The 144,179-nt window shown below is 37.7% G+C and overlaps 1 protein-coding gene across 2 annotated transcripts; it reads left to right on the forward strand.

The window, feature by feature from the left end:
* Window positions 1-22,104: 22,104 nt before the first annotated feature.
* Window positions 22,105-107,668, forward strand: ptchd1.L (patched domain containing 1 L homeolog). 2 transcript variants are annotated; one of them, XM_018246266.2, is made up of 3 exons: window positions 22,105-23,563; window positions 62,856-63,516; window positions 105,828-107,668. In XM_018246266.2, exons 1-3 carry the CDS (start codon window positions 23,132-23,134, stop codon window positions 107,480-107,482), a joined length of 2,748 nt encoding a protein of 915 aa, XP_018101755.1. In that variant the 5' UTR covers window positions 22,105-23,131; the 3' UTR covers window positions 107,483-107,668. The 2 variants fall into 2 exon arrangements, with proteins under 2 accessions (XP_018101755.1, XP_041437747.1); XM_041581813.1 differs by having other exon boundaries at window positions 22,115-22,862.
* Window positions 107,669-144,179: the final 36,511 nt, after the last annotated feature.

Genomic DNA, 144,179 nt, shown 5'->3' on the forward strand with positions numbered 1-144,179 from the left:
TTAAAAAAATACAAATGCTGAATCATGGACTAAAAAATTTGATTTTTTTCGGAATTTATTAAAGTCCGAAGGTCTGAAAAGTCAGAATCCGAAAATGCGGCATCTGAAAGCTCTCGAGGTCCTGTATAAGTCAATGGGGAAGGTCCCAGTGTCTGCACTGCTGTCCGTACCAATATCCGATGATTTCGGGGATTTCGGACCAAGTAGTCCAAAAAAATTCTTTTCGAACAAAGGTCTGATGTTATCGGATTTTGCCCGAAGTTTTAGACTTTTTTTGCAAGTTTTGGTCTTTTTTTTTAATTATAAATAAGGTCCATTCGGGCAATCGGAGTTGTTAGGATGTCTAACTTAGAAATACTGAGATAAATTCATACCTTGATAAATAACCCCCTATATAAAGGCAACACTCTAGGGTGGAAGGCCGATGTCAAATTGTACATTGTGGCTCATTAATAAATCACCTCCAATAACCCTTTTAGAGCATTAGGTCAATTGGAAAATTCTCTCTGCTTGATGTATCTATGGTTTCTAAATAAACATCTATTAGTCCCCGTCGTAGATTACATTCTTACCACACCTCTGGGACAAAACATCTCCACTTTTAAGATGGTCAATAATCTGCTGTTCTTGACGACAGAAGAGCAGAAAAAATATATTTCACCTGGTCTAACTGCTGATTCCAGTCACTTATCTTCAATGCACAAAGGACACACAGTTTGCTTTGATTGTTTGCAACTAATAACTGATATTACAATAATTAAATGACTGTAGAGTAACTGTGTCTACTACTCACTGATTTTTTTTTAACTATCCTTTAAAATTGAGGTTCTTACAGTATCTTGGGTGACAGATCATTTTTATGCAAGAAAAAAAAACATTTTACTGTACCACTAGATGTTTTTCATTAAATTGTGTCATGCAGTGAAGTGCATGGATTATAGTCCCGAGGAGAGACCAAAGAAGCTCATGACAGGGCAGAAGCCTGAAAACTGAATATCCGATCAATGCTGAAAGCACAGTGCAATGTGTACAGACGTGCAGAGAAAATGTCCTTATCATATCTTCAAAAAGATATGAGAAAAAAAGTAGGGAGAAAATTCCAATACTTTAATCTCTTTATGGAATGAAGTACATTAAAAACCTACTGTATCCTATGCCTGCAGAGTGCCAAAAATAAGTGAAAATCACCAAGAACAAAATATTGTGTATATATATATATATATATATATATATATATATATATATATATATATATATATATATATATATATAGTATCCAACCAGATCGCAACACCTTGATAAAACGTAGCATTTATTGTTGCTATTAAAACATTCATTTTCAGCATAATGTCAACTTATCTGGACAAGATTCTGGGTCCCCTTATACAAAATACAAAGTCGTTTGTGAAGGATACCAACGACTTTCTAAAAAAATTATCAGGAATACCAAAGTTGGAGAGAGTTACTTGGCTGGCCACATTCGATGTGGCCAGCCTATATACATCTATTCCCCATGAGGATGGGTTAAGAGCAGCTCAGATCATCTTAAAACGATCAGGTCTATATGGTGACGGTGAGATAGAATTCTTTATGGAGATGTTAGGCTTCATACTACACAGAAACTATTTTCAATTTCAGGACAAGTATTACTTGCAAACGCGGGGGACGGCGATGGGATCCAGAGTCGCCCTGTCATATGCCAACTCATTTATGAGCTGATTTGAGGAGGAGCACTTCTATAAGAATGTACTCTTCATTAGGCATTGCACAGCCTGGTGGAGGTACATCGATGATGTGTTCCTTCTATGGCGGGGTGACCTGGATTCCTTGGCCGTCTTCCGTGAGGTAATTAATGGAGCTCACAATGATATCAAATTCACGATGACAGCCGATCTCCAGTCAGTGACCTTTCTGGATGTGTTGGTTATACACACACAGACAGGTTTTGATACTCAAATCTATACTAAACCGACAGATCGCAACCAGTTATTAGCTTATGATAGCTTCCACCCTCCATCGGTTAGAAAATCTATTCCGACTAGCCAGTTCACTAGAGTTAGTAGAATAACAAACAATCCAACAGTATTAGAACAAGATTTGGAAAACATGAGTAAAAAACTTAGAGATAGGGGATATCCAGATATGTTGATACAAAATAATAAAAAGCAAGCGAAAGATGGATGTTTAAATAAACGCCCTAGGCATTCAGATAATAGGGGTAACAGGAACAGATTGGTTTATGTGTCTCAATACAGTGCAGCAAGTCCAAATTTCAAAAATATATTGGATAAACATTGGCATTTACTTAGGGAAGCATATCCCACCATTCCAGAATTTCAACAAAATCCTATGATGTCATATCAAAGAGGAACTACTATTGGCAATAGGTTAGTTAATGCAGACATCCGTAAGCCTCCGAATAGAATGATGTTTTGGGGCCCCAAAAAAGAGGGTATGTATAGATGTAAAGGTTGTGCACAATGTCGATTTGTCCTCACAGGTTCATAATTTGAGCATCCAGATACAAATAAAAAATTCAAAATTAAGGGATGCAATACATGTGACACCAACTATGTGGTGTACATGTTAGTTTGTCCATGCAATTTGATCTATGTTGGGGAAACCACACAAAAAGTGAGAGATAGGTTTTCCCAACATAGATCAACTATAAATACAGGGAATCGATCATTGCCTGTATCAAGACATTGTTTAGATCATGGTCATTCATCTGATGATTTAAAATACAGGGTCATCCAACATATTCCACCACCCAAAAGAGGTGGAGATCGAACCCTTATATTAAAAAGAGCAGAAGTGAAGTGGATAGATAGATTGGGGACCCTGATCCCACAGGGATTAAATCGTCATTTTGACTTACATTTATTTCTGTGAAAGGTCCAAGGTTAATTGTAATATCGAAATGCTGGCTTTGTATATTTGTTCAAATAGGATGTAACAAGTTCCATATAATATGAAATGTATATTTACAAATGTTTTCCAAATATTTCATAGCTAAGGAATCTATATAGCAACCAAGGGGTGGAGGTGTGTCCACTTACGTGCAGATCCGTCTCCAATATGAAGACGCGTCATCACAGTGACCGGATACGCCACTTCCGACTTGCATAGAGAAGCATCGGACGCAACAATGGAGTCCTAGACGCCACTGCACGCTGTAAACGCTTGAGAAAGGGAAGGAGGATTTCCCGAAACGTTGCGTGGGTGCTTGAATATGTGGCGATATCGCTGGACCTAAAAATGCTGGACTCTGTACAGATAAGTTATCATTATGCTGAAAATGGAAGTGCACATTGGAATGTTTTAATAGCAACAATAAATGCTACATTTTATCAAGGTGTTGCGATCTGGTTGGATACTATATATTTATTGAAAGCGGAATTACTCACCGCTATATGGATCAGCACCCGACATACATTGTAATCTAATCTAATTGATTGGTGCATCATAATTGTTGGATTCAATATATATATATATATATATATATATATATATATATATATATTTATCACAAGAAAATAACCTGACTGTTCCCATGTATTTTTGTGAGCTGATTTCATCTTCTCCTACTAATATTATGAGAAGTGATGGGCGAAATACTCGATACAGCGAAAAATTCACGAAATGCATTGAAGTCAATGGATGTCAAAATAATTTTGACGCGCGTCAATTTCGACACCTGCAACAACTTTTATACGTGCCTATTTTGTCCAAAAGCGTTAAAGTTAATGGGCGCCCGAATAATTTTGATGAGCGACAATTTTTATGTGCATAACTATTCAGGAGCACACCAACTTTTTTTTGATGCTGCAGATTTTTTGACGCCGCAGATTTTTTTTGGTTCAACAGATTTTTCGGTGGAAAATGTTTGCCACAGTTTCGACTCCATTGAATAAATTTGCGAAACTGCACCAAAAATTCATGCCTGGTGAATTTATTCACCTATCAAAAAAAAGTTTTTAACTTTTTTGATGCAGATTTTATGACGCAGCGGATTTTTTGATGTGCCAGATTTTTCGCCGGTGCATTTTTGCCACAGTTTCGCCGCCAACTAATAAATTCATTGATTTGCAACAAAAATTCACCGAGAATTTGCGCCTGGAGAATTTATTCGCCCATCACTAATTATGAGTAATGTTCCTATCATCAGCACTTTTTTGGATTCCATTACTATACAATGTTTTATTTGTAACTCTTTAATAGTAATTGTACTCATCATAAACAGTTATAATCTAATTGAGTATGAATCAGTGGTCAAACCAGTGAATACAGGGTTGTATCTATGATTGTAGAAGGTTATTTATCAAATCCGCATAAACAAGTTCTGGATTTGTTTTGCAGCTAGCTGTGGTCACCTTTTGCCAATAATGACAAGAAACCATGCGCCTGGCACACGTTCTAACACATATCCAAATATTCCACAACTCTAGTACAGATGCAACCACCATAGTGGAGGTTACTCATAGTAAAATGCACAAAAGGTCACAATACATGACATGTATTATCACTAAGCTTTCCTATTCATTTCAAAGGAACGATATTTGAACAGTAGCAGTGACAAAAACAAATTGTATTTTTGGTATATGCAACAAAAAATATTAATTTGCATTTGATTTACTGCAAAAAATATTTTTTTAACATAAACTACTAGTGGAATAGCCTGGATTAAATCCTTGACAGCCATTTTCAGATCAGAGGACATAGATAACTGTTAAAGGGCATGTAAAGGAAAAAAAAATAAAATCCAATTTTTACTTTCTTTAATGAAAAAGAAACCTATCTCCAATATAATTTAATTAAAAAATGTGTACCGTTTTTATAAGAAACCTGACTGTATGCAGTGAAATTCTCCCTGCATTTACTGCTGTGGATAGGAAATGTCAGATGGTCCCTAACTGCTCTGCAGGAAAACAATCATACTTATGAACAGCAGGGGGAGCCCCCGCCTTACTTCCCAGCCATGCAGAACTCAAGCAGCTTTGTTTATGATGATCCCTAAGCAGCCCAGACCACACTGAGCATGTGCACAGTCTTAGTCTTGCAAAGATGTTTAACAAAGTTACAAGATGGTGACCCCCTGTGGCCAACTTTGAAAGCATAAATTATTTGTTTGATTAGGCCTGTGGTGCAGTAAGTTCATGTTTATATTTAGTATACAAAATACAGCATTTCTACCCTTATTCTATTTTAGACTTTATATGCCCTTTAAGCAAAGCTCTTTATCCCCTAGCAGCAAAATCAATGCAGAAATGTAGATTCAGCATTATCAATAGGTAATGTAAACAATGTCAACAGTGTAGATTCTGTGTACCTGGCAAGGAAAAGGTTAAGCATTTTAGGGTTTTTTCAAGGTTTTAACGCTAGTTGAGCACTAGTTTCTAATTGGAAGAAATCGCTAGAAAAGTATAAAGTCATACATTTCCCCTTAATATCCACTACCAAACATTCTCCTCTACCAAAACAGTATTTTGTAATTTGTTAGGCTTGATTATCTAACATCTCATTTTACAGATTAGTTAGCAGCAATTTAATCTGAAACTCTAAACCAATGAAAGGCTAAATTAACAGATATAGCACAGGTACAGGACCTGCTATCCAGAATGCTCAGGACATGACATTTTCTAAATAACATCTTTCTGTAATTTGGATCTTCATACCTTAAGTCTACAAGAAAATCATGTAAACATTAAATAAACCCAACAGGCTGGTTGTGCTTCCAATAATGGTTGATTATATATCAGTTTTACAGTACAAGGTACTGTATTTTTATTACAGAGAAAAGGGAAATCATATTTCTATGATTTTATTTGGATTATTTGGATAAAATGTAGTCTATGGGAGACAGCCTTTCCGTAATTTAGTGCTTTCTGGATTTTTCAGATAACGGATCCCACACCTGTACAATCAAATACAACTATAACTCTCAGCTTTTTGTTGCATCGGGTTCAAGCTGCTGGCACCCTGCCATGGTCCCACGTATAACTCCAAGAAACACAAGCTGCAGCACTCCAAATCCTGTGACAGTGGTTTATTGTAGCAACAAACTGTGTACCTGTGTAACACCACTCTCTAAGGGGGTTATTTATCAAAGTCCGAATTTATCTCAATATCTTCTCAAAAAAAAGCAGACCAAATCCACCCGGGTTTTTTGGGATTGTTTATTAATACGCTTTCCCGAAAATTTGATGATGAAAAATCATGAGAAATCTGATTTTCACGATTTTTTCGGATTTTTCACCCAAAAACTCCGAATTTTGCCCGAAAACTCGGAAAACTTTTGGTATTGCCAAAAACCCAGCGCACATCAAAAAATCATTGGGACTTCTCCCTTTGACTAATATGCAACCTCAACAGGCCTGAGATGCCGGATTTTCTGATTTTGACTTTTCCAATCCTCTGGGTTTAATATATTCTGAAAAATTCGGAATTTTTTTAAAAGTCGGATTTTATAAAAAAAATCACAATTTTTTTCGGAATTTTTGCATTCGGAGTTTAATAAACAACCCCCTAAATGTATGTGTTAAGAGAAAGTGGTAAACACGCCACAAGATTATTAGATAACTAGGAAGGTTAGTTATCAAAATTTGATTTGTGTAATTTTGGAGGTTTGTTCTACTTGAAATAAACTCACAATTTAAACACAATTTAAAAAAAAAAACACAAATGGAATTTTTTATTTATAAAAAAATCCATATATAAAAAACTTGAACGTATAAAATCGTGGGAAAAAAGCTTGAGCGCTTCAAATTTGTGTTCACTCATCATTTTTAGTGCATTTAACGAGCTCAAAATTTTTTGAAAAGCTCAAATTAAATAAACAATTTGAAATTTTGCCTAGGACAGCATCTATATGACCTAGCAAGCTTTTAGATGCTGACGTTTTACACTCTAGTTTTTTTCTTTTTAAATTAATAAGTGTTAGATGCTGACGTTTAAACTTTCTATTTTTTTTTTAATTAATAAGTGTTACAAATCTGTGTTTTTTTAAACCAATATTCACATTCGTGATTTTTAGTGGAAAAAAAATTGAATCATAGAAAAAAAATTACAAACGTTGCTAAATAAGAGCAGCTTACATGCAAAGTGATATAATTCAAGCAGCAGTGAAGATAATTAAAGATTAAAAAGTCATTTATCAGGACAAGAAGAACAGCCTAACGCATTTTGTGCCTTATGGGGCACTGACTCACAGGCTACTCAACCTATGAGTGCCTCATAAGGCACAAACACGTTAGATTGTTGTCCTAATCAATTACTTAAATCATTAATTATTTGCACTACTGCTTGAATAATTGATGGTCCTTTTAATTTACGTTGTTCTATTTGTGACAATATATTATCCGCAGACTGGGGTTATGTGCAACTGTACCATCTATTAATTATTGCCATTAAGGCTTTATTCATTGTTGTTAAATTACTGGACTTTTATTTATTTATTTGTTTTTCACTTAAAGATGTTACGCTAGTCATCCAACTGGCTTTCTCAATTCAGAATGACTTGTACAAAGATCTTTCTGCCATTAAATCCCTGGAATCTTGCTCCAATCAGTATAATCTGTTTAGTATAACCAGCATTGGGTCAAATACTCCATGGAATTCAGGCAATTGTATTGACTGTATTAGCATGATTGGAGTCTGAGGTTTTATTAAATAATTTAGGGAGAGGTGCCAAAATAGCATTGTATCTTGTGGCAGACAATAGGAGGCATATTTATCAAGGGTCGAATTTAGAAGTTGAAAAATGTCAAAATTCGAATTCAAATAGACCAACCAAAAATAAGTAACATTTTTTTTGGCCAGGGTCAGTTTTCGATTGAATAGGTCTGTATTCGGCCAAATTCAATTCGTACGATTGACTCCGAATAGGTTCTACAAGGTCCCCCATAGGCTAAAACAATTTGGCAGGTTTTATATGACGAATGGTCGAAGTTGAATTTTTAAAGAGACAGTACATAATAAATTTTGATTTTCGATTTTTTTTTTCAAATTCAAATCAAATTTGGACTATTCCCTAGTTGAAGTACACAAAAAAATCGCTCGAAATTTGAATTTTTTTAAATTTGAAAATTCCCCTAAACCTTTGATAAATCTAAACTAAGATCTAGAAGGTCCCCCATAGGCTTAAACAGCGATTCCACAGGTTTTATAAAATCTCTCGAAATTTGAATTTTTTTAAATTTGAAAATTCCCCTCAACCTTTGATAAATCTAAGCTAAGTTCTAGGAGGTCCCCCATAGGCTAAAACAGCAATTCTGCAGGTTTTAGATGGCAAATTTTTAAAGGGACAGTACATGATAAGTTTCAAAATTCGAATTTTTTTTTTTTTAAATTCAAATCGAATTTGGACTATTCCCTAGTCGAAGTACACAAAAATTAGAACAAAATTGTAATTTTTTTAAATTTGAATTTTCACTTCGACCTTTGATAAATCTGCCCCTAAATGAGAGATTATTAATAAATCTAAATCTGAAAGGATTGTTGACCACACCAGTTACCAGTACTAACCCCCTTTACTGAAGGTACCTCTTTTCTCTGAAATGCCCTCATTATTAGAGCCATAGGGGGTTATGTAATAAAAAGCATTGTTTACCCGGGAGCAGTAACCTGTAGCAACCAATCGGCAGCTAGCATTTCCAGATCACCTGTTTAAAAGCAAACATCTGATTGGTTGCTATGGGTTACTGCTCCTGGACAAACTTAGTGCCTTATATTACATATGAGGGGGGGGCATATGACTTAAAGATGGCACAAATCTGATTTGCAGATTGAATGAGTTGGATATAATAGGCTTGGACTGGTTGTAATTATAGTTCTATCCCACGCGAGAAGGATTTTGATTGGGCGTGTGTTATTTCCACTGGGCAAATTTGTACTTGGGCAGTAACCCATAGCAATCAATAAGCAGCAGATTTATCAAAGTTTGAGGTGAATTTTGAGCTATTTTTTGTGTACTTCGACTAGGGAATAGTCCAAATTTGATTCAAATCTGAAAAAAAATCGAAAATTTGAATATTGAAATTTATCATGTACTGTCTCTTTAAAAATTTGACTTCGACCATTCGCCTTCTAAAACCTGCCGAATTGCTGTTTTAGACGAATTGGAGTCAATTGGTGGACAATTTTGGGAAAAACGATGAATCGAATTCGATCGAATGCGCTATTCCTTCGAATTATACGATTCGAATTCGGCCGAATACGAACCTATTAGAATTTTGACATTTTTTCAATTTGAAAACCTTGATAAATATGCTCCTAAGTGATCAATTCAATAATTAAAAAAATAAGTGTTTTTTTTTGTCCAGCTGGAAATAGAACAATGAAAGTAAATATTTGAGTGGTTGTCATTAGTTACTACCCAGGCACAGATTGGCCCAGTGTTGATGATGCCCAATGAACCCTAATTTGTGTATGTGTGGAAGCAATCATACACGCATCCTGCATTTTATGTTATGCTTCTGTCTGTAGTCTTAGATGTATTTCACCTTTTGATAAAGAATATTACATTGAAACCTTTCTTCAAGCTATACAATTATTTTCATGTATTTAATCCTTAGTATCAAATATAGCAGGGATGATTAAAACTAATTTCTAAACTATGCCTAAAGAGTGCAATCATACCCATGATAAGAGAGAGTGAAAATCCCGCTAGGGGCATTCCAAAAGCACAGTTATTTGGTTTAAGAAGGATTGCCTGTCTTGATGAAACGTAATTAAATATGTTGACATTCTGAGAAAAGATGGTATTATACACCGACCCTGATATATCAAAGACACGAAATACTTAATATGTGTATGAAAGATTTAATGAGAATGAATTAAAAAAAATAATACTATTTGTGAATGAGCATGGTTCAAACAATGTGTTGTTGTAACAAATACGTAACATTGGTTTCATGTTCCAAAAAGATAGGGTGGAGTTTTTTAAAGTAGAGGTTGGGCTTGAATGTTTGGTAAAATCTGTATAGACTTTCCAATAATATAGCTTATTGAATGTTCTTCTGCCTTGACTGATAGGGGCATATGTATGAGGGGTCAAATTTAAAAACTCCCATAAACTCCTATAAACCCGAAATCCTAAAACAAAACACGTCCAATCGAAATTGATTAAAAAATTTTAAAAAATTTTCCTGTTTTTTTCAGATTTTTCAACCGATTTTCATGATTTTTTTAGGATTTTTCAGGCGAAAACTCAGAATTTTGCCTGAAAACTCAGAAAACTTTGGGGTATTGCCAAAAACCCAGCACACATCAAAAAATCATTGGGACTTCTCCCATTGACTTACTGTATATGCAATCTCGACAGGTCTGAGATTTTCTGATTATGACTTTTCCATTCTCGGGGTTTAATAAATTCTGAAAAATTAGCGATTTTTTTAAAAGTCAGATTTTATATAAAAAAAATCAAACATTTTTTGGGATTTTTGCATTTGGAGTTTAGTAAATAACCCCCTTAGTGTTATAAAGTATAGAAAATATAGATAAATTGTGCAACTGTTTTTTTTTATAAGACCAAATAACTATAAAAATTACAACTATTATGCAAATCCCTTGCACCTAATAATAATCCCCCATCCCATTATTAAAACTATACTTTCACATTTTTTTTTATCCTTTGAATCATTTTAATATCTGGGCCATTACACCTTACACATTTAATTAATTAATTTCACACAGAACAAACTAATTAATTGATTGAATTAATTCTACTATTTCCCAATACTCTTTAAAAGTGAAAAAATAAATGAGGCAAAACCTTTATTAATTGTATTTAATTAGTAAAATATTGATTTCCTCAAGCAACAACTGTTTATTTTAGTTTTTGATTTAGAAACTGAGAGCACTAGTCCCGGCCTATATAAATGTGTATTCCCAGTTTTCTTGCAAATTCCATTAAGGAGGTATTCTTTGAATTGGCTCTAGGGAAATGGGGTATAACCCGAAAGCAATGAGAATCAAAAAGAATACAAAAGAAATACAATAATTCGGAATCTATGCTACTGGCTGCTGGAATGCTCTTAAGCAAAATTGAAAATGAAGAAATGAAAGCGATGTATATGTAATAAGTGTCACTTTATTTTCTATGTTTTAGGAGGGCTTCCATTACACATTTCTTTGTTTCAACCAGGTCCTGCAATAGGGAGTGGGGGCTTTAGGAAAATAATTATGGGGAATGTACCGTGCAAACAGTTCAGGTTGCTGTGTGTTCCTAGGTATGTAGTAAATATGGAAACTTTAATTTTTTTCAATAGGTTGCTCTGCAGACATGTATATCAGCAAAAATAAATGAAAATTAGAGCCAATGCATTGCTATTAAACTACAACCATTTAGTGGGGTAAAACATAAAACAGGACCCATTTACTCCAAGCTGTCATGTTGTTTTCAAACTTTGTCTATAATAGAGTTAAGGGTTTCCCCTCTCCCCCCAATGAGTCATTCGGAGCCGCAAGTTAAGGAGCAGAATAAGCAGAGTGCAAAGGAGCCCCATACTTATGGCCAGCCTGTATCCTATGACAGGTAGTAAGGACAGATCTGACATCTCTTTAGAACAATGTGTTATATCTCTCATGTCTCCTTCTTGTAAGATTGTTATATCGACTTATAGACTTATAACAAGGGGTGTGTCACCAATGGTTCCACTTCCATAAGCTTTATGTGCGTGTGTATCTCTTGTTTCCTGATATTCACATGCTATAACAAATGAGTCGGAGAGAAAGTTGTATCGAAAATTACATTGCTTTGCACTTTTTACAAGAAAAATGTTAGGGGCCCATTTACTTAGCTCGAGTGAAGGAATAGAAGAAAAAATACTTTGAATTTCGAATGGTCGAATATGGCTGCTTCGACCATCGAATAGGCTACTTCGACTACGACTTCGACTTCGAATCGAACAATTCAAACTAAAAATCGTTTGACTATTCGACCATTTGATAGTCGAAGTACTGTACTGTCTCTTTAAAAAATATTTCGACTCCCTAGTTCGCCACCTAAAACCTACCGAGGCCAATGTTAGCCTATGGGGAAGGTACAGTTTTCTGATCGAAGGAATATCCTCGATCTATGGATTAAAATCCTTTGAATCGTTCGATTCGAAGGATTTAATCGTTCGATCAAATGATTATTCCTTAAATCATTCGATCGTAGGAATAGCGCTAAATCCTTCGACTTCTATATTCGAAGTCAAAGGATTTACATTCAGCATTTACATTTAACCCTCGATATTCGCCCTTTTTTAAATCTGCCTCTTAATGATATTACAGTTATAAATTACAGGTATGGGATCCGTTATCCAGAAACCCCTTCTCCAGAAAGCTCTGAATTACGGAAAGGCCGTCCCCCGTAGACTCCATTATAATCAAATAATCCAAATTTTTTAAAAAGTGATAAAAGTAAATAATAAAACAGAAATAAGAAATAATTAATCCTTATTGGAAGCAAAATCAGCTTATTGGGTTTACTTAATGTTTACATGATTTTTTAGTATTTAAGGTATGAAGATCCAAATTATGGAAAGATCCATTATCCGTAAAACTCCATATCCCGAGCATTCTGGATAACAGGTCCCAAATCTATATAAGGACATTATGAGGCTCTTGGCTGAGTGTTTTTATACAGGTCATGGAACTCTGAGATGACTTCTAATTTCCTCATATTTTAAAAAGGAGATTCATTATTCCTTATAATACACACATATCAGAGTCACCTCTGCTGCTTCAAATGAAAGTTCTGTTCCCCTAATCTAAAGGGGTGGCCTCTGGTGCATTAATCCTTTTGATAAGAAAAAATGTCCCCGCTACCTCTCTATTAGCGATGGACGAATTTATTTGCGAAGCATGGATCCACGCATGGACACCAACAGCAAATGTTTTTGCACAACTGGCGTGAAAATTCGCTTTGAGAAATTCACTGCGAGAAAAAAATTGTCGCTCGCAAAATTATTTGGACACCCATTGACATTTAGACAAAAGGGTCGCACTTGTAAAAATTGTCGCTCGTCAAAATTGTCACACGTCAAAATAATTTTGACGCCCATTGACTTCAATGTGTTTCGCAAATTTTTCAGCGAATCTAAACGGGACAGATTCGCCCATCACTACTCTATAATGCTCTCTACTGTAGTAAAAGTCTGACTCGGGGACCTAGTTCTAATCCTTAAATTTTTATAAGGGGAAAAATCTGAATTTTTAGAGGGAAAAAAACTCAAATTCTTCTAGATTTAATATGCTTCAAAGATACTCCGTCCCCATAGGCTAACATTGACTTCGGTAGCTTTTAGCTGCCGAACTAGGGGGTCGAAGTTTTTTTTAAAGAGACAGTACTTCGACTATCGAATGGTCGAATAGTCGAACGATTTTTAGTTTGAATCCTTCGATTCGAAGTCGTAGTCGTAGTCGAAGGTCGAAGTAGCCCATTCGATGGTCGAAGTAGCCAAAAAATACTTCGAAATTCGAAGTTTTTTTACTTCGAATCCTTCACTCGAATTTAGTGAATCGGCCCCTAAGTGTCAGACGGCAGTCATTTCTTGAAAGGACATTTGGAACTTAAATGACAGTTTCTGTATAAACAATCATCTATGAAAACACAAATCAAATCAAAAGCATGGAGATTGGTTGATCCTCTCTTGATGTATGAAGACCTTTTAATTATGCTAAACATGAGAGGGTTAACTGCTCATCTGATAGTTGTAATTGGTTGATGAGCTGAACTGTGAATTTAAAATCCCCTGCTAGCATCATCTGCCACTGAATTTCTGTAGGACCTCGACAACTTTTACCTGGCAAAGTCTTGTATTAGGGGTTTTAGCGGTTTTTACACTTGATAAATCTTGAAAAAAATTTTGAGATATTTTAAAAAATGAGAAATCCACAAATTTTAGAGATTCGTGGAAAAACATTGAAATTCAATTGTTAGTAAATGACCCCCCTAGGTGTTAATTTGCACTTGTATACTTGCCCATATCAACAAATCACATCTTAGGCTTTATTTTCTAACTAATAGTAGACTGATCATCATTCAGGGGTCCATTTATCAACATTCTGATTTTAGTGGTTTTGGAAACCATGGAAAAAAAACACAAAAAAAGTTCTCTAAAACCAGGACTGTCAACAGGGCCGGATTTACATAGTGGGCGCCCCTAGGCCCACTGCCGTTCGTCGCCCCTCTCCCCTCCAGGGGGACAGGAGCAATGGGGATTGGTGCATGGGAAATTTAAAAAATGGTTGTATCTCCAGCGCATCCCCAGTGTTTTTGAACCAATGTGGGTGTGGTTGGGCAGCATACCACCCCCCTAAAATCTTGCCACCCTAGGCCCGGGCCTAGGTGGCCTTTCCACAAATCCGGGCCTGACTGTCAAGTAATTTTTTCAATAACCTAATATAAAAAGCACAAATGCATAAAAATGCGGAACTAATCCAAATACTAATATGAACCTAGAAAACCTAGAAATCCTAGAATTTTTCTTCAAAACACAAAAAAAAAAGCAGAAAACTTCTACAAGCTTGAATTAAAGACAGATTCTGCAGTTGGAAAATGACAAATCCCATTAGTATTTTTCGTGTTTTTTTTTTTTATTATATGTTACACTTTTTCTGTGGTTTAGAGTAATAAGTATAACTCACATTTTTTTGCAATAAAAAATACAATTCATGAAAATGAAAGAAATGCAAACATTAGTAAATTGGTGACTCAGTGTTTGCAAAGGATAATTGTATGTGTGCTAGTTAGCACTTATTTTTGCAAAGGATCACTTTTAATTGTTATTTATTTACTAATACATTTGGCCATATGCTAATTAAGCAGCAGTGTGTAAGTGCAATTTACATTTACATTAAACTCATTTCGCCAGTTGGTGAGCACATATGTAGTAGATAGGGATGCACCGAATCTGCTATTTTGGATTCGGCCAAACCCCCGAATCCTTCACAAAAGATTCGACCAAATACCGAACCAAATCCGAATCATATGCAAATTAGGGGTGGGAAGGGGGAAACATTTTTTCATTCCTCTAATTTGCATATGCATATGTAAATTCGGCCGGTCTGAAAATCCTGCTGAAAAAGGCCGAATCCCGAACCCAATCCTGAATTCGGTGCATCCCTAGTAGAAGTAGTCAATAGCAACACTGAAATTGTTCATGTACTGTATACTCATGATGAGTCTTAATATGCATGATTTTCTATACCTTTCTGTTGCACATCACATAATCAAACAATATGAGCACAAGAGATATATATTTGATGACATTCTGAACAGATCTTGCCTTTCTTCATAATCTTGTTTCCATCATATGCCTCAAGGTGATGATCATTCATTCATTGTTTCATGTTCTAACTTATTATTCCATTCGTTGACAGTCCTACTATGAATACCACCAACCTTGCTCATCTAATTATTTACCATAGGTTTTAGAGCTCTCACTGTATTGATGACATTGAGATATACATTCGCCTCCGCTCATCACATCCATGTTTCAATATGAATTATAATTCAGTATTTGACAAAGACAGGTCTTGGTTCTGTATATCATTTGTAAAAGGGGAGCTATCATGAAAAAAATGCATTCATACCAGCATTATGCTATAGAAATAATAGACAATTATGTTCTGTACTATTTCTGAAACAATCATGTTTCTCTTCACTGTCCTTCTAGGGTTTTAAGGTTCTAAGTCATAATTATATATCTCTCTATTAGTATTTCTAGTACAGAAGGCACTTCATATGAGTATGGGTATGTCTAAATATCTATCTTAAATTAGCAAGGACTCTACAAATTGTTCCCTTCAAACTAAGGTTATGGATTACATTTTCCACTTGATGGTATCTCCATTTATCCCTATAAGACCATATACCTTTATTCTTTTCTACTGTAGTTGCAGAGTCTGTCTATTATTGTAGAAAATATCAGCATAGGTTTGTTAATTCCAAAAGTGGAAACAAATCCCAAAAAACTCATTCTCACTTGTATAGGCTATCTATACTTTTGTTTCAATTCCATATAAAAAATGAAGAGTGTTCTTCAAGTCTTTCAAATACATATAAAACATAAATTGTTTTGTTGCCCAAATGCTTGCTTTGTTTCTTGTAGTGGCAGGGCACAAGCTCAGATTCGCGGAAATTAGTCGCCCAGGCGTCAAATCTCCTCTTCTTCGGGGCAACTAATCTCCCCGAACTGCCTCCCATCGGCTAGAATGTAAATTACGGGTGGGATGGCACTTGGAGCAATTCGTTTTCCAAAGTGGCCCGAAGTTGCCTCTCAAGGAAACTTCAGACGACTTCGGAAAACAAAGCTTTCCGAGTGTTATCCCGCTGGCGATTTACATTCTAGCTGGTGGGAGGCAGTTCAGGGAGATTAGTTGCCGGGCGACTAATCTCCCCGAATCTGAGTGTGTGCCCTGACTAAAGAGGAACATAATTCAGTTCTTATAACTAAGTGGCATTAGTTAATATTTGCACCCCTAGGTATTTATACAGATATCTCGGTAGTTGAAATGAAAGTTAAGGTGGCCATACATGGCCGACCAAGTCGGCAGGTTAATGGCCCGTGTATGGGGCCCTCCGACAGGCTTCCCCAATCGATATCTGGCCGAAAGTCGGCCAGATGTTGATTGGACAGGACTAAAAATCCCATTGGATCGCGGCCGCATCTGTTTGTTGACCACCTGTTACCCATCGTTAGGATCTGATAGTTGAGCTCTAGGGCCCACGATCAGATCAGCCCGATATTGCCCACCTCATCGCCAAACGAGCGGATCTCTCCGTGTATGGCCACCTTAACTCTCTGAATGAAATTAACGGATAGCGCCTCTAATTTTTCATATTTATCTTATTGTTTGAGCACAGTCCATGAAGTGTCAATTCTAAGGCAATGAGATCATGGGATTAATCACTATAAGTAAAAGGTCAGCAGCAAAAGCAGCTGTTTATATTCATAAAAAGAAGATGGGGCAGTCTGTTCCATGGCAGCAGTAAAACAAAGAGATTAAGAGAATTCAATACAGAGAATTTGAACACACACAAAAAAAAAAACCACTAAAGGGCCTATTTACTAAAATTCAGATTTCTATTTTTTCACGAATCGCATTTTTTTCTCTAATAATTTGTGTTTTTTTAAAAAAAATTCTCTAAAACTCTAAAAATTCTAGATTAAAACCAGGAAAAACTCTAATACATGACTTTGCCAAGTAAAAACAGTCAAGTTCTCATAGAAGTCAATGGGAGCTGTAACAATCCTGTTGGACCTTTTCTTTTAGCCATTCAGACTTTAAGAGGATTTCTGACATTTTTTCACTTGTAATGGTCCAAGGTTTTGCTAACATTCATTCTTTTTTTTTTTTGGGAACATTCAGCACTTATTTACATTTGTACTTTTAATAACTTTCATTTCTGATTTTAGAGAAAAAGAGTTTAATCGAGATTTCAAAAAGCTTGAATACCACTAAAATTCAACCATCAATAAATGGGCCTCCATGTCTACTCACGTACAGTAACCCACAGCAACCAATCAGCATGGGGTGTTTCCTAGTCACCTGTTTAAAGCAAATATCTTGATTTGATTGCTAGAGTTTTCTGCACCTGGGCCAACTCTGTGCCTTTTATTACATGTAGGGGATAGAATATTATAAAAGAAATGTAAATAGACCAAGGGGCCCATTTATTAAACCCCTATTTTTTCTGGTCGAGGTTTTTAAGGGGAAAATTTGAATTTTTCATGGAAAGAAAACTCGAATTTTTAGAGATTTATCATACCCCAAAACTATATATAAATCCAAATCTGAAAATATGCCATCTCAAACCTGACAAGGTCATGTAGAAGTCAATGACAGATGTCCCTGTAGATGCTTTTTTGAAATCGTGATCTGCATTGGATTATCTGAAATGTGGGGTTTTTGTCCGATAATCTGAAAAAGTCATGTTTTTGCAGATAAAACTCGATAAAATGGAGTTTTTTGGAGAATCGATCGTGCGATACAATTTTTTTTGTGATGTTTGGTCGCTATTATTTTTTTGAGAAAAATTATTGATAAATGAGTTCTATTTGGGAAGGGAGTTAGATTGACTTTTATTGACATAAAAAAAAAATAGATCAATTCAAGTTTTAGTAAAACAACCCCTTACAATAGATTCAAGAATACTATGGGGCCCGATTCACCAAAGGTCGAAAAAGTGTTATTTATAGCATGCCTTAAAAATTGTATCACTTCTTATATTTTTAATATTAACGATCAATTCACTAAAAGTTCACTTGTCTAACTTAAGAAACAATATTTTTACGTTAATTTTAGCTGAATTGTGTGCGGTATTTTATAGCATGAGTTATTTTGTGCGATATTTTAAGGCATTTGATATTGTCACACATTATTAGTGCAATCTATAGCACCTAAGACATTCGGGATGTCACTGGCAGAATAGAAGTCTCTTTTTACAGTATTTTAGTGATTCCTTTCCCTGGGAAACTTAATATAATTCATGACTGCATTCTGGATCTGCTCAAGGTATCATGAAAATGTGTTAGAGGCTGTAGGTAAAGCTCCAGTTCCTCATAAAGGTCTTTAATTGCTGCCCTACAGCTCCTCACTACATCTTCCTCTATTAATTCTTCTGATGTTGTTTAGTAACGCCTACTCCTGGGAGATGTTAAATTTCCCAGTAATTATCGCACTATTTTATGCTTGTATCACTTAAAAGATGTTAGTGAATAATGCGTTAGGATTAATTATTCTCTATAAGTATCTATCATCTATCTATCTATCCATCTATCTATCTATCTAATAATTCCATTTCAATTCGAATACCACTGTGCAGGAATGTAGAATAAACGCTTGCGATATGTCTATTAGAGCATGCGAAAATCACTCCTTAAATAACGCGTCTTAAATAACGCACAAAACTGTGCGTTAAGGAATAACGACCTTTTGTGAATCGGCCACTATATATTTAATATATTGTAAGGAAATGGAATTATTAGAGAGATAAATAGATAGATAGATACCTGTAGATAGAAATGAGCCTTTAACAGACTTGAGAGCCATTATTACTAAATTCGAGTTCTATTCTGACTTGGTTATGCCACAATGGGCTGCTGAGTGGCTTCCCTTAGTTAAAAAAATTGTAAATAATGAATTATGAACCTGTTTTATCACCCTCTTTCTTTCTTTTTCTCTCTGTTAAAGGTAGATTTATGGGAGGTATAAAGGAAAACACACTGCAACCATTCAATATTATCTGTCAATTTCAAAGGTTTGGATTTAATGACCATGTGACTAAAGTGGAAAATCGACAGAGCCACAAATACAAATTTTGTAGATGTCAGATGCTTGAGAATGCATAGTAAGTAAGAGAACACTACTGTTAATAGACTAACGTTAAAAGAGAGACTTAAATGGATAAAAGCTATTAGTCTTCTCTCTCCTTGTTAGCCATTGCTTAAAGGACAGATGCCTCTGAGCCACACTGAGAAATCAATAATGCTGGTTGAAACTACAACATACCCACCCAAGTGTCCATAGGTCTACATTTTAACCTTCATGTCTGCTCCACCTTGACTTTTTTTTTTCAAGCAGTTTTTAGGATTCACTGATTAATAGATGTTTTTACAGAGATTTCAAACCTTTTTCATTTGGAGACAGCTTATTCACTCATAAAACTGTATAGAGTTTCCCGGACGGCAATACAAATTATTTGCAAAAATGTATGACTATTTATATCTCATATGTATGTTATTTTTATATTTTGTGACCTGCTTTTTAACACTGCAAAACAGGCCATGCTTTTAAAAAGTGTTTTATAATAAACAGATCAAATAACCACAAGCAGGTGGCACTATTTTGTGAATGATGTTTAATTTTCTGTTTATCAACTGTATAAAAATATTTGTGAGTACAATGCCTCAGAGCAAAATGTAGTAATATAAAAATGTATAATCCATCAATGATCTTGTCTTTCTCATTGTTTCTTTAACTGCAATGTAACACTGTATATGCACATGGATACAATAAGATTCATATTTACAAAGTGACAGACAGGTGATAAATACTGTAGCTAGATAGATGGATATTGATAAATGCAGACGTACATTCATTCTTAGACAGATACAGTATATTATTGATGAACAAATGGTGAAAAGAGGTGGAGAGAGATAACACACTGGAGATAGATAGATAGATATATAGATGATAGATAGATAGATAGATAGATAGATAGATAGATAGATAGATAGATAGATAGATAGATAGATGATAGATAGAGAAGAACAGATGTAGATAAATGCTGAAGTAAAAAGGGAGAGAAAGAGGGTAAGCCTATAAAGAAACAAATTCACTGTGAATAGATGGATAGACAGCTGGACAGATAGATGATGCATAGATAGTCCAATAGATGGATGGATGGATGGATGGATGGATAGATGGATAGATGGATAGATGGATAGATGGATAGATGGATAGATGGATAGATAGATGGATAGATAGATGGATAGATAGATTAGATAGATTAGATAGATAGATGATAGATAGATAGATAGATAGATAGATAGATAGATAGATAGATAGATAGATAGATAGATAGATAGATAGATAGATAGATAGATAGATAGATAGATAGATAGATACTGCTCACTGAACAAATGAGTTGTGGGACTTGTCCATGGTGCTGAAAGGCGCAGCGGCAGAGATGTAGGAGAGAGGGTTTTGGAGACTTCTGACAGACAGCACGTTAACAAGAGATGAGCAATGAGCAGGATTGCATTGTGCTGGCTATTTTACTACTGGACTTTAACGTGCCTGAATGACAGATGATGATCCTAGCCTGAAGAAAACAAAGATGATGAATTCTGCAAAGCGCATTCTATTGCGGATAATTCAGCGCCTGCTTTGCGACAGAGTCGTACTTTTTCCCCAGTTCTTTCACACGTGCGTCAGAGTTAGAGTCTTCTGACGTAACACAAGACCAGTATCAAATCTTATTTAGCAACGTTAGGAAGCCAATTAAGATTGCACTGTGCCAACGCTAAATCTGAGAAGAAGGACATACTGTCTGTCTGTCTCTGAATGTTTCTTATTTTTTTAGCTTTCGCCATTTCAGTTTGTTTTTTTTTCAGCCATGGTTTTTGTATTGTCAGTGTTGGTGCTAAGTGAAAGGTCTCCACATTCTGCTCGCAAACATAATGAAGGCAGACAAGACAAACAGAATTGTACAGCAGAGCCTGTTGCTAATCTCCCAGCCTCCCAGCAGGAGGGAGGACAAAGGGGGAGAGTTGCAGTCCATCCTCTGAATGCTTTGCACGCATGAGATAAGGCCATGTAATAATAAAGCACACACAGAGCTGGACTGAGAACTGAGCCCATGGGGAGGGATGGGCAAATTCTGCAGGTTATTAAAGTAGACATACAGTACATGCAGCTTTGACCTGCTGCTGCTGCTGCTCTTTCTGCTGATGCTGACATGGCCCTTGGGAATGTGCTGGAGTCTCCTATACCTGCTGCACTGTCATAAATGTTTTCATTGCATCATAAGAACACACTGATGTAAATGTATAAACACACACACACACATACACCTTCCTCTTCCCCCCATACTGTAACTAATTGCTCATTAATGAGAAATCTCTCTGGCGGGCAGGTTATCACAGCAGTGTGCAGGATCAATGCCATGAAGCATTTCTAGCCAGCGCCGCTTTTTAACGATCCCTGGCACGTCCGTTTGCGTTAGTTCTCGGGCTATTCCTTGTGCAGCTGCTGCAGTCTTTGCTTCTTGCGTCTGGCAACAATCGCGCGCGCGCGCCTGCCGGAGAAAGGATGACCAAGAGGCGAATGCCAATGCTGAAAGTATTTCATGGTGATTGATTCCAATCTGCTTGTTATTTCTTTTCTAGGAGGAGGGGCAGCCCCTGTGGCAGTTGATTCAGGGAGGAGCAGCCGGGGAGGGAGATGTGCAGAATACTATTGAATTAGAACACATCTCACTGCTTCATGGGGCTGTATCTTTATATATATATATTTTTTAATAGTAAGGTTTCTGCTGCCCATAAGCTGGAGGGGATGTTCCCTGGTAAAGGTGCAAGTTTTCAAGTAGAATTAGTGTCAGATGTACATGTGAGCTGGTTGTTGCTGCTGCTGCTGCTGCTGGAGGAGGAGGAGGAGGGGTGTCAGTGTGACATATAGGGTGGGCAGCATTCCTGCTCTATCTATTCCACAATCGCTGCCTTCTTCTTTCAGATCCCTACCTGCGTGTGGATGATTCACTGGGAGGATTCCTGCTGGAGCCTCACTATGCAAGAGGAGATGCAGCAGCTGCACGGTGGCAACGACACGATGGGGACATTTCCTAGACGTTTCTAAGATTTTTAGACTGCCCCCCTCCTCCCCATCATGATGTGCTGACAGCTAAATAATCGCCTGAGACCAATGAAATACACAAAATTGTATCTATGCGGTGATCTTTCCAATGCAGCAATGAGGCAGGTTGATTCGTATCTCTGGCTGAGACCCTATCAAATACTGACGGGCTTGTGAGAGGCTGAGTTAGGGAAGAGGCTCCTTTAACTTTTATATTCGTCTCAAGCCTCCCCTCTAGATCGACATCTACTTTACAACTGTCAGTCTTCTCTCTCGCTGCGGGAAGTCATCATGGGACTCACCTAATAAAGTGAACAGATACTTCCCATTCTCTGGATGCTGCAAGATGTTTAAATGAACAGCTGGGGGAAAGAAAAAGTCCCACTCACCTGGACCATGGCCACTTATCTCCATTGCCATAGAAACACGGGACGCTAATCCCTGGGCAATTAAAACCAGTTTTCAGGTCAACTTTCCCGACTGTCAGTTGCAGGCAGTTGTAATGAATTAAGCAGGTAAGAGCCGCTTCCTTTGGGAGGAGGATGATGATGATGATGATGAGGATTTGGTAACTGTTTCCTAATATGCGTTTACACTTACTGGGAAGTCAGAGAAATGCAAGGACCCCACTTTTTATATTGCACCTCTTACATTTTCATTTAGTAAGAATTGCGCATCCAGAGATCTTTACCCCCAGACTGTACTTACTAATGGTGTAAGTTGTGGAGCATCAGTTGATTTCCCCATTAATTAAGAGAACATCTGTGTAGGTTGGGGGTCCCTGATGGTCCTGGCCAGGCTCTGGTGGAGCTTCCGATCTTCTCAGCCTGTGACTCTCCCCCTCCTAAGCTGCCTCTGCACTAGGATGTTGCGGAAGGTTCTGCACAGGGGGCTGAGAAATTGCTTTTCAAGACTTGGCTTTTTTATTGCCAGCCATCCAGTATTTTTTATCTCGGCCCCAGTATTGATCTCGATCTTGCTGGGGGCCAGTTTCAGTAGGTATAGGGTGGAGGAGAACATCGAATATTTGCTTGCCCCTAAACACAGCCTGGCCAAGATAGAGAGGAACCTAGTGGATAGCCTGTTCCCAGTAAATCGATCCAAGCATCGTCTGTATTCTGATCTGCAAACTCCTGGAAGGTACGGCAGGGTCATCATCACATCTTCTAGAAGAGCCAACATGTTGGACCAACATCACACTGATCTTATCTTAAAGGTAAGTAGCTGCTGCATAACCTGCTTCATTTCACTTGGCTCTCATTGTAGACACTGCTTCACTCCACCTGTTGCCTTGCTATCATTTACTAAACCCATTTTGCTTTATGTCCACCACATCTGTAAATCCTTATCTAGACACCCTTAGTACCCTTCCCAATAAATGCATTCATTTTATGCCTTTATGGGTATTTGCTAACTTGCTGTCTGGAAAAGTTTTTCTTTTTGCCCTGCAACGATGCATATATTGCAACAGTAAAAAGAATATCACCTGCAATGACATTTTAATGCCTTCTTTAACTATTCCAGCTTTTTTTGCAGTTAGGAAATGATCATAGGCTCCCATGCTATGGCATGACACACACACACAAGAACTCCTTGCTTTGGGGTTTGAAAAACAACAAATGTTTAAGAACAATAAGGAGCATATTTCATTTCCATGCAATTTTTAAAAGCGTATTTATCAAAGGGTGAAAGTGAAAGTTCACCATTAGATAAATATGCCTTCAAAAATCCCATAGAGATGAATGGAGAGAGGCGGTATTTCATGCTAGTGGACTGTTGCAAACTCTAACTTTAATCTTTGATAAGTATAAGTATAGGTATAAGTATACCCCTGAATGTTTAGTATTGTTATATTACATATAAAGCCCTCTAAAGCTTAAAGGGGTTGGAGACCTTACAAATAATTATTAGTATAATGTAGAGAGTGATATTCTGAGACAATTTGCAATTGGTTTTCATTTTTTATTATTTGTGTTTTTTGAGTTATTTAACTTTTTATTCAGCAGCTCTCCAGTGTGCAGTTTTAGCAATCAGGTTGCTAGGGTCCAAATTATCCTAGCAACCATGCACTGACTTGAGCAAGAGACTGGAATATGAATAGGAGAGGGCCTGAACAGAAAGCAATACATTTGTAGCCTTACAGAGCATTTGTTTTTTTTCAGATGGGGTCAGTGACCCCTATTTGAAAGCTGAATAGAGTCAGAAAAAGAAGGCAAGTTATTCCAAAATGATAAATAATGAAGACCAATTGAAAAGTTGCTTGGCATTGGCCATTCAATAACATACTAAAAGTTAACTTAAAATTGAACCACTCCTTTAAAGAGGTTATTCACCTTCCAAAACTTTTTTCAGTTCAGTTGTATTCAGGTCATTCACCAGAAATAAAGGCTTTCTTACAGATACTTTATCATTTTTGATATTGAAGGTTTTTTTCAATTTCATCTTTGTCCCTGCTGAGCAGAATCACTGATTTTCATAACAGGCAGCTGTTAGAATTGATACAATAGTTGCTAATACTCCACAGATGCTGCTGAGAAATGTATCAACTAATGTAGTAAATTGTAGCAGTTCAGAATCTGCACCTGGATCACTGAGCTGCCAGACTGAAGCACCAGAGAGTAACACTTTAAACTTCAATTTTAAAATAATGGTCAAAAATAAAAAAAATGGAAAGTCATCGAAAAAGGTGTTGATGAAAAACCTGAAAACGACCGAACTGAAAAAAAGAGTTTGGAAGGTGAACAACCTCTTTAAACGACACTGTTGCAATTAATAGGGTTCACGTTTCAGGGATTCCAAGCAGTGTTTTGGAAGATTAAATTCTTCCATCTAATGTAATACCAGTTGAAGATATAATACAGAAATGCAACTATTATTCACCCAATGAGCAGTTAGTCTTTGTGTCATGTCACTTGCATTTGGGTATGACAAGTTTCCACACTGCCCTTTAGTTTTGCTATAGGAAAAGTTGTCATTGAATGTTGCAGTTTGTGCAGAACCCATAGAGGCTTTACCTTGCAAAAGTTTTCTGTGCTCCTTTGTACTGCGGTGAGCTAGTGAATAGGCAACCTAAAGCTATCTGAAGGATATTTAAAATTAACTGATGTGTATTAAAATGTGAATCTCACAAATATCCATTGTATAGATGAAGGAAATTAAAAGGAGTAAATAGGAACCCACTCCTCATTTTTGTCCTGTAGAACTGCAGCAGGACATTGGAGATTGTTACATCGCTGTTTGTATTAGTGTTAGAGCTCATAGATGCAGATCTTTTTACTTAGGAAGCACTTTAATTAGATTGCAAATGCAGAAACATATGTGAAATGACGAGTGCACTACTGAGCAATATACAAGAGTTTATCTAAGTGTTTACACAGTGCACACATTTCTAGAATTTGCACCAGCTTCAGATTAATATCGGGGTCTGTGAAAGCAAATTGCAACCTAAGTATTCGTTTTATATAGGAGTGTGACAGGTACTGAGCATGCAGAGTGGCCATAAACATTTATATGGTTAATAAATGCAAAAAATGTATTCGGTTTTAACCGGCAAATGCAGTGTAACAGGCATTAAATACATATTGCTTTTATATGCCCAATCATCCATGTGCAGATCATCAGCTGAAGCCCTGGCCTGCCAGACTCTGCAAGCTAGTTTTAAAATCCCTTAGGGTCCTTAGACACAGGCCTGTAAAAATGCATCTACTGAAAGGTGTGCTGAATGTATAAAAATGTCTATTTTATGTTTACATGTGTTTACATGTGTTTTTAACACACGTTTTTAAGCTGCATCAGCTCCATCAGATACAGCATCTGAAAGCTGATGGGTAATTACAGGCAAATAGAGTAGAATCAATTAGCTCATGTCTTTGAGGCAGCCCTGACACGTACACCAGTACACCCCCCCCCCAAAAAAAATTTTGGTATGTAAAAGTCCTTTGGTCCTTCCAAGGGGCAGATTTACTAAAGAGCAAAGTGATTAAAGCTGGTGAAGATTCGTCAGCGTTACCCCTTTCAGGCACTTCGATTTACTAACGGGCACAGGCGTAACTTCACAAGTGAAAGAGACAGACGCTATTGCTCATTCGCACTCTATCACTAGCCGAATTCACTAAGGTGCGGATTTTACTGAATGTTACCTGTTCCGCCAGACTTGCCTTTGTCAGCTCAGACCAGGCGAAGTGCATTGGAATGAATAGATCTTCCTCAATTTTTAGTGGAAACATTTTCTAAGTCCCAAAAAACGCTGGCGTCTTTTCAGAGTGATAGCCTGCACACTGGACTCATGTAGGGCATTATAACAACTCTGTTTTTTTAATCAAGGTTCCCTGGACTTGTGTAAAGTGACGAATTTGTTGCAACATAGACGGGCATTCAACTTTATAATTTCCCGCAGTATGCAAATAAGCCAACGCTAGCGCATCTTTGATTTGATTGCCGAAGTAACGTTAGCAAAAATTCGCCAGTGTTCGGCGGCCTGGACGTAACTTCGTATTTTTGTAAATTAGTGTTGTGTGAGCGAATTTTCGCCTGGCGAATTTCGCAGGTTAGTGAAACTGCCCCCAAGACGTCTGCAGCCTTGGCGCACTGAAGGATCCAAGCATGCATCTTTTTTTAAAATGTATCTATTCAAATACTGTGGGGTTTTTTTCTACTGCGGTCTGCAATCCTGCCTATAGTTACATTTTATATTGTGATCTATGCACAGCATTTTCAAGACATGTGGGGCCTCATTTAATAATAGACTAAAACCAGACAGGAAGTTATTATCCCCCCCCCACACACACACTTTTCTCTGGAATTTGTCCTTTATCTCTAACTAGCAGCATTTCTGCTTTCAACTCATTTGCTGTCACTTAAAGAGGTGCATTGGCACAGGGTGTAACAATCAGGGTGCACAACTTCTTTTTGGTATTTTTGTGCTTAGTGGTTACATAAATGAGGCTGACAGTCTGCAGTACTCAATTCATGCAAACCAGGGGCAAGTAATAATAAAAATCTTTATTATGCTTTATTTTCAATGTATCCTTAAAGTGACAAGAAATTGGTTGTATCAAAGTGGTAAATTAAATACCTACGTGCCTCCCCTACTTGCCCCCTGTGCTGCAGAAATTATCCTGATTTTATTAAGAGGTGTCAGGGAAAGCTTCAGGGTGCTCTTGTTACCTGTGCCCTGTTCATAATCCAGGCTCTTTTAACATCAGCTGGACAGCAGGACAGCAGTAAAGAAAGACTGCAGCTTATCAAAGCCTAAGTCAGGTGACTGAAGGAATTTCTGGAGTTTTGAAAAATGGGGGCAGATTAACTAAAGGGCGAAGTGACTAACAATGGCAAAGATTCGCCAGCGTTACTATTTTCAGGGACTTTGCAGATTTACTAATGGGCGCAGGCATCACTTCGCTAGCAGTGATTCGCACTCTATCACCAGATGAATTTTCGCTCTGGCGAATGGACATTACTCCACAAACTCCTTAAGATGCGGATTTTACTGAACGTTACCTCTTTCGCCAGACTTGCCTTTGCCAGCTCAGACCAGGCAAAGTGCATTGGAGTGCATAGATCTTCCTCAATCTTCAGTTACTTACATCATTTTTTTTTTTTTGTATATTCTTTATTTAAGAAATAAGCATTATCATATACAGAAAAAGGAAGAAACAAAAATATTCACATAGCAAGTACATTGAATCCAATAATTTCTCATACAAAGTGTGTTAAAGTAATAGCGCACGATAAAATGAAGCAAAAGCATCATATTAAGTATGTAAACACATTATCTCAGTTACTAATCTAGGCGTTCACCAGATAAATTCAATCCTGGTCTGTGAATCTCGAAGTATTACATGCCTATGTATTTCTTGTATTAACCTGAGAAGCTTTACAATAGTACCGAGATAAGAATAGCAATAAATAACCTCAATAGGATTCAGTCATACTCCAAGCCAGTGAAGAAATAATAAAAAAAAAAAAAGGAAAAAACAACGACAAGAAGAAAGAAAAGGGAAGCGAAGAAAAAGTAGAAGAGGTGCTCAGCCAATTCCAAACCAAAACACATGTCTGTCATAATACCGAATATGTATCTATGCAGGTACCAGTGAGGTTATAGTGGGAAAAGTAGCCCCCAGTTACGTGGAAAAAGTTCCAAAAAAATGCTGGTGTCTTTGCCTTATTTCAAGGTGATAGCCTGCAAAAGTTCTTTAATTTTTTGGGGGGTAAGCGGGTTCCCCCATACATTTTCTAAAATATGGAACATTAACTATGCAGTGGGCTCATGTGTAGAGCATTATAACAACTCTATTTTATTTATTAAGGTTCCCTGGGCTTGTGTAGTGTAATGTATTTGCTGCAACATATACGTCCATTCAACTTTAAATGTCTTGCCATATGCAAATTAGCCTAAGCGAAGACCTCAAGCAAAGTTGCGTTAGGGCAGGACTACACAGCCGATTCCGCCGCGATCCGATGCGCTGCGCAAAATCAAATAAGGAAATAAGGTAAGTAATTCAATTGTCCCATCATGTCGCATTGTTGATGTGACGCGACACGACTGTCAGATGCAGACGCTGCAGCTGCATCTGCTTCCGCATCAACAATGCGACACGATCCGACACTGCCATTACTTACCTTGTTTCCGTCGCATCCGACGTGTCACCTGTGATTTTGCGCAGTGCGGAGGATCGCGGCGGAATCGGCCGCGTAGTCCTGCCCTTAGGCAGAATTGAACACTAGCGCATCTTCGCTTTGCTCCCTTTGCGCCCTAGACGCAACTTCGCACTTTAGTAAATTAGCATTGTCTCAATCAATTTTCATCTGGAGAAGCTGTGAAGCCATCGCTGGCGAATTTTTGCCGCTTAGTAAATTTACCCCATGGTCTGCCTCAATTCTAAAATTAGATATAAAAAAAAATGATTTGTTCTTTTTGTTAAAAAAATGGATTTCAGTACAGGATTACAGGTGAGGAGCACAATTAATTGATGTGTATCCTTATGCGGCAGTGGCACACATATTAAGCCAATTGCAGTGTCTTTAAATTAAATTGCAGTGATACATTATTGAGAATTGACACAAATGCCTTCTTATTATAATGAAGGAGTTTCCAATGCGCATGGTAAATGCGTGATTATTCCCCTCCACCCCAAACGAGATAATCTACATACTGGACCATTGATCGTCCTCCTCCTCTTCTGCAAGCGCTGCACTTCCCATTGAGTGTAATGTGAGGAGACTGGCAGTAGTTGTTGACATTTTGTCAATGGGATTTTTACAGAGGGCAAAAAGGCATAATGTTTAAATGCCACCTGTCTTTGCCTCAAGTTAAAAACTTCCCTTCCATCTAAAAGCATTTTGTATCACACTGTATTCAGCCCTCATTTCTGCAAATGCATTCACATTTGTCAGGTGATAAATACAGACCTCCCTTAGCTCCCTGCACCCACAGGCACTCATTCTTGTTCCTAGGTAATATCACCCAAGTAAGGGCATGAAGATCCCCTTCTCATGTCACCCTATTTGTGGCTGGCACAACTTACGTACAAATGATTGTGCTTTGTTGCTGCAATAGCAATTATACACTGTGCTGTGGTTGCAGAAAATTGCAATTTGCACCTATATTTGCACTTTGTACTACTAATGAGACTTATTTTCTTTGACAGTTACACTAGTCTAATGCATGTGTGTGTGTCTTATGCATTTGTACGTGAGAGCATGACTCTCAGGTGTATAAATATACAGGGAAAACGTGAGGAAATGTTTCTTACACTTTCCTAATGAAATGTAGCTACAGATGGATCCATCCATCAAGCCATATGTCACAGTGTGTTAACTTAAATAGCTACTTCAAGAATAAACAGTGATCTATCTGCAATTCAACCTATTCCCTCGTGCTGAAATTCAGCAATAGTAGAATAGATTATTTATTGTGGATTCACATATAGGCCATGTCTTGGTTCTGCTACGCTAATCTTTGTCGTTGTCTATACTTTTCAATGCTATTTTGTAGGTCTGCCAGAGTTTTGCATGGAAGTGTATGAATGGCAAGGAAATGAATGAAAAGTCAGGTGACAAGACTTCAGTCGAATGACATAGACAGTTTGTAAAATGAGATAGCAGACACAGCACTGTTAGGAGGAGATAGGAAGCACTTGTAATCATTAGATGTTGAGATTTGTTGGGACACAGAGAACAGAAGGTCCAAGAGAGCTTTTGGCAATTGAACACAGGCATGGAAACACAAGGTACAGCTATTAAATAAATCAATTTCTTTAGAAATGATTTCCTTTTTCTCTGTAACAATAAAACAGTATTTTGTACTTGATCCTAACTAAGCTATAATTAATCCTTATTGGAAGCAAAACCAGCCTATTGGGTTTATTTAATGTCAAACTATTTTTTAGACTTAATTACAGAAAGATTCCTTATCCGGAATACCCCAGGTCCTGAGCTTTTTGGATAATAAGTCCCATACCTGTATATGTTTTGGAAGAAGATACAAATTGACCATATATATATATATATATATATATATATATATATATATATATATATATATATATATATATATAGAGAGATATATATGTATATATATATTTATATATATATATATAGATATATATATATATATATATATATATATATATATATATATATTTATATATATATTTATATTTATATATATATTTATATATATATATATATATATATATATATATATATATATATATATAATACACAAAAGCCATGAATATCTTGTAAATTATATCCTTATAAACGGTGAGTTCTGATGTCATCAGTTATAAACGGTGAGTAGTGATGTCATTTCTGTCACATGACTCACTAAAACTTGTGTATTATAATAAATAAAGTACCCCCTGCTATAAAATATGAGGATATTAGAAGTAACCTCGGAGTTTCATGCCCCTGTATGAATATGGTCATGAAACTCTTCGGTAACTTATAATATCCTTATATTTTACAAAAGGGGGTACTTTATTCCCTATATATATTTGCCCTTTGAGCGATACCACCTAAAGATCTATTACATACTACATAATTTTACCAAGAGTTTTGTTTTGCCCAAAAAAACAACCGCTAGCTGACTTAAAAAAAAAAAATTGGCCATTGACTCTAAGGGTACAACTACAAAAGCGTCTTCAACGCGATTCCGGTGGATCCGACGTGGTGCGCCAAAACGCAGGCATCAAGTCGGATGCGATGGAAAATAAGGTAAGCAAAAGCAATGTCGCAGCATCGGCTGAACACTGTGACAACATTCGACATTTGTATTTCTTACCTTATTTTCCATGGCATCCGACTTGATGGTTTGCTAACATTTGGGTTTGCTAACATTTGAATTTATATTCAGAGTTTTTGAGTTTTTTATTTCTCTAAAAGGCAAAAAAAAATCAAGATTTCTGAAGTGTAAAGCCCAAGATAAACTCTAATATAAAACTTTCGGCAAGTAAAAGTAGGCACCGTTAATGCGAGCTGCGCTGATGGAATTGAACCTTTTTTAAGCCATTCAGACTTTTAGAGGCTTTCAGATTTTATTTTTGCTAATAATTTTTAGTAGTGATGGGCGAATCTGTACAGTTTAGTTTTGCTGAAAAATTCACAAATTTACCAAGAAATTTGCAAAACGGCAAAAAAATTAGCAAAACGCATTGAAGTCAATGGGCGTCTGAATAATTTTGATGCGCAACAATTTTTATTATTTTTATCCGCTAGCGACTTGTTGTCGCAGTTTCGGAAATTAATCCGCTTGCGGCAAAACGCAGAAATTTGCTGCAAATTCATGTCTGTCGAATTTATTGCCTAATTTCTAGCCCATTTTTTTTTTGTTTGTGCTTTTTTGTATTTGGATGTTTTATTAAATTACATGGCAGTTGTGATTTAAAAAAAAAAATACCCCATATGTAATAAAAGGTACTACGTTTGGCCAGAAGCAGTAACCCATTGTAATCATACGAAATCAGCAGGCAGCATTAACTTGCTTTTATTACATAAGGGGGATAGATTTGAATCGTAGTATTAAAAAAACTCTATAACCACTAAAATGAGAATGTTGATAAATGGGCCTTCTCGATTGTTGTACAGGGGTTTTAAAATTGAACGCAAGTGAATTGCCCTTTAAATCTGTACGTGTTGAGAATGAAAAAAGAAACTGTTTACTTGGTTGCAGATGCTTCAGTAAGTTATGCGCTGTCTCAATATTGAATTTTATGTTAATAGCATGAACATGAAAATGAATAAGAAAATAATTTGTTAGCCAAACCTAATTTATTTATGGTTCCTGGCCTCCGAAAGGAGCTGTTTTATTCCTTGGGAGATGAATAACCTTCAGTAGTATTTGGTTTTGGGAAAAAAATGTGTGGTTGGCATTAGAAAACCTCAGACTTCATTACTGTTCGATTCAGTTTTTGTCTGGAAACCGCATATATAATTGGTAAGTGTACCCAGGTGGCAATGTATACTAACAGATAGCTGATTAGCTAAATATTTGTTCTGTGAATATATTTATGGAAAAATGTGCACTGCAAAAATACAGGTACATTTTGCAACCTGTGAATGTCATACTTATAAACTTTATAGACCATATTCATGAACATATGTAAAATGTTCAGCCCTTGTCAAACTGTAAATAAAATGTAATGGAGCTTAATCCTTTATAATAGCCACAGGGGCCACATTCAATCTACTTGGTTGAAGTCTTAAAGTGAATCAGAAAAACAGGTTTATATATGTATATATATGAAATTGAACAGCAACAGGGGAATGTAATAAAAGTCGGTAATGGAAAAACTACTCGCAATGAAAAAAGTTAAGCCTTTGCATGAACAAATTTTGTTTTGCGCGAATTTAAAATCGCTTTTAGCGACCTGTTCCGACAGTGGAAGAACGTTTGCGAATTTTATCGTGTATGCCAGTGCGCAGGGAATGTAATAAAACTTCTTGCTGTCCAGGGTTTCTTACAGAAATGTCCCGACTTTCTCTTTGATCTCCTTTGATGCCAGGAAAAGATACAAAGTTTCTGAAATGTAATTAAAAAAGAGCCTTTTTGGCAGAGCGCTCAGAACAGCCAGCAGCTGCACTTAGATAGTTTTGTTACAATTTAAGGTAAGCAATTGTAACTATTTAAGACAAGCAGATCTCTTAGGAGAATGGAGACTAAACAGCTTAAAGGGAAATTCACTTTCATTAGCAAAACTGTAATAACACATAAACCATTGCACTGAAACTCCCAGAAATGTGTTCAATCCTTCATAACCTGCCACATTTTGTAAAATAGACAACCACCTAATAAACACCCCCTAATAGGGGTTGGCCATAAAATGGGTGTTTTTCAAATGTTGGAAGGTATAATTTAGGTAAAGCATATTGATTAAAGCATATTGATCCTACACATAGTTCCCCTTTCCATGAAATATGTTTAATCTGCAACTGAAGCAAACTCAAGATAACACAGGGGAAGAAAGCACAAGTTTAGCACCTGTTCTCATTACAAGGCACAAAGGACAAACAAACAGTGACTTTATGGCCCCACACAAGGGATAGCAGTAGTGATAGGTGGGCTGGCCCAAAGCCCATGGGCTCGGGTCGACTTGCACACACTGGGACTCATTTACAAACAGTGGGCAAATATGCATCTGGGCAGTAACCCATAGCAACCAATCAGTGATTAGCTTTTTTTTTAGCTAACTGCAGGTTGAGCACTGAAAGCAATCTTCTGATTGGTCGCCAAGGGTTATTGCACAGGTGCAAATTTGCCCATTGTTTATAAATGAGCCCAGGGTCTTCAGGGTGAACTTTAGCCTACGTACATCCCGCCTGCAACTCGCACATCCACGTACACCCCGTCTGCAGATTTAGGCAACTGGCACATCACTAGATTGTAGGAGTGAGTAATGAGCATTGGATCAAACATCAACAGGGCTGTAGTGTTATAGGAAGGATATAGGCAGGATTGTGATTTGTACGCTTCCATGCATGCTTAATAGTGATATGAGCGAAACTGCTCATGTACATTGGAGTCAATAGCTGTTTTTCTCACGTGAAAAAAATAAACATGATCTTTTTTCCAGCAAAACAAATGGCATGGCAAAATTCTAGAGTAATTCACTCATTCCTAATGCTTAACAGAATATAACATTACTTTGTTAAGATAATGTTTTTTTATAGTCCTTCAGCACAGGATGTGGCATGGAATTGTTAGGGTTTGAGGCAATACAGGGCCTACTAACATTTGGATTTCCTTTTTCTCACGAATAGTATATTTTTCTCTTTTTTACATCTCTAAAATGTATTAAGGGGCAGATTTATCAAGGGCCAAAGTAAAAATTCAAATTTTGAATTTGAATTTTGAAATTAAAATTTTCGAGGTTTTTATGTGTGAAATTCTACTAGGGAATAGTTAAAATTTGATTCGAGTTTTTAAAAAAATTTAAATTCAAATTTTGAAATTTATGATGTACTGGCCCTTTTAGAATTAGAATTTGACTATTCGCTACCTTAAACCTGGCGAATTGTTGTTTTAGCCTATGAAGGATGTCCTGGGATCAATTTGGAATTGTTTGCAGCCTTCCTGAAAATCAAGGTTTTTTTCGTAGAAAAAACTCTAATCGAATTCAATTCGAGTTTGTGGATTGATCCCATTCACCCGAGTTTGAATAATTTGAATCTGAAAAAAATTGGAAAATTCAATATCGAAATTTGTACTGTCTCTTTAAAAATTCGACTTCAAACATTCGCCATCTAAAACCTGCCGAATTGTTGTATTAGCCTATGGGGGATCTCCTAGTCAATTGGTGGACTTTGAAGTTTACTAAGCGGCAAAAATTCACCAGCGACGGCTTCGCAGCCCTCGCAGCACTTCGCCAGGCGAAAATTCACTCAGACAACGCTAATTTTCTAAAATCTAAAAAGTTTTGTCCTGGGCGTCGGACGCTGGTGAATTTTCGCTAGTGTTACTTCGCCAATGCAAGCAAATCAAAGCAAAGAAGCGCTATCATTCAAGTCTGCCTAGCGTAACTTCATTAGAGGACTTTGCTCAGGCTAATTTATATAGGGTTGGAAATTTAAACTTGAATGGAGGTCTGTATGTTACATGTTGCAGCTAATATATCACATTTCCACTGATAACTACACATATACAGGGAACCTAAATAAAGCCAATACAGTTGTTTTAATGCCCTACACATGAGCCCACTTTAAAACAAAGCGAATTGTCGCCCGCGTTAGTCACTTCGCCCTTTAGTAAATTTACCCCAAGGTGTTTATTAGAACTATATTCCCACAACAGTACCAGGAATTGTTCTAACCAGTCCCAACTCCTTCCTTGCGAGTATAGCTGAATGAAGAAGTATAACTCATAATAGTGCCCGGAATTGTATTAGCGAGCCCCAGCTCTTTGCTTGCAAGTAAATCTAGATGCTGAATTATAACTCACAAAGTAGCTGAGAGGCATGGAGTGAGCAGCATAGTTAGGAAACTAGCCGGATCATACACAAAGGGGATTAGGGGAGGAAAGGGAACCAATAGTGAAGTACCTGGGATTAAACAGAGGCAGAAAGTAGAACAGAACTGGGTTGTAACCAATAAAGCAAAAAGACAGTAAATACATGGGCTGTAAGTCATATGTTATTATTATTATTATTCATCACATATTTATAAAGCACCTAAAATATTCTGAAGTGCTCTACAATAAAGGGGTGTATGCATTGAACATATAGATTTACATACAAAGCAGCCAATAATGAATTCAAAGGTGGCTCTGCCTAAAAGAGCTTGCAATCTAAAAGTAGATGGTGTTAAGACACAAGGTATGGGACATAGGAACCAGAATGAGTATGATGTATAAATAGTGACGCCAGTGTTAAGGGGATATACCGTAGGTATGTCTTGTTCTTTTTCTATCCACCATTTATGCAATGGAGTTTACGTTGGGGCAGTTTCCCCACATTTCATCCTAACTTGCTATGCAACGTGAGACAAATTGCTAGATATACTGCCATTATAACCCAAAGACATTGCTTGATAGGACAGGAAACCAAAGTTTCCCCACGTTTCATCCTTACTTGCCTTGCCATTTTTTTTATTGTAGTTTACGTCATTTACTTTTCTTTGTTGGCTTTAGTTACCCTTTCATGGGGTGGAAACGCTGCCCATTAAAAGAAGCATAATAATGTCCCACGTGAGCAAAATTAGATACCTCCCTGAGAAGCACAAATTGTGTGCATTGTGCTAAAACACATTAATGGATGTCTTAGTCTATCAAGAGGCAGGTTATGAATTTTTAATTGATCTGACATTATGAGCAGTTTACGGCTAGCATGCCAAGGGTCTTTAATTATTCTAATCTGCATGGGATGGCCAATATTTTAAAAGATTTTTTTAATAATTAAAGGCAGATTTAAAGGGAAAGAAACAATATAATATTAAATGACAGATGGCTGACTGTTTAAACCCTTTAATTATGGGTACGATATAGAAGTGCACATAAGCCTAGAATTTTTCAGAATAGAAATTTGCCTTAGAATTTGCAGGTTGATAAATGCATAGTTTTCCATGGGTCAATAGGTTTAAATGGGAAAAAAATAAAGGGAAAGGAAAACTGTCTTTTGTTCTCCTATCTCTTTTAATACTGTATACGCTTTACTGTCTTGTATTAAAGCACTGTCTACTGTAGGTTGTTGGTTTGTTTTCATTTCATGGTTTCCAAGTTCTTCTGAACAATGAGGATTCCTGTGGATGACAAATAGATGTTATTTGAAACATAGATCATCAACTACCGACTATGTATAACTATGTATGTTATACCTCAGTTCAAAAGAAATAGAAATCCTAATCTCCCAAAAGACTGGCACTGACATTTGATTCTGGAAGACATACTTGAAGAATGCGTTCTGTATTTGTTTAAATAGTTGTAGCGTTTGAGCTTTCGGATCTCGGATATCTTCTGGATCAATAGTGGCCATAAATCTTATGCTGTGCTGCTTTAACCATATATTTTACACACTGTGCTACATATATATGTAAGCAATTACTTAACAAAGGATAGTGAGCTATTACTGTATTGACATAGATATAAAGCTTTGAATTGTTAGCAGTCCAATCCCAGCAGCAGGTAAATTTTACGTGACAAAGAGAAAATATTACACCCTCATGGTGGTTTAAGGGTCAGCTTTAATTAAAGCCTGTCTGCCTTTTTCCCTTTCATTATTCTGCCATATTTGCCTGTTATTTCCATGCTAGATAAAGCAACATAGCAGTGCGGTCTCGGAGGCAAGTTTATACTGCATCATTTTCCATTGCTGTTTGTGGCAGCACAGGCTGTGTGGGGGAAGCAATAAAAAAGGGTTATTGGGCTATGAATTTTAGTAGCCTGTTTTTAACTGAAACTTGAGGTTATTGTGATTGCCATCGGTCTTTATTAAATAACATTGTGCACATTAGCTTCAAAAATATAATTCTGTTTTCAGTCGAGCCACATTACATATACATATGCCTATACAGGTATGGGATCCATTATCCGGAAACCTGAAGCTCTGAATTACAGAAAGGGCGTCACCCATAAACTCCATTATAATCAAATAATCCCTTTTTTTAAAAATGTCATAATAAAACAGTAACTTGTACTTGATCATCCAAACTAAGATATAATTAATCCTTATTGGAAGCAAACCCAGCCTATTGGGTTTAGTTAATGTTTACATGATTTCCTAGTGGACTAAAGGTATGAAGATCCAAATTACAGAAAGATACGTTATTCGGAAAACCGCAGGTCTGGAGCATTCTGAATAGCAGGTCCCATACCTGTAATACATAGTGGGACATTCACTAAGATTCGTAGTTGCGCCAGGCGTAACTTTGCCGCACTTCGCCGCACTTCACCAGGCGTAGTTTTGCCAGCGCTTCACAAATTCACTAAAATCTGAAGTTGCACTCAGGGGTAGCGTAAGGTTGCGAATTTGCGCTAGCATTGATTCGCTAAGCGAAGCGAAGTTACGCTAGAGATGGTTAATTTGCATACGGCGCTAAATTCAAATACAAATTCAAATGCCTGGGAAACCTTCAAAACTTCAAATAAAATTTTTATTTTGCCCTACACATGTGCCCACTGTATAGTTAAGTTGCCATGAGTTAGGAAATGTAGGGGGGGAAGGAGGGGAGCCCCAAAAAAATGTTCAATCTTTTTCAGCCTATCACCCATAATAAAAAGAAATCCCTATCTACTCTATTGCGCTTTGCCTGGTCTGAGGTGGCAAAGGAAGTCTAGCGTAAAAGGTAGCGTTCAGAACAATGCGCGCGTTAGTGAATTTGCGTAGTTACGTCCATTGCGCAAATTCGCCAGGCGTAAGGGTGCAAAGTTACACTAGCGAAGTTACGCCAATGTCCAAATGGCCAACGCTAGCGAATTGACGCTAGCGTTAGGCGCTTCGGCGCATAGTGAATTTGCCCCATAATCTGATGTAACTGTATTAAAGGGAGTTCAGGCATAAAACAGTTTTTCCCACCAGTCAGATAAAAAAACAAAAAGCATCATTATTGCTCTCTATGGAGTCACAAGGGCCACTTCAGGATACTAGTGGACCCAGAGTATTGATCCCCGTTAGGTGTCCCAATAAATTAGTGGCAGTACTAGTATAATAAGGCAGGCAAAAACAATAGCAATCATGAGATTTTATTGCATCACTGGGGTCCTAGGATCGATTCCAGCAAGGATATGAACAGCAAGGGCTTTGTATGTTCTCTGCGTAAGGTACTCAGATTTCCTCCCACACTCCAAAAATATAGGTAAATTGGCGCTAGTGTGTGTGAATACTTTAGGGACCTTAGATTGTATGCTCCACTGGTTTAGGGAATCATTTGTGATCTCTGTAAAGGGCTGCAGAATATGTTGGCACTACTGTATCAAAAAAAAAATAGAACTTACATGGCACATTATAAAAAATGTAGGGATGCACTGAATTCAGGATTCTGTTCGGGATTCGTCCAGGATTCTGCCTTTTTCAGCAGGATTTGGATTCGGCCTAATCCTTATGCCTGGCCGAACCGAATCCGAATTTGCATATGCAAATTAGGGGCAGGAGGGAAGTCACATGACTTTTTGTCACAAAACAAGGAAGTAAAACATTTTTTCCCCTTCCCACCCCTAATTTGCATATACAAATTAGGATTCGGATTTGGTTCGGTATTCAGCCGAATCTTTCACAAAGGATTCGGGGGTTTGGCGGAATCCAAAATAGTGGATTCGGTGCATCCCTAAAAAATTGTACCCACTAAAAAAAGAGCTTAGGAACATTTTTTCCAAGAAACAATTGATTTAAAACTAATATCTTGCAGAGCTTTTTCAGTCTGCCATTTCTGGGGATTATTTCATGCAAAAGCTATAGCAGACTGGAGGTCTGATGGAGTACCATCATGTCCTGTGGACACATTTATTAAAACGGCCCTCAGAGTCTCATGGAAGTCATTTGCAGGTTAATTTAATTGCAATTGATTAGATCCGAATTTCCTTTGCCTTTGAATTTTGAATAAGAATTTAATGAGCAGGATGCACCACTTGTTTTAGACTATTATGCCTCATTTTATCAGTAACATTTGTAAAATGAATGAGCATAAAACTATTTTAGAATGTGTTATAGGTAGTGATGGTCGAATTTATTCGACAGGAGCAAATTCGCTGCCGGCGAATAAATTCGCGAAACGGCATGAAAATTCGCTGGCGAAAATTTGCCGGCGTCCAAAAAAAAAATGGACGCTGGCGTCAAAAAACGAGACGCCGGCGTCAAAAATGAGACGACGGCGTCAAAAACGAGACGCCAATGCCGTTTCGCGAATTTTTCACCGAAGCGAAAGGCAAAGCGAAACGGCGCAAATTCGCCCATCACTAGTTATAGGTCATGCTCTTTATGCTATTTATAATGTATATAACATTTGTAAAAGTATTGTATATTTACCATAATGTTTATTTCTAGTTATATGCACTTTATGATACAGAATAAACAAAACTGAAATGTAAAATAATGTAAGACATGACTAGGATAACTCGTATTGAACCTTTGCTTACTCTACCCTTCCAAAACATGAGTGATATCATCCAGAGGATACTATGGACTTAAGCTGCTTTACACTTTGGGGACATCAGGTTGGACATCAATGGCTTATACCCAGGCCTGGATTTCTGGAAAGGCCACCAATGCCCAGGCCTAGGGGGGCAGGATTTTAGGGGACGGCATGCTGCCCAACCACACCCACATTGGTTCAGAAACACTTGGGATGCACAGGAGATACAATCGTTTTTTACATTTCCCGTGCGTAATTCCCTATTGCTCTGGTCCCGATGATGAAAATTTTTGCGAATTAAGGAGAGGGGATAGGGGTGCTTAAACCAGTGATTAAGCACCACTTATTTAGCACCCATATTCATAAAATGGCCCCTCAATATTATTACAGGTATAGAATCCATTATCCCAAAACCCATTATTCAGAAAGCTCTGAATTACGGAATGGCCAATTGCCATAGATTAATTTTAAAAAAACTCAGAATCCAAAAAATCAGCATCTAAAAGCTCTCGAGGTCCTGTATAAGTCAATGGGGAAGGTTCCAGTGTCAGCACTGATGTCCGTACCGATATCCGATGATTTTGAGGTCTCAGCACAAAAAAAGCATCATTTTGGTGGAAAACAATGAACATTTCAGAGTTTTGGGTAAGCTCCGAAGTTTGCCCGACCCTGTTTTTTCTGGCTTTTTTCTTCATATATAAGGTCCATTCGGGAATTCGGAGTTGCTCAAAGTTTGATATTGAGTTTTTAGTTGATATGGAGTTTTTAGTTGATATGTTCCTTAAACAAACAGAAGTATTAAAGACGTGGTCACCCCTGCTACCATACTCCAACCCATCTCGGCCCTGCACCAAAAATACCCATTTTGCAGCTCCACCAGTTTTCTCTGATCCAACTCTTACATTTCGCTGCACAACAACTGGCCAAACTCACGGACAGAGATAAAAACAATCCAATTGATTCCCTATGGCCGAAACGTGATACTATTAGATCCACCGCACACATCTACAAACAGATTAGGACTACTATCGATCCTGATACCACTACCATGGCCTTTACAAAATGGAAATCAATCATCCCACAAGCCGAGAATGTGGATATTCTCCGATACCACACACGATTGATGAAAATTTTGCCTGCTAGCACTTACCACGACATGTCCCTACAATTATTGCACCACACTTACCTGACGCCTTTGAAAAGATTTCACATCGGTACGACACACTCAGACAGTTGTCTGAAATGCGAAACTCCCAGAGCTAATATGATACATTGTCTATGGTCCTGCCCACTTATACAACAGTTCTGGAAGGAGGTCGCCAGCTATTGGGAAACCTTATCTGGAAAATCTATTACCATTAATGCCACTTGGGCTATATTTAGCAAACTCCACTCTGCCCCACATATCTCCAAGCCGGAGAGAGCCTTGGCGGAACGACTTGCGGCGGCAGCTAGGAAGACCATTTTACATACCTGGCTGTCCCGACTTCCTCCGCCAATCTCTTTGGTGCGACAGAAACTACATTACCTTTTCCACTTAGACTGGATAGAGACCCTAACAAACAAAGAAAAACACACAACTGTTTTTTGATACCTGGATGTCTTACATAAACACCTTCACACCACTTACACGATCACTCACTCTTCAAATTTTCAAAACACCACGTGGTACGAAAGGGAGTTGCTGTTGGGGACTGATCTTGTCTGTGAGGCGGATCTCCTATTGTGATCCGTGGGTAATCCACAACAATCAACTACGACGGGAACCCCCAGGAGTCATCATCTTAACCAGTTGTTTACTTCCACTATATCACGATCATGATCCTCCAACGTGCTAACCCATTGTCTACCGACAGTAATGTCGTGAGTACCTTTCAATTTCTACAGTTAGGGGTATGCCTACCCGATTTCTTTTTCTGCGATCACTTGACGCTATTCTAGCCTATCTTTGTCAACCCTGCTTTATTATATTTGAATCTGTACTTGACATTGTTTGTTTGCCTTATCTTAATTTCCTTTTCTTTCTTTGTTTACTATGAAAATTCTTTATGCATATTGAAAACAAATAAAAACATTTGTGAAAAAAAAAACCAAACAAACAGAAATAACTTCATCTAAATATACACAAAGTCAATGTAGGTAACATGGCCTTATTTGCCCCGTAGAGAATCTTTTATAAAAAAGTTGTTTTTATTTCTAATACTTAAGGTTTTGTCCTAGTTCTAAATAATAAGTTAATTTTGTTGAATGCATTGGAAATACAATCTTTCAAGCATGAAAGCACAAATTCATGATATGATTCTGAATGAATGCCTGATTTGTTTCATTAAGTAATGGGTTTCACATTCTGGAAAAAGGAAAACAAATATATAAACTCTGTATAATAAAATGGGTTTTTTTTTTTGTACATGTAGAAGCAGGTATTGAGTATTTCAAGGCTGTTGATAATAGTTAGGCAATATTAAATCTAGTTATATATCTATACATCTAGTTACATCTATATGATCCAGTCGGGTCTGGTTTTATATCTCTGTTTACCCATAACCCACAGTCACAGTTCTATCCAGATCTCGATCCTTATGCTCCTAGGATACAAGTTGGACTATAAGGAGATAATAGTGATGTTGACATACATATGACAATTACATTGGACACTGTTTTTAATCTGTTGCAGCAGCTGTATTCTTTCATATTCTCCAAAATTGCGTTGCTGTTTAACTTGTACCAGATATACTTTCTACAAAGTAATATGCTGTAATTTAGTACAGTTATGCCGTTATTAGAATTCTCACATTACCACAAGCACATTATTTGTGTGAAAGTAAAAAAGGCCACCCATGGGTAGTCTAGAACCTGCAGCAGCTTGAAACTGAGTCATGGGAGTTAATTTTACAATGGATAAAGGGAAAATGCAGTTAAAAAGTAATAGAAATAGTAAAATATGTTGCTAAGAAAATGATCTGCTGTGCTGTAGAATATAGAATATTCTAGCACAGATACAGTAAAAAACACCCACATCTTTCAGAAGTTGTCTGAGTAGAGGCCAGAAATGGATCATTATAAAAGAAAGATCTACCTGTCTATCTGATCTTTCCACAATGATGTACCACATGTAGTGATGGGCAAATCTGTGCTGGCAAAAAATTTGTGAAATGCATTCAATGGGCGTCAAAATAATTATATGCGCGACTATTTGGTCCAAATGCATTAAATTCAATGGGCGCTGGAATTCTTTCGACGTGAGACAATTTTTATGCATGCACCAAATTTTACGAGACTGGTGAATTGTTGCCGCAGTTTCGTGAATTAATTTGCTTGTGGCGAATTCACTACGAATTCGTGTCTGGCAAATTTATTCGCTCCATCACTAACCACGTGTTTTAAAATAAAATCTAACCCACTTGTATCTATAAATGTCATCTATCAGCCTCTATCATCTGTCATCTATCAGTCTCTATCATCTGTCATCTATCAGTCTCTATCATCTATCATCTGTCATCCATCAGTCTCTATCGTCTATCATCTGTCATCTATCAGTCTCCATCATCTATCATCTGCAATTAAGTCCCCATGAGATGGATTTAACAATGTTCAATCTAAATAGTTACTGTGATGTAACTTTTTTTTTTTGTGCTAAAACTCAAAAAAATTAAATTTGAATTCGAGTTTCAAAAACTCAAATTTTAGACATGTATTAACTCGAATGTAAAAATTCAGCATCTGAAATCTGCAAAGTTCACATATAAGTTAATGTGAGTTATCTAATGCAAAATGAAAGTGTTGTTTTTTTTCAGTTCTTGTTTTTCAAAATTTTCAGTTTTTTGATAGTTGGTAGAAAATGATGAATAGAAAGGAAATTCACTGCATTCAAGTTTTTCATGTCTTTATTCAATAAAGTTTCTATTTTTGAGTGTTAACTCATAAACACACATTTAAGTTCGGTACGTTAATTTATTCAAATATACAAAACTCACATTTTCATGAATAATTTAGAGCGCACCACAGAAAAATATCCCCAATCTCTAGAATTCTCAAATTCGCATTTTCGTGAATAATTTAGAGCTCACCACAGTAAAATATCCCCAATCTCTAGAATTCTCAAAATCGCATTTTCGTGAATAATTTAGAGCTCACCACAGTAAAATATCCCCAATCTCAAAAATTCACAAATTCAGATTTTCATGAATAATTTAGAGCTCACCACAGAAAAATATCCCCATTCTCTGTGATTTTTAGAGGATGCATTATTATTAGAGGATATTTATCAAATGTCCACCATTTGATAAATACTCCTATAAAAATCCCTTAGGAATGAATAGAGACTGGGGAAATTTCACATATGGATACATTTGTCCCTAAGACTCTATATACAATTATAGAATGTTCCCCTGCACTGCCTTAAAGGAGAACTCAACCCTAAACTTGAAAAAAAAAAACCTACCCCTTACCCTACATAGACCCCCCTCCCTCCTACCCTGGGCAAATGCCCCTAACGTTTTACTTACCCCTCGGTGTAGACGCAGGCATCGGAGTTCATGGACGCCATCTTCAGCTGCTTAAGTAGTCTTCAAAATGAGACCAGCGCTTCAGCAATTCTCATGAGTTTCAGCACATGCGCAGTTGTCGCAGCTCCAGCTGCAATTCAAGTGGAGAGAAAGGGCACGTAAGGCCTGAAACATGTCGTGTAATTAAATAGTCTAGAATAAAAACACAACCACAGCAGTGTACTGCTCCTTGAGTGCTCTCCTCAATTGTATGGTTTAAAGAACTCTATATGCAATAAATACTTAGCCAGAAGTAGCTAAAGATAAGAAGAATCTATTAATATTTTTTTAGTACATAGAACATAAGTCAAGGAGGAAAGGGTTAATAACATAGTAATAGTCTAATGGGTTTTAGGTGATTTTACTCCTAAAGCACAGCCTATAAAACATATAGATTTAACTTTAATAGGAAAAACCATTATGGTCTGGCATAGCCATAAGTAATAGGAGTGGGGCTATTTTGTTTTATATAACCAATTCATAATTGCATTTAAAGTGAATGACCTTTACTTAGAACCTCAGTAGGATTTCTCCGTAATGTATTATGCATCACCGAAGCCTACATTCATTTTATGCTTTATACTAATGTAAGTAATGGACTTGTTTTTGTCAAGTGTCCTGGAAGTTTTTTAATATTCCAAGCCTGTAATAGGTGTAATGTACCATTTCCTGTGCCAGGTCAGTCCTGTGAGCTGATTAATGAGGTTGATTTTAACCATGGTATGCACATTAACTCTGCTAACTTAAAAGTCTGGGAAATAATGCGTAACTCAATACCAGGGGGATAGTAATATTTAATCTTTGTCAATGTGTAAGACTTTGCCTGTGTAGGCTGGTGCCAATGGCACATGTCACATATTATATGTTCTATTCAGGCAAATTGTGTGTTGTTAGGAAATGGCAAAAAGAAAAAGCTTTTCTTGAGCTTCTACTTCTCTTTTAGCAGTAGCAAAACCTTTACAGTTCTGCCCTTATTGGACCTAGACTGTGTTTATAGAAGATCACTGCTCTTGGGTTCATAGTAAATACTCAATTTTCTATTTAGAAACAGTTTACAGAATGCTCTGGACCTGGGGTTTACCGTATAACGATCTTTCTGTAATTTGGATCTTTATACCTTAAGTCAAAAATCATGTTAATATTAAGGGGGTCATTTATTAAAATCCAAATGGTAAAATCTCAATCATTTGAGTTTTTTCACTAGAAAACTCAAATTGTTTGAGAAAAAAAATACTAACATTTTTCGAGATTTATTATACCCCAATGCTGCAAAAAGCCTGAATCTAAAAATCCTCCATCTCAGACCTGTTGCCGTCCTGTATAAGTCAATGAGAGAGGCACCTATCTCAATTTGAAGTTTTTGTGGTCTGCGCTGGGTTTAGCTTGAAAATCCAACTTTTTCAGGCAAAAACTTAATTCGAATTTGAGCTTTTCAGGAAAAAGCCAGAAAAATTTGAGGGATTCAGGTTTTTGCTCGAGTTCTTTTGCGATCCGATAAAGTTGAGTTTTTTTATTAATAAATAAGTTAATATCGGGCATAGGAATTTGGTTGTGTTTTTTTTAATAAAATATGAGATAAATTAGAATTTTAGTAAATAACACCCTAAATAAACCCAATAGGCTGGTTTTGCTTCCATTAAGGATTAATTATATCTTAGTTTGGAAATGTTCTTTTTTATTATTATTATTATTATTGAGAAAAAGGAAATCTTTCTTTAAAAATTTGATTATTTGGATAAAATTTTTTCTATTATTATTCCGTAATTTGGAGATTTCTGGATAATGGATCCCATACCTGTATAAATAACCCAAGATGAATGCTTCATCCAAAGGGTGCGTATGTGTGCACGTGTTTGCATTCTTTTTCATGTTACAAAAGTTACAAGTAGACAGTTTCCATATAGTAAAGAAACCCAATAGGCTGGTTTTGCTTCCTTTAAGGATTCATTAGTTTGCAAAGGTCATTTTCAAATGCTAATAAATAAACTGAAAAAGAAAAGTTTGCAAAGGTACTTATTTATTATTATTATTCTTATTATTATTACAGAGAAAAAAAGAAACCGTTTATAAAAATTTGGATTATTTGGATAAAATTGGGAGATGGTTTTTCCGTAATTTGGAGATTTCTGGATAACAAATCCCATACCTGTATAAATGAACCCAAGATGAATTCTTCATTCAAAGGGCGCATATGTGTGCACGTGTTTGCATTCTTTTTCATGGTACAAATGTTACAAGGAGACAGTTTCCATATAGTGTAGTCATGTGTGATAGCAGCTGACAGTTTAAGCATTTATTTGTTGTTTTTGAGGCACATTATTTTCTATAGAGCTGACGCTGCCTTCAGCTTCAGTATAAATCGCAGAGTAATAAAAGGCCCCCTGTTTTTTCTTAACTAGAAACTGCAATTGTCTCTCTCTCTGTGTTCACTTCAGGAGAATGTCCTATGATCTCTTGAAATGAATGGCCCTGACAATCCTCAGGGACATCAGAAAGGGGCGGGGGAGGGGAGGATGGCAAAGTGCCGCCTGTGCACAGTAACATGTATGCCTTTTGTTTACATGTCAAACCCCTGATAATATTTTACATATACAATATATTAAAAGGAATATGTATGCTTAATCAATAATTGAATGCCAAAGATTCATAAAATATGTCTAAAATGTAATCCTTTTCATGGCTTATTTACTTTTTAATTATATTGACAGCAGGGCCTGATAATCTGCTGGTTACCTCTTCCATTGGCTGTAGATGAAGGTTTCATTGGGGTTCCTACCTTAATCAATTCAAACCTAATATTCTTTTTCTCTCTGTCAGCATTTACTCAATCATCTTGCATGGGATATGGAATGGCACACATCATGTTTGATTGCAGGGATGAAAACATCATGACCCACATACAATTGAATCCAATTTATTGGGGTCTGAGTAGAAGACAAAATGTACTTATCACTTGAAAACATTCCAGCATATGTTTGTTAGTACAGGCATAGGATCCAGAAACCCGCTATCTAGAAAATTCTGAATTACGGGATGGCCATCTCCCGTAGACTCCATTTTTACTCAAATAATTAGAATTTTTCAATATTATTGCCATTTTCTCTGTAATAATAAAACCGTATCTTATACTTGATCCCAAATAAGATATAATTAATCCTTATTGGAGGCAAAATAATCCTATTGGGTTTAATTAAGCCTTAAATGATTTTTTATTAGGCTTAAAGCATGGAAATCCAAATTACAGAAAACCCCAGGTCCCAAGCATTCTGGATAACAGGTGCCATACCATTCCCATATTTATAGGTGCATTGAGACTTGCAGCAAGCAATAGGTAGATAGTAGAGATGGGCGAATTTCTCCTATTTCGCTGAAAAATGAGTGAATTTCCAGTGAAATTCGCAAAATGACAAAAAATTAGCGAGTCAATTTTGACGCTCGCAACAATTTGCAACAATTTTGACGATTGCGCCAATTTGGACTCCGGCGTTAAAATCTATGGGCATCCGAATAGTGTTGATGCCAACCTACTGGGATTATTTCAAGGTTACATTATTTTCTAGTAATCAAGTATGAAGATTCAAATAATAGAAAGATTCATTATTCGGAAAACACCAGGTCCCATATGTTCTGGATAACAGGTACCATGCCTGTACTTTGATTTGGTTTCCTTCTTAATCTCTGCTCATGTCCATTATTTTTAGCACTTTTCAAAACGGCATATACTTTTTAATTAATTTAAACCCAAAATAAGAATCAGTGTGAGCTCCCTACTTTCACACACATGAATGGTTTGAATACTGACGGCCCTGGAATTCGCTTGCAGTTCCAATTATTTATCAGGCATAATCATGAATTTTAGATGGTTTGAAAATAGCCTTATAGTCATTCACAGACTGACAATCTGTTGCTTTTCTGGGACAACAGCAGATGTATTTTGTCCTTATCGCAGTGTTAACACACACCTGAATGCTCTAAAGTGTTGCTTTAGTACACAAGCATTATTTTTTCAAAAACATAGAGAAATACTACCGATCCCTCTAATGCAGCCAATCCTCACCCCTGACAGCACCAAGTCCACTGACATCATCAACCTTCCCCTTTGATGACAACGTTTAAAAAACTTGCAAAAGTGGCAACACTAGAAGCAGCTCCTGGCTCTAATTACCTGCACATTCCAATATAGCTTTCATATCTTACCTTATTTTTGTAGGCAGATATGTGTTATCTGTCACATGAGATTACGTTTATCAAATTTTAGTGCTTGGGGAGGTATAGATCATTGTCATCCTGATATATAAAACCTCAGATTTATAGAGGGTATATATTCTATTTCAAATAATTAAACTTTAGAAAACCATAACCATAAAGCATGGAAGTTGGTTATTCTGTATGCTTCATCTAAATACATTTTAAAACAAAATGTAGGTTTGCTTACATTTTACTAAGCTCATACAGGTAGGTATTGGAACTATTATCCAGAATGCTCAGGACCTGGGGGTTTCCGGATAACGGATCTTTCCGTTATTTGGATCTTCATACCTTACATATACTAAAGAATTATGCAAACATATAGGGGCAGATTTATCAAGGGTCGAATTGAAAAATTGAATTTGTAAATTAGAATTTCGAGCTAATTTTTAGGGGCACATTTACTAAGCTCAAGTGAAGGATTCGAAGTAAAAAAAACTTAGAATTTTCAAAGATTTTTTTGAGGTACTTCGACCATTGACTAGGCTACTTCGACCTTCGACCACGACTTCGACTTTGAATCAAACGTTTCGAACTAAAAATCGTTTGACTATTCAACCATTCGAAAGTCGAAGTACTGTCTCTTTAAAAAAAACTTTGACTACCTACTTCACCACTTTAAACCTACCGAGCACCAATGTTAGCCTATGGGGACCTTCCCCATAAGGTTTCTATGCTTTTTCTGATCGAAGGAAAATCCTTCGATCAATGGATTAAAATCCTTCGAATAGTTTGATTATTAAATCGTTCAATCAAACGATTTTTCCTTCGATCGATCAATTAAAGTATTTGCGGTAAATCCTTCAACTTCGATATTCGGTTAATTAACCCTCGATATTCGACCCTTAGTAAATGTGCCCCTAAGTGTACTTCGACTAGGGAATAGTCCAAATTTGATGTGAATTTGAAAAAAAATTGAAAATTTGAATATCGAAATTTTCATGTACTTTAAAAATTCAAATTGCTGTTTTAGCCTATGGGGGACCTCCTAGAACCTATTTGGAGTCATTTGGTGGACTATGAAAAATCGAAGGTTTTTTTAAAAATACTTCGAATCTAATTCAGTCAAATACGATCTGAATTTGATTTGAACAATTGAATACAGCCTACTCACTCGAAGTTGAAAAAATAATTTTTACAAAATTTTGGTTGGTCTTTTCTTATTCGAATTTTGAATGAGAAATTCGACCCTTGATAAATCTGCCCCTAAATAAACCCCAAAAGCGGGGTTTGCCTCCAATAAGGATTAATTATATATTAGTTTGGATCAAGTACAATATACTGTTTTATTATTACAAAGAAAATAATAAGAAATATAAGAAATAATTTTTTAAAAATTTGAATTATTTCATTATAATGAAGTCTGTGGGAGATGGCCATTCCGTAATTCGGAGCTTTCTGGATAACGGGTTTCAGGAGAACTGATCCCATACCTGTACTACCGTTAACATATAAAATATATTGCCATGAACCTGTGACCTTTATGTTTATAATATGACAATTAGGGGGTTATCAAAAGTTGAGTTCATTTTTACCAAAAAAATTCTAGTTTTTGAGGGTATTTTTCCGTCAAAACTTAAATTTTCGTGTTAAAAAAACTTTTCAAATTTATTATACCCCGAAGCTGGAAATAGCTTGAATCTGAAAATACTCCAGCTAAAACCTGCCTAGGTCATGTAGAAGTCAGTGGCAGAGGTCCCTTGAAGCATTTGATGATGTTTGTAGCCTTCATGATGTTACACTTTTTTTCAGTGGGTTTTGCTCGAAAACTCGATTCATTTGAACGATTCGAGAATTTTTTTTCCGCCAAAACCTCAGTCAATTTGAGTTTCTTACCCCACTACACTGATTACAGTTTTTTACATTCAAATATTTTCATAAATTAGAAAACATTTGAGTTGTGAGTTCATTCGAGGTATTAAAAACTTGACCTTTGATAAATAACCCCCTTTTAAGGGGTTTTGATGTCCCAAAAAAGTTGTTGGCAGCCCCTAATATGAATAAAAGAAATTGTATTTTTTTTGTTTAGTCAAGCCACTATACACTAAAATCTGATAAATTGTGTCTAGGGAATTTGTTTTACATTATTCTTTTGTATGGGATATGCAAAAACATGGGAATTAATTCTATCCATGTGTTATTCCATTATCACCTTTTTAAATCCTGTCTAGAACTTGAAGTCACCCCCAGCTAATTATTGGTAAGGGGATTATAAGACTAAATGAAAGTAATGGGAGGTTAAACACAGTAAACTGTGAGCATGTGAACCATGCCTAATTAACCTCAATTATTTTCAACATGGGTTTGTAAATCACCGAAATATTTGGCAACTGTGTGAATTAGAAGATTGTAAACATCAAACATATACAAACTGATGGATATAGAAGGTAAGGATGGCTATGCTCATGAGAGTCTAAATTAATAAATACATAGAGTATGTACAATTTACACAGTATAGTACCAAAGGAACAAGAATCAGACAGCACTAGTGTATAGGAATCTGCTTGCTAAGTAGTTTTCAGTTAAAGAGCTAAGATTTATGTCTTTTTATGAAAGCCTTTGCATTTATATTATTCTGTATTATACACAGTTGATTTAAAATTCCTAAACACAAGGAAAAATCCTTAGCCTAATACTGATTATTAATAATAGAACAGGATTCTTCTAATCTGCCCATACAAATCTGGCTTTAAAATTACAGCTAGTTCACAGGAATAGAGTTAATATATTCTACTTTCCAGCAGGGGAATACTTCTATTTATTATAATTTGAGCTGATGTACAGGGCAAATATTTAACAGCAGGTTAACACAATGAAGTATATCTCAGGTTTGAACAGAAGCCACCTATTACATAAAGTATACGTGATTGCTGTTATTATATGGCAAGTCCTATTGAAACAACTTGTGATCATTAAACTGTTGCTTTTGTTTGGTAAATGAATAGTAGGCAGAAAATCTAATTATCTGGCAAGTCATGTCTTTGCAACAAAGGCATGTAACGTCAGAAATTAATTGGTAGATTCAATTAATGTTTCTAAGATCTAAGATGAAGATACACCAATTTATAAAAAAAATTGCTTGTCTAACATGCAGTTATTACTAGTAGAAGTAGTCTTGGAGGGGTGACTAATTGGTACTTGTGATACACAGCTTTAGATAATACAATGCTGCAGAGGAAAAAAATGCAATAACCATATTTCACTTTATTAGAAAAAACATGTTTTTTAGCCCTTGAACCCTCTGCAGTTATGTCGTATGTAGCTGCCCATGATAAAGGACAGTAGTTCTTTATCTACTAGTGCCTCCCCATACACAAATTCATCTGAACAAATATTGTGTGACAGTACCCACTGAAGAAAGGCAACCATTGCTTATAAAGTCTGCCTTGATCATAGTCTTATCAACAGGGTTGGGGACTACTGAGTCATGGCTAATGGTTCCTCTAGCAGAGAAGCAACATTTGAGAGCAGAACATGGATCTGCAACAGGATGGTAGGTTGTGATTTGTGGACCGTCACAGTTTGAATTGCTTATCCACTGGCAACAAATAGTGATGGGTGAATAAATTTGGCAGAACAAAGAGACAGAAATATTTTGAACAGGTGGCTTGAAGTATTATAAGATATTGGAGCACCCTTTAAATGTAAATAAACTTTTTGTATTTAAATATGTTGCTTTAATTAATCTGCAGGGAATCTTAAAGGAGAAGGAAAGGCTAAAACTAAGTAAGCCTTATCAGAAAGGTCTATATAAAGACACCAGTAAACTCTCAAAGTAATGAGTCCTCTGTCAAAAGAAACACCACATTTCTTTCTTTCTATTGTGTACACATGGGCTTCTTTATACCCGCAGTAGGGATAGGCAAATTTTTTTGCCTTGTTTTGCTGCAAAAATGACCCCATGGACTTGTATGGCGTTGTGCGTCAAAAAAAAAGAGGCTCAGCAACATTTTTTTGATGCCCATAGACTTTAATGAGCATCTGCGTCATTTTTAGCGAAATGAAATGGGTCAAATTCGCCTATCCCTAACCGTCAGTATTTGATGCGGCATGACATGTGGGTAAACCCGCATCACACTAGCTCACATGTCCAGTGTCTATGGCAGCACCAGTTCAGAATGCACTGAAACACTCTTGTTGCTGGGTTTTGTGTTAATAGGCGAGTGACATACTTTGAGGCCCATTCATCAAGCTGTGTCAAATAATTGAAGTTGGTCATGCAGCCTGATCATGGTATTTTATGCAGTTATTTCATGCCATTATCTTATGGTGTAACCCATTCAAGTCAGTTTAAAAGAGGGCTACATAGGTTAAAATTAACTTTAAAGGAAAACTATACCCCCAAAATGAACACTTAAGCAACAGATAGTTCATATCATATTAAGTGGCATATTAAAGAATCTTACCTAACTGGAATATATATTTAAGTAAATCTTGCCCTTTTTCATCTCTTGCCTTGAGCCACCATTTCGTGATGGTCTCTCTGCTGCCTCAGAGGTCACCTGACCAGAAATACTACAACTCTAACTATAACAGGAAGAAGTGTTGAAGCAAAAGACAGAACTCTGTCTGTTAATTGGCTCATGTGACCTAACATGTATAGTTTGTTGGTATGTTTGTGAGTACAGTGAATCCTACGATCCCAGGGGCGGCCCTTATTTTTTAAAATGGCAATTTTCTATTTATGATTACCCAATGGCACATAATACTAGAAAAGTATATTATTATGAAAATGGTTTATTTACATGAAGCAGGATTTTACATATGAGCTGTTTTATGCAATATCTTTTTATAGAGACCTACATTGTTTGGGGGGTATAGCTTTCCTTTAAGAACATTTACTTTAAGGACCGTGAATTTTAGCAAAGCATGTTGCACTCAAATTAAGGAAATGTTTAAAGGGTTTCATACAGTTTTATTTTAGCAATATCTTGGTCAGCTATTCATGGGGGCAGATTCACTAAAGGGCTCATTTTCTCCAGCGCCAGCTTCGAACCCATCGTACCACTTCGCCAGTTGCAAATGCGCTACAAATGGGCTAATTGACTGAAGTGCGAAGTTCCTTTCCAGGCGTCGCACGCTGGCGTTACTTTGGCTGTGCAAGCATTTCATAGCAAAAATACGATAGAGTTCATTTGTGCCTAGTGAAAATTCGCTAGTGATCTTGCACTTAGGTCAATTTGCATATGGCAGGAAATTTAAAGTTTTATGGAGGTCTTTATTATAAATGTTGGTGCAAGTGATTTAAGTTACCGGTTTTTATTACACATGTCCAGGGAACCCTAATAAAAACAAGAGAGTTAATATAATTCCCTACACATGAGCCCACTGTAAAATGAATGTTCCATATGTTATAAAATGTCTGGAGAAAATGGACCTATTCGGCCAAAAAAAAACTTCGACTTCATTTCGGTTGGTCCTTTTCGAATTCGAATTTCGACGTTTTTCAAATTCGAAATTCGACCCTTGATAAATATGCCCCTCTGTGATCTTGCTTATGTGTCTAAAATGGAAAGCATTACCATACGCGCAAAGTTGGGAGTAATAAGATACTCATAGATGCATATGAAATAAAATAGTGTTGGATACAGCGCTGCCAATATTGTTTAGTGCATGCTTGGAATGCTGAATCCTGGTAATTAAACCCAATCTAAATCTATATATGAATTTAACCAAGAACATCACACAGGAATATGTTCAAATGTAGAAAGCCACCAGTGGTCCAGGCACACCAGCCCCAGACCCCAGCCAGGAAAGTGGAAATCCATAAGAAAACCAAATTATGCACATTCAAGGCTCTGCTAGAGGTGTCTTAAATAAAAAAAAGACTCTTTTAAAGACATTTATGTGGTCTTTGAGGTTTGAGATTTCCTTGAGTACCCATCACCTTTTTGTTTCCTTGCATCTATATATATATGGTTTAGGAACAATACTGTACATATTTAGAGACTTTTAGATGAACGTTTCTTATTATTTTTCATTTCCACTTTTAAAGATTACTTATAATCCAGACCAGCGTCAGTGGTTTTTAGTATTTCTTGAGCTAAAACTATGTTTAATTCTTTATTCAGTTGAAAATTGTATATCACATATTATACAAGTCCTTGATGTAAGTTGGTTGCTATAGTTGAGACATGGAGGAATTAATAAACATGTACATTTTTATAGCTACTACAAGTTCTAGATGTTCCTATTGCTCTACTTCTGTCTCTATCATTAAAATCTGCTAGAATTTGAAATCTGCCTAGTTCTACTCGGATGACAACCAATTTACTCATATAAAATGAAATGTCTGAAGCTATTTTCTAAATTGTCTAACACAATATTACTTAGTAAGAGGGAATCGCAGCCAGCTTTAGAATGTGAACACTTTAATGCAATCAGTTCACCTAAGTGTATATCTCTGCCCATGCCCTCCTCAATGGAACAGTTTAATACGTGTGTAATAAATGTACAGTATTTCTTCACCATTATAGTTACAATTAATAAGAAAATAAATGGAATCATCATTTTGTATTTAAAAAATGTAAGATCAAAACAACAGCAAAATTAAAGATACGAGAAGATCAAAACAATTTGGAATTTAACATTTGCATAAAACCATTAGTATAAAATTAAACAAATTGGCATATTTAAGTGTTGTTGAACCTAAAAACAGAGATCAGATTTTCAAAATGCTAAAGATCTAATTGTTAATGTTTTTTTCAAGTATATACCATCATTTAGAAGACATGATTATTCAGAAACAATAGTTCGCCTTTTCTCTTTTTTTCTTTTCCAGACTCTTATCATTTTATCCCAAAATGCTTTATCTATTATATAAATTAAATCTGTAACCAAGAAATAGAAGATCTTAAAATGATTGTATTATTGGCCTTCTATTTTTGCTGTAAGGATGCTAAAATAAAAGACAGTAAAGTTGCTTTTACATATTGTATTCCAAAAAGCACATTGGATATTGGAGGCCTTGAATAATGTTCCAGTACAAATATCAAATAGTAAAAGGAAAGCAGCCACAGAGCTAGCAATAAAAAAAGAACAGATAACACTTTGCCAATGATAAAGGGGGTCACATTTTAGCAGGTTATTTATCAAAGTCCGAATTTATCTCAACATTTCCAGCCACAAACTCCAATCTAATCCGCATGGGATTTTTGAGTATTTATTATTAGACTTTCCCAAAAATTTCCTTTTGGGAAAAATCATGATTTTTTTGGATTTCTCACTGGAAAACTAAAATTTCTTATGCTTTTTGTCAGAAAACTTCTGGGTATTGCACGAAACCCAACGCAGATCAAAAAACTTTGGCACTTCTCCCATTGACTTACTGTATATGCAACCTTGACAGGTCTAAAATGCTGGATTTTCTAATTCAGACTTTTTCTATCCTTGGGGTATAATAAATTCTAAAAAATTTGTGATTTTTTTTAAAAGTGAGATTTTATACAAACAAAATCACAAATTTTTCAGGATTTTTGCATTCGGAGTTTAATAAATAACCCCCTTAGAGTTTATTTATACCTTGAATGAACTCAAAACTCAAATGGTTTCTAATTTAAGAAAAAACTTGAATATCAAAAACTTGAATCAGCGAGTTCGGGGTTAACAACCCGAAAACTATAATTAATCAAGTTTTCATCTGGAAAAACCCTTCAATTGCTCAAATTGATCCAGTTTTCGGCCAAAGCCCTACGCACAAACACTTGAACATCATGAAGGCTATTAGCTATGAATGTCGGACTGGCCCACCGGGATACCAGGAAAACTCCCGGTGGGCCCAGGTGTCTGTGGGCCCTCATGCTGCTAAACTTTTGGCCTATTTCATGGCCATTCCCTATTTCTATGAGCACAAAGTGGCTAAATAGGTGGAATAATAGTTTATAGTATGTAAAGAAAAGAGACTAGGGAATAGAGGTTGAGTGAGGAGAGGAAGAATAATAGTAGTGAGAGTGGGCCCCTGGTCTAAGGTTACTTGGTGGGCCCCTGGAGTCCCAGTCTGACACTGTAAGCTATCATGAAGGCTATGAACATCTTCAAATTAAAACAAGTCTCTATGTCGCCAAAAAGTACCACTTGATTTTACATCCAGGAAGTATCAAATTGTAATGTCATTTTAAATATCAAACCACTAGCTTTACAATGAACAAAATGTATGACCAGATCATGTAAAATTTACAACAAGTACCCTGGTTCCCCCCTACATTTCCACAAATGGCACATAAACTATACAGTGGGCTCATGTGTAGGGCATTATAACAACTCTATTTTATTTTATTAATGTTCCCTGGGCTTGTGTAGTGTAATGTATTTGCTGCAACATATACGTCCATTCTACTTTAACTTCCCACCCCATGCAAATAAGCCAACGCAAGCGAAACTTCACTTTGCTTGCCGAAGTAATGCTAGCCAGTATTTGTAACATTGCATGTTAGTGAATTAGCGTTGTCAAAGTGTTGCGATGTGAGCGAAGCAGACGCTAGCGCAAATTCGTCGCTTAGTGAACCTGCCCCATAGCTTTTATGATTGACTGGTTGTGTGACGCATATATTTAATGTTTATTGGTCTTTCAGATGGCTTTATAATGTAACTGTCTCTACAGGCATGGGACTTGTTTTCCAGAATGCTTGGGACCAGGGGTATTCCAGATAAGGGTTTTTTTTTCATAATTTGGATCACTATACTTTGTCTACTAAAAAATCATTAAATGTTAATTAGGATTAATTATATCTTAGTTAGGATCAAGTACACCGTTCTGTTTTATTACAGAAGAAAAAGGAAGTCATTTTAAAAAATGTTAATTATTTTAATATAGAGTCTATGAGAGATTATCTTCTTGTAATTTGGAGCTTTCTAGATAACTCTTTTCCAAAGAAAGGTTTTCTAAGGCAATAGAAGCATAAAGGAAAACACTGCAAAATGGCACAGTTATGGGACATTACGCTACACATTAAATTGTTTTGTATTAAAATCTTTATTAATCTTTTCAAATTAGTAAACAGCATTTTAGACATGTATATGTCTAATCATTGGTAGATGAATGATTTGAAAGTTTAAACATTGAATAAAGAGAGAGGGAGAAAAAAAAGAGAAAGAGAAAACGAAAAGAAAAAAGAAGGAAAACATTAACATTATATTTCATGCTCTTTTAAAGACTTTCCGAAATAATTAAGGTTAAATTGTTTATCTGTTGTAAAATGCCAAAAGCCTATTAATGCAGTGGCTCCTGGGAGGCGACTTCGACACACCGTTTGGTTCCTGAGTTATCCTTGAATACAATTTCTGTGTCATACCGAGTTGTGTTTTGAAAGGTATGTGTTGTTAAGTATCTAAGGGGCAAATTCACTAAGCGCCGAAGCGCCGAACGCTAGCGTTACTGCGCAAATTCACTAACGAACGCTGGCGTAGTTTCGCTAGTGTTACTTCGCACCCTTACGCCTGGCGAAGTTTCGCTAGCGACGTAACTACGCAAATTCACTAACGCGCGCAGTGTACTGAACGCTACCTTTTACACTAGACTTCCTTCGCCACCTCAGACCTGGCGAAGCGCAATAGAGTAGATAGGGATTGTTTCAAAAAAAGTCAAAAATTTTTGTAAGTCCCAAAAAACGCTGGCGTGTTTTCTACATTATGGGTGATAGGCTGAAAAAGATCGAAAAATTTTTTGGGGCTCCCCTCCTTCCCCCCTACATTTCCTGACTCATGGCAACTTACCTAGACAGTGGGCACATGTGTAGGGCAAAATAAAATTTTTATTTGCTAATTTGAAGGTTTTCTAGGCATTTGTAGTGCTGATATGTATTCCTCCATTGAAATTTGAATTTGGCGCCGTATGCAAATTAACCTTCGCTAGCGTAACTTCGCTTTACATAGCGAATCAACGCTAGCGCAACTTCGCAACCTTACGCTACCCCTGAGCGCAACTTCGAATTTTAGTGAATTTGCGAAACGCTGGCGAAACTACGCCTGGCGAAGTGTGGCGAAGTGCGGCAAAGTTACGCCTGGCGCAACTATGAATCTTGTTGAATTTAAGTGTTCATGGAAGGCTATTGACATATATGCTCCAAATGGAAAAAAAATTGTTGCTTTGTTTTTTTACTTTTTTGGTCATAGCTTCTAGCCAGTCCATATGAAGGATGTAATGTAGTTTTAATGAGCGTGATTGGAGGAGTTTCTATGGAAAGCCATTGGTGTAGTATGGCTTTGCGGGATGCTGCCGCCAATCATCCCACCAAGTTTTTGCACCTTATAGGAGGTTACTTCCTGCCAGAGAATCTGTATTTTGGGGCATAACCAAAATATGTGTAAAATGTTTGCCTTGGGAGCTTGACATTGAACACACTTATCCGAGGGGAGGGTTCCCATTTTGAAGCGTTTTTCAGGTGTCAGGTATAAGTTGTGAAGTAATTGTAATGCCATTTCTTGGTATCTGCTGGCCGGTAATAGCTTCATTATTTGTGTGTCGGATTTTAAAATGTCTGTTATGGATATTTGTGGAACGGTAGTTACCCATTTGAATAACGATGTATTTGTATTTTCTATTACTATTCTTAACTTATGATATGTTTGTGCAGTTGATTGTTTTGTAGTTTTATCCTTCCAAAGATTGTCTACCGGATTATCCGTTTGTGTTCCCTTTAAATTGTCGGTTAGTGTAGTATTTGTAAATGGAGGAAGATGGATGAAAGAAGGTTGTAAAGGGAAATTTTTCTTTCAGCTCTGTTGGGGTAAGTAATTCATGATTTCTTTTCATAAGGTCTCAGGTATTGTATAGCCAGTGTCGGACTGGCCCGGCGGGATACCGGGAAAAAACCCGGTGGGCCCCGACCCTCGTGGGCCCCCGCCGGGCCAGAACCTTTTTTTGGAAAAAATTTTTTTTATTTTCGGCGATGCGCAGCACCGAGTGGCGTTGTTGCGCATGCGCGCCGAACTGAGTTATTGCGCATGCGCGCCAAACGCCGTTGTTGCGCATGCACGTCAAACGCCGTTGTTGCGCATGCGCGCCGAACGGCTGGGCCAACAGGTTTTAGTAGGGGGGCGGGGGGCCCCTGGACAGCAGTCCCGGTGGGCCCCGGGCCCCCCAGTCCGACCCTGTGTATAGCCCATTGTCTTGCCAAGTTCTGAGGGTTGGGGTTGATAGTCCAGTGGGAACATTTTTGTTTCCCATCCAGGTTAAATATGGTGAGTATTGTAGAGGGAGTCACTGAAACAAAGTCGGCTCTCACACATGCTAGATTGAATGAAGGCAAAGGTACCTGGTGCGCTGAGGTAGAGGTTTGGCTGCCTCACATGACTAATTGCAAGCAAGATTGCCTTGTGTGTTTAATGCGGGCTGCATTCTTGCATGGCAATCTTGCTTGCAATTAGTCCTGTGTGCCTTTGGATTTCTTTTTATTGTAGAGGGAGGCCATGTTTATGTCTTAAAAGTTACCAGGTGTTGCGAGCAGGCCCGGATTTGCGGCAAGGCCGCATAGGCCCGGGCCTAGGGCGGCAAAGAAATAGGGGCAGCATGCCGCCCAGCCACCGTTCAACTGCACCAGCTGCGCCGGCGTTTTTTCGCCGGCGCGCTGGGAAGGCGGGCGCTAGGACCGTGCGGCCGCCTGGTCGGACCGTGCGGCCTAGGGGCGCGCAAAAGTTAAATCCGGCGCTGGTTGCGAGTGTCATAGAACAGTGGATTTTCCTTTACACATTACATTTATAGAATGTGTTAACATATAACATTTCATAGATACATTCATTTTGAATTTAATTATTGCAGATTGGGTATTGCATTAGAAAATAATACAAACCAGTTGGTTTTTCCACTCCACTTGATCAGTTTATAAAAAGACAATATACACCTTCATATATAAAATGCATTCTATTCCTTAATTTCATTATAAAGTGCTATTGAAACTTGAGTTTTATAATGAGTTTAATTCCCTCAGATGTTGCTTGTGTCTCAGGTTTTTAGAATAGAAGGAATTAAAGGGGTCATTCACCTTTAGTTAATGTTATAGAATGGCCACTTCAAAGCAACTTTTCAATTGGTCTACATTATTTATTCTTTATAGGTTTTTAATTATTTGCCTTCTTCTTGTGACTCTTTCCAGCTTTCAAATGGCCTCACTGACCTCATGTAAAAAAACAAATGCTCTGTAAGGTTACACATTTATTGTTATTGCTATTTTTTATTACTCATCTTTATATTCATATTCCAATCTCTTATTTAAATCAGTGCATAGTTGCTAGGGTTATTTGGACCCTAGCAACCAGATTGTTGAAATCTCAAAACTGGAGAGCTGCTGAATAAAAAGCTAAAACTCAAAAACCACAATTAATAAAAAAATAAATAAATAAATACATTTTTAATCTTTTTTTTTTTCAAATTTGGTCTGGTGAGTCTGGTCTAGGGGTAGGCAGAAGAGGTAGCTGCCCAGCGTCCCCCAATTGTTGCTCCCTGTGTAGCTGCCTCTTCTGTCTACCCCTAGTTCCGTCACTGGGCAAAACATAAGGAAAACAATAAACAGTAAATATTTTGTAACAGAGTCATGGAGGCAGATTCACTAATGGGCGATTTTTTGTTAGCGTTACTTCGGCAGTGTGAGCATTTCATAGCGAAGATGCGCTAGCGTTCGTTTGTGCCTAGCAAAAATCCGCCAGTGATCTTGCTCTTAGGTTAATTTGCACACGGCGAGTAATTTAAAGTTGTATGGAGGTCTTTATTATAAATGTTGGTGCAAATGCTTGAAGTTACCACTTTTTCTTACAAATGTCCAGGGAACCTTAATAAAGACAAGAGAATGTATATAATGCCCTACACATGATCCCACTGTAAAATGAATGTTATGAAATGTCTGGAGAAAACCGGTTACCCAAAAAAAGTTCAAGTCAAGACTTTTGCAGGCAATTCCGCTTCAAATAAGGAAAAGTTTTTTGGAACTTTAATGCATTTTCGGCTCACAGGATATGATATAAGAAGATTGAGGAAGATCTAGCTTCTTTTTAGCACTTTGTCTGGTCTGAGGTGGTGAAGTCAACTATGGTGAAAGAGGTGACGTTCAGGAAAAGTCACCTGGCGATAGAGTGCGAATGAACGCTACCAGCGGTCTCTTTCGCTAGCAAATTGGCACCTGTGGGAGTTAGTAAATAGGACATGTTGCTGCAGATAGTGACGTTAGCCACTTCGCCCTTTAGTGAATCTGCTCCATGGAATGAGGAATCTAAGATGCATTAAAATACATTTTTCCAGTCCCCCTCTTTGATCTGTGCTTTGTGTTCATTTACATGGCAATACATCATAGATCAAAGAGCTGACTGTCCACACTAAAAGGGTTTTAGAACCCTTATAGAAGTGATATAATACAGCATAATAAATCACAGTTAATAAACTGAATGTTACTTCAATATGAATGTGAATTTTTTTAATATAAATATTACAAATGTTCTTTCTTTCTTTCCTTCTTTCTTTCCTTCTTTCTTTCTTTCTTTCTTTCCTTCTTTCTTTCCTTCTTCCTCTCTCCATCTTCCTCCCTCCTTCCTTCCCTTCCTCCTTACCTTTCTTTCTTTCTTTCTTTCTTTCTTTCTTTCTTTCTTTCTTTCTTTCTTTCTTTCTTTCTTTCTTTCTTTCTTTCTTTCTTTCTTTCTTTCTTTCTTTCTTTCTCTTTTCTTTTTCTCCTGTAGTTGCATTCAGCTGTGAGAAAGATTCAAGTGCACAGACCGGGCTTTAACTATACATTTGCTCATATCTGCATGTTGAGCAATGACAAGACCTGCATAGTGGATGATATAGTGCATATCCTGGAGGAATTAAAGGCAGCTCGCTCACAAAACAGAACAAACTATATCATCACGTATCCCATCACAATGTTGAAGGATGGAAAAGAGGTGTATAATGGACACCAGCTGGGCGGTGTAACAGTTCACAGCAAAGATCGGGTGAAGTCTGCTGAGGCCATTCAGCTCACATATTACCTTCAGGCAATCAACTCCCTCAATGAAGTGGTGGCAGAGAAATGGGAATCTATTTTCTGTGAAATGGTGGAAAGCTTCCAAAAATTAAACAGGGAGGTCAAATTGTACACTTTCACTTCTTCAACTCTAGGACAGGATTTTCAAAAAACCAGCAGGGTTTCAGAGCGCTACCTGATCACAAGCCTTGCCTTAGTTGTCTCACTGGCTGTAATCTGTTGCTCCATGCAAGACTGTGTCCGAAGCAAACCTTGGCTTGGTCTCCTTGGATTGGTAACTATCAGTCTTTCAACACTTACTGCTGCTGGAATCGTCAATTTAACAGGTGGAAAATACAACTCTACTTTCCTGGGGATTCCATTTATCATGCTAGGTAATCAAATGCTTCTCTTTTTTCTTCTACCAACTTGTTCTAGGGCTGATTATCAATAATGAATGTCTTTTTTATGGGAATATCAATACAACAATTACTTTTTCCTATATTGCATAATTAGTACATAAAATATTGGTCCAAATCCTTTCTCCTCGCATGCGCTTTGAAATGGGGGGAAGGTTCAGGCAGGTGTTAGTGCTCAGCGCTGCTTCTGAGCAGTACAGAGTATTTATAACCAATATGTGCTCCAACCAGTCAGACACAGTGATCTGCTAAGATAAATGTGTACATGTCTTCACATTTTCCTGAATGTTAGGAGAAGAATAGAGTTGCTTAGGCTTTTGGCTCAGTATAATTAACTGCTACTGCTCCTTATCTCACAACCTTACAAAGGCTTCAGCTGGGGGAGGGGAGGTTTGTTTATGCAGAGGGATTCTCAAAGATTTATTGTGTTGTGTTATTCATCCATCTTAATTCACTGCTTATTGTTTATACATTGTTTATATATGTGTGTGTGTGTGTATGAGGGGGCTCCTCTAGGACATGTTGATCTACAACTCTCAGATGCCCCATGTACCAGCCTTTAGCTGATGTAAAGCTGTGGCTCAGACATCTCTGAAGAAAATACGGAAATATCTATATTTACATACTGACGAGCCGCTCAGTTAAAAATCTGGCACAAGGTACAGAGTACAGTTGAGTGTAAAACAGCCCTGTACTTAAAACCTGTCTGTTTCCTTTTCATTGCACTTGATGGATGTAGGCAAGACCCAGTGTATATGTCTATGAGACCAAATGCCATGTAGGACTTTAGCACCTGTAGAGTAAGAGTAAGTGATGACATTCCCTAGTCTGTGAATCTAAACTCAAGCCCTATGTGCCTTCCCCTATGAAAATTGTACTGCCAAAAACACAAGCATTGCTGAAATCAGAGGAATGGCAAAGACCAGCCTCTCTGGGCACAACACAATGGGCAAGGTACAAAGTCCAAAAAACATGGCGATTTGCATCCTGTTCACGTTTACTAAATTAACCCTCGGGACTTGGTGTTTTCCGGTTTCTGGTGCTTTCCAAAATTTGGATTTTCATACATTATGGGGGTTATTTATCAAAGGTCGACTTTGTGATGTTTTTTTCTCCCTCGAATGAACTCAAAACTCGAATGTTTGCTTATTTATAAAAAAAAAACCCCCAAATGTCCAAAAACTTGATTGAATGCATTTGAGGGAAAAACAACTAAAATACCTTTATCAAGTTATAGGTAGTGATGGGCGAATTTATTCACCATCTGCGAATTCGCTGCAAATTCCTGCAATTCGCCGCCGGCGAATAAATTCGCAAAACTGCTGTGAAAATTTGCTGTTTCGCTAATTTTTTGCCGTTTGCAAATTTCATGGGAAATTTGCACATTTTTCATCGAAGCGAAACGCCCCAAATCCGCCCATCACTAATTATAGGCTAAAAAACCTTGAATACCTCAAATTTATCAAATTTTCAAGTTTATACCACCGTAATAAAAACAAAAATCATAAAGGCAAAAATCATCTTCAAATGGTTAAAGTGACCTCTACCATTGACTTCTACATGACCTTGACAGGTTTTAGCTGGAGTATTTTCGGATTCTGGCTTTAGCAGCTTTGGGGCATAATAAATCTCAAAAAAGTGTTTTTCCCCTGAAACATTTGTTTTTTAGTGAAACTGCCCTAGAAAAAATTTACAATTTTAGAGAAAACACAAGTTGACCTTTAATAAATAACCCCCTAAGTCTACTAGAAAATCATGTAAACATTAAAAAAAACACAATAGGCTGGTTTTGCTTCCAATAAGAATTAATTATCTCTTAGTTTGGAACAGGTACAAGCTACTGTTATATTATTACAGAGAAAAAATGTAATTATTTGGATAAAATTTAGTCTACGGGAGATGGCCTTTCTGTAATTTAGAGCTTTCTGGATAATGGATTTCTGGATAACAGATCCTATACCTGTATGTGCTTCTATGCCCCTCTGGTACAGTATGTTTTTCTCACAATTTTTTGCTCTGGAAAGGAATGTTTTTTTATGTTCTTAGAATTGCTTTTCGTGCATTGCACATTGCTCCCAGTCTACCCACACTAGCACATTTTCTTACAAAGCTGAAAGACCCTGTTGTACTTTAGGATTGTTTACAACCCAGACATCTGCAGTGGCTAATCTAGCAAATTACAGTTTGTGTGAGACACAATTGATTTCTATTGAGATAAATGGAAGGTTAGAACAGAAAACAGCTTCATTTATAATTATTTTGTCAGCATAAACATATGCAAAGGAGGCGCATTATTGCAGTTAAGCGTGCCATGAAATCTATAAATCTTTAGATGTGATGTACAATGCAGATTTATAGCCAAGATACAGGTATGCAACCTTTTCCAGAATGCTTGGGACCTGAGGTTTTTGGATAACGTATCTTTCCGTAATTTGGATCTTCATTCTTCATACCTTAAAGGAGAAGGAAACCTACTAAAACAGTTTATTGCCAATAGATTAGCCACAATAATGCAAGCTATAATACTATATTTATTCTGTAGAATGCTTTACCATATTTGAGTAAACAGCTCTAGAAGCTCTCTCTGTTTGTATAGGATAGCAGCTGCCATATTGGCTTGGTGTGACATCACTTCCTGCCTGAGTCTCTCCCTGCTCCCTCATAGCTCTGGGCTCAGATTACAGCAGGGAGGGAGAGAGGAGCAAACTGAGCATGCTCAAGGCCGTGCCCTGGAGGTTTATGCTGAAAACAGGAAGTCTGATACAGAAGCCCATGAGTACAAAATAGAAGGAAAGAAATGCTGTGTTTCTTTTGACAGAGGACTCAGAGCAGCATTACTTTGAGGGTTTACTGGTGTATTTATATAGACCTTTCTGATAAAGATTACTTAGTTTTAGCCTTTCCTTCTCCTTTAAGTCTACTAGCAATATCATTTAAACATTAAATAAATCCTACAAGCTTGTTTTGCCTCCAATAAGCAGTAATTATATCTTAGTTTGGGTCAAGTACAAGGTACTGTTTTATTATTACAGAGAAAAGGGAATTATTTTCTGCAATTTGAATTATTTTCTTTAAATGGAGTCTATGGGAGATAGCCTTCCTGTAATTGGAAGCCTTCTGGATAATGGATTTCTGGATAACAGGCCCCATACCTGTAAAACAATGTACTGTGTATTGATTCATTGCTTAATCTGCACTGCAGCCGTTTATTTGCTTGCTGTTCAGCCTCAAAAGGGAAAAATCTGTATAATGTGCCACCTATTAATGGTGAGACATTTTCTTGTCGGATAAAATGTAACCAAATTTGGCCCCTGGCATTCTCCATATCCATAGCGTTATCAAACCACCAACTGTAGTGCTGGATATGACTTGTGCTATTCTCACCTTTACAGTTTCTGACTTGCTTATCAAATAGAAAGTGATTGCTCATTTAATTGGATCCATTTGCTGCAAGATATTATATATATATATATATATATATATATATATATATATATATAGGCGAGACTGCACACAATGCACACAGTAAAGCAAGCTAATGGCATTTTCTAAAGGAGAAAAAACAAGTTTTGATCAAAGATTGAGCAGAGATTTACTGAATGCTTTCCAAACAACCAAGAACTTAATTACCATTATCTCAGGGCCAAAAGACTGTAAAAATGTGCCCTTTGAAGTTAATCCATGGTTTTCTTGCTCCCCAACACCTTGCACCTCCCAGGGTTGCTGAGCTTCTGGTAATGACTCTCAAACCCAACGTTCCAGTGGTTGGCTCCCTGTATATCTGGCATTACAAAGGAAGGCACACTGCGTACAGAGTGAGGTGGAATTATTTTTGTTCCATTATAGGAGAACCTGCTTAGTATTGTGGAAATTCCCTTCATACATGTACAGCAATGATGTACCGTCACCAGTCAAATTGATTCTGCTTAAAGGGGTGATTCCCCTCCCAAACACTTTTTTCAGTTCAATTGTTTTCAGATTGTTCCCCATAAATAAAGACTTTATTCAATTACTTTTCATATTTTTTTTTTCATATAGTTTTTTCCCCACAATGCATCATTTCACCCAGAATTTTGGCATCAATGTGGGCACAAACTGGGCTTTTTCTTGATGCAATTAGTCTGTGTCTATTGCAATTGCATTCAGCACAATGAATGCAACTGCGGGTGCACAAATTTGGTGCAGTTGCATTGAATATTTTCAAAGTCTGCCGGGTGCCATTTATCATTGTTCACTGGCATAATTTCCGTGCACGTAACATCTGTGCTCGATTCTTTAGGTGCAATTGCCTGGGTGTAAAGGGAACCTTGGAGCTATCGTTTGGTCAGGAGGTGGCAGCAGCTCCAGGGTTTCCCTCTAGCAATGGGCACAGAAACACTCCATTTGCAATGGTGGGTAGGAAAAACTGAACAACACAGAGAGCAACTACTCAGGGTCGGACTGGGGGGCCAGGGGCCCACTGGGACTGCTGTCTAGCCCAGCGGTGATTCCGGTGAAGAAGCCGCCTGAGGCAGCTCCTCAAAATGCCGCCCCCCTCGCAGGCTTACCCATCTGCAGGGGAGGTATAAGAGGCAGGAACAACTGCGATCTCCCGCACTAGTAAAGCCTCAGGAACAACTGCGATCTCCCGCACTAGTAGCGCCTCAGGCTGCCTCATTGGCCGAGCGCCCCTGGTCCAGGCCCCCCTACTCCGACGTGCCTCTTGGCGCTGACGACGGGGTCGGGCCCACCAGGTTTTTTTCCTGGTGTCTCGCTGGGCCAGTTCAACACTGCAACTACTGTATATGAAAGTGCAAGCAGCGCATTTGACACAAGTACCTTTTAAGTGTTTTTAGGTGCAATTTACTGCACTTGCAAATGTAAACAAGCCTTTTAATACACATATTATAATCTAGCTTCATTCCTTCTTCATCTTATATTTTAAATGAGCAATATTTTTTAATCTTTATTTCTAATCCTGGCAGTAAGCACATCATAATTCATTTATCCCTGCCTTTCTTCGATATTATAATTTATAGTACATTTACCAAACACCATGTTCTTCCCTAGTATACAATTTTTACTGAAAAAGGAACATATTGCCTTCACATCCGCACAGAATTGCCTCGCTAGCAACCAATTAGGTTACATGTTAGCTTCCAGCTTCTCATTTCAGTCTTCTGCCTTTTCTAAATCTTCTCAAATCCCACTTCCCATTTCCCACTGTGTATTTAAATCATTTAAACTTCTATGAAAACTCATTTTCTCCTGAAGGAATCTTTAAAGAGCTTGCATGACAGGTGCAGCACAGACACTGTGCAGCGATGTTGTATTAATATTCTTCTCCTCTAGCAAATACCTGTCATTGTATTGGGACTGATTATCTACAGACTCTATTTTCAAATTAGGCTTTTGCAGTGTTACAGGTTTCAATATAATATGGTATATAGGTTTAATTGGAGTGATGTATGGAGGCATTGTATTACAGACATGTCCAACACAAGGACCTTTTTGATGTTGTTAAACTAATAGAATATGTAGTAGAAACAAACACACACTTGTCATTAAAGAAACCTTAACCTTAACTAGTCTTTATTGTTAGTGCAAATACCATTTTCTATGCATACTTAAGCACCTGCGGACCCCGAAAACTGAAAATTCGGGTTCTATTGTAACTGTTAAGTGCTTCTACGTGCAACAATGCATCTTATATCTTATGCATATCTTATACTGTATGTATCTTTATATGATAAAAACAGTGATTATAATTCACTGAATAAAATCATATAAAAAAGTCCTGCTTCCATGCACCAATTTATTTGCTCTTTCTGCCCATCCTGATGCTTGCCCTGTTCATGCCTCTCCTTTAGTTGCCTGATCGTCTTGCCACAGTAGAGTAGTCCACAGGGACATTTAGGGGGGTATTTCTTGAAATTCTAATTTTTCTCATTATTTTAAAATTTGACCTAACTCCCAACCATGATTTGGCCTAATTTACAAAAAAAATCCAAAGGAAAATGGTATGTGCAGGAAAAGACAATTAAAATTGTACAGCCCAAAACCCTTGAAAATCATGAAGGCAAAAACATCTTCCAGTTGTAAAAGGGAAATCTGCCATTGACTTTTACATGGCTTTGGACCTTAAATAAATCTCGAGAAATTCAAGGTTGGAGGCTTAATAAATAGGCCCCTTAATTATATAAACTGCCGTAGATGTTTCACAGGTCATTGATCTGAACATTTACTACTTACCATTTGGAAAAGCAAGACCTGTAGTACAGGTGTAGGACCTGATATCCAAGCCTACTAGACACTCATAGGCCCTATAGGCTGGTTTTGCTTCCAATAAGAATTAATTATATCTTAATTGGGATCAAGTACAAGCTACTGTTTTATTATTACAGAATTAATGGCAGTAATTACAAAATGCATGCACTGGTTGAATTGTTAACTAACAGTTCTTTAGATCCAACACTTTTTTATATTAAATGTACATATAGAATCCATTCCACAGACTTTTTTCTCTGACCAGCAACTTATTAGCCTATAAAAGGTGTCGATATAAAGGCTGAGAGTGAGAAATCTAGTGAGGGTTCAGCCAGATAATAATGCAGATATTAATCAGGTTGCCTTGAAAATTTGGCCAGACACATAATCACTAGTGTTTATTTAACAGTATTTTGAGTAGATACCAAAGTGTGACAAAAAGTGACATGCTTTAGTAACCCATGTATGAATCTGTTTTCCTGTTTGCAGAATAATCATATTCTCTGCAGAAAAATAAATGTTTGAAGACCTCCGGTGTATCACAGGGAGGTAAAAAACAATATTAATCAATGGCTTTTTTGGCCTCCAGGCTGCTCAATGGTATGCATTTCCTTTGTTGTAAAAGAGCATTAATAAATGAGATAACTGTAAGGGGCCAATTCATTAACTTTGAGTGAAGGAATAGAAGAAAAAATACTTCAAATTTCGAAGTGTTTTTTGGCTACTTCGACCCTCGAATGGGCTACTTCGACCTTCGACTACGACTTTGACTTCGACTCGAAGGATTCTAACTAAAAATCGTTAGACTATTTGACCATTCTATAGTCGAAGTACTGTCTCTTTAAGAAAAAACTTTGACCCCTAGTTCGCCACCTAAAAGCTACCGAACCCAATGTTAGCCTATGGGGAAGGTCCCCATAGGCTTGGCTAAGTTTTTTTGCTCGAAGGATAATCCTTCGATCGTTGGATTAAAATCCTTCGAGTCGTTTCGATTCGAAGGATTTAATCGTTCGATCGAACGATTATTCCTTCGATCATGCGATCGAAGTATTTGCGCAAAATCCTTCGACTTCGATATTCAAAGTCAAAGGATTTTCATTCCCAGTCGAATATCGAGGGTTAATTAACCCTCTATATTCGACCCTTGATGAATTTGCCCCTAAATGTCATTAATAAATATAGAGATATGTACATATTTTGTTTGCATATGAATGTATATGTATTACAGGTATGGGAAACCGTTATCCAGAAAACTCCAAATTATAAGAAAGCCATCTCACCTAGACACTATAATAATCAAATAATTACATTTTTAAATATTTTTGCTTTTTTCCCCCTGTAATAATAAAGCAGTACCTTGTACTTGATCCAAACAAAGATATAATTAATCTTTAGTGGAGGCAAAACAATTGTATTGTGTTCATTTAGTAATTAAATTATTTTCTATTAGACTTAAGATATACAGACCCAAATTCCCTTATTTGGAAAACCTCAGGTTCCGAGCATTCTGGATAACAGGTCCCATGCCCATATTTCTATTTTACTGTGGCACCATAAACACTGGAGGCTTGGGAAATTTTAATTGCAAATTAAATCAAACATTCTAACATTTTTCATAACAACCCTGGAGACATTGATTTATGAGAATCAATGCAAGAAATTTAATTTTACTTCAGTGATTCTTGCAGCTCCAATGGAAATAAATACAAACAATGTGGTCTTAAACTTCGTCTCATAGAAACCAGAAACTATCTCAAAATAATCAACTAAAAAATTCGGTATCATTTCTGAAATTATCAAGTTTCTCTTCACTGTCTCCAGCAACTTGTCTCTCTTCATGCAGCTTTGTGTCAGAGTCAGTTATTTTGAAAGACAGTTAGCTCTAATACATTGTCTAGGCAAAGGAAGCACTGACCAATAATGTAATATAGCTGCCAATCAAAATCCTCCTCCAACTCCTGCTTGCTGAGTGACAAATTACTGAGAGGGGAATACTGGAAAGTAACTTGATTATTATTCCCTTAATTCAGAACCAATTCTAGCTTGAGACCACTTGAGACCAGAATCCATCCAAGTCAAGGAAGGCTAACGGAGAAATCAGCATAAACAGAATTTTATTCACTTTCAGTAGTGCGCATTGATCAGTTATCTAGAGTTACTAAATGTTATTCATTCATTTGAAGATTACTGTAAAGCATGTAAGTGAAAAAAAAGTAACACAAATTGTACTTGTTTAGGCAGTGAATAAGCAGCTATATGGGGGGGTTTGTGGATGCACACCTAAGGCCAATTTCAAAAAGTATAATTTCAAAAAGTATAAAGCCCTGTCTAAGTAATTCAAGTAAATATGCCAGTGCATGTAATTTTGAATCAGGGTTTTTTTGTTACAAAGTTATGATCATAATATTGATAAGCCACCATACCACGTCAAGGTAAAACCCCACAGATGCTATAGATGCTAGCGGCATGGGAGGATCTAGCCGTGAAAAAACCAACGTCCCATTAGACACTTCTCTATGTACACACACTTATTGTGTCCTTCATTTATTTCTCTTTTACACCCTTTCATTCTATGCTTACTTTCATACATACTCCCAAATACACATACACTTTTCCTTACCACTACCATACACACCTTCACATTTCACTTACACATGTATACACACTATTGTGCAACTGCACATATCACTCTACTTTGTCTTTAATTACAACACCTGACTTCTACTTTTCTAAAATGGGCGTTGGTTAAGGCAGTCTCTCCCACTTAAAAGCCGCTTAGCAGTTGGCGGGGGAAGATTTAGCACAGAGTTTGAAACCAAAGCACAGGAGATGTTTACATAAAGAATTGTTACTACAGAGAGGTAATGTTCCTTTTTTACTATGACTAAAGATAAATAAGTTAGGGACCACCATGTGGGGTTTTACCTTGACGTGGTATGGTGGCTTATCAATATTATGATCATAACTTTGTAACAAAAAAACCCTGTTTCAAAATTACATGCACTTGCATATTTACTTGAATCATTTAGACAGGGCTTTAAACTTTTTGAAATTGGCCTTAGGTGTGCATCCACAATCTCCCCTAGTGAATAAGCAGCTACACATGCTAGAAGAAGGACTTTTAGGTAATCGTCTTAGTGGGCAAAGTCGATTTCATGAATTTTGACTTCGCATGTTTGGGCTAATAAAAATCATAGTGGGCAAAGTGTCAAATCACCCTGTGTGAAATTGTCCTTAAAGGAACACATAACAATAAGCTTGTCTTTCCAATTTCCAGCTGAAGGGAATTATTATGCAAGCGCCTGATGAGTGAGACCCAATTACCTTTAAGGTCTCTACTAAAGGACAAAGCATGGCTACGAAAAAATGTGTTAGTCAACAGTATCCAAAATACCAAGTTTGCCATTGCTCTGAGAATTGCTTTTCCATTCAGCACATTTCTAAAATCATCTCTACAGACAGAAAAGACATTGCACAAATTGGCAAAAACTTCTGGGAAAAATCCTGACTGCATCAGGCACAAACATACAGCAGAGCTGATTTCATGTCCCAAGAGAGTTATTTGCTGGCTTCTATCATTTCTTTAGTCTGTAAGGTAAAGTTCTTGGGTGACAGCAGCACTGTCTCATATACCAAAAAAACTGAGATTTTAATTCCAAAAAATAGTTTGCTGTGCATCAAAGCAAAATGACAGTGGGGTGGTTTTTTATATATATATATATATATATATATATATATATATATATATATATATATATATATATATATATATATATATATATATATATATATATATATATATATATATACATATATATATATATATATATATTTTTTTTTTTTTGTAATATTGGTTGAACAAAACAAATGTAGTCTTTGTTGTATTTATATTTTGAAAATGCTTCTGTAGGGACATATAGACTACATACATTATTATACAGTATATTTAACAAGCATACATTCCTTTTATCTATATTCTCTTACAGCCTTATGTCTTAGTCGCTCTTTATAAACTCTAAAGCTTCTATGCTGTGTGTGGTTACATATGAGCACAAATCTGAATGTATATAAAAACATAAGTAAAAGTCTAAAGCATATCGAAGCAGGTGACTAATGAGTGCAGTGTATTAAAGAGAAAATGTTGTGGAAATTCAGGAACAGGAGATCACTTGAGGTGAAAGATAGTGATGGGCGCAAATTTTTCGCATTTTGCCGCCAGTGAATAAATTCGCAAAACTGGGGTTGAAAATTCTGGAGTGTCAAGAAAATTTTGGCGCACGGTAGAATAGTCGCATGCATAAAAATTGTTGCATGTCAAAATTATTCGGACGCCCATTGACTTCAATGCATTTGGACAAAAAAGGCACTTGTATAAAAATAATTTTGATGCCCACTGACTTCAATGCGCTCTGCAAATTTTTCACCGTTCACAAATTTCGCGGTTAATTTGCAAATCACTAGTAAATGACAATGTTTATTTGACACAAGTTATGAACTCAGAAAGAGTCCAAAAACAAAGAAATCATAGAGTTGTAAAAGGGGAGTTACAAGTGGGAGAGCATAAAGATATCACTCCACAGCACAGGAAAATAGAACTGCTCTTACAGCCAAACAGGTGGCTCTGCCTCAACACAAGGGTACTATTGACCAAGGCTAGTTTGAGAATTGGATCCATCCAAGTCAGTGGAGTTCTTAGGGGAATCTGCATACACAGAATTGTTTTCTCTCTCAGAAAATAGAATTTGAATGCAGACTGACTTTGCTACAAATTTGCAAATTTTGACGCCCGAGTCAATTCTGATGCGCCGTCAATTTAGACGACCTGTGTTAAAGTTAATGGGTGTCCGAATAATGTTGACGCATGACGGTTTTGACGCAAGCGACTTTTCCAACGCACGTCCAAAATTTGTTGACGACTGCCAATTTTAGCAGCAGTTTTGCGAAACGCGGAAATTCACTGTGAATTTATTTGCCCATCACTATTTGCTATTAGTTTCAACCGTGTGCTTGACTTTAAAATGAGGGGGCTTGCATTGTTTGCAGATTAAGATACAGGGAATATAATATAGCAGGGCCAATAATTGTTGGGGGCTGAGAATCAAAAATGTGATAATGTTCATTATTAGAGCAAATCTTTGCATAGTATGGATTTGCAGAGAAATTTGCATTTTCATGAAAAAAAAATTTGGGGAATTTGGGGTACAATTTTAGCATGCATTTGGAATCATCAAGGACATTTTTTTTTTTGCACAGGAAAAAAACTGTAGAACCCCTGTAACAATAGCTTACCCTGGTGGTCTAGTCCTCTCTCCAAAATCGCCGGTTCCTCTATGGCAAGCGTGGCTGCTCACTTCTGGGTTCTGGGCACGTGACGTCATCTTGCATGGCGGAGAAATTCAAACATATTTAAAGGGTCTAACCTGTTTAGTTCCTGGGTGCTTATTCTACTTGAATACTATTGTGTATCTTGGTTTTGACCCTTGCCTGCCTGCCTGCCTGCCTGACTATTCCAAACTCTCTAATCCAGATCCTTGTCTGTCTGACCTTGCTTGAACTTTGCATGTACCGACCCAGCCTGTCTGACCATGCTATTCCATTTGATCCTCCTGAGTTGAGATACCTTCAGTCCTAAATCCTTGATAATGCAATTGCAATTGTTGAATTTTTGTGTGGTTTTGCAAACTTTTTGGTGAAGGCCAATAATTTGGTGGCCCCAGGGGTGCTTCGCCAATGAGGCAAGTTGAGGCTGTCGCCTCAGGCGGCAGTGCCCCACTAGGTACCAGGGGCAGCAAAAATTCTGCTCCTGGTACTTTAAGAGCGAATTTCCGGGGGAGGGGGGGGCAGCATCAACTGCTGCTGCCTCAGGCAGCCGAGGGGCCAGGATCGCCCCTGGGTGGCCCACTCGTTTTACTGGAAGATGGCTAGAATAGTCTAGTTCATTTTATACCAGTAGGAAGTTCATATTTATAAAATGTGATGATATAGAGCACAAATCAGAGCTACACACAATAATTCATATACGAAACAGTAAAAAGAAGCCGAGGAGTGTGGCAATAATCAAAATGTGCGCAGAACCAAAATAAAATCAGGAGTCTGTTTTATTGGCTAATGGTGTGCTAACAAATACTAGAATTCTTACTAAATTGGTAAACTGGTACAGGTATGGGACCTGTTTTACAGAAAATGGATAAAATAGAGTCTATGGGAGACGGCCTTTCCGTAATTTGCAGCTTTCGGGATAACTGATTTCATAACTGTATTGATAATGGATGGAAAGCCATTGCTCTGACTGCCCTTTCTGCATATGTGCTGTGCACAAAAACGCAGGTAAACATGGGCCAAAATGCAATAGCGTCTGTTTTCTTGCAGCTGGAATCAGTGTTCCCATTGTGCCTATTAGTGTGACTTACTGTAGATGCAAATGTCCCCTGTAATTTACACATGCCATTCACCTGCCATGAAGCCCAGGGCTGATACACACTCATGTCCTTGTGCCCACCAAATGTACTTAGTTGGAGGGAATGTAACCTCTGCCCATGCCTTGCCTTTGTCATTTCTGTTGTGTGCAATTATTCCACCAGAAGACACTACATCAAGGGGGAAAAAACATGACAGATTGTGCTGATATTTTGTGCTTTGCACGTAGACTCTGTTATTAAATCAGGCTGAATGATTGTTGAGATATGACAGGTATTTTGCTTTCATGCTCCTCTCTATGGCATTGTATTTTTAATGAAGTCAGAGCTGATTTCTTTCAGTGGTAACCATGCTAACCATGCTCAAGTGCTTTCCTTAGGCTAACTGGTCTCTTATGTAATTCCTAGGTATTCTCACAATTAATTTCAGTGTATTGGCATATCCTGCACATAAATCCAACACTTGGGCCCTTCCTTCCTTACTTTATTTTGCTCTACATCTCCATAGCACATATTTTTTGCCAAAATACCCTTTAAATTCTCAGAATTTCAGAATCTGAACAGTGCACAGTGAATGCAATACTTTTCAGCATGTACATATGATTGGGGTATTCATGTCAACTGTACTGTTTATGTGCACCATGGATTATGAGTTAAACCTTTAGATTTCACTGTTTATCAGATTACAAAGCATTTTAACATACAGTATTAACCTAGATATAACTTGCTGTGAGATGGAGATCTATATGCTATTCTAGAATTAAGCATGGTATTGGGACACAAGGCTGAGATTTATTTTGTACTGCACTAAATCGCATTTCTCTTAAAAGGAAAACTATACCCCCAGAACGACGTTGGTCTCTATAAAAAGATATTGCATAAAACAGCTCATATGTAAAATCCTGCTTCATGTAAATAAACCATTTTCATAATACTATACTATTTTAGTAGTGTGTGCCATTGGGTAATCCTAAATAGAAAACTGCCATTTTAAAAAATAAGGGGATCCCCTGGGATCCTACAATTCATGGTGCACACAAACAAACTATACATGTTAGGTCACATGAGCCAATTAACAGACAGAGTTCTGTCTTTTGCTTCCACACTTCTTCCTGTTACAGTTAGTGTTGTAGTATTTCTGGTCAGGTGATCTCTGAGGCAGCACAGAGACCATCACGAAATGGTGGTTCAAGGCAAGAGGAGTAAAGGAACAATATTTACTTAAATATATATACCAGTTTGATAAGATTCTTTAATATGCCACCTAATGTCATATAAACTATTTGTTGCTTAAATATTAATTTTGGAGGTATAGTTTTCCTTTAATAAAGGTTCCTTCTGCCATGTAGTGGTGTTTAGGTTCTCTTTATTCTAAGGTACTCAATTTAAATCAGTTCTCCATAAAATGATTTAAATACATTTATACAAGTATGAATACAACACAACTAGTGATGGGCGAATCTGGACGCAAAATTTGTGAACAAACTGAAGTCAATGGGCGTCAAATCTTTTACGCGCAACAATTTTTTATGTGCATAACAATTTTTCTCGCTCCAAATCCATAAAAGTTAATGGGTGTTTTTTGTCCTAATGGATTTAAGTCAATGGGCTTTTTTTTCCTTATGGCGACTTTTTTGTCCTAATGCATTAAAGTCAATTGGTGCTTTTTTGACGCAGTTTTGCAAAAAAATTTGCACATGGCGGAATGCATCATTTATCCGTGAATCCATGCCGGGTGAAAAAATGTGCTCATCATTAAACACAAACTTTTCAATCATTAATAAGGGTTAGAGTTTAATGGACTTTGGTACCCTATCATATTCTTGACCATTAGGAGGCACAAAGAAGGAGAACCAGAGAATGTAAGGTGCTATTGACCCCCTGTACTTAATGCCTGTTTAGTGTGGGTGCCCTTAAGCCTTCAGTGCAAAACCCCTCCCCCCCTCCCCTATGTTGCCCCACCTCCTTCCTCCCCCCTGGCCTACCTGTCCCCCTGGGCAAATGCCCCTAACTTGTTACTCACCCCTCTGCGCAGGTCCTGTCCACGGAGTTCACAGTCGCCATCCTCTCCCACGCGTGTCTTCTTCCTGCTTTGACAGGCGTCTTCTGGCGCATGCGCAGTAGGAACAGTTACCGGTACGGAGCTACTGCGCATGCGCCGAATGTCACAAAGTTTTACCCGCAGAGGGGTGAGTAACAAGTTAGGGGCATTTGCCCAGGGGGACAGGTAGGCCAGGGGGAGGAGGGGCAACACGGGGGGAGGGGTTTTGCGCCCAGGGGGTTTCCTTCTCCTTTAATGTGTTCTGACTGTTTCAGGATCCACTGCTCAGTTACTTTGCACTTCCAGGCTTTACACTACACTACAGAGGTTACAGGGACAAAAGTGTGAAACCTCAGATGTTTTTTTTCTTGGATAAGGTGTCATTGGGTATTTATTATTTAGATCTGCATTTGTCACTCCAGGTTGCAGTAAAGAATTGAACAAAATCATGCTATCTCTGGTTATGCTGTTGCCACTGTATCATTATTCGGCCTGTGCATTATTAAGATTTTTTTTTACACTGATTGATTGATAATGTCTTTGACTAAATATATGTATGGTAAATAGTAAAGTATGTGTGCATGGTGAGTGATTAGGATTATTTTTCTTCTTTACGGCATAAAAACATAAATAACCCCTTCAAGTCTGCCTTTCCAGGAAGTTTGCTCATGCATGGTGAATGCTGCAGCTAGGACATTATGACAATTGGGAATACAGAAGCTAGCTTTGTTGTCAGTGCACATTTTCTTGCAAATTTTCACCTGTCATAATATGAATAACACACAGCTAAAGCTACCAGCATTTGCACTTGAATGGTAGGCAAATGGGGAAGGCAAGTTTAACACAGTACAAAACATGTGGTTGAGCTCATGAGCTTGGAGAACACTGCTCGGTTTTGAAGTAGTTAAAACTGTACAGATGTTTCTTGCGGCAGAGATTTTTATTTAAGGCAATAAGAGAAAAATTAATTCACATTTTAATATTCGCTGAGATTTCTCAGCACAAAAACAAATCTATGCCATTAGCATTTTTACCCATATTATTCCCAAATAATTTTCAGGAAACCAAAATGCATCAAGAAACAAGGCAGGTACACTGATTTTCGGGTGCACACATAGATGCGGGTGATGGGTCAGGTTGAAGGTCTTATCTAAATTTCTTCTTTTGATATATAAGCTATATTTTACTCATTTAAACATGTTTCTGCTTTTTTCTGCCCCCACTCACTTCTGTTGATGTCACTTCCAGTTTGCAGCTATAGCACTTCTTGTTTAATGGTGGTCAGTGTGTTGCGGATCAGTTTACAGATAAGACAGTTGTGGGTCAGGTAGAGGTTCCAAGCGGATAATATTAAAGGTTGCATGTCCCAGTTGCGGGTTATCGGTGTCGGGGTCAGGTTTAGGTTTCAAAAATTGGTTTTGCACAGGACTCTACTGAGAAATTCTAATAATGCAAATGGCCTTTTTTTCCCTGTGGAAAAAAAGTCATTTTTCCCAGTAAACCAAAAACTTGGATAAATGATGCCATTGGTGTTTTTTCTTGCATCATTTACAGTGCAAACAGTTTTGAGCTCACAATGTATGTTACTTGTAAAAAGGGAGTTACCAGTGGGAGAGCATAGAGATATTGCTCCACAGCACAGAAAAACACAGAACTGCTCTTACAACCAAGCAGGTGGCTCTGCCCTCAAGGCCAGGGTACTAGTGACCAAGACTATCTTGAGAATATAATCCATCCAAGTCAGTGTGACCCAGGGGGAATCTGCATACACAGAATGTTATTCTCCTTCAGCTCAAATGGAGGATGCTTTTGCAACAGAAAGATCTCTTCATGTAAATGTATTCCAGTGTATTTGAATTATAGTATTTCCAGTAGGAGAACCATTGCTTGTAATTCTGTAGGCATCAGTATTGACAATAACATATTACAAGCTCAAGGGGAATGGTTGATGTCAAGGATGGTTTTGGTGAGCACACACTTACTTTCTGCATAGGGTAGGAGAAAGGGTCCCATGAAAAAGCTCCACTTACAAGACAAGGGAAATTGGGTGGTGGGATTAAAAAGTATAACAACCCCCCCTCAAACCTATTTCAGTATGGGCTTGGATAGTGGCATAGCTAGATGTTACTGGGCCCCATAGCAAATTCATTTTAGGGCCCCCCAGTTTATCCAGAGGTTGTCCTGTTTTACTAATTTATATTGAAATTGCTCATTAACTTGTGTTTCTTGGGGCCCCCTGCAGCTGCAGATTCTGCTTCTTCAGTAGTTATGCCACTGGGCTTGGAAAAGTGGTCAGTCTAGGCACAACATTTAATAGAAACAAAAAAAGTTTTACTAAAAATAGAAAAGGGACTTTTCTAGCAGCAGTTCTCAAAGCTTCTGCAGCACAGTGAAATGTCACATTCTGTATTCCTGAAAATAAAACTGCCAGGCTAATTTTGATAAAATAATGACATTTGGCCATATTCCTTGGACTGCTTGAGGCACTTGCTAGTTATTGAGGCAGTAGGTTGCCAACATTATGTGGATTTGTATTATTTATGAGAGCATTCTAACATAATCATTTCACAAAGAAAGCAGACAGCTTTATTAGAAAGATTTTGACTGGCTTGGCTTTGTAAAGTTTTTCATTTTGCTTTCCATCATACTGTACTTCGCAGAAAATTCAAAGAAAGTGAGAACATAGCTGAAGGGGAAATAGTTTGCTTGCTTTTAAAAGCTTCAGAACTTTATGAAAGAAGGCAGCATTTGAACAACAGGACAATAAATAATGGGCATAACCACTAAAGCTCATAAGGTTTAATACAAGAACAGGAAAGTGAAAGGGGAAAGGATATAAATTTTGGCTGTGCTTTTCCTTTACAACTTGATTTACACAAAGGTAATACTTAGGAACAAAACGAGGAAGGAGAGCAAATAGAAAAACAACTGATGCAGCAGATTTCCTGGAGCCCACGGAGTGTCAAAAGTACTAATCATAGGGATTTATTATCCATACAGAATTGAAGTTCTTAGGGTAAGACAGTTAAGGATCTAAGTCAATAATTCTTTACTACTCTGTAGGCTCCTCCAGTATCTTGTTCCGGCACAAATAATGGGGATACCGTAGGTTCATAAGGCAATCTTTCTTCGTTGTTATAAAAGATCTGTCTGGTCTGGAAAAGGACCAGCAACAACCGGCTCTGCTTTTTACAAAATCTCTAGGACGAGCCTTCTTTTCATGGTGAATAACTGTTTATACTGGAGAAGGTGAAAATAGTTGTCCTCCAATTTGAATAGAACGTTTTCTAGTACAGGTCTGGTTATCCAGAATGATCGGGACCTGGGGCTTTCTGGATAACAAATCTTTCCATAATTTGGATTCATTCCTTGTAAACATTAAATTAACTCAATATGCCGGGTTTGCTTCCAATAAGGATGAATTATATCTTAGTTTGGATCAAGTACAAGGTGCTATTTTATTCTAACAGAGAAAAAGGAAATCATTTTTAAAAATTTGGATAAAATGGAGTTAATGGAAGACAGCCTTTCCATAATTCAGAACTTTCTGAATAATGGTTTTCCAGATAACGGATCCCATACCTGTTTGTGATATATTGATTAGAAGTTACCAAAGCTATGGATGGTTCCAGAAAAGTTTTGTTGCATTTGTTGTAATTGTTCCTTTAACCAACCCTGTATGCATTTTCCTAAGGTTTGCTGATGTTTTTTTCAGCTTTTGCGGGTAGGATACTCTATTTTGTGGTCACACTTGTTCCTGCAGAAAAATGACACCCCATAATGGAAGTGACAGAGAAGTGTGGAACCTCATGTGTTTACTTGGAACCTCAATAACTGAAGTGTAGGCTGGCACAGGCCGAACCACACCAGGTAGAAAAGCAGAAGCCAGATTGTAAAAGTTAAAAGGCCTGACGCATTTCGCAAAGCTATGACTAAGTGTCCCTAGTAGACACGAAACGCATCAGGCCTTTGCTTTTAATTATGGAAAATAAAATGTAAATTTTTAACTGTTACAATCTGGCTTCTGCTTTTCTACCTGGTGTGTTCCGGCCTGTGCCAGTCTCTTTTGATGTTTCCTGGTGTTTGCTCCCTCTGCTGAAGGTTTGGGGAGTGTGCACCCGGACCCACCATACACAGTGGTAAGCTATTACAATGTATCCTACACACTGGCTCTTCATTGTCATTTTTCAGAGAAAAATTTAATGTACAAAGCAATGATTGCATAGCTGTACAGCAAGATTAGACAGTTTTACAAAGGTTCATGCACCATTACTTTAGGAGGTAGTAAGGACATGAGGAATAGTCTCACCTGTAAAAAAATGTATTACATGAAGGCTGTCTCCCATAGACTCTTGGGAGACAGGAGTTTTATAGAATTTTATAGAATTTATCCCTGATCCGATTAAATTGTGCTTTTTTAATAATAAATAAGGTCACTTCATGGATTCTAGTTTCGTATGACTTTTTTTTATTTAAAAAACATTCAATTTTGATAAATAACCTCCCCAATAGGATTGTTTTGCTTCCAGTAAGGACTAATTATGTCTTAATTGGGATCAAGTACAAGGTACTGTTTTATTATTACAGAGAAAAAGGAAATGATTTTAAAAAATGTGGATTATTTGGATAAAATGGAGTGTACGGGAGATGGCCTTTTGTAATACAAAGCTTTCTAGATAACGGGTTTGCGGATAACGAATCCCATACCCATACATGTTTGAAGAAAATGTTCTGGGTGGGCAAGTGATTTAAAATCACATAGGGTAACATCTCACTGAAGTTTAACCTATTCATGACAATACAGAAAATAACCTAAATAATCTTGCCTTGGGGTGAGAAGTTTAAAATAAATGTTTTGTGTTGTCGGGAATCAAATTTAAAAATAAATTCTTGATACTAGCTGGAATAGTCAGGATGGGGCAATTGCGGACATCCATGCCCATACTGTCTAATGGGTAGCAACCCTTTTAACAACTATACTCTTTGATACAGCATGAGTTGCTAATGATACTATAGCCAATTAGCCCTAATTTGAGGGAGAGGAACCTCAAACTAATACAACATTGGGCATTCTTCCTAGAGTTCAGTGGTGCCAAGTGTTCTTTGTCAAGCTTTTCGCAGCTCCAGAATTCTTAAATATGGCTGGTTTATAGATATGTCCCAGTAGGGAACATACAGATGTACTGCCTCCTTCAGCACCCATGGGGGAAGAGGAGGAAAGTGTAACCCAGCTAATGAATGATTCCTCAGTCAAAGAAACAAATGCTACTGAACAAAGAAAAGAAATGTATTTCTGAATCATGATGCTGATAATTTTAATGCCCTTTGTAATTAGAAGTTTCCAGTTTGATTAGTGCGGAAATGAATTTGTTTCTGACTATATCTGTACTATTTCAGAGTCATGTCAGCAATGCAATTATCTCTTTATATACTGTACATGATTATACATTACTTACACGCCAAGTCTCTAATTAAGTTCCAGATTAAACCTTAGACACCAATGTAAATCTTGTAATGTTGGACATTCATTGCTATGCACTGCTACTATAAGGAAGGCAAGCAGCCTCCACATAACCATATAAATAAACATGTTTCCTGAATGAATTACTAAACAGGCTGTACTGTTATAGCCCTGGGGAGCATCACCCAGTGAGAGAAAAATGCCTGTCTGTATATTTTCCTTCCTAAAAATAATAGCATCTAAAGTATGGCAATAAAACAGCATCTGTGCAGCACAGCATTGAATTTTAAAAAGTAACAATGCAGAGACCATAATAAGTTGAATTCTTCCGCTTGCTCAGGTTATATCTATTCTGTCAAAGCAGTGTCAGGCACGGAGAGGAGATAATAAGCACATAGATTATACTGTACACAAAGAACAATTGAAGCACCTTTAAGAAAAAATTTCATTTACACAAAGGATATTCATATTGATAAACAGACACACTGACAGATAGATAGATACACAATTGATAGAAAGATCAGGCCCGGATTTGAGGAGAGACCACCAAGGCCTGGGCCTAGGGAGGCAGCATTTTAGGGGGCGGCATGCTGCCCAACCACACCCTCATTGGTTCAGAAACACTGGGGATGAGCAGGAGATACAATTTATTTTTATATCTCCCATGCACCAATCCCCATTACTCCAATCCCAATGATGAAAATTTGAGTGAATAAAAGGGAGGGATGGGGGGGACGAACGACAGCAGGCCTAGGGGCGCCCGCTGTGTAAATCCGGCCCTGAGAAAGATCCCTGCATGTAATTTGCATGAACGGCTAATGATTAGATAGATAGATAGATAGATAGATAGATAGATAGATAGATAGATAGATAGATAGATGATAGATTTTATGAATTTATTTAAACATGTCTGCACTGGAAAGATCCCTGCATGTAATTTACATGAAGGACTAATGATTCTAATATTGGTATGCAACGCTACTGACAGCCACTGAAAATTAATGCATTCAACTGCTTCAAGGAAACTGCTTTGATAAACATGTCATTTCACTAACACTTCCCTGACTGTCAAGAAAGTTTTCCTAACAGTCAAAGTGTTGTTAATTCACAAAACTGAATCAAATGTTCAGAATAATCCCGCATTCCCCAGTTTACTGTATAATAAATCTGCCCTTAATATATCAGCAGTTATTGGGGTTGCTAACCAATGGTCTAATGGGCAGAATTGTCAAAGTATGACATTAGAGCTCACCACAGTAAAATTCTGCCGTTTCCTGTTCACAGAGGTGTCGTTTTGATGGGTAAACATTGGAGTTCACCGTTTAAGAAATTTTCCTCCCAAATCCCATAGGAATTAATAAAGAGTGGTGGCAATTTACTGTGGTGAGTAGTGATGGGCGAAGTAATTCACCAGGCATGAATTTGCTGTGAATTTCTGCGTTTCGCAGCCAGCGAATAAATTCATGACACAGCGGCAAAAAAACACAGATTCGCCCATCACTAGTAGTGAGCTAAAATTTCACACATGGATAAATGAGCTCATTAGTATTTGTTTAAGTGGAACACTGTATTAGACACCTATTTTATAACGCCTATGAATGTTCACACTCCCCCAAGTTGTAAAATTGCTAAAGTACTACTGTAAGTGGGAACATGTATGGGAGCAGCAAAAGTTCCAATTAGTGTTAATTAACAGCACCGAGGAGAATCACGGATCCACTGGTCCACAATACAACATTTTTTAAGTATATATAGATTCAGTGCGCTCTGGAACAATACGTATATATCTCAGCACCTAGATGTAAAGGTAAAAAGTATATAGTGCAGTATGTTCTTTTCGGAATGTGCTCCACAATAAATAGATCAACTCCCAAGGTGTCAATTAGTTGTGTGGCTTATCACGGAAACTTGAGCCGCTTATGGAGATGCAAAAAGGTGAAGATCAGTTATCTGCAAAATAAAACTTTATAGAGCAGTAACGCCGGAACTTGTGCTATGCACTGCAGGCAATTGCACTTACCGAATGAGTGAAACTTAGAGGACTTTGTTTTGCGATCGCTGTCGGTAGTTCTTTTCTCCACGTTGTTAGGTAGGATCAGCTGCAATGGGAAGAAGGCCAAGGGAGCATCCCTGCTTTCTGTCAGCGAAGCGATCTGCTGAATGCGATTCTTTGGCGGTCTGGAACTGGATGTGCTGGGTTTACATATAGAATCCAATCAATAGGAAATGTTGATTTATAAAATATTTTATTAGAAAAGCCCAAAGCGTTTCGTATCTGTAGTACTTCCTCAGGGGCATATCACATGATACATTACATCATCCCTATAAGCTCTGTTCATTGGCTCATAACTGGTTAATTAAGAACACAGTTACAAAATTAGAGTGTAACTAGAGTGTGCCGGGCCCCCCTGCAAAAAAATCTTCAGAGGGGCAAGCACACTCCATTCCCCATCCTCCCGCTCACTGCTTGCCACGCTGCTGCCCCACCCACGTTCCTGACTATGCCCACTCCTGCCCATCTTGCTTCCCCCTTTCTCATCGAAGGTACAAGAGCGGCTGCGGAGGAGAGTTTTTCTTTTATAAGTTATAGTTACGCCACTGGTATCAACTGTATCTGTATATGAAATCTGATCATCAATGTGACTAATAACAGACTGCTATAAAAGTAGGTTGGGTTAGAACTAAAGGGGGTCATCATGTGATGACAGCAGGGCCGCCATTAAAAATCACAGGCCCTATACAACAAAATTTTTGGGGCCCCATGGGCCCCGCCCATATTGGCACCCAAGCCCCACCCCAGATCCCTCCCACTCCACATCACATTTAGAAGACCACACAGACATCAGCGTTAAAAAAAGTAACCCCCCCACACAGGTTATAAAAAGTTATTGATGGTCAGGGCCCCTTATAACTTAAAAAAAACATTGGTGCCAGAGCCCCCCCTTACAAGTTAAAAAAAATTGGGGCCCCAACAAATATTTTTAAAAAAAACATTGGCGCTAGGGCCCCCATTACAAGTTAAAAAAATTGAGGCACCCCAATTTTTTTTTTTTTTAAAAAAAAACATTGGTGCCAGAGCCCCACCTTTACAAATATTTTTAAAAAAAACATTGGCGCCAGGGCCCCCATTACAAGTTAAAAAAATTGAGGCACCCCAATTTTTTTTTTTTTTTTTTTTAAAAACATTGGTGCCAGAGCCCCACCTTAAAAGTTAAAAAAATTGGGGCCCCAAAAAATATTTTTTATAAAAACAAAAGTGCAGCACTGCCAGGCCCCCTTCATGCCCGGGCCCGGGACACTTGTCCCCCCCTGTCCCCCCCTGATGGCAGCCCTGGATGACAGTTTCCCTTTAGCAAAGTGCCATGCATCTTTAGTCAAGCTTTGGGATACTGTTGTCTGTATAACTGGTATAAAAAAGTGTAATGAAATTCCTTTAGCCCATATAACTGCATTCATGCTCCAACAGCAAGGCGCTTATTCTCCTGCCCCAGTATAAACGTCTTGCTCAGTCTAACCTTGCTCAGGCAAACTTTTCAGTGACAAATTACATAGACGCCTCCGGGCAACTTGAAAAGGAAAGAGTATTTCAAATGGGTCGTCTCCCTACAGCATGTCTGCTCCAATAGGCATGAGTCACATGAGAAATGTGATTGTAAAGATCCTGTAATATAATAAGCAGCATTCTTTCATGGCTCCTTTGTGGCCACTATTCTGTAGATTACAGTATAAATTATAAATAAATGGCATATAGAATGGAAATGCTAAATAATAAATATATATATATATATATATCATTTTTTTTTTTTTTTTTACACAAATAAAGAGGCATTTAAAAACCTGCCACCAAAAAATCAAAGTTACTATAATATGAGAAAATAAAATTCCAGACACAATGGAGAGAATAAATTGATGCGATTCATTAAAGGTACTCCTGAACATCATTGTGGCCAATGCTGCTTCTTCTTATGGATTGTGGGCAGCTGCTCCTGTTGGTGCTGGGAAACTTGGAAAGCTACCTTCACCCAGACCTAAGGGTAGCTGTAGGGTTCCCACAGTCAATAGATGAAATTACACAATGCAGCCCTCCCTCTCTGCAGGTGCAATGTGCACCTGATTTGCACCAAGCGCATGTACAGTTGTATCTGCTGTGATGCATGGGGCACAATTGGGGTGGCCATAATTATGGGGGAAACCAGTGAACAAACTTTTTTTTAATCCAGCCACAGCCACCATCTTTGAATGAATTTTTGTCACTATGCCGACCCAGGTGACAAATGACTAAATGCAAGAATAAAGGATATTTTGAGGCATGCACAGGGCTTGGGCTCAAAATACTTTATATGCTCTCAGCAAAAGCAAGGGGGTTGATCCACAAAAAATGTAAGTGTAGTGATATTGGCAATATATATATATATATTATATGTAAAGAAAATCGGGGAGGAATGAAGAAGGGAAGAAGCACCAAATCCAGGATTCTGGCAAGAATTTAGCCTTTTTCAGAAAAATGCCCATTTTGACGCCCCCAAATTTGTTGCCAGCGTCAAAATCACAGTTTCACTAATTTTTCGCCAGTTTTGCAAATTTCGCAGGAAATTTGCGAAATTTGTGGCGAAACGGGACAAATTCTCAATAAAAGTACCTTTTACTTGATCCAAACTTAGATATCATTAATCCTTATTGGCAGCAAAACCCATCTATTGGTTTTATTTAATGTTTACATGATTTTCTAGTAGACTTAAAGTATAAAGATGCAAATTACAGAACCCCAGGTCCAGAGCATTCTGGATAACAGGTCCCATACCTATACTTTATAATGACTTGGAAGAAGTAATTGGTCACATTTTCATTTTCAATTTCTACATTTTGCCATTTTACTATTCTTTATATCTGTAGATACAGGAGTAGTGAGCGGCAAATAAATTCGGCAGTCATGGAATCACGGTGAATTTCCGCCTTTCACCTCCCGCAAATAAATTTGCAAAACTGTGACGAAAATTCACAGGTGAAAAATCCACCGTGACAAAAAAAAATTGGCAAGCGTAAAAATTGTTGCGTGCATAAAAATTGCCGCTCGTTAAAATTATTCAGACACCCATTGACTTTAAGGCATTTGTACAAAATAGTCGTGCGTATAAAAATGTTCGCTCACATCAAAATTGATACACGTGAAAATGATTTTGATGCCCATTGACTTCAATGTGTTTCTCAAATTTTTCGCATTTCGCCCATCAATATACAGGAGCAGATTTTTCTATGACTTATTTAACCAAACTTTCCTTACTGCCAGAAATATTTTCCTGACAGTCAGGAACGTTTTTTTTTAAAAATGGATGCATTTATCACTGCTGATACCCGAGGCAGAAGGCACAGCAATGTATCATCTTATGTAACAAATTGTAACAGTTTAGAAAGTCAACGATGTGGCTTGCTGAGCTGCTACTGGGGGACGCAAAAAAGGGAAAACAAAACAAATTCATTTTTAAAGCTGCAGTTCAATGTAATACCAGGACAACCTGGGCAGGCTGTTCCCTGTCATACAAATAAGTCAACATTGGCAAAACTTTCCTGCTCTTTGTATGGCCACCTGAAATTGTGGGTGTCTTCTGTGAAAACAAATGATTTGGGTATTGGTGAATAGTCTTACACTGTTCATCATAAAGACAAAGCTTTTGAAAAGTAACTGCTCAATGGAGATTTCCTAATTACAATGTAAGCATTTGCACAGGTAGCAATATGACAAGCATGTCCAGCTTCAGTCTATTTTGATAAGTGGCCAGTGTGTATTCACAAATGAATTTTAGTTGACAACATATGGAGATATAAATTATGGTAAGACCCCTTACCCGGAAAACCCTAGGTCCCAATCATTCTGCATAACAGGTCCCATACCTGTACTGCCTCATAAGAGAATCACTCAGTAATCTTCAAAATGTAGAAATAGGGGCAGATTTATTATTTAGGGGAAAAAATCTATTCTTTTTACATTCTATCACCAGTTTAAAAAGTCAGGAAATCTTCCCGTAGTTATTAGTGTGCTCTAGTATTTTACCTTATGGCAAACAAGACATTATCAAAGCTTGGTGAAAAATATCTTTATCTTTATAACAAGTGAAATCGTTTGAATTGTCAGTAAAATTTCCAATATTTAACATTCGTTCTCAGTATATGACGCTGAAACACGTGAAAGAAATGTTACGGAGTTGCAGAACAATTCGAATTTTTGTTCCAAGTTTTGATCAGACGAACCCATTATGTTACTGCATTCAGCATTGAAAGACAATATAACAGGGATCATTTATGTCCCAAGTGCAGTGAGCAAAGGACAATTTTGAGAATTCAAGCATTATTGTAAATGCAAAGGGGGGTTCGATCTGATGCCATTGTTCTGTTCCCAATTTGCCAAAATTGTTTTCATTGTTGTATACACTTAACAGGCACTAAACAAAACACGAATGGGCAGATGTATCAAGAGTCGAATATCAAGGGTTAATTAACCCTCGATATTCGACTGCCGAATTAAAATCCTTCGACTTCGAATATCGTAGTCGAAGTAGCCAATTCGATGGTCGAAGTAGCCAAAAAAAACATTCAAAATTCTAACTATTTTTCCTCTATTCCTTCACTCGAACTTAGTGAATGGGCCCCGAAATGTAGCACTCCAACCTCCCTGCTAATTGATTAGATAGATATTTCAATATAAGAATGTAATCAATTAAACAAACTTTCACAGTGAAAAAATTGTGATTTCTAAAAGCTCACCTAGTAGGTGACTTGGTTTGGGTGCTCATGCCCTGAACCCTCCGCTTAACTCTATTTCTCCAAATAATACAAATATGGGTCACTCACTGCTCCTGTTTGGTGGCCTTGGTAAAATTCCCCCGAACCCTCAGTAAGGGGAGACCTGAATCCTTCAAACCAACGAATGGCACGCAAAGCTATATTGATGGTTAAGATTCACTAAAAACTTTCTTAATCATTTCCCAACATTTCTACTATTGTATTCAATGGTTCAATATAGATTACACCGTTTCTAAATAACGATTGTATCTGTTTTAACATTTGTTTCTGTTTCAACATTGTAACAAAATCATACAACTATGAAATTCTTAAGAGTAAAAAAAGTGTCTATTCACTTCTGCTTCAATATATTGTTTTCTTAATATATTCTAGATAAAAATTACTGTGCTATAACTTTAGTGGGTAATCCACTTTATTATAATAGGCGATGACAATTTAATTTGTTGAAAACTTGCCCTTATATGATATCAATATTTCAGTAGAAAAAAACCCATCCGGTTTCTTAACTTACACATGGCAACCATCATCTAACATTAAGTTCACTGGGTTCCCATGTATCCAGAATAAAAATACATCTTACTTCCAATTCCAGAGGTTTCTTCAATGTATTGCCCCTTCTGCTCCAGTTCTTCACCTTGTCTATTCCCTGAATTTGCAAATAAGACACATTTTCTTGATTATATTAGAAGTGTCTGGAAACTGTAGTAGCATCATTGTTGTATACACTACCCCGTATAAACACAAAGGGGCAGATTTATCAAGGGACGAATTTCGAAGTGATAAATACTTCGAAATCCGACCATCGAATGGCATAACTTCGACTTCGAATATCGAAGTCAAAGTTTTTTCACCGAATTTGACCGTTTTGCGGTCGAAGTAAAATCGTTCGATCAAACGGTGAAATCCTTCGAATCAAACGATCGCACTTCGACTGGTTTAATTTGGCGGAGTATTGAAGTTGAAGTTTTTTAAAAGAGACAGCACTTCGATTATCGTATGGTTGAATATTCTAACGATTTCGTAGTATCCTATTCGATGGTCGAAGTATCCAAAAAATGACTTTGAATTTCTTCGAAAATTCCCTCTAATTCACTTCGACCCTTGATAAATCTGCCCCAAAAAGTGGCTATGACTGGTTTCAGAAGTAAAGTGATTACATTTCCCCTCATATTTTTGCTTCTTTATATAAAAACAAAAGGGATACAATTAAGTTAACACCTTTTCATTTTGGAAACAGTAAGTCCAATAATAGCCTGGCATAGCTATTGATTTTTTAACTTAGAGTTATTTATAAAGTGCTAATTAACACTGTGTTGAGTTCTGTGACATGAACTATTAGTGTTCTTGTTTCAAATCACGAGGCTGCAATTTACATTTCAGGTAGCCTGAAATAGTCTGGTTCAATGGCAGCTGATAATAGCTCTGATCACTGACAGTTCCAAGCAGGAGCTAAGCAAGGCACTACTGCGCCTCAATAAATGCTAGTTAGCCGGTGTATTTTGTGTGCAAATAACTCAGCAACTAGCCCTGTAGCCCAGATTGTGTTGGATTATGTTTTACCATTGCAACCTCCTGAACAGATACAGTTTACAAGGTACATCATTCTTCTAGCTAATCAGAACATGCATTATCCATGGCATGATCCATCTTTAATCTGCAGGAATTCATCTTGTAATGTCCATTTTATTCATGAAAAGACAGTTGGACATACGGAAGTGTTTCATCTTCTCCTGCCTTATTCAGTTGTCTCTGTGACAGCAGTGCACTCAGAGAGCTGTCTTGTAACATTGCCCATTTTCCTAAGAATCAGTGATAAGTACCTTGCTATAATTTGGGAACTATATATAACTATACAGAGAATTTCTGTTGTCTTAGTGAGAGTGTGACAATTGGGAACAGTGTCTGACTGTGTTGATTTGGGCCCATCAGAAATCTCACTACCACGGATCCCATCACTGCCACAAACCCGCTGCCATGACTCCTGAATGTGCAGATTACCACCAACTGCACTGGCATTCACATACGGGGCCACCTTCAATAATCACGGGGCCCGTAAAACAAAATTTTCTGAGCCCCCCTGTCCCAGCCCGAACCAAAGCCCCACCCCACAGTAAAAAAGCCACACATTCACCGAGCTAAAATAGTAAAAACACCCCCCCCACACACACATAAACATACACAAGTTATAAAAAGCCAGTGGTGGTCAGGGCGTCCCTACAAGTTAAAAAAAATTAATTGGTGGCCAGGCCCCCCTTCCACAGTTGGTGACCTGGGCCCCCACAAGTTAAATACCATTGATGGCCAGACCCCCCCCCACAAGTTATAATAGGTCATTGGTGGCCAGGGCCCTCCTTAAGTTAAAAAAATATTGGTGGCCAGGGTCCCCCATAAAAGTTACATAAAAAACATTGGTCGTTAGGGGTTTAAACAAAAAAAAGACCATTGGTGTTCAGTGGAACTTGCCTTAAAAGATCATCTTCATCCTCCTCTTGTTTAGCTCCATTTGGCTCCTTCTCCTCCTCTTCGGCTCAATTTGGCGGATCCGGTCCTTTTGGCGGCTTTTGGGTCCTTTTGGAAGCTTTGGGTCTTTTTGGAGGCTTTCGGATTCTTTTTTCAGCTTCGGGTCTTTTCGTGGCTTTAGGGTCCATTCAGCGGCGGCTTCCACTTCTCTGTGAATCCAGGAAGTGTAGCACCGCCGCCCCCCTTCCAGTTTAAAAAATCACCGGGCCCAGTACAGATTTACCCGCTGTGCCCTCTTGATGACACCCTGTCCACACACAAGGGAAATTCTCCCTCTGCCCCGTGTATCCTGCGCTGGATCTCCCAATGTCCCAGCCAGTCCAATTCTCAGTTTGGGAAAAGGTACCCTGCAACCAGGTCTGGACTGAAATCCAAAATAGGTCCTGGCATTACAAATACACATAGGCACCATCGGCCCCACCAGCCTACTAAATAGTGACTGTCTATGGCTTCCTGCAGCAGCCCCACCCCCAGAACTCCCAGATTGCCAGTCCAGGCCTGCCTACAACTGCTGGGAAGCTGGAGAAAAGAGTGCTGAATTTTTTTTTAAAATATATGTTTATAAAAAAAATAAGTTATGGGGGGCTCCCTAAAACTATTTTGTTGTGGAACCCAGTACCCTTCAGATATACGACTGTCTCTTAGTACAGGTATGGGATCTGTTATCTGGAAACCTGTTATCCAGAAACCTCCGAATTAAAAAGATTCCGTCTCCCATAGACTCCATTTTATCCAAATAATCCAAATTTACATTTTTTTCTTATCCAAAGTAAGATATAATTAATCCTAATTGGAAGCAAAACCAGTCTGTTTGTTTTACTTAGGGGCACATTTACTTAGGGTCGAATATCGAGGGTTAATTAACCGTCGATATTCGACCGTCGAAGTAAAATCCTTCGAAGTCGAAGGATTTACTGCATTTCCTTCGTTTGTACGATCGAAGGAAAAATCGTTTGATTTTGATCCATCTATTGAACGATTTTCCTTTGATCAAAAAAAGCTAGGAAAGCCTATGGGAACCTTCCCCATAGGCTAACATTGATGCTCGGTAGGTTTTAGGTGGCGAAGTAGGTGGTCGAAGTTTTTTTTAAAGAGACAGCACTTCAACTATCGAATGGTCGAATCGTTCGAGTCGAAGTCGTAGTCGAAGGTAGAAGTAGCCAATTCGATGGTCGAAGTAGCCAAAAAAATAATTTGAAATTCGAAGTATTTTTTTATTCTAATACTTCACTCAAGCTAAGTAAATGTGCCCCTTAATGTTGACATAATTTTCTAGTAGACTTAAGGTATGAAGATCCAAATTACAGAAAGGTCCTGAGCATTCTGGATAACAGGTCCCATACCTGTACTAATTTTTCTAGCAATAGAGATAGAAATTCTGTCTTTTCCTAAGAAGTGCATATCTGTCCTATTTCACCTCAGGCAGCTTCTTGCTGTAAAATTATTTATGCCTGACAATTCATATATGCGTCACTGTCTTTCCACAGTACAGCGGTGTTATAAATCATTGTGCGAATTGACACAGAAGCACATCTTTTTATAAATACATCTCTTGTTAACATTCATTTAAAAACCTGGTTGTAGGATATTCTAGGATATAGGATATAAATATTCTGTTGAGTTATTCATCGACAGATCAGGGCAATTTTACCCATTACCAGGCATCCCTCGGATTTACTAGCAGTCTTCTTTAAACAATCCCAACAGTTCAATATAAGTATAGGAGCAGCCTTGCTAACATCCTGAAAAAAACCACACATATAGAATCAGATATTAGAATACTTTGTATTCTTTAAATGTGAGCTGTATCTTGTCTTGATTAGCTGACCTTTACTGGTGTAGCCCCCTACTATCCGGCAAAAAGCATCAGGGTTGTTTGTATTTTAGCAATGTTTTTAACCTGCACTGATCCTTACATGGTCCTGACTAGGGATGTAGCGAACTGTCGATTTGGTGTTCGCGAACGCCGTTCGCGAACACCGGCAAAAAATGCGAACGTTCGCGAACAGTTCGCGAACTTCGAACACCCGCTAAAATCGTTCGAATCGAACGATCGAAGGATTTTAATCGTTCGATCGAACGATTTTCATTCGAATCGAACGATCGAAGCATTCGATCGAATGCTTTTCATTCATTCGAATGCTTACAATCGTTCGAACGAATGGAAATCGTTCGATTTTTAGCGGTCGAAGGAATTTGAATGGTCGAACGATTTGTATTCGAATCGAACGCGAACTCAAAATGCGAACGTTGCGCGACGTTCGCGAACATTCGGCGGATGCGAACGGTCGAAATTCGCGCGAACAAGTTCGCCGGCGAACAGTTCGCTACATCCCTAGTCCTGACTTGGAGGCAGGTTTTGGTTGCATAAAAACCAGGTATGCTGCCAAATAGCGCCTCTTGCAGATAGACGGTCCACATAAGGTCTACCAAACAGCCAATCACAGCCCTTATTTGGCACCACCCAGGACATTTTTATGCTGCTGTTGCTCCCCAACTCTTTTTACATTGGAATGAGTCTCACAGGTAAAAAGGGTTGGGGACCCTTACTCTACAGTATTGTTTTTGCTTGTGTAGATTCTAAGACATTGAGTGATAAATAGATATATACATTAACCAATATCTTGATACTAGCAAGGATACTGTTTGAAACCTAGGTAAGGGGATACATAGTCCTGTCTGTATCATCAGCCCTTAATTGCATTCTGCTAATTCTTGGAACCTACTACTGTAGCTCATTGGTTCTATTTATTGTATATGCTGTTCCTCATAGACTTGCTTTCAAAATGACCATAAGGTTTTATATATATATATATATATATATATATATATATATATATATATATATATATATATATATATATATATATATATATATATATATATATATATATATATATATATATATATATATATATATATATATATATATATACAGGGCCAGGCCAAGGTAGTTTGGCACCCTAGGCAAGGGCTTCATTCAGCACCCCCCTGTCCGTCCTGCATTACTGCATTCCCACCTTACCATTATGGCTTTTTTAATAAAGAAAGCTTACAACACATTTATGAATGAAACTTGCGCTTTTTATAAATATGTAATGTTAACAAACAAAAATAAGGTACACTAAAAAAAACAGTCCTAAAAACCAAAACAGTAGGATGATTTTATCCTGTTAAACAAAGTGCAAATGAAGGGTTCACTTAACATCAGTACTGAAATGCCCACAACGTTTTACTTTTGACACAACTCCTATGAGAAAAGTGCAATATATGTTTAAGCTGAAACCTCCTTAGCCATGGGGTAGCCCTTCCATTGCAAGCATGCCCATTTTTGAGGTAGCTTAGTATCTGTGCCAGCAGCATCCAACATATCGCCCCCAAATCTGTACTTGTGCCAGCCAGCAGACAAAATATTGCACCCCATATCTGTACCAGCCAACAGCCAAATATTGCCCCCAAATTAGTACCTGTGCCCGGCGCCGTTCCTGTGTATATTGCCCCCTGAGGTGGCTCCAGTAACACCGCCCCTCAGCCCGAATCCATTTCCGGGGGAGGCAGCAACGCTAGTGCGGAGAGCGCAATTGCGCTCTCTCGTCCTAGTAAAGCCAAATTTCTGGTTTAAAAAATGTAAATTCTACTATTAAAGGCACCAGGAGCGGCTTTTTGCCGCCCCTGGAAACCTAGCTGGTGATGCCGCCTGAGGCGAGCGCCTCAGCTCACCTCATTGGCGGATCACCCCTGCCTGTGCCAGCCAACAGCCAAAATATTGCCTCATATCTGTACCAGCCAACAGCCAAACATGGCCCCCAAATTAATACCTGTGCCATGCAGCAGCAAAATATTGTCCCCAAATTAGTACCTGTGCAAATATTGCCCCTAAATTAATACCTGTGCCAGCCAGCACCCAAATATTGCCCCTAAATTAATACCTGTGCCAGCCAGCAGCCAAATATTTCCCAATATCTGTGCCAGCCAGCAAAATATTGCCCCTTAAATATGTGCCAGGCTAGAAGCCAACAGCAGCAAGATTATTGCCCCAGATGATCTGTATCTGTTTGTGCCAGCAGGAAGCTTAAGCCCAGCAGTTGTCTGGTTTTCAGTCAGTGTGTACAAGTTACCACCAGGCCCAGGTATTCAATCCAGGCCAGGTTCCCAAGCTCTCTGCCTCTCACTGCTGTCCACTGCAGTCTCAATGTGCGTGCCTCTGACGTCTGCACGCGCCGCTTCCTAGAGCGCATGCGCCACAGCACATTAAGAAGAAGGGCAGCATCCAGCAGGATAGAGATGCTAATGCCTGAAAGTAAGAGGGAGGTGGGGGCTGGAGATCGCTGCCGGAGCTAAATGATGCCGCTATGCGTGGAGGTCAGCTTTTTAAAAACTGTGCCGAAACCGAGCCGAAAAAGCAAATGTGTATCTGGGGCCTAAGGCCTAATTATATCTTAGTTGGGATTAAATACACGGTACTGATTTATTAATACATAGAAAAAGGAAATCATTTTTTAATTTTTTAATTATTTGATTATAATGGAGTCTAAGGGAGATGTCCTGTAATTCGGAGCTTTCTGGATAACGGGTTTCCAGATAATGGATAATGGATCCACTTTTTTCTTCTCCCAAACACAGATTATACACTCTCTTCATATGGCATTTCCAAACATCCCCCTTCCTCTTTACAAAGAGCATAGCTGGGCAATCCCCCACAATTACAATATTCCATCCAGGAGGTAATAGAAGACAAGCAGAGAACTTTGCATAGCAATATAGAAGTTTCGAAAGCCCAGATTCTGTTATCCAGAAAACTCTGAATTTCAGAGAGGCTGTTTCCCATAGACTCCATTTTATCCAAATAATCATTCATTATCCCGAAAACCCCAAATCCCAGATAACAGGTCCCATTCCTGTACTTTTAATGCTTTTTCCTCCTCAACTTTTTCACTGAAATATCTGCATTGTTTGCAAATGGAAAAATAGTTATTGAGTAGGGACGATAAATAAAGTTATTTTCTTGCAGAAATCAGCAGATCAGTTTTAGACTAAAAACAATTTCTATGCAAGAAGCGTACCCTGCATTGTCAGCTAAATAAATGGATACAAAATGCTGTAGGAGGTGTGGGGGTGTTTAATAGAAAGGTTTCTAAGATGGAATTTCTTCCAGTTGCTTCACACTTTTCATACAAAATCCTTGAAAAGTTGATGCATAACTTTCATTGTCAACTAACTGTTCAGGCATTCCAGGAAAATATGTCAGATACTAAAGGTGTAAGTGATAAAAATACCTCTTATCATGCCAGATTTGTCTCTTTATCCAAAGCAGAGGTCTATGTTCTCCCTTCAACATTTCCAAAGTGAAGTATTTAGTGGGTATTTATGAATGCAAGTAAAAAACGTAAAGCACTAGACTGAATGCAAAGAGAGTGCATTGAAATTATTCACTAGTGAAGAGCTTATCTATCCCATTTCGCTTCGCTGAAAAATTAGCGAAATTGCAAAAAAATTCATGAAATGCATTATTTCTATCGGTGTCAACATTTTTTTACGCAAGGGACAATTTTTTCTCACTCCAAATGCGTTTAAGTCAATTGGTGTTTTTTCTTGTGTCGACTTTTTTGTCTCTGTGACTTTTTTGTCCAAATACATTGAAGTCAATGGGCATTTTTTCTTATGCTAACTCTTTTGTCTCTGCAACAATTTTGTTGTGGCAAGATTTTTCACTGCAGATATTTTCCTCAGCTTCGCGAAAAAATTTGCAGATGGTAAAGTGAATAATTTCTCTGCGAATCCATGCCTGCCCAAAAAAATGTGCTTATCATTACTATTCACTAATGCAGATGACTGGCCCATAAAAAAACAGTCAAGGCTGGTATTTGCTGGTAAATTTGCAATCACTGTTTTTTTCGACCTGGCTTATACCTTCGTTTTCTGAAGTCGCCCGAAGTTGCCTCACGAGGAGCAAACAGATTGCAGTCCTAGCGAACCGGGAAAATGCTCCAACTGCGCATTGGAGCATTTTCCCGGTTTGCTAGGACTTCCTTACTGAGATTACCGAAGAGACAAAAATGGCCCCCGTGAGCTCCGCTTCACTGACTCTGCAATAAGGGGCGATTACCGGTTATCGGGTATTTACTGGTGGTAACGCTTGTGCGGGGAGGAGCAGGGAGGGGGGCTATGGAGAGTAGGGGTTTTTATTAGAAAGGGGGGTTGCTTCTCCTTTAAGAAAACCCGCTTGAAAAGAATACCTAAAATAACGAGGTTTTTGTTCCTTGATACCCTGATATCCTTAACTCAAGCAGGGTTTCCTTCATGATTGCTCCATTATATCTCCAGTATGGATTATTGAGAAATGCCCATACTGTAGATTATTTAGCTAATAATGCACCCCTATTGTAAAATGTAATGATATTATAAGTCAAAAAGGAATTCCGAGACCATATAATATAACTATATACTGTATATATATACTGTATATATATTTATATATATATATTTATATATATATATATATATATACATACATCAAAACGTGTTTTATTGCATGGAAATAACAATATACACATTTATAAATGTCACATTCCTGGCCTTAATAAATACATTGTTGATTTCATTTGCACTCATATGTACTTGTTTGTTTAATGGACAGGAATAAATGTTATATTGTGCTAAATCTCTTCAGCGTGTTTGGCAACACTTCACATTGCCGGTTAGGTGAAGGATAAGTAGCTTGTCCTGTCCCAAATACGTCTGAAAAGCCATAGCCCATTTAGGAGTTTGCCCTTGAACACTGTATTCTACCTAATTGGCCATATTTCATAATTGCTGACAATTCACAAACGTCTGAATGAAGCAAGGAATGAAGTGAATACTAAATATCAGCAAGGTCAGATTACTTACTAACTCAAATACATAAAACATATACAGTAACAATGGTATATTTATTTGTTATCTGCACTTACGCAACATAAAATTCATTTAATTCACGTCCTGTATTTATCAACCAATTTCCAGAGATGTTTCAAGAACAAGAATAGGCAAAACTTTTTGCTGTTAAATTGCACTCTGAAACAGTAGTATTTTCTCCATATGGAGTTTTGAAAACATGCTGATTTTTGCTCCGAATTTGAATAATAACTTCAACGGAAGCCATTCTTTTTTGTTGAGATTGCTTGGATAGGGAGGAATACATTTACCCCATGTAGAATGCAGCTCCATTCTGATTATATCAGTATATACAGTAGTTATAGAAGTCTTTCTCAAGGTTGTGTCTGTTTATATTGCTATTCAACATGACCCCTATAGTACATACATGTAGATCCTGTCTTGGAATTAGGTATCATATCTATGGTGGTGGAGTTTTATTCTAGGCACTCCCTAAGAAACTGTAGAACTATCCAAATATGATCTTGGATTTTCAGAACAGTTAAGTAATATGGGAAGCCTTTTAACAAATGAAATATAACAGTTATTTACCTCTCCAAGGATGAGGACAGTTCATCCACGGGGCAAGAGCAGAAGTGCATTGAGAATTACCCTCTATAACTTCTGCTACTGACCAGGATGAAAAAAGGTAGTTAAGCTTTAAATTAACTTTTGCAACAAAAGAGAATAAGGAATTTGGATCAGGGCGGGATTGGGCAGATGAGTTGCTAGGTGGGCATATTGGTGTCCATGATACAGTATCTGACTGTAACCCCAAAGGTGGGGAGAAAACATGATTAATCATTGTCTAATTTCTGCACTTATTCTAAGCTTTATTTACATATATATGATCACTTCCCAAAAACTAGTCAACATTCTCCCCTTGAGCATAGGACTTGGTGAGCTCATGTTTTCTTACTGTTTGTTCACTTTTGTATCTACATCTAAAGGTGAACTGTAACTGATATACAGTAGACATGAGCTCAGACTGTAGCGGATGCTGCAAATGTATTTTCCCTAGTGCAAACAGTTCAACCATGTTATTTGTCAGTAGTTCATGAGACAGACAGGTAGACTGGGAAGTATGACTGTGGTTTATAGCCAGCAAAAAAAAACTAACAAACACACAAAACGTTCTAACACATAAACAAATGTAAATACAGGTATGGGACATGTTATACAGAATGCTCGGGACCTGGGGTTTTCCAGATAAGGAATGTTTCCATAATTTGGATCTCCATACATTGAGGGACAGATTTATCAAGGGTTAAATTTCGAGGGTTAAAAAACCCTCGAATTCAACCCTCGAAGTAAAATCGAATTCGAAGGATTTTAGCGCAAAAGGTTCGAATACAAATCGTTCGATAAGATAAAATCATTCGAATTGAACGATTCGAACAATTTTAAGCGATCGATCGAATGATTTTAATTCGATCATAAAAAGTGCCCAAAACCTATCTACAATGTCCCCATAGGCTAACATTCAATTCAGTAGCTTTTATTTGGCGAAGTATTGATTCGAAGGATTTTTTAAAAAGACAGTACTTCGATTATCGAATGGTCGAATGGTGGAACGATTTTTACTTCGAATTGTTCGAATCATTCAATTCGATCGAATTCGATTGAATTTGACCAATTCGATGGTCGAAGTACCCAAAAAATTACTTCGAAATTCGAATATTTTTGGATTCGAACTATTCACTTGAGCTTGGTAAATCTGTCCCTTAGTCTCCTACAAATAATTTGAAAATGAAACCCAACAGGACAGTTTTGTGTCCAATAAGGATTAATTATAGATGGAATCAAGTACAAGGTACTGTTCATGCTTAATTCTTTGATTAAAATGGTGTCTATGAGAAATGCTGTCCTGTAATTAGGAGCTTTCTGAATAATGGGTTTCCAGATAACTGATCTGCTGCCATTTGTTAAAGAGATCTATTAAAGATGCACTATGTTTTAGTGCATTTAGTTCACATTTGAAGGAATAATAGAGTTCATTTTTGTGCTCTCCAAATCATGTCTAATGATACCATTTAATTGCCTCTATTTAAGGTGAATGAACTTTTGAAGAGTTTAAGTGGTTTGTCCGTAGACAATTAAATGTCTGGAGACCATAAGTTGGGCTGTCAATCGATGGAACCACAAGACACATAGCTCTATAAGAGATGGCTCTTCCAATATCAATGAGAAGTAATTTACACTGAAAATTCACCTTCATAATTGATTTCTTTTCAGTTTTAGCTATAATTATTTAACAGCAAAAACCTCAAATGAACCCAGCAGACTTGTGATTTGTCCTTGTATTGTTTTACCAGGATTAAAAAAAAAACACCTGTAATTTTGGGATTTCAATGGGTTAGTCTGTCGGATCTACTATATAGAGACATTTGTGTTCAGTGTCACAAGATGTAGAGATGACTTTTAGGGAGATCTTAAGACACAGGAGATGTTTCATAGTGACAGAATGGCAGAATATGCACAAAAATACAAGTACTTTGTAAGCCAGAATATGCAGATCGCGTCACCGAAAAATTAGCGAATTTCCTGTGAAATTCACGTAACGGCAAAAGATTTGCGAAAAGCAAATTTTGGCTCCCACGTCAATTTTGCCACCCATGCATTAATTTTACCACTGGGGTGAAAGTCAATGAGCGTTGAATAATGTTGTAGTGCGACGGTTTCGACGCAAGCAACTTTTCCGATGTGTGTCCAAAATTTTTTGACAGCGGTGAATTTTCACTGTCAAATTTTCCTGCCAGTTTCGCGAATTACTTTACTGGCGGTGAAACATGGAAATTTGCTGCAAATTTGCGCATGCCGAATTTATTCGCACATCACTATCTATCATCATAATCAGGGTTATATAATAAAGGTCAATAAGTTTGCCCAAGAGCAGTTACTCATAGCAACCATCTAGCAGGAACTGTTCCTGGGCAAACTTAGTGCCTTATATTACATATTTGGGTAAAACATTTAATACGGTACCAGGTAGTATACATTTCTGTTATGTTAGCATATCCCTGAACACCATCTGTAGTTCATTCTCATTTTTGTAAAGGTTTTATTTTTGCATTTTAATAAAACATACAACAACACAATACAACTAAGACATTGACAAGATAAAATAATAATAAGTAAACGGTAAAAAGGAGAGAGGAGGTCAAGGAAGTTGTGGGCTACCAAATGGTAGTTCCACTAGTTATAATTGTCCTAAGTAAGCTTAGGTGGGATCTTTCAGGGCATCCTTTGCCCAAGTATGTCGACTTGTACAGTACATGGGGAGTGCATTATTAACCAATGTTAAGCCCCCCCCCCAATATCACTGTGGAAAAACATATTGATATTAGGGGTAGTTCCTGGAGCTTCCATTTCAATGCAATAGCCTTTCTTGCATAGAAGAAAAGTAAGCGAAATAGCTGGCGGTTGTGCTGGAGTGGGATTAACAGGTCAATATGACCCAGGAGGAAAATTTTAGGTGACAACATTTGGAAAGGCAAGATGCACGTGTAAGAAGGTGTGGCATTATCATCCTAATAGGAGGCGATCACCATGCAGGACCAGAAGACGTGCAGGAAGGTGACTAGGGCTGATTGACATTTGAAGCAGAAGTTATGTTGTTGTGTGTTATAGTTACATAGTTAAATTGGGTTGGGAAAAGACAAAGGGGCAAATTCACTAAGCGCCGAAGCGCCGAACGCTAGCGTTAATTCGCTAGCGTTTGGCATTTTCGTTACTGCGCAAATTCACTAACGAACGCTGGCGTAGTTTCGCTAGTGTTACTTCGCACCCTTACGCCAGGCGAATTTTCGCTAGCGACGTAACTACGCAAATTCACTAACGCGCGCAGTGTACTGAACGCTACCATTTACGCTAGACTTCCTTCGCCACCTCAGACCTGGCGAAGCGCAATAGAGTAGATAGGGATTGTTTCAAAAATAGTCAAATTTTTTTCTAAGTCCCAAAAAACGCTGGCGTGTTTTCTACATGATGGGTGATAGGCTGAAAAAGATCGAAAATTTTTTTGGGGCTCCCCTCCTTCCCCCCTACATTTCCTGACTCATGGCAACTTACCTAGACAGTGGGCACATGTGTAGGGCAAAATAAATTTTTTATTTGCTGATTTGAAGGTTTTCTAGGCATTTGTAGTGCTGATACGTATTCCTCCATTGAAATTTGAATTTCGCGCCGTATGCAAATTAGCCTTCGCTAGCGTAACTTCCCTTTAAATAGCGAATCAACGCTAGCGCAACTTCGCAACCTTACGTTACCTCTGAGCGCAACTTCGGATTTTAGTGAATTTGCCCCAAAGTCCATTAACTTCAACCCCTCCAAATGAAAACCCAGCATCCACACACACACCCCTCCCTACTTTTAATTAAATTATATATACCCATACCTATACTAACTATAGAGCTTAGTATCACAATAGCCTTTGATATTATGTCTGTCCAAAAAATCATCCAAGCCATTCTTAAAGGCATTAACTGAATCAGCCATCACAACATCACCCGGCAGTGCATTCCACAACCTCACTGTCCTGACTGTGAAGAACCCTCTACGTTGCTTCAAATGAAAAGTTCTTTTCTTCTAGTCTAAAGGGGTGGCCTCTGGTACGGTGATCCTCTTTATGGGTAAAAAGGTCCCCTGCTATTTGTCTATAATGTCCTCTAATGTACTTGTAAAGTGTAATCATGTCCCCTCGCAAGCACCTTTTTTCCAGAGAAAACAACCCCAACCTTGACAGTGTATCCTCATAATTTAAGTCTTGCACCTCTCTAACCAGTTTAGTTGCACGTGTCTGCACTCTCTCCAGCTCATTTATATCCCTTTTAAGGACTGGAGTCCAAAACTGCACTTCATACTCCAGATGAGGCCTCACCAGGGACCTATAAAGTTGTATAGATGTACAGGTGTATAATACAGTCTATGTATTATCTTATAATACACAAAAACCATTAATATCTTGTAAATTATATCCTTATAAACAGTGAGTTCTGATGTCATCAGCTATAAACGGTGAGTTCTGATATCATTTCTGTCACATGACTCACTGAAACTTGTGTATTATAATAAATAAAGAACCCTCAGTTGCAAAATATGAGGATATAAGAAGTTACCTCGGAGTTCCATGACTTATATAAAAACACTCGACCTTCGGCCCCGTGTTTTTATATGGTCATGAAACTCCTGGGTAACTTATAATATCCTCATAATTTACAAGAGGAGGTACTTTATTCACTATATAATGCACAAAAGCCATGAATATCCTGTAAATTATATCCTTATAAATGGTGATTAGTGATGTCATCAGTTATAAACAGTGAGTAGTGATGTAATTTTTGTCACATGACTCACTAACACTTGTGTATTATAATAAATAAAGAGGATATAAGAAGTAACCTCGGAGTTCCATGACCTGTATATATAGTCATGGAACTCCTCTGTGACTTATAATATCATTATATTTTACAATAAGGAGTACTTTATTCCCTATGTATTGAATATTTAAGTATGTCCGCACTATTAATCACTGTAGACACAAAGGTGTCAGTTATATCATCCATGGGAATATCCTGCAACCACTTATTGTAACAGTTTGTATGTGTTACCCCGTTGGGAGTTAAGTAGATTATAAACATTGGATAAAGTTTTCTCTTATCGGGCACCAAGCAGTTCTTACACTTTAAATTAACACAAAGTCAAATATATCAACAGGCACTATAAAACCATATTTTTTACCATTCATTTTTGTATTTTGATATGGCCAGTAACCATACTGTATGAATATAATAGTAAATAGTATGAAATAAAAAAGTATTAATGATATGTGTATGAAAAAAACTGGTGTGGAATACAAGTAGTCAAAAAATAATGAATTTTTTCTCTCTTCAAGGTCATGGATTATATGGAACATTTGAAATGCTGTCATCTTGGAGGAAAACTAGAGAGGATCAGCATGTGAAAGACAGGATTGCTGTTGTGTATGCAGACACCATGATCTCCTTTACACTCACAACTGCCATGTACTTAGTCACTTTTGGGATTGGTGCCAGTCCCTTCACAAACATCGAAGCTGCAAGGATTTTCTGCCGCCACTCATGTATAGCGATCTTTTTCAACTACCTCTATGTGTTGTCATTCTATGGCTCTAGCCTTGTGTTTACTGGGTACATTGAGAACAATTACCAGCATAGTATATTCTGTAGAAGGGTGCCAAAGCCTGAAATATTACAGGTGAAGTCATTGTGGTACAGATTTCTTATGACAGCAAAATTTAGTGACGATACAGCAGATGCCGAAGAAACAAATTCTTATGAAAGTCATCTTTTAGTTTGTTTCCTCAAGCGATATTACTGTGACTGGATAACAAATACATATGTGAAGCCTTTTGTAGTCCTCTTTTATCTGGTTTATATTTCCTTTGCCTTAATGGGCTATTTGCAGGTCCATGAAGGGTCTGATCTAAGAAACATTGTAGCAACTGAGACACGAACAATTAACTATACAACCGTCCAACAAAAGTATTTCAGCAACTATAGCCCGGTGATAGGCTTTTATATTTATGAATCTATAGATTACTGGAATACAAGTGTCCAGGAAGATGTGCTGGAATACACAAAAGGCTTTGTCAGAATATCTTGGTTCGAGAGCTACTTAAACTATCTCAGAAAATTAAACATGTCCACTGCATTGCCTAAGAAGAATTTTACAGATATACTACGATATTCATTTTTGAAAACTCCCCGATATGCACATTTTTCCGAGGACATAATCATACCCAAAAAATATAACAACGAAGTTGAAGTGGTGGCCTCCAGAATGTTTTTGGTTGCCAAAACCATGGAAACAAACAGGGAAGAACTCTACGACCTTCTAGAGACATTGAGAAAATTGTCTTTGACCTCCAAAGTAAAATTTATAGTCTTTAATCCGTCCTTTGTCTATATGGACAGATACGCCTCATCGATCGGAGCACCTTTACAGAACTCTTGCATAAGTGCTTTGTTTCTGTTGTTTTTCTCTGCATTTCTTGTTGCAAGTTCTATTATTAATGTCTGGATCACTTTAACTGTTGCCTCTGTAGAATTTGGAGTAATCGGGTTCATGACATTGTGGAAAGTTGAATTGGACTGCATATCCATGCTTTGCCTAATCTATGGGATTAATTACACGATAGACAACTGTGCACCTCTTATATCAACTTTTATCCTTGGAAAAGATTTTTCAAGGACTAAATGGGTAAAAAATTCTCTGGAAGTGCACGGGGTAGCTATTTTACAGAGCTACCTCTGTTATACTGTTGGTTTGATCCCTCTTGCAGCTGTGCCTTCAAATCTGACCCGTACACTGTTTAGGTGCTTGTTTTTAATAGCTTTTGTCACATTCTTTCACTGCTTTGCTATTTTGCCAGTTATACTGACATTTGTTCCACCATCAAAGAAGAAAAGGAAAGAGAAGAAAACCCCAGAAAACCGAGAGGAAATAGAGTGTGTTGAAATGGTGGACTTGGATAGCACGAGAGTAGTTGACCAAATTACAACCGTCTGATATTTTGAATTTTTACTTTTCACCCTAGGTCTTACTAGAGAAAAAAATATTTTAATGGAACATCTAATCTGTGTGGGTAAAAATCATGAAAAATGTATCCAATACAGCCCATAGGATTGATGTCCTTGACGTTTAGCCTCAATAGAAATGAACAAATTTTACAATAAATGATGCTTACTTTTTAAATACGGTGGTGATATAATGAAAGCTGACAAAAATATATTTCTAAATTTTGTGTAAAACATACTTGCATTGCCATAAATGGTACAAACATTTAGGGGCAGATTCACTAAGGGTCGAATTTCGAAGTTAAAAATACTTCGAAATTCGACCCTCGAATTGAAATCCTTCGACTTCGAATATCGAAGTCGAAGGATTTAGCGCTAAACGTTCGATCGAACGATCAAAGGATTTTTCGTTCGATCGAATGATTAAATCCTTCGAATCGAACGATTCGAAGGATTTTAATCAAACGATCGAATGAATATCCTTCGATCAAAAAAAGTTTAGCAAGCCTATGGGGACCTTCCCCATAGGCTAACATTGACTTCGGTAGGTTTTATCTGCCGAAGTAGGGGGTCGAAGTTTTTTTTAAAGGGAAAGTACTTCGACTATCGAATGGTCGAATAGTCGAACGATTTTTACTTCGAATCGTTCGATTTCGTTCGAATTCGAACGAATTTAACCAATTCGATGGTCGAAGTACCCAAAAAATACTTCGAAATTCGAATTTTTTTCATTCGAATCCTTCACTCGAAGTTAGTGAATCTGCCCCTTAGACTTTTTGCCAGAAAACTGGGAGTCACTAAAATGGCCACAATGGAAATTTTTGGAATTTGACAGGTTGACCAATAATTTATTTCAATGCTGTTTTTGTTTTGTTTTTTATAAACACAAAAGGAACAGGCATAAGGAGCACTAGCAAAATTTTTCTTTGCTACAGTTGTACAATTATCAACCTCTTGCTAACTTGGAATATATCAAAATATTAGCAAGATCTGGTTCTTTTACAATATGAGATTTAGGTTAATTTTGCTGGATTTTTTATGCATTAATAACTGATGGTAATAAGTTTTCCCTTCTAACTGTTCTTTCTGCTGGGAGTGTAATTATTTTACTTCATGTAGCTTTTTCAATAAAAAAAGAACAACTTTTTTTTGCTTTTAAGTATCAATTAAACTAGCATATTGCTTCTTCTGGCTCAGTTTGCATCTTTTATGTATCATTTGCGAAAAAATTTAATTGCCAGTGTAAAAAAGGGAAAATTTTTAAATCCTGTTTAAACAATTAACATCAAGAGAGAGAAAAACACACAATCCCAGATGAGTACTCCACCAATTTAGATGGTATGCTAGGTTCATGTATAAATATAAAAACACATTATTAATTGAATTTATACCTACAGATTTGACAAAAAGATATCTTTTTAATAGGGATGCACTGAATCAAGGATTCGGTTCGGGATTCTACCTTTTTCAACAGGATTTAAAGTGCCTGGCCAAACTGAATCTGAATCCAAAAAAATCACGTGAATATTCGGCACACAAACTAGGAAGTCACATGGTTCTCTTTCACCCTTTATCCCTGATTTACATTTGCAAATTAGGGTCAGATTTGCTTCCGTATTATAAATTATTTTTTCATAGACTTAAGGTATGGTTATCCAAATTATTGAAAGATCCCTTATTCCCAGGTCCCTAGCATTTTGGATAACAGGTCCCATACCTGTACACTGAAACAAAGTAAATTTCCCCTACAATTTTTTGGGCTCCCCTCATCATCCATTTGCTTAGAGGTCTTAATGTTGTATACATTTGAGAGGAAGAAGAGCATTAAAAAATAAAAACCTAGCCTCAGGGCCTTACTAACAAATGGATAGAGTCCATGGGGTTTTTACTACAACTTAAATGTATCGAATATTTTTATTAAAACAAAATCAACCTAACTCCCATCTACAGATTTAAGTTTTTTATCAAAGCTTGGAAAAGTTGGTGCAGGAAAAGTCTTAACAAAATCATGCGACAATTCAAATTGTATGAATTTTTCGAGTTTGTTGCCCAAATGGCTCAATTTATTCAAGTTGTTGAGCAAAAACCAGCGCAGATCACAACATCTTCAAATTGTGAAAGAGATATCTGCCAGTGACTTCTACATAATCTCGACAGGTTTTAGATGGTGTATTTTCGGATTTTTAGCAGCTTTAGAAATTCAAGTTTTTTTTCCCTTAAAAAACTCGACCAGAAAAAATCGAGGTTTACTAAATAAGCTCCTATATGTATAGAGGCAAATTGTTTTAAACATTTTTTAAAAACATTAGTACAAATTACACATAGATTGTTACTCTAGGTACTTAAAGGGCATGTAAAGTCTAAAATAGAATAAGTCTAGAAATGCTGTATTTTGTATAATAAATATAAACATGAACTTACTGCACCACAAGCCTAATCAAACAAATAATTTATGCTTTCAAAGTTGGCTACAGGGGGTCACCATCTTGTAACTTTGTTAAACATCTTTGCAAGACTATAAGACTGTGCACATGCTCAGTGTGGTCTGGGCGGCTTAGGGATTGTCATAAACAAAGCTGCTCCCCCTGCTGTTCATAAGTATGATTGTTTTCCTGCTCAGCAGTTAGGGACCATCTGACAATTCCTATCCACAGCAGTAAATGAAGGGAGAATTTCACTGCATACAGTCAGGTTTCTTTAAAAACGGTACACATTTTTTAATTAAAGTATATTGGAGATAGGTTTCTTTTTCATTAAAGAAAGTAAAAATGGGATTTTATTTTTTTGCCTTTACATGCCCTTTAAGCAAACAAAGTGCTGTCTGGCATACAAAATGGCATTAACTCGAGGGATGAAAACATAATTTTACCTTTTTATAGATCCCTGGTAATACTTTTGACCCATAGTTTTTTGCACAAAAAAACATCAGTGAAAAAGCACCCATTGAAAATGCATTTTGCATAAAAAGCCCACAGCAAACAAAATGCCCATTGACAAACAGAATTCACAAATTCTTGTTGTTTCACACATTTTTCCACGGTTTTTAGATTTCTTTCAGCAAAGTGAAGTGGGAGGTGCTTGCAAGGGGACATGATTACTCTTTACAAATACATTAGAGGGCATTAAAGACAGAAATGGAGGACCTTTACTCCCTTAGAAAATGTCAAAGAACCAGAGGTTTCCCCTTTAGACTTGAGGAACGTGTGAAAAAACAAACAATTGACTGTAATTCATTTTTGGTGCAAGAAAATGCCCACTGACTCCAATGTATTTTGTGTGAGAGAAAAAAACAGTAAAACGTTTACTCCAATGCATTTTGCATTCCAAAACCGAGAATAAACACCAAGGTTCTGGTCATGGCTCACACTTCTGCATATCACAGCCGCCTTTCACTTTGGGACAAGCCCTCTGCTACTCCAATGCCGCCTGGTTTTAAAGTAAGAGAAACAAGGCGAGAGTTCTGGGCAGACAAGGGAACCATAACGTATGACAGGAAGGACGGGGAAAGAGGTAGCGTATTCGAGGGACAGGTCGAGGCCAATACCAATTAGTAATGCAGTACAAAGTTGGAATCCAGCAAAGGTCGGTACAGGCAGGGAACTAGCAGAAGTCAGGGACAGGCAAGGGTCAAAGAACAGATAATCAGACTTGAATCACACCCAGAAACTAGACCTACATTGGGCAGGGAGAATTAAATATTTGAAATTCTCGTCGTTTGTCACACCTGGAAGTGGCAGGCAGCCGCAGAAGGAGTCGTACGGAAGAGAGGAGGCGGCAGACTTCCCCACAGGTGAGGCAGGGATCATCCCCGTCTCCTCCAAGGTACTTTCACAAATGCCTATTGACTTGGACAATGGATGTTGCACATTTTTGCTGTTTCACAAGGCAGATTCGCTCATCACAATCTAATGCCATTTGCTCTGCTTGCACATCAGTTCACAAGTACTCACAGAAAGGTTAAAGAAGCATAAACAAATCAATAACAGTGAGTGAATGAACTAGAATAAGTTGGCAGGCAATTTTTTTAAAAAAAAAAACATGTATTTAAATAATTTAATTATAGAATATTTAAATACAACATACAAATGGTCACAAACAGAAAAATGTTTGCAATGCGCTTGCAATGGGAACAATTTTGCCTTTGTAAAACCTTTGCCCCTCACACAACATTGGGATAGCGATTGCGAATTTTACAGTTTTACAATTGTGCAGTGAAAAGTTTGCAAAGCGCAATTAAGATTTGCAATGCAATAAAACCCTAATGAAGAATATTACATAGCGATGTGAATTTTTATTCTAATTTTTTTTCTCTTTGACAATTTTATTACATTTCCTCCATAAAACGTAGGCATTTTATGATTCTGAATACACATAAATATATAACTTTTTGGACAGGACCCTGCAGAATTAAAGCTGTATTGCAAACGTTCAGGAGTTTATTTGGTATTACTTTATTAATCAGAACCATTGCCGGCGGACAGACTTCTGTAACATGGACATAGTATTCAGGTCAGTGTTTAATTAACAAAGAATGATTATCCACATAGTGGTGTTCTAATACAAATATGAAATAGCTTATTCCCAGATTCCTTTCATCTTCTTTGCAGTGCTGCTGAAAGCTTGATGCTGGGTTTCAAGTACTGTGATAGTATTTCCCTAGATATTTTGTAGCTGAGCTTTAATTACATCATCAGCTGGCACATGTAAATAGCCACTTATTGGTGAGTAAAATACAGTACTCAACAATATTTTTGCCTGTACATTTTGCTAATGTAGTGTTGTTTATAAATGTAGGTATTTACATAAATGTTGAAGATATCATTATTATTTTTAGCTTTAGTTTAAAGGAGAAGGAAAGGCTAAAATTAAGTAAGCTTTATCAGAAAGGTCTATATAAATACACCAGTAAACCCTCAAAGTAATGCTGCTCTGAGTCCTCTGTCAAAAGAAACACCACATTTATTTCCTTTTATTGTGTACACATGGGCTTCTGTATCAGACTTCCTGTTTTCAGCGTAAACCTCCAGGGCAGGGTTTGAGCATGCTCGGTGTGCTCCTCTCCCCCTCCCTCCTCCCATCCTTGCTGTAATCTGAGCTCAGAGCTGTAAGTGAGCAGGGAGAGACTCAGGCAGGAAGTGATGTCACACAAAGTTTATTTGGCAGCTTCTATACTAAACAAACAGAGACTAGTGTCTAGAGCTGTTTACTTAGGTATGGTAAAGCATTCTGCAGAATAAATATAGCGTTCTAGATTGCACTATTGAGACTAATCTGTTGATATTAAACCGTCTTGGAGCTTTCCTTCTCCTTTAAGCAGCACTTTACAGAGATTGATGAGTATTCATTAAGGTCCCTATAATATTTACACACAAACAGTGGGTTCAGCTTCTTCAGGGGCCAGTTAATGTTGCTGTTTGCCTTTGTAGTATGGAAGGTAAACCACATGGATATGAGAAGAACGTACAAACTCCTTTCCTTACGCGTATCCCAGACATAAGTCTATTATAAGTCTATTAAGTCTATTATGTCTGCCTAATTTTGCCTGCCCAAAAATTTACAAAACCACACAAAATTCACTATATTTCATAGAGACTTGCCAAATGCATTGGAGTCAATGAGCATCTTTTCTCAAATTTTCTTCCAGAAGATGCATCGGAGTTATTGAATGTTTATTCTCATGTTTTTCTCTTGCACCAAATACACTGGAGACAATGGGGCAGATTTACCAAAGGGCAAAGTGGCTGACGCTAGCGACTTTTCACCAGAAATCACATCTGCAGGGACATCGCCAATTCACTAACAGGCACAGATGACAATTCGCTAGCGAAAGAGACTGTCGCTAGCATTCATTCACACTCTATCACCAGCCAACTTTTCGCTCAGGCGAATGATCGTTGCTCCGCAAATTCACGCAAAGTTTTACTTTCACCAGAGTTGGCTTTGCCACCTCAGACCAAGCGAACTGCTAAAATGAAGCAAAAGCTTCTTCAATCTTATGTCAGTGACATCATATTCTGTCTGCTGAAAATGCATTAAATTTGAAAAAACGCTGGTGACTGTTCTTTTTTTTAAGGAAAAGTCGTACCTTGAAATTTTTGGATTAACATTTTTCTCCAGACATTTGAGGGCCATGTAACCTTCATTTTACAGTGGACTCATGTCTGGGGCATTATCTGATCTCTTTTGTCTTCATTAAGGTTCCTTGGACATTTGTAATAAAAAGTGGCCACTTCAAGCATTTGCACCAACATCTCTAATAAATATGTCCAGACAACTTCAATGTACCCGCCCTATTTAAATTGACCTAAGCGTAAGATCACTAGCGATTTTTCGTTAGGCTAGCGAATCTTTGCTATGAAATGCTCACACTGAAGAAGTACTGCCAGTGAAAAGTTTTGTGAATTAGCGTAGTGTCAATGGCCATTTAGAAAATATGCTTAACTCAATTGTCTCAACTTAGCCTCTCCCTCCTCTCAACTTTACAAAACTTCTCTGTGTGCAGCATAAATTAACAGAGAGACTAAAAATATCTTGCCCTCCCTAACCACAATCATAATACAACATCATGGGGAAATACATCCAACTCTGTCTGGGTGTAATGTGCACATCAGTGCATTTAATGTAACAATATGTAATGCATAATATTGCATTTTTAAAGCTGAAATGAATATTAACTCCATCAAGTCTTTTGTAACATGTGCCTTCTTAAAGGAAAACTATACCCCCCAAACAATGTATGTCTCTATTAAAAGATACTGAGTAAAACAGCTCATGTGTAAAACCCTGCTTCATGTAAATGAACCATTATCATAATAATATACTTTTTTAGTAGTATGTGCCATTGGGTAATCATAAATAGAAAATTGCCATTTTAAAAAATAAGGGCCGCCCCCTGAGATCGTAAGATTCACTGTGTACACATACAAACCAAATGTAAGGTCACATGAGCCAATTAACAGACAGAGTTCTGCCTTTTGCTTCCTCACTTCTTCCTGTTACAGTTAGGGGCAGATGTAAGAAGGGTCGAATATCGAGGGTTAATTAACCCTCGATATTCGACTAGGAACTAAAATTTAGCGCAAATCCTGCGATCGAACGATCGAAGGATTATTCGTTCGATCGAATGATTAAATCCTTCGAATCGAACGATTCGAAGGATTTTAATACAACGATCGAAGGAATATCCTTCGATCAAAAAATCACAGGCAAGCCTATGGGGACCTTCCCCATAGGCTAACATTGACTTCGGTAGCTTTTAGCTGCCGAAGTAGGGGGTCGAAGTTTTTCTTAAAGAGACAGTACTTCGACTATCGAATGGTCGAATAGTCGAACGATTTTTAGTTCGAATCGTTCGATTCGAAGTCGAAGTAGTAGTCGAAGGTCGAAGTAGCCCATTCGATGGTCGAAGTAGCCCAAAAAACACTTCGAAATTCGAAGTTTTTTTAATTCGAATCCTTCACTCGAGCTTTGTAAATGTGCCCCTTAGTGTTGTAGTATTTCTGGTCAGGTGATCTCTGAGGCAGCACAGATAGAGTCATGAAATGGTGGTTCAAGGCAAGAGATGTAAAAGTGCAATATTTATGTAAATATATATTCCAGTTTGGTAAGATTCTTTAATATGTCATTCAATTTGATATAAACTATCTGTTGCTTAAGTATTCATTTTGGGGGTATAGTTTTCCTTTAAAGGAAAACTATACCCCAAATTGCAATCACCTGTGCTGCAGCATTGTAAACTAATATGTATCCATGAACTAAAGAGGAATTGCACAAATACCCTTAGACATTAGAATGTGCTAGAGAAACGAAACATACACATTAATTATATGTACAAATGAAGCAAAATAGATATATTGTAGAGGCATAGCCACAAATGAGTTCTTTTAAAAAATGCAAAGCAGTATAAAATAAGAGAAACAATACAATTATTCAGAGCTTTCCTTGGTGGATTTTGGGCTATAAAGGGACAATTGTGCAGAATTCATACCTGCTCTTGTTTCCCATGTGTATTGCAGAATAATGGTGATGTGATGTCTTCAGCCGATTGTATCCAGGCAACAGAACCACAGAAAAGATTTTTTCAGATTGGCAATTTAAAAAGAGGGCTTAAATCAAGATCCAGAACCAATGAGCGTAGAATAAAAGGAATCATCTAAAGATAAAACAATGTCTGGAAAATGTATAGTACGGAACTTAATAAATAGAATAAGTCCATGAAGTTAACAACAATGTACTATTTCTTCATTTGTTCCCATGGAAACAGGTTACCAAACAAAAATTGTGCAAGATCATCTGTAAATTAATGCAATTCCAATTGAATGCCTAATGTATATACACACCTGCACACACATAGGGGCTGATTCACTAAATTCGAGTGAAGGATTCGAAGTAAAAAAACCTCAAATTTCGAAGTATTTTTTGGGCTACTTCGACCATCGAATGGGCTACTTCGACCTTCGACTACGACTTCGAATCGAAAGATTCGAAGTAAAAATCGTTCGACTATTCGACCATTCGATAGTCGAATTACTGTCTCTTTAAAAAAAACTTCGACCCCCTACTTCGGCAGCTAAAAGCTACCGAAGTCAATGTTAGCCTATGGGGAAGGTCCCCATAGGCTTTCCTAAATTTTTTTGATCGAAGGATATTCCTTCGATCGTTGGATTAAAATCCTTCGAATCGTTCGATTCGAAGGATTTAATCGTTCGATCGAAGGAATAATCCTTCAAACGTACGATCGCAGTATTTGCGCTAAATCCTTCGACTTCGATTTTCGAAGTCGAAGGATTTTAATTCCTAGTCGAATATTGAGGGTTAATTAATCCTCGATATTCGACCCATAGTGAATCAGCCCCATAGAGGGGCCCATTTATCAAACCTCAAATTTTTTCTGGTCAAGGTTTTTAGAGAGAAAACTTTATATTTTTTGTGGAACACATTTTTAGATATTCATCAAACTCCAAGCTGCTAAAAATCATAATCCGAAAATATGTCATCTCAAACCTGTCACGGTCATGTAGAAGTCAATTGCAGATGTCCCTGAAGTTGTTTCTTGACATCGTGATCTGCGCTGGATAATCCAAAAAATGTTGGGTTTTCAGACAATAATCCGAAAAAGTTAAGTTTTCACAGGGAAAACTCAAAATCAACTGAATTATACAATACAAAGTCACGCTTGATATTTTGTCATGACATTTTGTCGTTACGAGTTGTTTGTCACTATCTTGTGACAAAACAGTTTCTTCAATTTCCATTGAAGCTACATTTTTGGCAATGGTTTTCTCGTCCTTTCTGGAAACAGATGATGTTCCCATGAAAGTTATAGAACGGAACATAAGCACATGGTATTAATACATTAATGCTGCTGCAAAATACCTGCCCTTTATTTCTAAAAACATGATTTTTTTTAAAAAAAATTGATAAGGTGTAACCTTGAGTTTTCCAGGAATCTTTTTGTATTTTGGATCTCCATACCTTAAGGCTGCTAAAAAATTATTTAAACATTAATAAAAGCAAATAAACGTGTTTTGCCTCCAATGAAGATTAATTATATCTTAGTTTGGATTAAGTACAAGGTATAGTTTTATTATTACAGAGAAAAAGGAAATCAGTTTAAAAAATATGAATTATTTGATGAAAATGGACAGTGGCGTAATTTGGTTGAGCCGGGCCCCCCTGCAAAAATTAGCCCCAACTCATCAGGCCCCCCTGTTGTTCCCACTTGTTCCCACTTGTGTTGGATCTCCCTCTGCTGCTGTTAAGAAGGGCTGGGGAGGGGGAACTATGCTATAGCAGACCCCCATGGTCCAGGCCCACCTGTTGCCTGGGCCTATCCCACAACCCCCCATGGAGTCTGCTATATAACTAGTTATGCCACTGAAAATTATAGCTATTGGAGAAGAGACAATATATACAGTAAATCCCTCCCACACACACACACAAAACAGCAGATAATTATCAAATTGAAACAAATAAACTTTAGCCTGTTCAGCAGCATTATTTAAGGCTCATCTGAAAGCAAGTATAACAGGAGACATGGCAAACGTTAGTCTTGATGAACTAGTTTTCAGGATTAAGGTAGTACAACAGACACCTCATAACAAGGCGTACATTGGTAGTGCTTTTTGTGTTCCTTCTTTGTTTCATTTCCTTAGGGCAGTGGCATGACCCACTTTCTCACTAGCATTGCCAATCATGTCTTAACTGAAGGCATCAGCGCTGACCTTTGTGCAATCTTAGCAATTTAAACTCCAGCATGGAAATATGTAAGCTTGTTCCATCTTTGCTTCTCAGACTTATTCTGCTACGTCCATCATGGGTGGCTGTGACTATGTTTCCTTTTCTCACAGTGACCTGGTACAGAGTACGTCTTTTTTGTAAAACAACCAAAATATTAACATGGCATAGTGTTTCATTTTCACTTTAATTTTAAAGTCTGTTTATCTTATGTGTGAGTCTCTTTGTGGTTGAGTATTTGTAGCAGTAATCTTTGAAAGCTGAGTGTGTATTCATATGTTGAAGATAAGTTGTGCTAGAGAGATATTTGTTGTTGAGTGGTGCAGGGTCGGACTAGGGGGCCTGGGGCTACAGTTTCAGGGCCCCCTCTTGACCTGACCCTACCTGTGGCGCGCATGTTTGTGCAATCGCTCGTGCAATATGGTTTTGCTGTGACCGGCCTGTATAAGAAAGGATGCGGCAGGGGGAAGAGAACCAGTGCAGGGTGTGGATCTGGGCCAGCAGGACCCACAAGAGCCAGGGGCACACCAGGTTTTTTCCCAGTGTCTCGCCGGCACCCAGTCCATCCCTGGAGTGGGGTGTGTTTATGTAGTTCTGTAGAACTTGTACAGTTCCTGTTTTAGTTTTTGAATTGTTCCAGCTGAGCAGGATAACTAAATCCCCCTAATGTGAAAAACCCCTTCCACTACCCTCCATAATGCCCCTGCCTGCTTCTGCCCCGCACAGTGCATTAGTGAAAAATGTGCCCCTATTTGTAAAACTCACTAATCTGTGCAGAGTAGAGCAGCGGAGCTCAAGGGCACCATCTTCCACATCTCAGGTTTTCTTTGGATCCTCTTCCTTCCATTTGCCCATCTACGGAGTTTCTGGCGCATGCACAGTTATCGCGAACACCAGACTGCACATGCCCCAAATATCTCTGTGTTGGCATTCCCAAGATGTGGAAGATGGTGCCCTTCAGCTCTGCTGCGCTACTCCGTTCAGATACGTGAGTCACTAATGCACTAATGCTTCTGAGGGGCAGAAGCAAGGAAGGGGCACTATGGAGGATAGTGGAAGGGCTTTTCACATTAGTGGGGTTTAGTTCTCCTTTAACTCTTTTACCTAGAGTGCTCATGAACATTTCAAGAATTCCATTGGCCTGTGACCAGCAATAACAAATTTTCCTGTGTTTGAATCCAAGGTATCCAGCAAATTGTTGAAATGTATGTCCATTGAATGGAGGACCATTATCTGTCTTAACTACCCAAAGTATGCAGTAGGCTGAAAAGATACTGTCCAGAGAGGGTAGTACACTGACAGCTGAAATAAATGGATATTGTAAATATCTGACAACAAGGATATATTGACTGTTTGTCCCATTTTCTGCAGAACAGTCCCGATTTTGACAACTCAGCCCGCAAATAAATGGATATTGTAAATATCTGACAACAAGGATATGTTGACTGTTTGTCCCATTTTCTGCAGAACAGTCCCGCAGTCCTGGATTTCTTACTGAAATGTCGTGACGTTCTCTTTAATCACCTGCACTGACACCAGAAAAAGACACAGAGTTTCTGAAACTTCTAAACAGTCAGCAGCTGCACTTAAATACTTTTGTAACAGTTTAAGATAAGCAAACAAACAATTGTAACTATTTAAGATAAGCAGGTCTCTTGGGAGAACTAAAACTGGCAGCTTAGAGAGCAATTCACTTTCATTAGCAAAACTGTTATAACACATAACACATTGTACTAAAACTCCCAAAAATGTGTTCAAAATTTCATAACCTGTTAAATTTGGTAAAATGGACATGGTAATTAGGGGGTGTGGCCATAAAATGGGCATGGCCTAAATCTTAACCACGAACAATATCTGCCATAATTTAAAAGTTTTTATTGAAACGTGTACAGTTGTTTAAGGATAGGGCTGCATCCAATCCACTATTTTTGGATTCAGTTGCATCATAAACCTTTCGTGATGTGCTCAACCGAATCCCAAACCCAATTGTAATTTGCATTTGCAAATTAGGGTAAGGAGGGGTTAAAAAATAACTGCCTGCACAGTGCCTCAAAAAAATAATTTGCAACTTCCTTGTTCATCTGATGAAACGTCATATGATTTTAAGGATCCAGATTTGTTTGGCCAAACACTTAGGGGGTTATTTATCTACATTTTTTCTGAAAAAAACTCCAACCAAATCCACACTGGGTTTTTTCACCTTCTTTATTATACACTTTCCCGAAAATGTTGTTTGCAGGGAAAAACCCCGGGAAAACATGAAAAATACGAATCATGCGAATTTTTCAGATTTTTTCACCCAGAACTCAGATTTTTGCCTGAAAATCCCAAAATCTTCGAGTTATCGTATGAAACCCAGCGCAGATCAAAAAATCTTTGGGACTTCTCCCATTGACTTATATGCAACCTTGGCAGGTCTGAGATTCAGGATTCTGACTTTTTCCATCCTCATGGTATAATAAATCCCGAAAAATGTGTAGGTTTTTTTTCCACTAAAAATTTGGATTTTATAATTAAAAACCACAAATGTTTAGGTTTTTTTTGGCATTCGGGTTTAGTAAATAACCCCCTTTCGGGCACATCCAAAACCTGCAAAAAAACTTTGAATCGCCAAATTCAATACAGGATTTGGGGCATCCCAATTTCAGGGGTATGCCCCTTCCCCATGTACTTTTAAAATGAGCAGTTATTTAATATGAAGTCACTTCGCAAGTGTTTAATTGGCCTAAAAAGAGAAATAATTGCTTATTAATAAAAGCATAATAAATAATAGTATTTATAATAATAAAATAATAAAATAATTAAAGTCTCCCTGTCTCTCTGTTTTCTTGGTTGCTGGGGTCAGTGACCTTGACAACCAGGCTGTATTTTCAGGCTGGATAATTAAAAAAAACATACCAAATAAACAAATAATCATCAAATAATAATCAACGTGATGGTTCAAATTAATGGCAGCGCAGAGCATAATATCAAAGTAAACATACTGGTAATTATACAACAAAAGCACATGGTATAAGGAAAACAATTTATGAGAAGTCACACAAACTAAATTAAAATAGCACCATGGGAGCTACTTAACCTAAATTTATGCTTTTCTTAAGGGACATGTAATTGTTGTAGAGGCCTGAAACAAAGTTCTGATTGACAATGGTAATAGAACAACTACGGATGAGGCAGGAAGTTCACTGGAAGAGGAGACATTTAGGAATGTTAATTATAACGTTGTTATTAATACACAGGATATTTCAAGCCACTTAACAAATGTAATGTGTCTCATGTGACCTAACCATATTTCTTATACAGTTCTCAATACAAAGTCATATTCATTTCCAAGTCATTTATTAAATGTTTAACCTATAAACAATGGCCAAGGCAAAACATTTCAGATCTATTCCTTCTGTAAAAAAATATGCAGCATGAAATATGAATTGGAAACATTGTTAATAGAATGTACGAGATAAGACAATACATCATCAGCAAGACAAATAATGTAATAACTGTATTGTAATGCAGTCTGATGGATGTGTTGGGTAACAGTGATGATGTTCAAATTAAAAATTAAATGGATACTATTATTCCTCCTGATGAAATCATTTATCTATTAAATTTTGAGGTGAGATATAGAGATTGTGTGATTTATTTGAAAAATGTATTTGGTGCGCTGTTTTTAAGGTCTACGTACCTCTTCTGATGCTTTCCCCTAGTTCAGACCATTGCGTCCAGAAGATGTTGCTGTCATTCTTCCAAATGCGAGTGTGCACACACATGCGCACTCACACTTCCTCTGCATTTGCACCCTTTCGTGCATGCACACTCGATATTCCTCAACGCTTGCGCTCTTCCGCGCATGCGCACTAGCCGCTCCTCATCGCTTGAACTCTTCTGCGCATGCGCTTACAGTGGGGGGCAATGTAGTTGGCCGAGTTGCCTAGGGCGCCTGCTCGACTTGGCCCGGCACTGGTAGTGCATAGCGTTGAGATAAACCCAGGGGGCACCCTCATGTATAAGACGGTGCAGTCGCTGGACTTTGCAGACAAATGGACCTGCTAAGCCAGTCAGAATGCTTCCTTAGGAACAGTTTTTGAAAGCTAGAGGAGGCATCTGGGCAAGCAAGGCTGGTAGTTAACAAGCAGAAGACCAAGTACATGCTCATGACAAGAAACAAAGCACATACAGGGCCAGGCTCACTTCAGTTATGGGACTACAGCTGTGAGACAGTACCTACGTTCTAGTATCTGGGATCCCAGATTACAGATAGGAATGAACACCACTTAGAAATTAAAGGTAGAATTAGTATGGGCAACATGCTATTTCAGCTTTCAGCACCTGTTGAAGTCATGGCTTCAAGACAGTTAACAGGCCTGTGGTCACCTACAAGAGTGAGACCTGGGTGTAGACAGCATGGGACAAGCACCTGATCAACACCTGGAAGCGTAAGATGTTGAGGAGGATATATGCCCCTTCCAGGTCCAGGGAGAGTGGTGAATCCACATCAATGCAGAGCTGTATAACATCTACAGAGACTCCTGCATAACCTCCATCTTTAAAGGACAATAACACCAAAAAATTAAAGAGTTTTAAAGTAAAGAAAATATCATGTAGTGTTGCCCTGCACTGGTAAAACTGATCTGTTTGCTTCAGGAAACGCTACTATAGTTCATATAAACAAGCTGCTGTGTAGAAATGGTGGATATTGAAAAAAGGCTATATGGCACAGGATAAATAATGGATAATATATACCATTATGTGCTACAGAACTTATCTGCAATCTGCTGTGTATCCTGAGCATTTTCTCCTTTGAATGGCTGCCCCCATTGCTACTAAGCAGCTTATTTATATAAACAATAGTAGTGTTTCTGAAGCAAACACAGAAGTTTTACTAGTGCAGGGCAACACTGCATTATATTTTTATTACTTTAAAAACTTTCATTTTTTGATGTTACTGGTCCTTTAAGGCTCTGCTGGGCCAGCTATCTGGAATGTATGGGAGAGGAGTGAGCAAGGTCTACTGTCAAAGGCCCATGAGACAAGCCCAAGAAAGCAATAGCTAAATGAGGAGGAGGATGAGTTGAGAACCATGGGAGTATGTAATTGGCGTCAGTGTGCGTTGGGTAAGGAAGAGTGGAGAGGCGTTGTGGAGGAGGCCAGGGCTCTGCGAGGTCTGTAGAGACAAAGGGTAAGATAAGGCATGGTGATTTAAATCACAGAATAGTCTGTTATCTGGAAAACCCAAGGCCTCAAGCATTCTAGAAAAGAAACTATACTTGTATTAGCTAATCGGCATGCTCAGAGCTATGGTTTAATATACAATGTGGGGAAAACTGCATCTGAACAAGATGAATTGCCAGTGTACTCTTTTGAAGAAATTTCTGTTTCTATGGGTGTCTGCAAACCTCCTTTCATACAGTATATTTCAAGGTAAGACTGGGTTGTGCATTCAATATTCAGATTAATACCTCTACAGGGTCACTGTCTAATAAAGAGAAGAAAAATAAAAAATAATACAGTTAAGCACTTGAGATTTCTCTTTGCCCCAGACCCCCAGCCACATAAACACAGCATTTACTGGACATACGAGAAACCCAATGAAGTGAAACCCCTGTTTTGCTTTAGTTAGATGGGTAAATAATATGATGGTATCCTTAGACAAAATCAAAGGTGTGCATATAAGTAAATTGTATGGACACTTAAAGCATATACTAGTGTAGGGATGTGAACATTTAGACACCCTTACACATTATGGACAGGCACATCCCTAGTAATATGGATGCCTAAATGGGTCCTTATGGGGACTTTGTGCTTATGTAACCCCTGTAGTTCTCACAGTGTACACTAGATGGCACTGTGCAGTAGTATAAAGGTCTTGGGAACCATGCGGTCTGGGTCCATTACTTTAGCCCAACCAAGCAGGCTGGAAGGGAATGGGTAGTGTGATCCTAGGAGCATTGGCCCTAGTAAATAGAATAGCAGTAATCTGTCATAGATCACTCTAGGAGTGATAGATAGCTTAGGTATTTGAGCAGCTCAAAGCTCCGACGAGGAGACATTAGAGGGATTAAGATCCCGGGTACTAATAGCCCAGAAGTAGGGACAAAGTGTTGAGACTAGGGATGATAGGAATTCCCCTAGATGCCAACTAAAGAGATCCTGAAAGCTGGCTGTACCTTCACATTACTGCTACCTCTGCTGACATGAACCCTTGCCTGTAGGGATCCAGCCCAATGCATGGTGCTGTGAGTATTTGCTTCCTTTATGCTATCTGATTGTTCTGAATACTCATTTGTGGATCTGTGCTATGTTTAAATAAATATACTGTTCTGGTTAAGCATTAAAGAACTACTGACGCCCATTTATTGTGCGATTGCACCTGGTTACAGTTGCACTACACCCTGCTTCCACCTCATTGCGAGGGCTTACCCCTGAGAGAGAGGGCCTCATTTGTGGTATTACCCCACACTGAAAGTAACTAAAACTGACCACAGTAAAGTCAGTTTACTATAGCGCTACACTAGCAATGTGTCTTTTTCTCAGGAATTAGTCAGCACCTTGGTCTGCCTCTGTATGATATGATAAAATGCCAGAAATGTGCTTGTATTTTTTATTATGATTATATTTACAGTGCTAATAGCCCTGCAAAGCAGTCCACTTGTATCATTTTGATTTCCAGCAACTGGAAGTACATAATGCCCTGTTTGATTTATATTATGCTATTAGCTGCATTAAATCTTTAATAGAACTATAGTTTGAAAATATCCTTTACTTATTTATTCCAGCAAAGTATGGATGATAATATAGACCTTTCCCAATATTGCTTCTGGACATTGACTTTGCAAAAGCTGAATGTAGGGGCTTGTCATAATTTTTCAAGGAAAACAAATCTATCTATCTGTCTGTCTTTCTGTCTACCACCTATCTATTTATAGGTATCGGAACCGGGGACTAAGGGGTATTTGGCTCCCCCAGAATTCCCCCCCCCCGGAATTGTAAGGTAGCATGCTCACCACTGATTTTTATTTTATTTTAGCTGTAGAAGCAGCAGCTAAGGCAAATATCCCAGCATAGGACGGAGTTTTGGGGTATTTGTTCATGAAATAGTCACTGTACCATCTTGGTGTGAGTTCTGGGGGGATCTGTACATGAAATAGTCACTGTGCCATCCTGCTATGAGTTATGGGGGTATATATACATGAAATAGTCACTGTGCTATCCTGCTATGAGTTCTGAGGTATTTGTACATGAAATAGTCACTGTGCCATCCTGCTCTGAGTTCTGGGGGGTATGTATACATGGAATAGTCACTGTGCCATCTTGCTGTGAGTTCTGGGGGTATATATACATGAAATAGTCACTGTGCCATCCTGACATAAGTTCTCAGGTATTTGTACATGAAATAGTCACTGTGCCATCCTGCTATGAGTTATGGGGTATTTATACATGAAATAGTCACTGTGCCATCCTGCTCTGAGTTCTGGGGGGTATGTATACATGGAATAGTCACTGTGCCATCTTGCTGTGAGTTCTGGGGGTATATATACATGAAATAGTCACTGTGCCATCCTGACATAAGTTCTCAGGTATTTGTACATGAAATAGTCACTGTGCCATCCTGCTATGAGTTATGGGGTATTTGTACATGAAATAGTCACTGTGCCATCCTGCTGCGAGTTCTGGGGGTATATAAACATGAAATAGTCACTGTGTCAGCCTGCTGTGAGTTCTGGGGTATTTGTACATGAAGTAGTAAATGTGCCATCCTGCTATGAGTTCTGGGGTATTTTTTACATGAAGTAGTCAATATGCCATTCTGCTATGAGTTCTGGAGTATTTGTACATGAAATCGCCACTGTGCCATCCTGCTGTGAGTTCTGGGGGTATACAGAAAATATAGGGTTAAAGACCTTAGTACAAAGTTGATCTTGAGACTGCTCCAATTGCATCTTGGAGTCAGGTTTCACAAAAAGTGTGTATTTCTTCAACCTAAATTACTGCCCCCACTACGGTGGTTTTCCTGAAGACTTGGCGATAGAACATGGTAATTCCATCCATCAGTCTATCTATCTATCTATCTATCTATCTATTCACACACACATATGCAATTCTTCTTTTTACTGTGCATCAGTAAGTAGAGGGATAGAATTGGATCCCTTTGTTCTGTAAAGGGAAATGCATTACAAAGGACTGGGTGAAGATATTGTCACTCTGCTCAGTAATGTCACTTTCATTTCATGTCTGACTGAAATAAAAACAGCACAGGAAAAGGGCAAGCGAATAAAGAATAGCATAAGGATGCAGAAGGTCAGAAATATCAATGACTGGGGCTTTGTTCTGCTACACAGACATCAATCTCATTAGAAATTACAGAGAAGCCCAACCAGCATATGATCCATCAAAATTAAGGAAGATGACTTAGTATCAATGTGCAAAGCAGTAAAGAATAAAAATGCATGGGTCCACACTAATGTGATAGTGGTTCTAAAATTTGTTTTGTACGATATTATCTGTGTATATGGAAAACTTAGCAGCAAACACAGCAATGCAAATGATTTCCAAAGCAGGTTGTGCATTTAAAGATGTGTCTTCAAACTGACATATTCTATGAAACCCTAGAATGAACAGATCAGGTATTTGACCTGGCACTAGTCACTTACTTCCTTGTCAGACTGCCGCGTGTGCATTGTATGCTAATAGTCACAGCAGGATTGGAGAAACCCTTGTAAATGTGATTATATTTCCCTGAAAATACAGTAGTACATTATGCAGTTCTGTTAACTATTGTACATTGTATTCCTGTAACAGCAAATTAATTGGGCCTGTCTATATCAATTATTATGCATAAAATGTTAGCAGTGCTGGGATTGAGGTGGCTAATGAATTGTGGACTAACCCTATTATCATCATTTAGCCATTGTATGTAAGATAAATAGAATAAACAAATACAGAATTGTCCAGGCTTTGGAATTTTCTGTGATTTATTATACAGTAGATGTAAAACCTGAATGATAAAAAATCAGTACAGGAATGGTATTGGTGCCTTTAAACTTGTGTCATAGCAAAGACGTTTGAGATTACATTGGAAGGCAAAGGAATGTGACAAATAGGTCTTTAACGTAACCTGAAGTAACCTGAAGTACAAATGAACAGATTGAAAATACCTATACTGTATATAGTCAAATTATGAAATGTCCAAATTCATTGGAAAAGGCTTAGGCTCAGAAGAACAGAAGAGAAAAGAAAAGGATGACAAGCCACAAGATGGATGAATTCCAACACAAAAATCATGAATGTGCCAATGAGAAGCCAAAAGTTTTTGTTCTGTTAAGGTGGCCATACACGGGCCGATAAAAGCTGCCGACAGACCAAGTCAGCAGCTTATTGGCCCGTGTATGGGGGCCCCCGACGGGCTTCCCCGATCGAGATCTGGCTGAAAGTCAGCCAGATCTCGATCGGATGGGATTAAAAATCCCGTCGGATCGCGGGCGCATCTGTTCGTTGATGCAGTCCGGCGATCCGACCGCCCGTTTGCGAATGCTAGGATCCGATCGTGGGCCCCTAGGGCCCACGATCGGATCTGCCCGATATTGCCCACCTCAAGGTGGGCATATCGGAGGGAGATCCGCTCATTGGCGATGTCGCCAAACGAGCGGATCTATCCATGTATGGCCACCTTAAGTCCCATACTATTGGGGCATATTTACTAAAGTGAAAATCTGGAGTAGTTCCACCAAAAATGAAGATTCCCCTCAGCATCGGCAATTTACTAAAAGGAGAATATACCAAGTTTTGGAGAAAATTCATAGTGGTGAAAATTCTATTGGTGCATTTTTCTTGCTAATTTTCTACATTTTGCGATGTCGCCAGAAGTTGCCTCACGAGAAAACCGAAGCAACATGTATGCCATCCCGCCGGCGATTCGCATTTTTGCCAGCGGGAAGATTATTATTCACTTGACAATTAATCTACCCGTGTGCCACCAACCTCATCACTAATGCAAAACTTTTTTCAGTTCAGTTTCGAGATTGTTCACCAGATATAAAGGCTTTTTTCAATTGCTTCACCATGTTTCATTTCCAACTGTTTTTTCAAAATTAAAGGAGACATATTATGTAAAAAAAAAACAAGAATGTGCCAGTGCATTAGACTCTTTTAAAATGAATGTGCTTTGAAATGTTTTGTTTCTGATGACTTTATTGAAATTTCTGCAAAAACTAGGGATGCATCCTTTGCAAAAGATTTGGCCGAATACCGAACCGAATCTGAATTCTAATTTTCATATGCAAATAAGGAATGGGAAGGGAGAAACCTTTTTTTACTTCCTTGTTTTGTGACAAAAGGTCACGTGAGTGGATATAGTCTGTTTATGTATATTAAGCATGATTTGAAGAAGTTGTACTGAAAAATGATGATGTGCCTGTAGCCATATGGGCAGTAATTTTCACAGATTCCAATACAAAAGGCAAGTTAATTATAGGAGTGTGCAGTAAACCTCCTCATGTAGCTGAAAATGAAATTGAGCAGCTGCTGTCATAAACAGAAAGTGCTGATAGTTGGGGGTAGTTTTAATCATGGGTGATTGTAATCACCTAGTATAGTAGCACTACTAAAGGACTTTTCAGTTTGCCGAATGACAATTTAATATCACGGCTTGTTTATGACCCAGTCAGAAATTATATCGGTTCTAATGATCTCTAACAACCTGGAACGTATTACAACTGTTGTAGTAATAGAGGAACATAGTATCTGTGACTATAATCATTTTTAATCTAATATGTGTTGCAAATGTGCTATGTATGGGATTAAGGCTCCACATTATACTCCACATTAACTCATCCAGCATGTGTTACTCTTGCTGGGGGATCTGGGTAACTAGCTCTTTGGGGGGGTCTAAATTGCAGATGAGATTTAAAATCAATTAAAAGTTATGAATTACAGATTTAAATATATGCTTAGATCCTTACTGAGAATAAAATGCATTGATGGAGAATGAAATAAAAGTACTGCCAGTAGGAACCATTCAAGACAGCGGCAGCAAGATTTGGCTCTGCACCAAAAGTGAAAGTGTTTTAAAGTATTGACATTATAATGTACTGGTAAAACTGGTGTGTTTGCTTTAGAAAGACCACTGTAATTTATAGAAACCAGCTGCTGTGTAGCCATGGGTGCATGCATTCAACACAGGATATTAGAGATGTCGCGAACTGTTCGTCGGCGAACTTGTTCGCGCGAACATCGGGTGTTCGCGCTCGCCGGAAGTTCGCGAACGTCGCGCGACGTTCGCCATTTTGGGTTCGCCATTGTTGGCGCTTTTTTTTGCCCTCTCACCCCAGACCAGCAGGTACATGGCAGCCAATCAGGAAGCTCTCCCCTGGACCACTCCCCTTCCCTATAAAAACCGAAGCCCTGCAGCGTTTTTTCACTCTGCCTGTGTGTGCTGAAGAGATAGTGTAGGGAGAGAGCTGCTGCCTGTTAGTGATTTCAGGGACAGTTGAAAGTTTGCTGGCTAGTAATCGTTTTGATACTGCTCTGTTATTGGAGGGACAGAAGTCTGCAGGGGTTTGAGGGACATTTAAGCTTAGGTAGCTTTGCTGGCTAGTAATCTACCTTCTACTGCAGTGCTCTGTATGTAGCTGCAGTGGGCAGCTGTCCTGCTTCTGATCTCATCTGCTGACTGCTGCAATAACAGTAGTCCTTGTAAGGACTGCTTTTATTTATTTTTTTGTTGTTTTACTACTACTACTACTACTACTACTACTATAAGAGCCCAGTGCTATTAGTCTAGCAGTGTTGGGGAGTGGGACTGGTGTGCTAATCTGCTGCTCCTAGTAGTTCAGCAGCACCAACTTTAATTTTTTTTTTTTAATATTCATTTTTTTTTATTTTACTTTTTTTTATTTTACTACCGCTGTAGTAGTGTATAAGTTGACCTTTTAGGCATTATTTGCCCTGTAGGCATTATTTGCACACTGTTTTCTTCAACCCGCCATCGAGCTGTGTGACCTTGTTCACATTCTGTCTAAATATCCATAATATTACCGTCTCCAGAAAAAACACCGGAGTCACTTTTTTCAAGCAGCCATAATATATTTTACGTAATCCGTATCCACCGCTGTAGTAGTGTATACGTTGGCCTTGTAGGCATTATTTGCACACTGTTTTCTTCAACCCGCCATCGAGCTGTGTGACCTTGTTCACATTCTGTCTAAATATCCATAATATTACCGTCTCCAGAAAAAACACCGGAGTCACTTTTTTCAAGCAGCCATAATATATTTTACGTAATCCGTATCCACCGCTGTAGTAGTGTATACGTTGGCCTTGTAGGCATTATTTGCACACTGTTTTCTTCAACCCGCCATCGAGCTGTGTGACCTTGTTCCCATTCTGTCTAAATATCCATAATATTACCGTCTCCAGAAAAAACACCGGAGTCACTTTTTTCAAGCAGCATTCATATATTTTACGTAATCCGTATCCACCGCTGTAGTAGTGTATACGTTGGCCTTGTAGGCATTATTTGCACACTGTTTTCTTCAACCCGCCATCGAGCTGTGTGACCTTGTTCACATTCTGTCTAAATATCCATAATATTACCGTCTCCAGAAAAAACACCGGAGTCACTTTTTTCAAGCAGCCATAATATATTTTACGTAATCCGTATCCACCGCTGTAGTAGTGTATACGTTGGCCTTGTAGGCATTATTTGCACACTGTTTTCTTCAACCCGCCATCGAGCTGTGTGACCTTGTTCCCATTCTGTCTAAATATCCATAATATTACCGTCTCCAGAAAAAACACCGGAGTCACTTTTTTCAAGCAGCATTCATATATTTTACGTAATCCGTATCCACCGCTGTAGTAGTGTATACGTTGGCCTTGTAGGCATTATTTGCACACTGTTTTCTTCAACCCGCCATCGAGCTGTGTGACCTTGTTCCCATTCTGTCTAAATATCCATAATATTACCGTCTCCAGAAAAAACACCGGAGTCACTTTTTTCAAGCAGCATTCATATATTTTACGTAATCCGTATCCACCGCTGTAGTAGTGTATACGTTGACCTTGTAGGCATTGTTTGCCCAGTTTTTTTGGCCACAGCCACTGAAGCACAGAGGCCAGAAAAAATATGCCATATAAATGCTGAAAATAGTCATTTTTTGCCATACGTTGACTCAACGTATATGGCAAAAAATGACTATTTTCAGCATTTATGTGGCATATTTTTTCTGGCAACTGTGCTTCAGTGGCTGCAACCAAAAAAACTGGGCAAACAATGTCTACAAGGTCAACGTATGGCGAAAAATTACTATTTTCAGCATTTATATGGCATATTTTTTCTGGCAACTGTGCTTCAGTGGCTGCGTCCAAAAAAACTGGGCAAACAATGTCTACAAGGTCAACGTATGGCGAAAAATGACTATTTTCAGCATTTATATGGCATATTTTTTCTGGCAACTGTGCTTCAGTGGCTGCGTCCAAAAAAACTGGGCAAACAATGCCTACAAGGTCAACGTATGGCAGTTGTTTAAAGAGAACAGTAGATTACTAGCCAGCAAAGCTACCTAAGCTAAAATGTCCCTCAAATCCCTGCAGACTTCTGTCCCTCCAATACAGAGCAGTATCAAGCAGATTACTAGCCAGCAAACTTACTATCATCTGTCCCTGAAATCACTAACAGCTCTCCCCCTACACTATCTCTTCCAAGCACACACAGGCAGATTTTTCAGATACATTTTTGCCCTTGATCCCCCTCTGGCATGCCACTGTCCAGGTCGTTGCACCCTTTAAACAACTTTAAAATCATTTTTCTGGCCAGAAATGTCTTTTCTAGATGTTAAAGTTCGCCTTCCCATTGAAGTCTATGGGGTTCGCGAACCGTTCGCGAACCGCTCGCATTTTTGCGCAAGTTCGCGAATATGTTCGCAAACTTTTTTTCCGACGTTCGCTACATCCCTACAGGATATCCAGTAGATAACGGATAAATTCTGCAGAATCCCGTTGTATACTACAGAGCATATCTGCTATTTGCTTTGTAACCTGTGCCTTATCTCCTTTTTTTGAATGGCTAAACTATTATAGAGTTTCTGAAGCAAACATGCCAGTTTTACCAGTGCAGCACAATAGTACATTTAATTTTCATTACTTTAATAGAATTTCATTTGTTGGCGTTACTGTTTCTTTAAAAGGGTTATAGATTCACAAGAAAAGAGAGTAGTCAGATTGTCAATGTTCCCATTGGAGAAATTGGGCTTCTCACTATCTTCATCACTTGCCATTTATCACTATGAATACATACAATTACGATAAGCATAGAATAAACTCTATAATTATTTAAACATCAGTAGATCTTTGCAGAAGACCCCAGGGCATCCTTTCAGATGCAATCTGGGCATCATGGTGGAGTGGTGGTGATCATTGCAAGCTTTGCAGTGCTGGTGTCCTGGGTTTAATTCTGTGTTAGTGTTGTAGATTGTTTCAATTATTGCAATTATTTTCAAAGATGATTAGCATTTGAGGCTGCTTTTAAAGCCTGTTAAGTCAGGCTTAGAGGATAAGTAACCCTTTAAAATAAGTGAATGTAAAATTGATGAGAGTGTTATTCTAAGCACATTTGCCATTTACATTCATTATTTTTTTTAATTACAAGATATTAAGGGATACATGTACAGTTAATATGAATTCATGTTGTTACAAAAGCACCACCTGCTGGTCAGTTTCTAACTATGACGTAGTCAAGGAAGTAAACAGAAAGAAAGAGGGCTAGTCTAATGTTTTCCTGGTTAGGATAAACATTATAAAATTAAGATAACCTTACTTACATATTCCCTAACCAGAAGAACATCAGACTAGCCCTGTTTGGTTTTTTTTCTTCTTTCACTATTTTATGGTTGGAAACTGACCAGCGATGTTGTAACAAAATTCATTCATATTAACAACACATGTATCTCTTCATATCTTTTAATTTTAAAAAAAAAATTATGTAAATGGCAAAAGTGCTTAGAATTGCAATAATTTTACAATGACTTGTTTTAAAGGTTTACTTATCCTTTAACTCTGACTAAACAGGTTTGTTGAAAAGGGGCCTGCAATGCTATTCGTCCTTGAAAATAATTAAGACAGAATTAAACCAAGGACACCAGCACTGCAAAATGGCAATGTTCACCGCCACTCCACCATGATGCCCAAAGGATGTCCTTAGGTCTTACTCCGAGATCTACTGATGATTAAGAAAAAAGAAAATAATAGGAAAAAGTCTTTATTTCTGGTGAACTATCTGAACTGAAAAAGTGAAAGGTGAACAGCCCCTTTAAGCACATTACTTAACATAACAATTGTTAAACAGGAGCAGCAGGAAATTGCATTAATTATATTTTTACTGTATCATTATGCGTACTATCACATGGCAATTTGTCAGAAGATAGTAGAATTGTAGAGGGGATTTTTTTTTTGGCTCAGATATTGTGCAGAACAATGAATATGCCTTTTATTTGACTATATATTTTTTCTAATAGCATGTTAATAACATTGCTATGTTAACAGCAGTCTATGCATTAACAAAGAAATGGAGGTTATCATACAAGTCATGAGTTTAAGAATGTACTTTAGATTATACACAAGAGAGAAGTGTTTCTAGAAGAGGAGTTGTATCTTATACAGAAACAATTGTTGAACCTAAAAAATGGTAGATAGCAGTAGGAGCGGTGCGATTCAAAGACTTTATGTGTGTCTATAGGGGAGAGAATACGCTGATAATGTGCTATCGTTAATTACAAAAGTTGGTGTGATTGATTAGAACTACTCACATTCAGTTAATTAGCGCTTAGGTAAAGATACATGGACGGGATCCTCCTCAGGATTATACCTGTCAGGCGAAAACGTTATATAGTGAAGTACTGTGAGAGCCCGTAAAACCAGCCAGCACTGGTTGTACTTACATGGGGTTGGTAACTCACAATGCACATGTTGACCCCAGTAATATATAAAGACTCTGGTGAAAGGCCGCGCAGCTTATTTTATTCCAAAACATATAATAACACTTCCACTTGCTATATACATAACATAAGCATTATAAATTATAGCTTTGAATTATTTCAATCAGACTGGCCAGCCTCTGCTTGCCTCAGCAGACTGCCTTACCAAACGTATTAACATAAGAACTGCCATTACCAGGCCAGAATTTAAATTGTAAATTGTAAATATAATTTCTCCTCCATGCAAGCTGCGACAACCACAGGTTTTTTTTTTTTAATTTTGTTATAATTTTTTTAAATTTTTTTAAAAATTTTTTTAATTTATTTTTAATTTTTTTAATTTAATTTTATTTTTTTAATGTAAATATTAAATTCCGGGTGGGTGGGACAAGCACAGGTATAACTCTGAGGAGGATCCCTTCCATGTATCTTTACCTAAGCACTAATAAACTGAATATGAGTAGTTCTAATCTATCACACCAAATTTTGTAATTAACGATAACACACATAATCAGCGTATTCTCTTCCCTATAGACAAGGATAAAGTCTTGGAAACGTACCACTATCTACCATTTTTTACTAACTTCTGGGATCCCCTAACACAAGTTGGTGCTGCAGCAAAGCGACCTTTTGCACTAAGGGCAGAGTTCACCCATACTGTATCTTATCATTTATAGAACTTAGGCTCATATCGCTGCTCTACTGCAGCTGGAGTAAAAACTTTATAGGTGTCAGCTATAGAGTCTGAAAAAGAGAATCTTTGGGAAAATGCTGCCTGATAAAAAAAAATCTGCTTAGATGATTTACATCATAGATCATTTTATATTGCTTACAGTATTTAAAATAATTTCAAAACATGTACGATGTAAATTAAATTGGAATGAAATGAAGATGTGCTTAATTGAAGTGCCACTAATGCCCCACCTAATTGATACCCATAATGTTGTGCCTACAACACATAGTCAAATTTGGAAGACTTGGAAGACACTAAAGTGCATGTCCCTTGCTGGTAGTTAATCAGAGAAGGCTGAACTAGCATATTAGTTGTGAATAATGGTATTAAATGCCTGCAAGTTTGTGAATGGTTTTGATATTTGCACTTATCCTTGAATTTTGAATGAGCCCTATGGACTACTGAATATGCACATTATGTAGAGAAATCAGCCACTGTTATGTTGGGTTTTATTGCACTGCAGTATTGAGGGACTATTGCTCATTTGGAATAGTTTTTCTGTGACTTTTTCAACAACTTTTTCACTCTTTACGAGCACCCCCTCCTGCTTTCCCCACCCGCCTCCTTACACTTCCAACTTCCGCCTTTATAGCAGCGAGCCTGCACGCCCGCCCCTTTTGTAACGCCATCGGCGAGCGGTGCGGATCTATAAAGGAAGCCAGAGGTCGGGCTCGGGCGGGCGCTGGTGGAGGGAGGGCGGGTGCAGGTCAAGAAAAACCCAACCCGAACATCACTAGAGCAGGGAAGCTCTCTGCCGAAGGCAGGAAGCAGGAAGTGAGAGTGTGTATGAGGTAACTAAGGGAGGTCTGTGAAAAGAAGAGTTTCGGATACACTCATGAGACAAGTCTCTGGGAGGCTGAAGAATGGACTAACTGCCTAAGTGGGACTAAAGCGTTACTGAAAAGAGCAAGACCTCTGTGGCCAGTGGGCCAGTTAACAAGGCTGTTCTGATTCATAAGCACAACTTGTAAATTCTGTTAATTCTGTTACAAGCTATTTGTTGTTGGAACAATAAAACATACGGATTTCTGTTGAAGTTGCCTAGAAGTCCTTGCCTTTCTACGTCGTCAAGTTATTGTTGAGACTACCATTTAAGAGAATTCCCACACAAAAAAATATATATATTCAGCTCAAAAGCACTTTTACTATTCTAAAAACTGTTAGCCTCATGCTAGAGGAACTGATTGAACCAGTAAATGTGACACACTGTACTTTTCTCCTGTTTTTCTTTGAGGATAAGACAGCTGTGATAGCAAAGAAGTGATTTGTCTTCTAGAAGTTTTGCTGAAAGTAATTCTGAAACACCTTAGCGAGGATCAGCCTTAGAAGCTTCCATGTCATCAGAGACTGTGCTTGAGCATGTTTATTATGGGTTTGAAGAGATAATGTTAGGAGCTGAATCTTGCAAAACTAATCTACAGATGACACATCTGGTGCACAAAGTACTCATTTTAATGGTACCTGTATCGTATACGTTATGTGGAAACCTGTTATCCAGAAAGCTCTTAATGACAGAAAGGCTGTCTCCCATAGACTCCGTTTTATCTAAATAATCTGAATTTGTAAAAATGATTTCCTTTTTCTCTGTAATAATAAAACAGCACATTGTACTTGATCTCAACTAAGATATAATTAATCCTTAGCAAAACCAGCTGATTGGGTTTATTTAATGTTTACATGATTTTCAAGTAGACTTAAGATATGAAGATCCAAATTACAGAAAGATTCATTATCCTGAAAACACCAGGTCACGAGCATTCTGGATAACAGGTCCTATACCTGTAACAGCAGTGTGGCTTTGTGCATTGCTCAGTTACATCAGTTAAAATGTTTGATCTGTAGCTCTGCCCTCTACATCTTCTTAGGTAGCCTACACAACCAGACCTAACATTGACACATCTTACTTCTATCCTAGTAGACACAACTGAATAGGATTGTGGGAAATCAGTGCCAAAATACAGCAATATGAGTTTATAATGGTACTTAAAAATCACTCTACCACAAATGTGTAGATTGTTATTGTTTTGTGTTCAAGAGGTTAATTTTTTCCCTGTTTATCTTGAAAGATTTCTGATACTACAAGAGTCACATTTTATTTTCCATGTATTTGCAATAATAATGCAGTAATGTATATATATTTACCTTTCCAAAGCTTTGACTGTTTACTCTGTATTTCCCATATCCAAATAGTTTCCTTAAATGAATGGTTCGTCTTTAAGGTAACTATTATTATGTTATAACGCCCAATTTTAAGCAACTTCTAAGCAACTTTTCAGTTGGTTTTCATGATTTGTTTTTAATAGTAAAAGGGTAGGACTACATGGCGTCACAGGCGTCACGTTGGATGCGACAGAAATAAGGTAAGTAATGGAAATGTCGGATGAAGTTGCAGTGTTGATCCGACACGACTGTCGGATGCAGCTTGCAGCGTCTGCATCCGACAGTCGTGTTGCGCCGGATCAATGCTGTGACACCATCCGACAATGCTGTTACTCGCCTTATTTCTGTCGCACTAGACGCGATGCCTGCGTTTTTTTGCAGTGCGTCGGATCGCTTGGAAATCGTCCATGTAGTCCATTTGCCTTTTTCTTCTGACTCTTTGCAGCTTTTAAATGGGCGTCGCTGACCCCTTCTAAAAAACAAATGCACTGTAAGGCTACAAATGTATTGTTATCTGATCCTTCTATTCAGGCCTTCTCCTATTCATATTCAATTCTATTATTCAAATCAATGCATGGTTGCTAGGGTAATTTGGACCCTAGTTACCAGATTGATTACGATGCAAATTGAAGAGCTGCTGAATAAAAAGATAAAGAACCTTCAATAATAAAAAATGAAAACCAATTGCAATTGAGCAGATGAGCTCACTGTCTCCGTCAAGTTGATAAATAACTATTAGCTTAATGAGCCTTATATGCTTAGACCTCCAGCCTATAATATGGATTTGCCTCAGTTACATTTGACATATGCATATATTTTGTTAGGAGCATGACAAATGGATCATTTTTGAAGCTTCATTTAACAGATGCAATGGGGATTCCAATAGACAAATCTATTTTATATAGGGAATTCCCGGCAGTAAAACAGTAATGAAAATAAATTAAGCTTTGTCTGGATCACAATAGAGGACATGGCATTCTATAATAAAATAAATCAATAATAAACACAATACAGCAATTTAATAAGTTACATAATGTTCTAATTTAAAATATTCTCCAGGGTAATTTTTAGCATCTACAGGTTATAAATCTGGATAACTCTTAATAAAACCTGCATTGTATGACCCAAGCTTTATCTTGATTATAAAGATGTTCATTAATGTTGTGTGTTATGTGGAACTGCTTTTGAGAGTTGTATACACAATACGATGCATTTTCCCCTCATTAACATGATGTGCTAGATTGTTGTTGGCTTTACTATACTGTGCTTTGTAGAAAAGTTCTCCAGAGCAGTGATGCTTATAACTACCATCTGCCCTTATGTAACTGCTATTTACAGGGAATTGTTAGCTTCCTCTCAAGGGTATGCTCTGCTATTGGACCATAAATGATAATATAATAGGTCCCTTTTTTTTCAACTTGCCAAAAAATTATATTGTTTTCCCCATTGGCGCTGTAGTTCTCCACTAATTATACAACATTCCTTTACTTACTGGCAACAAAGAAGTTGCGAAAAAGATTTGTTTCTATTAGAGAAAACATTGCAACTTACTCTTGCAGGTTGGTAATACAGGAATGGGACCTGTTATCCAGAATGCTTGGGACCTGGGGTTTTCCAAATAATTGATGTTTCTGTAATTTGGATCGTCATAGCTCAATAAATAATTTAAACATTAAATAGGCTGGTTTTGCATCCGATACAGAATAATTATATCTTAGTTTGGATCAAGTACAAGGTACTAGTTTATTATTACAGAGTAAAAGAAAATCGTTTTTAAAAATCTTGATTGTTTGCATATAATGGAGCCTATGGGAGATGTCTTTCCATAATTCTGAGTTTTCTGGATAATGAGTTTCCCAATAATGGATCCATACATGTATTCAGGAACTCTATGTTAATACAGTTTTCCAATCCCAGATCGCTTTATAGTGTGTTGTTGGCATTACTGGCTTGTGGTTTTAATCGGTCGCTACTCATGTGCATTTCAATATCGCCTGCCTAGAAATAAATGTTGTCATGCAGTAAATATTCAACAATATTAGAATCTCAAAATTTAAAAAAAAAAAAAAATTCCCAATGTAAACAAATGCAAAATAGTTTATCATATGATTCTTCATATGGTCCAAAAATCTATATTTATTGCTTATCTTCAAAACAAATTGCAGGACTATCCTCAGATGAGCACAGCCTGTCGCTTCCCAATGACTATGCTGAGAAAAATCCATAAGTTCATAAATAGCAAGCTTTTCACAGAAAGAAATATATTCCATACTTCTGATCTGTGATGATAAAAACAAAAGTAACTATATATAGTAATATTTATTTAGGGAAGCACAAGGAGATTCATAATGTTGCGCTCTTTAATTGCAGTGCTAAAAGAGTGACTTGCCAGAGCAGCGGATTTATTTGAAATGGATTCATTCTGCTTTTTCTGACTCTCTATGGCATTTGTGCTCTTTATATCGCCTTGAGGTGCTATATGAGCTTTCTAAGAACTCTTAGTTCCACTGAAGTGCAGTAAAAGAGGGAAAAAAATCTTTTTATGTGTTCACGCAGCAATCGTTTTCTCCCAGCATAAACATTCATCCTGAATTTAAACTAATCCCCATAACTTTCTTTTTCAGTTTTGCTCAACAATATTCAGCTTTTTTCCTAAAGATACTGCATTTAATAACATTGGCAAACACAGCAGCAACTCCAGATAAGGTTAAAACAAATTCTAAGCAACCAGAACCAGTGCACACCAGCACTTTTTATGTCTGTACATTGCTGTCTTCTGGTTTGTGGGGCTTATTTAATAACACTTCCACAATATATATTTTTATTAGAAACACACCAAACAACATTTTATTGTATACCTAAATGTATATGTAGCTAAATCTTTTGTATTGAACTGAATCCAAGTACTTCCAAGAATCACCAGTAACTGTAAAGGACATTTCAATATGACAGATTTTCCGACATTATAAATGGGCACATCCTTGCTAAATGGGGAATGTGTTTATGTTTTTGATTGTCATTGCCCTTTAAAGCAGAATGAAAGTTCCAATCTAAGGGGGGTGCCAAATTTTAGGGCACCCTCCAAGGATTGTAATGACTTACCTGATACCCTGGGCCGGTGCTTCTGTTAGCAGAAAATGGCACTGGCCAAGGGCTATCCTCTTTCTTCTCGCAGAAGCACGTGCACAGTAGAGTTAAAAGCTGACTTTAAAGGGCATGTACAGTCTAAAATAGAATAAGGCTAGAAATGCTGTATTTTGTGTACTAAATATAAACATGAACTTACTGCACCACAAGCCTGATCAAACAAATAATTATGGTTGCAAAGTTGGCTACAGGGGGTCACCACCTTGTAACTTTGTTAAACATCTTTGCAAGACTAAGACTGTGCACATGCTCAGTGTGGTCTGGGCTGCTTAGGGATCGTCATAAACAAAGCTGCTTGAGTTCTGCATGGCTGAGAAGTAAGGCGGGGCTCCCCCTGCTGTTCATAAGTATGATTGTTTTCCTGCTCAGCAGTTAGGGACCGTCTGGCAATTCCTATACACAGCAGTAAATGAAGGGGTAATTTCACTGCATACAGTCAGGTTTCTTATAAAAACGGTACATATTTTTTAATTAAAGTATATTGGAGATAGGTTTCTTTTTCATTAAAGAAATTAAAAATGGGATTTTATTTTTTTGCCTTTACATGCCCTTTAACAAGAAATACCGACTAACATTCTACTGCACATGGAAAAGGAGGAAGAGCTGGCAAGTGCCCTGGGCTGGTGCCATTTTCTGCTAACAGGAGCACTGGCCCAGAGTAGCAGGCAAGTCATTACAGTCCTTGGGGGTGCCATAACAGTTGGCACCTTCCTTGGATTGAAACTTTTCTTCTCCTTTAAAACCCATTTAGTAGTTAACTTATGGTCTATTATAGTAAGAATAAATCACAATTTAATATAATAATTTAGGTATTCATATAGTGCTATTCATTGCTCTCAGTGGTGTGATGCCATTCACCTTTAGTAATCTACTGTGTTTAAACCAATAATTAATTATCCTTACTGGTGTTAGTACATTCAGATTGTTGCTATGGCTTATCACCCTGATGTGTATTGTCACAATACATATCAGGAGCCAAGGTGGGGACAATCCTCTATTGCATCTCCCACAATTGTCAATTAACCAGCTGCCCCAAGTCATGTGACTTGTGCGCTGATAAACTTCAATCACTCTTTACTGCTATACTGCAAGTTGGAGTGATGTCACCCCCTCCCCAGCAGCCTAACAACAGAACAATGGGAAGGTAACCAGATAACAGCTCCCTAACACAAGATAACAGCTGCCTGGTGTCCCACTGCGTTCTATTCAGTTACATTGAAAAGGAAAAACGACAGCCTGCCAGAAAGTAATTCCATCCTAAAGTGCAGGCACAAGTCACATGACTGGGGCAGCAGGGAAATTGACAAAATGTCTACCCCATGTCAGATTTCAAAATTGAATATAAAAAAAATCTGTTTGCTCTTTTGAAAAATGGATTTCTGTGCAGAATTCTGCTGGAGCAGCACTATTAACTGATGCATTTTGAAAAAAACATGTTTTCCCATGACAGTATCCCTTTAATGAGTTCTACTGTAATGCAGGTACGGGACCTGTCATGCAGAATGCTTGGGACCTGGGGCTTTCCGATAACAGATCTTTCTGTAATTTGGATCTTCATACATTATGTCTACTAGAAAATCTTGTAAATATTTAGGGGATTATTTACTAAAATCTGAAAATTTCTCATTATTTTATTAATTATTCCATTCATCACCACTCTGTAATCTATCCTTCAGTTCTCTGTCCAAGTACAGGTATGGGATCTGTTATCTAGAATGCTCGGGACCTGGGGCTTTCTATAATTTGGATCATAATCTTTCCATAATTTGCATCTTTATACCTTAAGCCTACTAGAAAATCATTTAAATATTAAATAAATCAAACAGGCTGTTTTTGCCTTCAATAAAGATTAATTTTAGTTTGAAGGTACTGTTCTATTATTACAGAAAAAAAGGAAATCATTTTTAAATATTTGGATTATTTGGATAAAAAGGAGTCTATGGGAGACAAACTTTCCGTAATTCAGAGCTTTCTGGATAATGGGATTCTGGATAATGGGTCCCATACCTGTACAAATACTATCTTCCATGCCAATATTAAGCAAAGTCTGAGTAGATCACATACACTGCCTTCCCTGAGTAAACGGCAATTAAATTAATCTGGCAAGATCTGTTGCACATAAAACCATGCTGGCACAAACTCATAGTATTTTGATTGGAGATAAAGTCCAGTATCTTATCCCTTAATACCTTTTTGAAAAGCTTTCCTACCACTGATGTCAAACTAATCGGCCTATAGTTTTGAGGCTGAGAACGGGATCCTTTTTGAATAGAGGCACCCCATTAGCAATACGCCAGTCTCTTGGCACTATACCAGACCTCAATGAATCCTGAAAAATTAAGTAAAGAGGTTTGGCAATCACAGAGCTAAGCTCGTTTAGTATTCTGGGATGAATACCATCCGGTTCAGGACATGTGTTTATCATTACATGTTCTAGTCTCTTTTGAATCTCCTCTTGAACCATGCATCGTTAGTTGTATTACTGGAATTGAGACTATTAGGAAGGAAACCTTCATTAATTTTTTCCTCATTTGTGTAGATACAATCTACATCACAAATCAGGACAGGACTGCTGCTAGATAGCATAGAATCCTTTACATGTGTGAGATTGCTCTGTTAACAGAAGAATCTCAGCCATAAAGTAAGAGTGGACTGCTGCTTTACAAGTGAAAGCAGGCTCAAACAATCCAAATATACCTTTTTTAAATTTTATTCTATTTATTTATTTTATTTTTTTAAAAGTGACAATTTGAATGAATTTGGTATTTCATGTATATATTTCATACATTGGAGCCTCAAACTGACTTCCTTTTCTAGATTGTAGGCTTTTTTTACCAAATGTATTGATTAAGACACACAGCCCAGACACCTACCTTCCAGAAACAAAAGTGAGAAGCCATTTTCAGGCCCTGATTTGTGGGCAGACCACAAAACCTAAGGCATCAATTGGGTGTTGGCATCTCTACTGGGGACTGCACCTTAAGCATTTTAGGGGTTACCAACATGCCATTCTTCAGATACCGTCAGAATCCCATGCACATGCAGGCACTCTCTTGATTCACGCCATTACTCACTCATGTTCAATATAATGGATCATGTCTATATCACATCCATATTGAATAGAAACAAAATTACACACTTAGATTTTTATTATTATTTTAGATTTTTACATTCTTCTATTGAGCCCCATAACATTTACTTCATTCCTCTATGAAGCTCTATCCAATTTCCAGCTGAATGTTTTCTCTCAGTATTCCGTCTGAAGTGTCCCTGGGAGAATATATTGATTGGCTGGTCTTCACCATACATTCCTTATATTTTCTCTCCTTTTATTATAGCTAATGTTCCTTGGCAAGCTATCTATTTTAGGGAATGCAGTTATTTCTCTCCTCTCAAAACAATGACTGAGGTGTTTTCTCATTTCCTTATTATTGTAGTTGCAGGTGGGGTTTCCGTTGGCAAGGAACTCATATGCGTTGGCAATAGCATATACCCCACAGTCATGACTGTTTGGTTGTCGATCAACATCAAGTATAATTGTCATTTGTACAGGATCAGACATCACTGCTCCTCCATAACATTCTCTTATTTGTTTCTTCATTGCATCAGTAAGGTAACATCTTCCTAAACTGTCTGCTATCTCCACGTGATGTTGTTTCAAGCAGCTTGTCAACCAATGGTTCATGTCGTAATGAATCTGTACCGACGGTCCATAAACAGGATAAAATTGTACTTGGGAAAGTAGGCTGCTTTGAAGTCCCTCACAATTAAACTGTTTTTGTAGCAGGTTCTGAGCTGCATCAATTATTTGATCATCTAGCAATGCAGTACCCTGCAGCTTCTTTTTATGCTGCTGCTTCAGATTGAGTTCAGGGATCCAGTCATCGTTCCAGTTCCAATTCTTTTCTTCCTTATGGTTCCAATTAATGTTAAACTGGATTGGGATTTTTGTAACCACATATGTATATGTGGATATACCACCCCTTTCCTTCTTGTTAAGCATAGTATATAATACAGGGATTTCTGAATTATCATGCTTTTCGTCTATTCGTTTGGGGAATGCAGTAAACCTTCCCTTCTCAAAACAACAAATGAGGTGTTTCCTCATTTTCGTCTGATTATATTTGCAGCTGGGGTTTCTATTGGACAGGAACTCAAATGCGTTGGCACAATCAAAAGAGTTTGGTTGTTGATCAACATCAAGTATTATTGTCTTTTGTACAGGATCAGATGTCACTGCTCCTCCATAGCATTCTCTTATTTGTTTCTTAATTGTATCAGTAAGGTAACGTCTTCCTAAACTGTCTGCAATCTCCACGTGATGTTGTTTTAAGCAGCTTGTCAACCAATGGTTCATGTCATAATGAATCTGTACGGACGGTCCATAAACAGGATAAAATTGCATTTGAGAAAGTAGGCTGCTTTGAAGTCCCTCACAATTAAACTGC

Source organism: Xenopus laevis, chromosome 2L, assembly GCF_017654675.1.
Source record: "Xenopus laevis strain J_2021 chromosome 2L, Xenopus_laevis_v10.1, whole genome shotgun sequence".
NCBI classification, from domain to species: Eukaryota; Metazoa; Chordata; class Amphibia; order Anura; family Pipidae; genus Xenopus; species Xenopus laevis.

Coding starts and splice junctions, on each gene's coding strand:
- ptchd1.L (XM_018246266.2), top strand. CDS start 23,132: ATGGTCCTGGCCAGGCTCTGGTGGAGCTTCCGATCTTCTCAGCCTGTG. Junction 23,564..62,855: donor ACACTGATCTTATCTTAAAG/GTAAGTAGCTGC, acceptor TTTCTCCTGTAG/TTGCATTCAGCTGTGAGAAA. Junction 63,517..105,827: donor GATTCCATTTATCATGCTAG/GTAATCAAATGC, acceptor TCTCTCTTCAAG/GTCATGGATTATATGGAACA.